Source organism: Notamacropus eugenii, chromosome 1, assembly GCF_028372415.1.
Source record: "Notamacropus eugenii isolate mMacEug1 chromosome 1, mMacEug1.pri_v2, whole genome shotgun sequence".
Taxonomy (NCBI): domain Eukaryota; kingdom Metazoa; phylum Chordata; class Mammalia; order Diprotodontia; family Macropodidae; genus Notamacropus; species Notamacropus eugenii.
The window spans coordinates 697,903,443-698,047,198 of record NC_092872.1 but is presented as its reverse complement, the minus strand read 5'-3'; the positions used below and the strand labels follow the sequence as shown (position 1 = coordinate 698,047,198).

Here is a 143,756-nt window from a genome sequence, read left to right as displayed (position 1 = left end):
GGAAATTAACTTTGGAACATAAAATGTTGGATTTGGATGTAGAAGGAACATTAGAACATAAAACATTAGAATATGGAATATTAGACCTGAAAATAACTTTGGAACATAGAAAATGTTGGAGCCTGAAGGAAGCTTGGAAAAAAGAACAAAGTAGAATGTTAGTTTTGGATGATTCCTTAGAGTATAAAATATTGAAAAGGCCTGGAAGCACCCTTGGAATATACTGTCTGAACTGGAAGAGGCCTTAAAAGAAAAAATACTGGAGCTGGAAAAAAAGGCTTCAGGTAAAAAATTATTCTTCTCAATCTCTAGAAGAGCTGGGAATCTTGGAATCTCAGGTAGAGGACCCTGGCACAGGTTGAGCTGGCATAACAAGCTCTTATACCACACAGAAGTGAGAAGAGATAAGATGACACGGAGCAGCAGGATGACCCATGGTGAATTGCTCTCTCCTTCCAGAGACAATAAGGAAATGGAGACCCAGCCAACAGCTTTGGTGGGCTGCCTTTCAAAGGTGTCCAGAGGGGCTTCCAGCCTCATCGACCCTTCACAGATATCAATAGGCAAAAAGAAGACAGCCATTGACCTGGAACATCAGAAAGACCTGCTAGAGTAGACCATCATCTCAGCATTTTAATGAGTCATACATAGCCCATTTAATCTGGAGGGAGCCTTAGAGATCATTAATTCCAACCCCCTAATTTCACAGAAAAGAAAATTAAGGAAGAGAGGGGAAGTGATTTGGCCAAGATCAGGCAGCCAGGAGGAGAGTCCAAGTGGCTAGAAGAATACTCTTTCCAGTAAAACGCCTTCTCTCTGTTGCTCCCTGACTCCCCAACCACCACCATTTTTTTTTTCGATCCATAAGTAGTTAACCTTCTTATGGGAAACTACTATTCATTCATTCAGAAAACATTTATGATCATCATATTTTGGAGCTTTAAAGAATCTTAGAGATCATCTAGTCCAACCCTCTCATTTTACACATGAGCAAACTAAGGCCCAGAGAAGCTAGGGGACTTGCTGAAGGTCACATAGATAGTAAGTACCCAATAAGTAAGTAAGAACCCAGGTATTTTAACACCAAATGCAATTCTCTTGCCAGTATATCATGTTTCTTTTCTACTATTCAATTACTAAGTACCTCCTATATATAAGTATTATGTTACAAAGATCATTAAGAACCAAGGCCTACCCTCAAGGAGCTTACAATCTAATGAGGAAGCTAAGGCACATGAACAGTGACTACTGTATAAAATAGAAAATGAGAATTATGTAAGAGAGGTGCGAATGGAGTGGTCTGAGTGATTTGGGCATGAAGAGAAGTAGCAAAATATAACAAAAAATGCCCTGGATTTGAAGATAGAGGACCCAAGTTTGAATCTTGCCTCCACCACTTCCCAAGTTTTATGACTTTGGGCAAATCATCTGACGTTTCTGAGTCTAAGTTTTCTCATCTAAGTAACCTTGAAGGTCCTTTCCAGCTCTCTGATCCTACAATTCTGGTGAACAGGAAAGATGGCCATAGCCATTTGACTTCTGCCTGGAGGAGAATCAGGGGACACTTCTTAAAGGACGTCTCACATGAGCCAGGTCTGCAAAATAGGACACAAAAGTAGTACCATGGAAAGATATGGATAGTAGGGGGGACAGCAAATTCCATGTCTACTACTTAAGGGCTATGTGACCTTGAGCAAGTCACTTCCCCCTCACTAGTCCTCAGTTTCCTCTGTAAAATGATAGCATTGCACTAGAGTAGAAAAGGGTCCTTAACCCTTTTTGTGTTGTATCTTGGACTCATTTGGCAAATCTGGTAATGCTTTTGAATAATGCTTTTAAATTCATAAAAATAAAATAATTAAGATTTCAAAGGAAGTCAATTTTGTTGAAATACAGTTAACAAAATATTAACAAAAAAACCCAAAACAAAACAAGTTCATTGACCCCAGGTTAAGAACCCCTGGCTATTCAATTTCAATAGAAACTTCCCTTTTGGTTCTAAATCTGTGGACCTGTGAACATAGTTTCTGCTTTGCATTCTTTTCCTTTATAAACAGACCATTTCAGAGCATAACCAATCTGTACTCACAAAAAGTCAAGTGCTGCGGCATCCCGAAATTGCCCTCAGATGTCAGTGACTGTCATCTGAAAATGTCAGTGATCAATCAATCAGAGGGCTGTTTGTACTTGGCTCTTCTAAGAACTTTCTCTTTCAAACTGAGTACTTTAAAAAGGCAAACTCTATTTCAGGCCCCACACTCCCTGGAAGCTAGTCAAGACAAATCCACTTGGGAGTCAGTAAAACTGGTGAACCCAGCAGATCTGCTAATAGGAGAACAAAAGACGGAGCTGGAGATTCTAGAGAAGTCCAGCATGTTAGTGGTTTGCAAAATCAAAGGATTTAAAAGCTGGGAAGGAGCTTAGATGCCAGGTTCTTAATCTGGAGTCTGTGAACTTTTTTTTAAAACATTTTGATAACTTTTTCAATATAATTGGTTTCCCTTGTTAATCCTAAGTCATTTGTTTTATCCATTTAAAAGCATGGTTCTGAGAAGGCTTTACCAGACTGCCAAACAGGGCCATGGTACCAGAAGGGTTCAAAATTCCTGCTCCAGTCCAAGAGCCCCATTGTCCAAAGGTCCAGGGCCAAGGTCACACACAATACCTAAAGCAGCAGACTCAAAAGCACACAATCAGGTTTCCCAGCAGCTGTTCTTTCCCCCCAAGTGCAGACGGTAAGCAAAGACACAGTACCTCATTAGGTGAACTCCTCATTAACTCAGCCCCATCTACCATCTGCTAGTGAGTCTGAGGCGAGACTCACAGCCCTTTCTGTGACATCAGCAGGATTCCACGAGTTAGCAAAATGGTCTCAGGTAGGAGTTCCCAGGACCACAGATTCTCACTTTTGCCCGTGTAAGCATTTTATGCTTTATTATAGAAAACAGGAGAGGAAGGAAAGGGAGTAGAGGAGGGAAGAAAGACACAAGCCTCACCAAGACCTCCTGAGGAACCCAGGGCACCTGATTCCTGATTCCCCACTATCTGTACTAAATCCAAAATCTCAGAATCTTGGAGTTGATAAGAACCCTCATCAGGGCTCCTCTGGACTAATATGCCTGCAGAGTAGTGAAGCCCCTGTACAACATTCTTCGTGTGTATCATCTAGTCATCGACTAGAGACTTCCAAGGAAGGGAAGCCTATTACTTGCCTCTAAGATCGTCCATTCCACTTTTGGTTAGTTCTAATTGTTAACAAGTGTTTTCTTTTGTTTAGTTGAAATCTGCTTCTCTGAAACTTCCACCTACTGAACCCAGTTCAGCCTTCTGGGGCCAGGCTGGGCAAATTATATCCTTCTTCCATACAGTCTTTGAAGACAGCTCTTGGGCATTTTTGTTGTTGTTTAGTCATTTCAGTTATGTCCAACTCTTAGTGGCTCCATTTGGGGTTTTCTTGGTTTGCCATTTCCTTCTCCAGTTCATCTTACAGATGAGGAAACTAAGGCAAATAGGGTGACATGACTTGCCCAAGGTCACACAGCTACTAAGTATCTACGGCCAAATTTGAACTCAGGTCTTCCTAACTTTAGATCCAGCACCCTATCCAGTGCACCGTCTAGCTGCTCTTGTTTGTGTCCATCCCCAAATCTTTTCATTAGTCTGGTCTTAAACATCCCCAGTCGCTTGAGCCACTCCTCTTATGGCATGGTCTCCCTTAACATCCCTCACCATCCTGGGTCCCCTCCTCTGAGCATGCTTCAACTTGGCAATGTCTTTCCTAAAATGGAGTGCCAGAACTGAGCACCATCCTCCATTAATGGTCTGACCAGAGCAGGGTACAGAAGACCCATCACCTCTCTCATTAGCCAGAGGTTCTTAACCTAGTTTGTGCCTGTGGAGTCCTTCTCAGACTAATGTTCTTAAATGCATAAAATAAAACCCATGTAAAATTACAAAGGAAACTAATTATGTTGAAATACAGTTATCCAAATTTTTTTTAAATCTAGTTCATAGACCTTGGTTAAAAACCTCTTTATGTTGACACCAAGCCTCTCTTAAAGTTAGTTAGGATAGTACTGTCTTTTGTGGCTTCCAGGTTACGCTACTATATTATGTTGTGTGTGGCCCATTAAAGACCTATGATTTTTTTCAAATGAACTGCAGTCTAACCTTATCATTCCCATCCTATCCTTGGATAGTTCATTTTTAAAATCCAAGTGTAGGACTTTACACTCATCCTACGCAATTCACTTGGGCTCATTATTCCAGCCCATTGAGATCTTTGGGGATCTCAGTTCTTCCATCCCAAGTGTTAGCCATACTTTCCAGCTTCACCTTATTTGCTGATGGGACAAAGATGGCATCTAAGCTTTCATTCAGGTAATTAATGGAGATGTTGAACAGCACAGGGCAAAGCAGAGATCCCTGGCTCCCTTCATGTCCTCTACATAATTGATCATTCTTTTAAATAAGACACAAGAATACCATTTCTGCAAAGTATTGTTAACCTATCTAACAAGCCTGGTTTTCTCGTATGGTTTGCGAATTGACGTTGAAATCTTTCCCCAAAAAGGAGTTCCAAATGTTTTGTGACCAGGAAGCACCACTGGAATGTGTGTCTATTGTCTCCCCCAAGGGACTATGCTTAAAGGGGCAGAATTCACTGTCACTGGAAATCATAAATGGGATTTCAGCATGTCAGGAGACTAAGGAATCAAGTCCAGCTCCCACATTTTACAGATGGGGAAACCAAGGCTCAGAAAGGTCAAGACATTTGTCCAACCTCACACAGGGAAGTAGGAGAGCTAGGATAGCTAGATGAGAGAGAGAGGGAGACAGAGAGAGAGAGAGAGAGAGAGAGAGACCCCCCAGAGAATATTTATTAAGGATTTACTATTTGCTAGCCACTGTGCTAAGCAAATGCTTGGGATGCCAATATAAGTTTTCACCCTCAAGGAGATTAGTTCCTAATGGAGGAAGACAATACAGCAAGGGACACTGGAAGAATGGAAGGAGGATTGGAGGAGAAGGTCCCTGTGTGGGGTGAGAGCTCCTATCAAGGACGTGGACAAGTCACAAGATAGAGCAGAATAAACGAGACGAGGTTGGGGTTGCTCATGAGATGGTAGGAAGGCTACTCATAAGAGGGAGAAGCCTATCAAATGAGTCAGAACATAAAGATTAACTTGAAGGGGACCCTCCATATAAAGGACTAGAACCTAGTTGTTCTGACTACTCCTCCACCCCTTTTTCCTCACTAAACTGCTATGTCAGGTGATAAATCACCAGAGCACAGAATTTAGAGCCAGATGGGTCTTTAGGAAGCAGCTAGACCAATTTATCCATTTTGCAGATAGAGAGACTGAGGCCTGCAAGGGCAGGGGGTTTTGCCGAAGTTCATACAAGTAGGAAATAGCAAAACTGGAATTCAAACCCAGGTATTCATTATACATTTGCCAGGACCAAAGTAAAATTTGATTTTAATTCTAGTTCAAAAGGTTAACAGGTTTTCAAAATTCAAATTGGTTCATGTAGATCTGCACAAAGCAGTTCAAAATATACCATTTTCACTAGTTAAAAGGGGAAGAAGCCTAGTATGGTGGGAGAAAATGACCTAGCTTTGGAATCTGAGGTTCTGAGTTCAAAGACCTCAGCCCTGCTACTACTTAGCCCTATGAATTTGGGCTACTCAGTTCAGTTTCTTCATCGGTAAATTGAGGGTGTTGGGCTAGATGACCTCAAACATCCCTTCCAGTTTAAAATGCTATGAACCTATGAGACCTGACAATCACATTTAGAACTTCCTGTGGCAAATAAAACCATTTAAAAATTTGGCAAACCTTGGCTCTCCCTGTCTCTCTGTCTCTGTCTCCCTCTCCCTCCCCACCTCTGTTTGTCTTCCTGCCTCTCTCTCTCTCTCTCTCTCTCTCTCTCTCTCTCTCTCTCTCTCTCTCTCTCTCTCTCTCTCTCTCTTTCTCTTTCCCTTCTCTTTTTCTCCTCTGTCTCTTTTTCCCCCTGTCTTCCCCCCCCACTTCCTCTCCCCTCCTCTCTCCCCCCTCTCCCCCCTTTCTCTTTTGCTCTGCCCCTCTTTTTCTCCCTCTCTCTTTTCCTTCTTCCATCCCTTCCTCTCTTTTTCTCTTCCTCTCTCCCTTTCTCATCTCAGGACCCATAAATTGAGGTGGCAGCCTCAGTGATGTGTCATCACTCAGCTCTCCCATTCTCTGAGCGTCAGGCTGGCCTGGGGAGGGTGACTTAATGATTCCAATAAGAGATGCAGTGCAGTCAGAATGAGTCAGCATGCTCCTGCTGCAGTGCAGTGTGATTCCGAGGCCCTGGGCAAGGAGGGGCCCAGAGAGGAGAGGGCTGCTGCATGCCTGGAATATTCAAACAGAAAGCCTCCAGACCTAGCATTCATGCACCTTACAGGAGGCACCATCTTGGCTTCTTAATCCACCAGAACTTCAGGATGATAAGCCAGGGAGAAAAGCAGAGAATGTTGCAACTGAGTGGGACTAAAGAGACTGAAGCCCATAGAGAGGAAGTGACTGCCCCAAGGTCATAGCAAGTTAATGATAAAGCCAAAACTGGAACCAAGGTCTCCTGACTCCTGGTCAAGTGCTGTTTCTAACATCAGTTCATCAAGCATTAAGTAACACCTCCCACATACAAATCTCTATGCTAGGCACTGGAGGATAAAAAAGGATGACGGCAGAATTTCAAGTCAGAGGACTGGTTCTCAAATTCTGTCTCTGTTACTTAATCTTGGTTTGACCTTGGGAAAGTTACATATCTTTTAAGTTCTCTGGGCCCCACGTTCCTCACTGTGAAATAAGGTGTGTGGACTATAGGACTCCTAAGATCCCTTCTAACTCTAAAGTGATGATTCAATGAACTCCCTCCCTTAACAGAGTTTATGATCTCCACACACATCTCTCTTGAACCCAGGTCACTTGACTCAATTCAGTATATTTGTAGCACTTAAGGAACCCCCTCTTACATGCAGATCTCCCGAAGAGCTACCCCAGATTGAAAGCACATTGTGGATCAGTACCACTCAAAACCTTCATGAGCCCACACCAATGTATTTATTTTTGCCAGCTAATTAAAGGACATATTCACGAAGACCAAAAGACACAGATAGAATAGCAAATAAAATGACAATAAAAAATCCTTTCACATCCACATGAGTTATACCCTCCCACAGACTGCCACATTACCAAGGTAAAACACAGAAAATATGCATGACCAGGGAATACTCATGGAGAACTAATCCATAAGGAACACATATGGCCAGGGAACATAGATAAAACACAGGAACCTGTGCTAGTCAGGCCATCAATGAGCATTTATTAAGTACCTACTCTGTATCACCTACTGTGCTAAGGTCTAGGGATACAAAGAAAAACAAAATACAGCGTCTGCCCTCTAGGACCTTGCAATATAGTGTATGATTAGAACACACACAAGAGAACAAGTGTAGCCAGAACAACTCAAAACACCAATGCTGCAAGGCTACCAATGTTCTCTCATAATATCATCATGCTATCTTTGTTAATTTTTAATGGGTATATTACTTCTAGTGGATATCTTTGCTCTGTTAAGTCCTATTTCTGCCGGGTTAATGTCTTGGATAGGTGTTCCCCCTGGTGCCATGGTCACTGAATTTCTCTCTGTTACCATCTTTTGTGCTTCACCTCTTTAGAGTTATCTGCTAGGGTCTTGGATCCCATTTGTTAAGGGTGTAGTGACGAGAAAGCCTCTCCCTGGCAAAGGCAGGATAATAACTTCTTAGTCTGAAACTGAGAATATGAGCCACCATATTTAACGAAGGGCTGCTGAAGGAAAGCAGTGCCCTAGGATAGACTACCTGTTCTTTTTATTGTTTGTGTTTGGTTCTTATGAAAAGTCTGAGGTTCCAAACAACTATCTGTCTTAGAGTAACAAATTCTTTGCAACTTATGGGTATAATGTGCCTACAAAACCTAAATTGGGAGCTCTGACCAAAGACACCCACAGGAGCTATGTGGAGACCAAAGCTATGAAGTCCACTTCATGCCCAAGATCCTCTCCAATTAACAAGCAAGTTAAATTGAATAAAAGTGAGCAAATAAGGCAAGTCCATTGCTTCCCACCCTCCTCCCCCATTCCTTTACCATGTATATGTTCTAATAAGCTCTTGACCTTTGTGTACTCTTGTATCCAGTGAAAACCTTGATACTTTCACATACACAGTTTCCAAAAGTAGCTCTAGATCAAATTAGATCCAAGGGGAAAATGTATAAAGCATTACATACTGACAAGCAAGGCTCGAATAAAATAAATCCATTATTCCTCTGTCTTTTCTCAAAAAAAGGCCATTCTACTTGCAAAGCTTCAGTTATTACATTTCTTCTTCCCAGAGGAATTCACCAGTGTTTACTATTCAGCCCTCTTAGCTAGTGCCCTGTTCCTCATCATCTTTACTATCTCTCTCAATATACCCACTTTTTCCAAGACAAGATAGTTTAACCCTGACATTGAGTCAATCAAGGATCCCTCAAAGTCATAAGTATGAGGTTTGACTGAGAAATTTTTCTAATACTCCACTTTTTATCCTGTTACATTTATATTCAATAACTTTTAATCAGCCTTTATTGCCTACAGAATAGCCAAATTCCTTAGCCTAGCATTCAAGACTCTCAACAATTGAGTTCCAACCTGATTTTCTCTCCTTATCTCCCACTACTTCTCTACACATGCCCTCTGATAGAGCTAAACTGAACTGTTTGCTCACCTCTGAATTTTCGTCTGTGTAGTACTGCTAACACCATCCACCTTACCCATACCTCCATCAAGTCTTTTCCTCTCTGCTTAATCTGGATCCTACTCATCCCTTAAAAAAAAAGAAAAAAGAAAAAGCTTCCCCCATGAAGCCTTCCATGACCATTCCAGATCACAATGACCTCATTTTCCTCCTCTGAAATCCATAGCACTCTCTATATCCCTCATTATTATTTAACATTTTATTCTATAAGTGTATATATTTAGAGGAAGAAGGGACCTTAGGGCTCATCCAATCTAACTCCATCTTTCAGATGAGGACATTGAGAACTAGAGAGGGGAAATCCCACATGCCCAAGATCACACAGGTAAAAAGTAGCAACATTAAAATTTGACTTTTATAGTATTAGGTTTATCATTTTTTTTCTGGGCATATATTGCCTTTTCATATTGATTTTAAAGTTTTTAAGGGCCCTGAGTTACATATATTTATATCCTTTAAGAATATTGCATATATGAGGTAAATTTTTGATGACTGACTAAAAGTCATGTTATTAGTCATTACCCTATTTATTCTATGATATCAATCAATCAGTCAGTATTTATTAAGCCCTTACTAGGTGTCAAGTACTCTTCTGAGGTCTAGGGAAATCAAAGTTGAGAGTGAAAGACTTCCTAATCCCAAGGAGCCTACATTCTAAAGGGAAAGATGCCAAGGTCCAGATAATTCCAGAATGTTTCTCTTTTGGTCTTCAGACTAAAGACAGAATGATTGGCTATAGAACTGAAGAGACCTTAGAAGTCAGTGAGTCTAACCCATCCATTTTTACAGCTGAGGAAACAAGGGTTGGCATGATCACACACTTTGCCTGAAGTTCCACTGCTACCAGCTAACAGAACCAGGATCTGAAATATAGCTTCCCAATCCAAAGTCAGTGTTCATTCCCCAGTACTATGTTGCAGCCATAACCACAAATTACGGGGCTAAATCCAAAGTTGAGGTTTGAGAATCATTCTAATTCTATGCTTGATCATTCGTCCAAAATCAATTCGCTCCTTGAGGAGTGGCTTCATCTGTCTCTTTGTATTCCCTTCACTTCACATAAGTGGTTGAATAGATTGTTGGTTGTATTGAATCAAAAACACAGTGTCATCTCTGTCCTAGGAACAGTGGATTATCTCTACTCTGGTCTCTTAAGTCACTTTTACTCTAAAGACAGAACTAAACTGGTGAAATGGAAGTTTGGCACCAGGCTGAAAAGGAGGTGGGTCGGGCTGTGCCTACGAAGTCATTGAGAAAAAGAAAAGTTTGATTGGGCTTGTCCAGTTAAGAGGTGATCACTAGTTATAAAAGTCTTATTCAGGTCCTCAGGGGTGGTGTATATACACACACCCACCAGTTATTCAAAGAAAAAAGGCTGAAAATCTCAACTATTATGGAGAAGAGAGGAAATTGGGTGGTGACTTCTGTGGAATGGGTGGTGACTTCTGTGGAATGGGTGGTGTTTGTTTTCTGCCTGTCACAGTCCAGGAACTGTTAGCATTTATACAGCACTTAAAGGTTTGCAAAATGTCTCATTTGAGCCTCACAACCACCCTTCACTTTACAGACGAGAAAACTGAAGCAGGCAAAGGTGACTTACCCAAGGTCACACAACCAATAAATATCTGAGGCCAAATTTGCACTCAGGTCTTCCAGACTTCAGGTCTGTTCACTTTATCCATTGTGCCACCTAGCCAGATGTTCCAAGTGTGGTCTGAATGAACACAGAATGTCAGAGTCAGAAGCCATGTGGTTATAAGACCCCAGGAATGCCTCTCTATATTCCAGACTGTACGGGACAATGACGTATTCTTAAGGGAGACAGAGCTGTCAGTGCACAAAAATGGAAACTGAGGTGGAGGAGGGGGAGATTTGACCCTCGTCAGGATGATGGACACTGGAAAAATTTAAGACAGAGGAAAATGAGAAGGCAAAGGACAGCTTCTCAATTAGAGCTTAAAACCAGATTTGAGATTCTTGCTTCAAGGGAGAGAGGTAGATGCTCAGAGGAAAAAGAAACCACCTGTCCTTCCACAGAAGCCACTGGGAAAAAACTGTCCTGAAAAAGGCAGAGAAGGAAAAGAATCAAAGTAGTAACTGGCCATTCCCCACTTTTTTGGAGGGGGAAGAGGTGGAGACAGTTGTTTGTTGACCTAATAACAAAAAGAGAGACTCTGTTGCCTTCCCAGAGCACATCGCAGAGAATCTCCCAAGAGTTATCAAAATGGACGATCACTACCTGCTTCTGTGATTTAAGTAGGTATAAACATCACTTCCAAAAGGAACCTGAAAATATTGCCAAAATGTATGAGGTCTTGGGCAAGAAACCCAAGACAAGGGTCACAGGTTGTATTTTCTCCCTATTTGCTCATCAAAGGAAAGGGATGCAAAAGAGAAAAATTAATCTGGGAAGTAAACAGCTGGAAAAGAAGGTGGTATCTGAAAATGAGTTTTGAAACATAGCTTATGGCCTTATACCACAGGATTGACAGATTCCTGGCCAAAGATGGCACATGCCTAACAAAGACTGGTAAAAATGTACTTGCCAGACGTCTCACAAATCTAATCAAAGGGACTTTAAATTGAAAAGGATGGAGGAAGGAGAAGACTCTCTAAGTCTATCCTGCAAATTAGAGAACAGCAGCAAAGAAGAAAGAAGTTGCAGAATAGCAGAGCCTAGAAAAAAAAAGAAATTTTTAAAAGAGAGGAAAACAAAAGATAATAATAAAAAATAGACAAACAAAAAAGAATAGCAGCTGAGATATCCAAAAATTAACAGGAGACAAAATCCAAGAAAATAGTCCAAAGTAAAACCCATAGCCCTCAAATATCTATGCAAATGCACAAATTTAGGCAACAAGAAAGAAGAATTGAAATTGTTTATGCAAAGAGGCAAATTAGACCTGAGAATGAGCTGAGGCTGCCAAGGGGAGCTAAGGATTGTTGGGGGTTATTTAAGCTATATTGGGAGAAAAAAGACGATCAAAGAAGGAACAGGACTTTGGAATGGTGTGGATGTGATAATGATAAGGGACAAGAGAGGGTTGCTCATTTCTTATTCTATTTCTCTGTCCCAAGCAAAAGAAAATGACCTTTATGTTAGAAATGACTGCCAGAAAGTTGGTTACCCAAGATAAGTCAGGAGATAGCAACAGGAATATTTCACTTCTCTCTATAAATTCAAGTCACCTAAATTGGATGAACTACATCTTTGACTTCTGAAAGAACTGCAGATATAATTGCTAAGTCACTGTTCATGACATTTGAAAGATCATGGCAACCAAGAAAGGTACAAGATAGGAAAAGGGGCAAATACCATCCTGATTTTCACAAAAGAAAATAGAGTCCTAAAACCATAGGCTAGTATCCTTGACTTTGATTCCTGGGAAAATTCTAGAAAATATCATTGAAGAAATGCTTGGTGAATAGCTAGAAAAGGAAACAATGAGGGCGAGGACCTACCTGACTTAACCAAGTGCAGGTCATGCCAGACTCACCTCATTGCTTTTTTGGACAGGATTACTAAACTGGCAGATGAAAGGAATTCTGTAGATAGAGTTTACTTAACCTTTAGAAAAGTTTTTCCTAAAGTGTCTGATATTGTTCTTGTGGAGAAGATAAGGAGGTACGGATTAGACAACATGACAGTCAGATGAATGGATGGCCAGACTCAAAGAGTCATTGTTAATGGTTCCATGTCTGCATGGCAGAAAGTTTCCAGCTTCAGTGCAACAGGGATTTGTGGTTGGTCTTATGTCCTATGTCATTTTTATCAATGGCTTGGATAAAGGCAGAGATAGCACATAAGTTCGTTATATTTGCAGATGATGCAGAGCTAGGATAGTTATCACATACTGTGTTATGGAATCAGAATGCAAAAAGATTTTGACTGACTAGAACATGAGTTTGAATTTAACAAGATGAAATTGAATAGGGAAAATTCAGGGGTGTGCTAGAGCTAGTTCACACTGGCTTGTGAGGGTCAATTGTTGAATTTTCAGTGTGACTCTGTCTCAGAAATCTATAAATGTTATAATCAGGGCTTAATTTACTGTTTTGTTGATTGCCTAGAGTTAACAAAAGTGATGGAGAAAATAATAATACAGATTAAACTTAAAAATGTGTTGTACACTTTTTGTTGTACATTTTTGAGAGCTAGTTATTAAACATTTACCAGCACATTTACCTAGATAAATGTAATCTTACACTTGAACAAAAAAATACATTTCACAAATACAAGATGAAGGCTACATGGTTAGAAAACAGTTGTTCTGATCGTGGGCTAGTGGACTTCAAGCTCAGTATAAGCTAGCAATGTGATGTAGCAACCATAGGCAGTTAGTGACTCAGTGGATAAAGTGCTGGCCCTGGAGTCTGGAGGACCTGAGTTCAAATCTGGCTTCAGACACTTCCTAGCTGTACGACCCTGGGCAAGTCACTTCACCCTATTTACCTCAGTTTCCTCATCTGTAAAATGAGCTGGAAAAGGAAATTGCAAACCACTCCAGTATCTTTGCTAAAAAAAAACCCTAAACAGGGTCACAGAGAGTCAGACGTGCTTGAAATGACTGAACACAAAAACAACAAAACAACCATAAAAGCACAAAACAACCATAAAAACTATTGGGACCTTGGGCTGCATGATGAGGGTCATTGCCTCCAGCAATAGGGATGTGATTGTCTCATTATATTCTACCCTCATCAGACTTCATCAGGAGTACAGTGTCTAAGCCTAGATCAAGATCACTGGGCTCACTGAGCCCAGATCAAGAAGATAATTCAGGGAGTGTGCAGAGGAGAGCAATCAGCATGGTCATGAATTAATGTCATCTGAGAAGTAGCTGAAGGCATCTGTACCCTGAGGAAGAGAAAGCTCACGGGTGTGATAGGTGTCTTCAGTTATCTGAGGGGCCACCACATGAAGAAGAAATTATATTGGTTCTGTTTGACCTCAAAAGGCAGAAACAGAAGCAAAGGAGAGAATTTGCAAAAGCCGTTGTAAGTATAGCCTCCTACCAGTTGGAGCTGTCCAAAAGTTTATGCCTCAAGAGGTCCTGGGCTCCCTTCCTTAGCTGTCAGTAAGCAGACGCTAGTGACCACTTACTGAACTGTTATGGTGAAGATTCCTTTCATGTATAGTTTGGGCCAAATAGCCACGGAGACCTCTTCCAACTTGAAAATTCTGTGGTTCTGCAAACTACTTTTCTATGTATGCAAAGAAAGTTAAGCAAGAATATAAGAATTTAACTAAAATGACATATGCTTTTCTCTTAAAATATCCTATGGTAAAAAGTCAGTTTTTATATCCACTTATCTGCAGCTCTTTAGTTAAAACATAATTCCTCCTATTAGATCACAACTGTTACCCTGCTGCTCTGGAATGACTTGTCATTCTTAGCTAAACTTTATAGTTCCTCCAGCACTAAGTGGTTTGTACAAGTCATTTCCCATCCCTGGGCCTCAGTTTCCTCATCTGTAAAAGGAGTGAGCTGGCCCAGGTAGCCTCTGAGGTCCCTCCAAACTCTAGATCTATGCTTTTATGTTCAAAGTTCTTTCTAGCTCTGACAGTTTATGTTTTGTGCTAGAAGTATCTGGATGGCACAGGGGATGATAGAGTATCACTCTTGAAGTCGGAAAGGGCTGAATTTAAATTCAGCCTCAAAAACTTACTAGCTAGCTGTGTGACCTTGAGCAAATCAGCCTCTTTCTTCTTGGTTGTGTCATCTGCAAAATAGAATTTTTCCCTTCCAGGGCTGTTGTTAGGATCAAATAAGGTAATATTTGTACAGTGCTTAACAAACAAAATGCTTTAGATAAGCTAGTTATTAATATTTTGTTTTAAGGGTCCTTCCAGGCAGCTCGGTGGTACATGGATACCACACTGGGCCTGGACTCAAGGTTATACCCTTGATCTTCCTATCATCTATAAGCCATTTCACTTCCATATTCATTAATTCCAAAATTCCTTTGTCTTTCATAATCTTTTATCATTCCACCTTTCTCTATGCCTTTAAAAGTCATTTCCCTTCTAAAGCCTCAAAAAGTCCCATCTTGAGTTTGTTTTTTCCCCAGAGTGCCAGGGAACTTATACCGTCCCAACCACGCTAAAGGAATCTGCTAAGTTCTCTAGCTCTCATCCTAGTATTGGTCATGTGCAGTAGCATTGAATTAATTAGGCCAAGAAATGAAAAGGGTGTTTTAATCCAACTGCTATGGCCTAGTCTTTGACCTGGAAACTAGAAACCAGACTAGCCTGGCACTAGACTTATGTCTAGGCCTAGGTAGTAATCCACTCCAGGACCTTTAGTTAATTTCTGTCTGGGCCTCAGTCCCCATCTATCACATTCAGTGATTGAATTCAGTGGCATCAAAGAGAAGTAAGGAGAGGACCAGGGGTCAGAAGGAAAAAGTGTTGTTGTTATTGCCTTAATCATAATGTACTGCATGACTTCAAATCACATCTGTACCTGGCAAATACCATGTGGAAAAGGCTATAAGAGATGAAAGTCTGAGGCATAGCAATTATGGCCAAACATGATTATGTCCATTTGCACCCTCAGAATGCTGGGCCAACCTCATACCCTGGCATGCACCGCCCCAACAGTGAGAATCCGAGTCTCCACAGCTCTGAATCTGGAATGTTTTAGAGGTAGCTAGGATGTTCACGTCATTCTCTGCAGTGAACAACTGATCAGTTTATGTCCCTTTGATACATGGTCACTGAGAGGATCGCAGCAGTCTGAGATGAACTCATTGTTCCTTTTTCTCTCTAGTGTGATTCCTGTGCTTCATTGCCAGTCTGAAATCACCCCTAAACTTCCAGCACGGCTAGTCACTTCGTTGTCACGACAAGATTTCAGGGGTGGGGGTGCTACAAAAACAGATTGCCCCTTGGTGTGATTGATTGTTTGTATATTTAATACTAGGAACCTTAGCAATCTATTGATGAATATGATCTTATGACTAGGAGGGACACTAGGAGTCAAGTGCATAAGGAGAGCCCAAGGACAAATTGACTAGGAGTTTGTGCCAGAACAGAGAGTCAATCATGATGGAAAGGACCCCAGACTTAGAACCAGAGGTCCTGAGTTCAGGTCTTGTCTCTGTCACCGTGGCCTTCATTAAGTAACTTTATTTGTCTGGGTTTTAGTTCAAATCCCATCTCTGACTCTTATCTGTGTGATCCCAAGAAAGTTACATAACCTCCGTTTGTCTCAGTTTCCTCATCTGCAAAATGGAAGGACTAGATTAGATGCCTTCTGAGGTCACTTCCAGATCCACATCTGATGATGACGATGATGATGATGATGATGATGACGATGATGATGATGATGATGATGACGATAACAGCTCATTCTTATATAACACTAACTTTGTGCCAGGAACGGTGCTAAATGCTTTATAGTCATCATCTCCTTTGATCCTCACAACAACCTTGCCAGGTAGGTACTATTACTGTACTCATTTTACAGATGAGGAAACTGATGAAGATAGCATGAAAGGTTTACACATCTAGTAAGAGTCAAAGTCTAGATCTGAACTCAGGTCTTCCTGACTCTAGGTTCAGCACTCTATCCGCCATACCACCTTATGCTCCTCTAGAATGTACTAAATTTCCCAACTTTAAAATAGGGGCATTTTCAATGCCTCCATCAGCAACCAGGCATGGGGAAAGTGCCTTGTAAACTTTCAGGTCTTACAGAAATATAACTTATCAAATGCTGAACTTGATGACAAGACTTGGGTCAACTCAACACATGACATTTGTCCAGTCACTTCAGAACTCCAGGGGCCTCACCTCCTCCCTCAACTGTGAAATGAAGGGGCTTGGATGAGGTGATCTTAAAGATCCCTGCTCCATTCTCTCTCTCTCTCTGACTCAGTTTCCTTATCTGTAAAATAGAGATAACAGTCCTCAAGTCTCAGACTTTTCAGAGTCATTGTGACCTCAGATAAATGTGAGTTCTTTGTACTATTATGGTTATAAAATAACATGTGGGTTCTTTGTGGGGACCTCAGGATCTGCCCCGGCAAACCCTCTTAGGGCCTCAAAAAGTCCCATATGAATTTGTTTTGTCTTCTCAAGAGCCAAGAAACTTCTGCTGCCCTGACCAGGCTAAAGACATCTGCTAAGTTTTCTGACTCTCATGCTAGCATTGGTGATATGGGCTTCTTGGGAGGGTTAAAAGAGATGATGTTGGGAGTAGGGGAGTAAGTGAATGCTCCTTTTGGCAAATGCAATGCTGTATTTCTTCAGTCCCAAGAGAATAGTATAAGCTATTTTAATCTCATCCTTCCTAGGGAAAGCTTACCTTTACTTCCATTGACTGAGGTGAGGATACCATTCATATTCTTCACCCTCTTTAACTGGGGTAAGGGAGGAGGTGGAGAAAGGCCTTCAGGATTCCCACATGACCAAGGATACCTTCCTAGCATGTCACATGGCAGCAGCCAATATTAAAAAAATAAATTCTAGATAAGGAAAAAGACCACATGCTCTTAGCAAGACAACATTTTTTTAAACCTAGTCACAAGCTGCTTACCCCCTGCCCTGGCATTGTTATTCATGTCACATCACAGATTTTTAAGACTGGGATAAGACCTTGGATACCATCTAGCCCAGTCCTCTCACTTCACACCTAAGGAAACTGAACTCAGAAAAGGAGAAGTGATTTACTCAAAGTCATCATCAAATCAACATCAGAGGCAGAATTTGAATCTATGCCTCCTGGTTCCAAATTTAGCTCTCTGTGTCTGTGTCTTACCAATATGAGCTTCTTGAGTGCAGGGGCTGGTTCTAATTGACCATCACTCATGGAGTTTTGTCCACAGTAAGAGTTCAATAAATGTTGGATCAATGAATATTTGGAGGAGGTGGGGTCCTTTGATCTCTCTAATCCTGGAGTATTTTATTCCCTCATATTATCACCAGATAGAAATAGTGACAATTTGAATTTTTATAATGTATTGAATTCACAATACCCTAAGAGGTAAATAGAGCATTCAAGTAAGGAAACTGAGGCTCAGAAATGGTGAGAACTACAACTTTACCACTGTGAGTTTGGAGAAGTCTTTGGTTACTCCTTTGGCCACAACATCACGTCTTTTTTACATTTAAGAGGAAAATCTCAAGGAGGCAGTTGTCAGTCAGTCAGCAAACATTTATTATAGCAGGAATGTCTTCCAGCCACAAAAAGCTGTGTTTTCAAGGTACAAGGGTATCAGATAATTTATAGACTGAATTAATCCGGACCCCTCTTTCTGTAGGCATTGCAAGGAAGACAGTTGACTTTCCTTTTACTTTCTTTGCTTTAGAATTAAAGATTCATAGAACATTGTGGGTTGGAAAGATCCTTAGCAAGATATCAGAGCTAGGAGGGGCTTTAGAAGAATATCAAAGCTGGAAGGGACCATAAGCCATGGAGTATCAGATCTGGGAGATACCTTGGAACATAGAATGTCAAAAATGGGAGAAGCCTTAGAACAGGGAATGTCAGGGCTGGAAGAGACCTAAGAATACAGAATGTTACAACTGGGAGGGACCTTAGGACCTGGAATATCAGAGCTGCAAAGGGAGCTTAGAACACAAAATGTCAGAGCTGAGAGGGACCTAAGAATACTTAATGTTTGGAGTTGGAAGGGGCCTTAGAACACAGAATGTCAGACCTGCAAAGGGCCTTAAGAACACAAATTGTCAGAGCTAAGAGGGACCTTAGAATACAGAATATTCAGAGCTGGAATGAACTTTAGAACACAGGATGATCAGAGATGGAAGAGATCTTGGAACACAAAATGTCAGATCTGAGAGGGGCCTTAGAAATATCAATTTTACATAAAAGGAAACTGAGCCCCTGAGAAGGGAGATGAATTATGAAGGCTAAGCAAGTCATTCATCAGAGAGCCAGCAATAGAACTCAGTGGGGTCTCCTGACTCACATCTGCCTCCCTAAGAGGGTGGGTGGACCCTGGACCTTTCTCACCCAGACCACTGATCTGCTTTCTTTGCTGTGTGTGCTCTTGTCTTCCTCTCCCCATCTCCCCACAGGGTGAATGTTCTCAGAAGTGCTATTACATTTTCATCATAGAGAGTATCTGTGTTGCTTGGTTCTCCCTGGAGTTCTGTCTGCGGTTTATCCAGGCCAGGAACAAGTGCCAGTTCTTCCAGGGACCCCTGAACATCATTGACATCATGGCTATTTCCCCTTACTACGTATCACTGTTTGTATCTGATGATGCCCAAGGAGAGAGAGAGAAATCCAGCAGCAACAACTACTTGGAGAAGGTGGGCCTGGTGTTGCGGATCCTGCGGGCCCTGCGAATTCTATATGTGATGCGACTTGCCAGGCATTCCCTGGGCCTGCAGACCCTCGGTCTCACTGTTCGACGGTGCACCCGGGAATTCGGTCTTCTCTTGCTCTTCCTCTGTGTTGCCGTCACCCTCTTTTCCCCCTTAGTCTATGTGGCTGAGAACGAATCAGGGAGGGTCCTCGAGTTTACCAGCATCCCAGCTTCTTACTGGTGGGCTATCATCTCCATGACCACCGTGGGCTATGGGGACATGGTGCCCCGGAGCGTCCCAGGCCAAGTGGTTGCTCTGAGCAGTATCCTGAGTGGGATATTGATCATGGCATTCCCAGCAACATCCATCTTCCACACTTTCTCTCATTCTTATCTAGAACTGAAAAAGGAACAGGAGAGACTGCAAGCCCGGCTCAGCCGCATCCAAAACACCAATCCATCCAATGAACCTGTCCTGCAGGAAACAGACAACCTGCTCTAAGAAGGAACATCCTTGTCTATCAAATACCTCTGACTGTATAAGATGGGGAGGAAACAGATTCATAGAGTGCTCCAGCTGGAAAAGGCCATGGAGATCAACTAGTCCAACCACTTTCATTTTACAGGTGAAAGTGAGCTTCAGAAAGGGGACATGATCTGCCTGTGATCACTCAGCGAGCTAGCAAGAGGTCCAGGATAAGTCAAGTCTCTTCCCTCCCAGCTCACTGCAGTTACATGCACATTGTAATTAGCTGAAGTTTATTTGCTGTAACTCTCTAGGGTTCTAAGGAACTCATCAAAAACTCAATACCAGAGGCTTACTTCTGATCTGTGACCTTCTCAAAAGTCCCCAGCTACAAAGATGGACTTGTTCTACTCCTGTCATCTGCCCTGAGCCCCTGCTTCCCCACTCCATGTAACAAATGGGGCACGCTTTGATGTACTAAACCATGCTCATTTTATTTCCCTTTGACTTCCTAGGACTTTCATACCTTTCTGAACCTACATTTGCTCACCTATAAAATGAGCATAATACTTCTGAGCTACTGCCTTAGAGGGTTATTTTAGGGAAAATGCTTTGTAGTCCTTAAAGTACTAGAGAAATAGGAGTTGTTGTTATTCCTGAACCAGTCATGGACTTCCTACAGGGCTGGTTGTCATTGGGCCTTAAAAAAAGGAGACCTATAGGAATCTATGTTACTGAATTGTTTGTACAATTTGGATTCAGTCAAAAGGCCACAGTTAAGGAGCTAGAAGGCCACGTTGGCCTCAAGGCTGCAGGTTCCTCACCCTACTCTAAAGCCTCTCTTTCCCTTTGTTGCTGCTCAGCTATTTCAGTCATGGCCAACTCTTTGTGACCCCATTTGGGGTTTTCTTGGTAAAGATACTAGAATGGTTTGTCATTTCCTTCTCTAGTTCATTAAGAAACAGAAAAACAGGGTTAAGTACTTGCCCAGGTCCACACAGTTAGTAAGGTCAGATTTGAATTCAGAAAGATGAGTCTTCCTGACTCCAGGCCCAGCACACATCACCACAACCCTAAAGTGAGGGCCTAAGCCACCTCTCTGGGATAATTCACAAACCAGATACTGATAGTTTCAAATTTCAAAGGGTCTCCAGGCCTGGAACCCTTTCTGTAGCTCTTTGTATCCTATTAGCTGCTCCTGAGGTAGCCCAAGAGGGTCTTGATGTCTCTTAAGTTTTCATCCTGGTTCTTGACATGAATCAATGCTCTTTTGATGCACTGTAGCTATTTAAGGGCTCAGAATTCTTCCTTCAGGTTACTGAGTAGACCCTTGGCCTGTTCAGGGCCCCTAAGGAACAAGTGTCTCCATCTATACCATCCAGCTACGCCTTCCTCAAGAAACCATTACTCACTATTAGCTCTTTTAGAGGAAATAGCTTTGGTGGGCAAACATTGTCCTCCCCATCTCTAGCTCTCTGCTTCATAGAAACCAGAGCCTGAAAGGCCCAGGTAGCTCAGCTAGTCTAATCTTCTCATTCTACAGATAAAGAAGTGACTTGCCTAAGGCCACTTAGCTAGATAGTAGCACATTTGGGATTTGAACCCAGGTCCTCTGACTAGTGCTTTTCCCATATGCCACAGTCTAGCCTCCCTGGTTGCCTAGGGAAGGTTCACTTCACACTGTTATCTACCCACCTCACCTCTATTCCCACCCACCCTCGGCCCCACCAAACCTACCACACTTCTGCACCCTCCCTTGAGCAAACAGGGGTCCCCCAAGCTCTAACAACAGAAAGGTAGAGAGACAGTCACAGCCATAGTTAATCAGCTGCCCCATGGTGCAGGAAGGCAATATGCTTCTCCTAAGAAACAGTCCAGAAGGGATGACCTTCTAGATTTACTTCCTAGGTAGGTGTACACATTAGAGAGCTGTAGCCAAAAGCACTAAGGGCTAATATAAAAGCACATGAAGTCTTTTAATGACTGTACTACATGTAAATAATCACCAAATAAAAAGTTATACTGCTCAGGTCTGTGATTGCTGCAGGTTTAGTTAAGAAGCAGTCTCAAGCAGTTCCTTGAAAAAATCCATTAATTTTTATGATGTGTTATTGTTTATAATAACTGCAACAGTTTTTCGAAGTATTTTCATGTATATTAATGGTCTTATCTGATACAACAAACCTACAAAATGAGCAAGGCAGATATTCCATTCCCCAGCTGACAGATGAGGAAACTGAGGTTCAGAGAGATTTCCCCAATGTCATGAAGCCAGTTAGCGGCAGAACCAGGACTAGGAGCCTGACCTTTGGACTCCTAGTGATCCCACACCTAGAGCTGGAAGGAACCTCAGAGGTCATCTCCTCCAACCCAATCCTTTTTCAGAGAAGACACTGAGCTCTATCCCATCCCCCACAATGTTCCCCTTCCCCTACTCATCCCACCCACCTCCTCCCAGGTCACTCAGGATTTGAACTCAGATCTTCTGGATCTACAACCACATATCTTTCCTCTGTATTACCCTCCCTCCCTAGTTTAATGGGCAAATCTTTATACCCTGATCCAGCACCTTTATTTTACAACTGAGGAATCTTAGACCCAGAAGAAAATGCTTTGCCTGAGTTCACACAAACTTAGTGACAAAACCAGTACCAGGACTCATGTTCTCTAAATTCCAAGCAAGCCCATTTCTTATTTCATCTCATTATACTGCCTCCCTAAATGTTCTTCTGCAAAAAAAGTTGAGTTTTTAAAATATATTCACTATTAGAAACCCTTAAAAACAATAAAATCCTCAGTTGTGCTGCATATACCAGCAAAACTCTTAATTAAATCTCAATTTAATTCAGTTCAATTTCAGTACACCTAATGTCTTAACATAAAAACAAATTAAAGCTCTTTGCTAATTTAGAGTAGAAAATTAGACTCAATTGGCCAAACATAGCTTAATTGTCTATTTTTTTCATTATAGTAACTTCCCAAGAGAATTTTATAAGCTATTCCAAGTACTTTTCTTGTTATAATTGGCCAATGCAGGACCATGTGATCCCCAGTTAGTGAGGTGTGTATGTATGTGCACATAACTACACACATTTGTGTCTATGTACATGTGCATAAATTTATTTCCTGTGGGTTAAGTAATATTGCTGAAGCCAACTTTAGAAAAAATCTAGACAATGGTGAATTGCTTCCATATTCAAGAAGAAAACTCGAAGGGGTACAGGAGAGAGGAAGGGATAGAATTTGGAACTCAAAACTTAAAAGATAAATGTTAAAAATTATTTTTACATGTAATTGGAGGGGGGAATAAAATACTACTTAAAAATAAACAAGAAACCCCTTTATTTAAGGCTCTATGTGAGCTACAGCATATACATAGCCTTTATTCAACCGAGGTCACTTCTCTAGAAATTTGGTACAACATGGTTGCCAGTTTGATCTTTTAAGTGAAACTAGTCAACTAAAAGGACATTGGAATTTTTCTCTCTTCCCTTGCCTTCTGAGTCACCACGGTGTCCTGGTTCTCCACCCAGATCTGTCTTTTCTTTTTCCTTCACCCTCTTCCCATCCCATAGAGCAACTGCCCCCAACAGTACTTCATTAGTCCTTTTGTCTTCCCTCTGCTTGCTTTCTGAGTAATCTCATTAACTCCCATGGCTTCAGCGATCTCTTCTTTACAGATGAATCCAAGATCTATCTCCAAGCCCCACCCTCTTTACCTTTCTTCTAAGTGCCAGACTTCTGTATCCAATTCCCTATAATTAAGTATTCTCCACTGGGTCTTCTTGCTGGCACCTCTAAACCAATATATCCCAAATTCAGTTTATAATCCCTCAAATCGATTTCTCCTCTCATTTCCCATTTTGATTTTTCTATTTGTGACACGGCCATTTACCTAGATAGACACATGTACAATCTCAGTTACCTTTGATTCTTCCTTCTTCCTCACTTACCACATCTTACTGGTTAATAAATCCTATTGCTTCAACCTTTACAATATTCTTTCATTCAGTTCCTTCTCGTTGTTTTATTCAAATCTACCACTTTAGTACAGGTCCTCATTACCAGTCAATTAGCTAGTCATTAAGTGCCTACTATGTGCTGGGCACTGTGTTAAGTGCTGGATTATTATAAAAGACCTCTCTATGGAGTCTTCCCTAATCCCCCAGTCAACGACTTGAACTTTATGTAACAATTTATTTACCCCCTCTCTAGTGCACTTACCATTTATTATTTAATGTTGTAATGATTTCTGTGGTATAGAGAAGGCCACATTTGGGGTCAGGTCCAAGACTTGCATCTGGGACATGCTATGGGCAGGTCACTTAAGAGACCAATAGCTCACATTGGGCAAATCTCTTGGACAAATCACTTAAGTTCTCAGTGGTCCAATAACTCTCTAAGACAGGCATTCTTAACCTGGTAGATTTCAGGAGATCTGGGAACTTGGACAGGGGGAAAATATTACATTTTTTGTTTACTAATCTCTAATTAAAATTTAGAATTTCCATAAATTATTATAAAACATGCTGAGGAGTTCATAGACTTCACTAGACTTCCCAAGGAGGCTGTGACCAAAATGTGTTCGTCCTTCGTTCCCAAAGAAAACCATGCCATCAGAGAAATGATGACATGACTTCCACATGACTTTGTCCTGACTACTTCTTAAGGCGTATTCAATGAATGGGCGTTGCCTCACCCTAAGTGAGTACCTGCAAAGACCTTGACCTAAAGGGCCCAAGGTCTCCCAGTGCAGCCTGGGCCATCTCCAGTCATCCTGAGGAATATCAGGATTCAGATGGCTCTGGAGCAGAAGTGAGGCTGGTGACGTGCACAACTGTGACCAAAAAATAAAGTTAAGAACCCCTAGTCTAAGATTATAAATTATATACAGTCGTTATCAGAGGACATAATTTTTGTGCCAGGAGTTTTCCTATGCTTTTAAAATCACAGATTCCCTCCCTGGCTAATATTTTTTCCCATATGTGTCAAATTTTCCTGCTATACTAAGTTCAATAAAGACAGGATTCATGTTCTTTAACTTTGCTATCACCCCCAGCACGTAGGACAAGACTTTAAGCATAGTAGACTAGCACTTGGTTGGCTGAAGGTGGAATAATTTAAGATAGTGCTTTCTCAAGTTAAACTAGGAACACTAATTACTTTCCTATTACTTATCATAGAAACTTACTTACTTAGTTATCACAGAATCATATGCATGCAAGTTCTGGAAAGGATTTTGCCGAAAGTCACAGAGGAAAGACTAAGTGACAGAGGCAGAGTTAGGGGTCAGATCTCCTGATTACTGCCTATCCACTACTGTCTTCCTTTTTTAAAGATTTTTTTCAATCAATTAAAATTTACCTTCTCTCCTTCCCACCCACTTAGAAATAGAAACAAAATCCCTATTACAAACATGTAGTAGTCAAACCAGGTTGGTCATTTCCAAATTTTAAAATGTGGTTTAATCTGCACTCTGAGTCCTTCCCCTCTGTTTGTGGAGGATAGTATGTTTCTTCGTGAGTTCTTGGAAATTATAATGGGTCACTACCTTGATCAAAGTTCCTAAGTCTTTCAAAGTTGTTTATTGTATGTTATTCTCCTGGTTCCTCTCACTGCACTCTGCATCAGTTTATATGTCTTCCTAGATTTCACTGAATCCACCCCCTTTATTATTTCTTACAGCCCAGTGCCATTTCCACTACATGGCTTCATATCTTCATAATAAGAGGCAGCCTTTGTGTGGTTGAAAGAGAGCTGCTGGACTTTAATAGATATTAGACCCGAGTTTGTATCCTAGCTACTTACTATGTGTCAGTACTTCAGCTTCAGTTTCCTAATTGAGATACATATCCTTCCCTTGTCTGACTGTGCCTCAGGGCTGGGGGAAAAGCTTCAGAAACTCTACAGTCCCTTAAGAAATAGGAGCTATTAGCTGCTTATGAAGGGATCGTCAACTAAACATAGCATATGACAAATCTTGAAGAAACTCTATTAAAAGGCAAAATGGGGGAATTGCCTCAAGTGCCAATGAAAAGTAGAAGGAAACTGCCTGTTGCCACCTGGCTGCAGAGACACAAAGCTTTGCATCCTAATGCAGTCTACGCTTGTGATAAGCCTTGCTCAATTATGCCTATGCAGCAACTCAGTCTAGATGAGAGGCTGAGATGTGGATTGTAAATTGCACCCACGGTGGTGTCGACTTCTTTGTTCTGGCTCTTTCACAGGAGCAAAGTTGAATAGGACATTTCGTTCCTGTGAAATTCAATTTGGTGATGAATTTGGTGCCTCGAGTTAAATTTAGCTGATATTATTGCTGTCCAAGGCAACTGCTGTAAATCATTAACTAATCAGTTTTAATTAAAACCTCTTTGGGGATGTTTGGCATTCTCTGAACCATAACTTTACTTGCAAGGTTGTTTATGTTCCCCCCCCCCCACCTCCACCCCAATTTCCCAAGAAAAATGTTAGATGCCATTAAGAAATTAGTTTCTGTATCTTCTGCATAGGGAGCAAAAATTTTCTCAAACATCTTTGTTAATCTTAATTATCAATGGGAGACATTTATTTATATAACTCTAAATGGATCAGATTTCAAAAATACCAGTGTAGGGGAAGGGGAATGGGGAATGGGGAAGGGGAAGAGCAAGAGGAAAAGAGAGAGAGATAAGAGGAACTGAGATGAGGAAGAGGGAGAAGAATGGCAAGTGGGGAGAAGAAGAGAGAAGAGGGAAATAAGAAAGACTGGAGGGAAAGGGAGATAAAAGAAAAGAAGAAAGAAACAAGAAACAGGAGAGATTAGAAGGAAGGGGAGCGAAGAGAGCAATGGAAAGAAAATAGGCGAAGGAAAGGAAGAGTAGAGAGAAAAGGGAAGGAGGAGAGAGAAGGAAGAAGGCGGAAGGATGAGAAAAGAGGGAGAGAACAGAGGGAGAAAGATGGTAAAAGGGGGAGAAAGGAAAGTCCCACTTGCCCTGGTATTCCAGCACTTGGTACGTCCTCATGTTCAGTTCCCACTTCAAAGACCCTGTGGGTGGAAGCGTCACCTTTCCATCACGACCCCAGTCCTCCAGCCACAGCAGCTAACATGAGATGTGTCCTTCTGCCTGTGGCTGGTGCTTAAAGAACATGGCTTTAGTTTGGTTTGTGTTTTATTTGGTTTGGTTTTTTAAAACAAGTCTTGGAACAATGAAGTGGATGCTTATTCCAAAATGAACGCACAGAAATCACCCTAAACATGCCTTATTTGTGCATTTCTTGTTTGCCCTACATTTAAGGAGTCATCAGATACAACTACATCAAGCCTACAAACCACTCCACAAGGTATAGGGCACCTGGCATCCAACAGACTGATGGATACCTTATCCTCAAAAATACATGGGGAACCAATGGTATCTTGGTGGCCAGGAAAGGACAAGGGGGTCATGTACAGTAAAAGCTTACTTACACCTGGGAAGAGGTGATTACATGAAAATGAGATAAAGCAGGGGCAAACATGGGATCACAGATTTTGAGCTAGAAGGAAAACTTAGATATGATTTAGTCTAACGCTCCCCTCATTTTACAGAGGGTCAAAAAGGTCCAAAGGGTTAGATGTCTTGCCCAGGGTCACAAAGGTAGTAAATAAAATAACTGGGATTCAAACCCAGTTTCTCCAGCTCCCATTCCAATGTTCTTTCCACTGCATTCTGCTGCCTCTGATGGAATCCTGGAGTTTACCAGTTTTCAAGAACAGTGAGATTGAATGTATGCGTATAATCAGAGTATAATCAGAAAGGCAGGGAATAATAAAGGCAGAAAGGCAGCAGCTAGGGATAATAGCCCTAACAGAGGGAACCAGCCTGTAGTCTATGAAAAGTCCCTCCCAAACCTTGGTGCCCAGAACTAAACACTCTATATGTAGACTCTATATGTAGTCTGACAAAGAGCCAGCTTCTACCATGAGCATCTATATACCTTGGAAATCAGCAAATGCTACCAACCAGAACTTGAGTTATTGCTTTGTTGATTGTTTACACCTAAGAAAACAATGGAGAAAATTTTAATGATGCAACTTAAAAGTGTGCCATATCTTTTTCAGAATCTGGTTGTTAAATGTTTACCAGCATGGCCCTGGTATATGAGACATACCAAATAGTGAACTGTTATCGGGAGGGAAAACAAGAATGTCAAAGATGCAGATGCAACTTGTGTGTGGTAGCTCAAAATATTTTGCAAACTTTAAAGCACTGTATATAAATGCTAGCTATTATTTCATTCAATGAACTACCTTAAAGGCAGCAGCCTTTAGTAGACTTAAGGCATAAAACAGATGAAAGCATGACCTTCCATTGCAAAGTCATTGACATCTTCATCTTTTGCCAACACTTTCTGTGCCCCTCTCTCAGATGTCCCTGTGCCTGAGGCTACAGGATTCTGACAAGTAACACTAATATGCTATAGAATTGAAGTTCCTTGTTCTCCTAGAGAACCTGATGGAGAAATAGTGGGGACTACAGGAAATTCCTTATCTCTTCTCCCAGGAATACAGTCAACTACACCAACAGAAATTGGCTCTTTCCTTCCCTTTTCCCTTTTTTTGTAGAAATAGGATCTAGCAACCCTGGAAGAGATGGAAAGCAAAAAAGAAAGTGGAAAGAAAGGTCAGAGACCTTTTGGAATGACTCAAAAGATTCAGTGCAAGATGTGAGCTAAGTAGGTGGGAGAGAGAAAGTAAACGGCATGTGCTCATCATGAATTGACTTTGAATAGAAAATAGACTTGGAGCGATCTAAGGAAAAGCTACCAGGGAGAGCCTTTGAGGGCAAGGGGAGAGGGTGACATGGGTGGAGAACAACAGCAATTTTTAATAGCCTGGAGGCATCCTAGTTCTGAAAGCATGGAATAACTGTGTCAACTTCAGCTGGTATTCCAGCTTAACCCCTCCAGGGTCCAGCTGTTCAAGAACTGAGCCTCTCTCTTGAAGAAGCAAGGATGCCTTCTGGGAATGAAGGGCAGCAACTCGGTTGTGGAACATCTAGGTGATTGCAATCCATCATTCAACAAACATCTGTTAGGTACTAGCTGTATTCAAGTGTCTGTGGTTACAAAGAAAAAGTCAAAAAGAGTCTCTGTCCTCAAGGGGCTTACACTAGCTAACAAGCACGTAACTAAGTACATACAAGATAGCTACAGGATGGATGGAAGACAACCTTAGAAGTCTCTAGCAGTTAGAGGAAGTAGGAAAGATTCCCTAGGCTTGAGTCAGCAGATCAGTAGGCATCTATTAAGCATTTAATAAGTACCAGTCACTGTGTTCTAGGAGAGCTGTCAATAAAGAAGTAATGAGGTACCAAATTCCACCAGCCAAGAGTTGGGAAACTAAGCTGTGCAGGTAATTGTTACCAGGGAATTACCCTATCCAGACATAGACCATAGGTGAATGGCCCATGGTTGTCAGGGGATGGGCCAGTTTATGTTGAGGTTGAAGTAGATGAAGAGAGGACAGCTAAGTGGTTCCATAGTGCATAGAGTTCCAGGTCTGAAGTCAGAAAGACTCATCTTCCTGAATTCAAATCCAGCCTCAGACACTTATTAGCTGTGTGACCCTGGGTAAATCACTCAACCCTATTTGCTTCAGTTTCCTCATCTGTCAAATGATTGGGAGAAGGAAATGGCAAACCACTCCAGTATCCTAGCCAAGAAAATCTCAAATGGGATCATGAAGAGTCAGACAAAACTGAAACAACAACAACAATAAATATGAAGAGAACTGGAGAATTATACAAATGCATTAAGTTAAGGTAAGTAGACCCCAGGTATGTATCTTTGGATATAGCAATAAGGAGTAGGTCAGTTAAGGTTAAACGGAGGGGGTCAATGGTATTCCTGTGGTGTCAGGGACTGGATGCATGGATTTCATCACTCATTTTGGTGTTCCTGTTTACATGTTCCCCTTTCTACCTCTAGGAGAAGGGGCCTCCTTTAACATGTGGACATCATCTTTGACTATTCATTGGTTTTATCACCTAGAGAAAAAAATAGGTATATAAATTCAAACAAGTATAGATTCTAAATGTAACCAAGGACCATAGAAAAGCAGCTCTAGACTCACAATAAATAAATGAATGAATCTGTCAATGAATCCATGAATCAATGAAAAATGGTTATAAGTGCTTAATAATGATAAATAAGTACTGTGGTAGTCACTAATAGAAAAATCAAGACAGTCCCTGCTCTCAATTCAGAGTTCTATGCATTACATCATGCTGCCTACAGTTTCTGAGATCAATGAACTTTAGAGTTGAAAGGGACCTCATGGAGCCTGGTAGAATTCCTACCTGAACAGGGAGGTCTTCTACACAATCCTCAACCAAAGTGTCATCCAGTCCTCATCTGAAGCCCCCAAGTGAAGTGCCACTACTTTCAATAAGCTCCTGGATAGCTTCCCATTAAGCCCAAATGAGTCTCTCTGTAACTCCCACTTCGTTACTCTTGGTTCTGCACACTGGGGTGAGGAACAAGTCTGACTCTTATTTAATGTTTGAAGGCAGTTTTCACGTTCCCCCCAAATCCCTTGGTTTCTTCAAATCAGTCCTTCAAACCAAACCATGCCTCCCCCATATATTACTTGTGAGTCGGATTTTTTTTCAACCCAAGACTTCACATTCCTGCCTGGGCTCTGCTCCTGACCCTCTGAACTGCTTTTTCCATCAGACCCCATCAGTCTTCTCCCCTCGGTCCACAGTCCCTTCCTCTTGCTTGGTCATCTGAACTTCCATTTTAAGCAGTGCCCAAACCAGCCATGTTTACTCCTTTGTCCTTCTCGAGCCTTCATTCCTGACTCTTCAGACTTCTTTCCAGCCCCATCTCCTCCCAATTATCAGCTTCTTTGCATTGTCTTCTCCCATTAGAACATAAACTCCTTGAGGGTAGGACTGGTCTTTCTTCTTTGCTTGTATTTGTAGCACAGGGCCTGACACTTGGAAAGTGCTTCATTCTTATTGACTTGTAGACACTAAGTGTCATCTTACTAGATTCTGCCCAACATTCTAGCTCATCAAATTTCACCAAACACTGAATCATTCCTAGAAGCATGTCTAGTTCTCAATTCCATTCTTTTCAGAATTTTTTTCTTGAATGATTGAAAGGTTAATTTAACTCCTTAATAAAAGGTTTTGTTTGATGAAGTTTGGATTCAAAGGGCCACACTTGAGGACCTACAGGGTCACATGTGACCTCAAGGCTGCAGGTTCCCCACCCCTGACTTAGGGGACGTGTGGACCCAAGATTAAGACCCTCTGATCAAGATTACCCTAATCTGCCAGTTGAATAACTCTTTCAAAAAAGGAAATGCAGCTCTTTCTGGTTGCTTTCTTGTCTTCGTGCTCACTAATCATCCCTTTAATTTAATGTGTTGTTATAGGTTAGCACTTCACTGTTTTAAGTTATTTTACATATTAGTTTTTCTTCCCTGACTTGATGGCAAACTCCCTAATGGAAAGAACCATGTCCCTTCTATAGCCCATGAGATTAGGCAGATAGTATATACATCATAGGATGTTAGAGCAAAAGGGGGTTTTAGAAATCAAAAGATCAGGGGACTTAGTTTTAGGAAGAAGCTTTGTATGTCAGATGAGTCACTAAGCGGCCCCCCGGCTTTGAAAACCCAGATGTTGGTGCTTTCCTTTCTGGTACCTATGTATGTATGTAGTTGTCAGATAATTGGATCTGTCTGTTGATCTGTGATGTATGTATTGTTTATGTCACAGAGTTGGAAGCATGTCTGTTGATTTTGATTTATCTGTATTTTCTCTGAAATTCAGGATGCTTTTTTCCCTGAACTAAGTGAATGATACATTGATTAAAATGAAAAAAAAAATCAAAAGATCATAAGGTTTTCACAGTTGGAAAGGAATTTAAAGATATTGACCAATCACTGTATTTTGAAGTCTTTAGGGTCATAAAGGCCTTCCCCTTCCCATATTTCTCGGGTTTTCTGTCACGTCAGGCTTAATCACTCAGTCCAGCTATCTCATTTTGTATCAGCTGAAACAAACTCCTAAGATATCTGGATCACTCATGCAGTGCTAGGAGAGGTACAAGTACTTTTCTTTTTAATGTGGTGAAACTGATGCCTAGACAGGTGAATTGTCTGACCAAGCGGTGTGACTTGCTCTGCCCCCCCTCCATGTCTTTGTAAGACTAATCCCCCCTGACAACAGCATCATTACCTAGAACACCTTGCCCTGTGGAAGAAATACAGGCTGGTCTACTTCCATCTTTAAATGTTTCTCAAAATTAGTCTTTTAGGAATTGAAGTAATAATTCCAAACCATCACTACCTCTTTCCCCAGGAACATCATACATCACAAGAGATGCCTGCAAAAAAAAATAAGAAGGGTTTATTTGTAATAGGAAGAGGAGGTAGGAGGACAATTAATAGTCCCCCGAAGTGTTTCCTTCTTTGGTGATCTCTAATTGAAATCTCTCGTTTCACAACTAAATGGATTCTCATCCTGAGACCCCGTAGTATCACTGGAGATGCAAAGTCTGCCCCCAGGAGAAATTGAGGACTAGAGAAGAGTAATGCAGGCATTTGTTTTTAAGCCTTAGACTAAAAAATAGCCTGAACACTTGCCTTATTTATTTATGAGACACTCATTAGAGGGTAAGAGCAAATGGAATCAGGAGAGCTTTGTTGGTCTGTGACCTTCCGTGAAAGAATGCAGTCAGTCATTGGATAGATGGAAACTTTTTTTATCAACACTAACCCAAAACTTGGCCACAGCTGTGACGTGCGAAATGGGGGAAAGGATATCATATTGGGAAGTAGACCTGTTTTCATTCCTGCCACATCATAGAACCTTAAGAGATTCAACTTCCTCATTTTGCAGATGGAGAAACTGTGACCCAGAGCAGGAAACAACATACCCAAGGTCACAAAGCACAACAGGAACTAGAATTTAGGCCTTTGGCCTCCTGATCCATAGTTCTTCCCATCTTATCCTACAGCCATCTTTGAGTCCAGGATACTAGTTGCTGAATGAAGCCCGACCCACTTGGTAGTAGTGTAATCATGGGCAAATCCATTACCTGAGCCTTCAGTTTACTGAGTTTATTTGCAAAATGGAGATGGTAATTATTTTAGTACCCACCTCACAAAGCTGGTGTGAGCCCCAAATGAGAGATACGTCAAGGGTTTTGCAAAATCTAAAGTGCTACATAAATGTCAGCTACTATTTATGTGTATGTTTGTGGGGACAGGAGAGAACAACATAGATCTTGAACTTCCTAAAGATTAGAATCTCATCTAATTTCCATTTATGGCTTCCACTTTCTAAATCTGAATTAAATATCACACAATCACTACATGATCTACTACACCCTGAGGCTAGACTGCGGTGTCATGCTTCTCTTCATCAGTCATAGGCAATCAATTAATCAACAAAATGTTTATTAAGCACACACTACGTGTCAAGGATTGTGGTATGGTAGGTACTCGGGATGGGGACAAGACCTTTGATTCCTTTAGTACCGGGAACTCTCAGGTAAGAAAACTCTCCTTAAGATGCACCTTCTCTGCAACTTACAGAATCGCCTCCATTACTGAGGGGGACAAATGACTAGCCCACAATCCAAAAGTCAGTGTCAGAAACAGGGCTTGGACTCGTCTCCCTGGCTTCAAAGTATAGGTATCTGTTTGCTACAGTATACCATCTCTCTTAAGTCCTGGGAATACAAAGGCAAAAATGAAATGGTCCCTGACCTTTAAGGAGTTAACATTCTATACAGGTAACAAGAAGACATAAATATACATATGCAGAATATGTATATACATATATACATGCATTTTAATGCAAGGTCATCTGGAAGGGGGGCACTAGCGGGAAAGAGAGGTGCCATTTAAGTTGAGCTTTGAAGGGAACTCAGTAAACGTGTGGGGAATGGAATCACAGGGATTTGAGGCACCTGCTACTCACATCCTATAGGAAGGGGGGGGGGTGTGTCTTAATGTTTTTATGTCATGGACCCCTTTGGCAGACTGGTAAGGCCTATGGACCCCTTCTCAAAATAATGTTTTTAAATACATAAAGTAAAATATATAGGACCACAAAAGAAACCAATTGTATTGAAATAAAAGTATAAGTTTTTCCGAGCAAAGTTCACGGAGTCCTTAGGGATTTATGGACACAAGCGGACAATAGAATTCTAGATTTGGAGCTGGAAGACTTCTTTTATTGTTGCTCAGTCATGCGTGACTCTTCAACCCTCTGGGCCATAGTAAACCAATACAGCCTATGGGTTTTTCTTGGTAAAGATCCTGGAGTGGTTTGCCATTTCCCCTCTCTGGTAAAGGCAAACAGAGGTTAAGCAACTTGCCCAGGATTTTACAGCCAGTAAGTGTCTGAGCCTGGATTTGAACTCAAGCCTTCCTGACTCCAGGCCCAATGCTCTACCAGCTGAGCCATCTAGTTGCTTCTGAGAGGAAGTGCCTTAGACTAAGCCATCAAATTCAAAACCTGTTTTTCACAGATGAGGAGAAACTGAGGTCTAGAGAAAGAGTAACTTGCCCAGGATCATACATGTAGTAAGTGTTTGAGGCAGGATTTGAACTCAAGTCTTCTATAGGCATTTTTTTAAGTGCTTACTAAGTGCCAGGTGCTGTGCTAAGGTCTCAGGATACAAAGAAAAAGGAGAAAACAGTTCTTGCCCTCAAGGAGCTTATGTTCTAAAGGGGAAGACAACATATACATAAATCAGCATAAGTAAGACACAGTCATTAGTCAAGAAACATTTATGAAGTACCTCCTATGTGCCAGCACTGGGCATACAAATAAGATGGTCCCTGCCCCCAGGAAGCTTTCAATCTAAGTGGGGAAAATGACACATAAAAGCAAGTTGAAGAAAGAGTGGGGAAAGAAGGTACCTAGTGCTCAGTCACACACCCTCCTCCCCCCCCATCAAGAGGTGGTGATGAGGATCGGATGCGAATCAATCTCCCTGATGAGATTTCAGGTGAGAGCCTGAGGAAGTACCCCATTCAAGGAGGAAAACAATCAGAGCAGCTGTTGGAAAAGCAGCTGTTGGGCTTAGGTGGGAAATACCATTTGAGAGGAAGGCATTAGTACATGGGGAGCATGGTAATGCCTCCTGCAAGGAAGGAGCGTTTGAGCCGAACCTTGAAGGCAGCCACAGACTCTAAGAGGCTGAGATGAAGAGGGGGAACATGTTAAGCATGAAGGATGACTAGGCCAAAAGGATGAAATGGTCAGAAATGCCCTTTAGGAAGATCATTTTGATTTTGATTGGGCTGTGCAGAGGATGCGACTTAAGGAAAATAATCAGGCTGTTGCAAGTGAGGTGATGAGGCCTGCACAAGTAGTGCCTGTGGGGGTGGTGAGAAGGTTTGTGACATTATGTCAAGAGAAAACAAGATTTGACACCTGGCTGGCTATGCTGGGGGGGATGAGCATGTCTGGAGTGACACAAGATGCAGTGGAGAGAGCACCCAGTCTCAAGTCAGGAAGACTCACCTTCCTGAGTTCAAATCTGGCCTCAGACACTCCTAGCTGTGTGACCCTGAGCAAATCACTTAACCCTGTTTGCCTCAGTTTCCTCGTCTGTCAAATGATCTGGAGAAGGAAATGGCAAACTACTCTGATATCTCTGCCAAGAAAATCCCAAATGGGGTCATGAAGTATTGGAACAAACTGAAATGACTGAACAACAAAAAAATGAGGTCAGAAGCCAATGCAAAGGAAGATACAACAGAGAGGAAAGCAGACATGAACCATCAGCTAGCTGACATGGCAGGATGAAGTGAGGGATTTTCAAGGACAGGAGAGACTTGAACATGTTTGAAGATGGCAGTGAGGTTCCTTCCATGATCTCCTCAATCCATGACCCTAACTTCAGTGATCCAATCCTAGTGGCTGACAGCCTAGGAGGCCTCTGGACCTAACTGCCTCAAGACAACTAGCTGGGAGCTGTCCACAGTCCTGGCCAGAAGCTCTCAGGGCCCCCTGCAGTAGAAATGGCACCAACTTTCCAGAGCTCTCCCGGTTCTCCAACGACCAGGAACTGTTAATTGGGGTGGGGATAATAGACATTCAGAGAATCTATACCCAGAGGGAGTGGTAGGGGAGAGGCCAAAAACAGAAGAAGGCCAGGCCCAGAGAGGAGGGGCCAGGACTTATTCCTGAGATGCCTGTAAAATGTAAGAGGACTGCAATTGGAGCCAGAAGATCTGCTTTCTATCACTCCTTAGTAGTGTGATGTTAATAATCTATGAGGGTTAGAAAATAGTTTACAGAAACCTGCACTTGATGAGAAGTCAGACAGAAACACATATTTTTCTAAAGAGAACAATGATATTGCATAGTTTATTATGCTTGGTGATATAAACAAGTGGTCAGCCCTGAATCTGTGATCCTGGCCCCTACACAGAATTACCACCATCATCTGACAGTTCAAACACGTCCTGGGGATAACACTGCACAAAGCCATTCCCTTAGTCTGACAGTGCTGAAAATCACATTTTTCATCCCAAGATTCCCCAGACCTGCTTTGGGGTTGCTAATATTTTCTACCTAAAATTTGGGAATATAAAGCTTTCCTTTACCTCTGGGCTTGGCTGGTCCACTGGACTATGGGCCTGAAATGGACAGACTGAGACAAGCACAGGCAAGAGTCAATTGAGAATTTGGGAGCGTCTTTATTAGCTGGCAGCTGTCCTCAGAGAGGCAGCCTGGAACAAAGGTGTGTGTGCCTTTTAAGCATCTTAGCAACCCCCCCCACCCCCACCCCGTACAGCCTTGTGGTTCCAATAGCACACATTTTTCACAGAACAGTTTTGACAGGGGTTCCTAGGTGCTGCTAGGCAAGAGGGCACAACACAGAGGGGGGCCCAAGCAGCTGCCAGGCAAAGGGGTACAACAGAGGGGGGGGCCCAAGCAGCTGCCAGGCAAAGGGGTACAACAGAGAGTGGCTGCTAGGAGAAGGGGCACAACAGAAAGTGGCTACTAGGCCCAACCCTACCTAGAAACTCAACAGACATTTCTCAACCCAGGGGCTCCAGGGTGGGGGAGGGGGGTGGGGGTGGGGTGGGAGGAATAATGTCCACTTCAGGCCAAGTGCTTTCTGAACTTTTTCCAAGCCTGGTGAATCATTTTCCCCACATTTTAGAAGAAAGTCAATAGATGGCATTCAAATTCTGAACTTCCACTCCCTCACCCATAAAATAGGGATAATACTTCCTAGATTACCCCCTCTATCTCACAAGAATGTTGTGAGAGTCCTGACAATCAAATGATAGAGAATGTTATTTCCAACCAAGACTGCACAGAGAACAAATAATTTATTCAGGAAAAATCCTAAAGCACATAGCTTCCAACCAGGGATCTCCAACGTCCCCACCTCACTACCTCTCCCCTAAACTGTGCCCAGCCCAGGTCCCTAATACCTGGGCACTTTCTAATCCCTGCCACAGACCCCACCCCTGCCCCAAAACACACACACACATCCAAGGTTTCTCTGTGGGAAGGACACAGGGCACACCTTAGATGCCTGTGTTCAGTGACAGAACCCACCCACTAGAGGCTTGGAGGGCCAAGAGCCCAAGTCCTGCTGTTCCAGGTAAGTGGTCAGTTCCTGACGAGCAGCACGGTATGTCCCGGCCTGAAAAGAGGAGACACCAAGGACATCAGAGCAGGCCTGAGTCTGGAAGCAGGGCAAGGGTAAGGAGAAAGAAACAAGGTTCAAGACATGGCCTCACTCCTGGGGGAATTCACAATATGAACAAGCAAATGAAGAGTGATCACTGACCTTGGCTACCTCGTATGTGTCCAGTGCCAAGAGATCAAGTCTTCCCAGGGCTTGGGCAACTTGGCGGAAAGCACGGAGGAGAGCAGCCTTGCACAGGCGGGAGGGAGGACCAAGGGAGCCTCTGGGTGGGGAAAGAAGAGGCAGTGACCTCCAAGTCTCCCACTTTCTACATCTCCACATCTTTCCTCCTCCTCTACAACACCTGGCCTTACTCTGCCCACACACAGCCCGTGTTTGTGTCCACAACTTCCAGGCTGGTATCTCCCAGGCTCCAGTTGAGGCTGAGGCCCTGGCAGTTGGAGGGTGCTGAGTCCTGGGGAGCCACAGGTGGACCCAGAAACAGGTGCAGGGGATTCCGGGCATAGGGAGGTGGCAGGCCTGGCCCTCCCTCTAGACAGGGCCGGTCATGGATGACCCGACTCAGAGTGGAGGGATCATGGCAGGAGTCAGCTGTGGAGGAAAAACAGATGTCTGAAAGAATGAGGGTCATCTCTCCACCGAAAACATAATCTCCCTACCTCTCCAGACTGCCCCCATAAGATTAGAAGGAACATTTTATCAAGATCATCCAGTCCAAACTTGTCATTGCACATATGAGTAAACTGAGGCTTTGAGAGAGACAGTGAATTGTCCTTCTACCCCAGACTGGGGGCTGTTTTCCAAGACCCTCCCCATCTCTACCATCCATCCCCACAGCCACCCATCTTGGCCCTCCTACCAAGGACGAGGCTGGTTGCATAGAGTGGGGGCAGGAAATGGGCCAGCAGGCCCCCTCCCAGCCCCAGCACTACCCATCGAGCCACCTTGTCACTGGCCGACAGCGAACAGACTCTGGCTGCCCGAAATCCTGGGGCAAGGTAGCAAACTGGGCGCAGCTCTCCCCGGGCATGTGCTTGAAGACGAAGTGATGGACTGTGAAGAGAGCCCCCCAGGGAAGGGAGGCTGCAGAGGGAGGAGGGGAGAGATCAGAGAGATGAACTGTCACAGAAAATACAGCTCTTCAGATTTCTCCCATGCTGACCACTCTACTCAGAGACCCCCTCCCATCCAAATTTCCTGCGTACTAGATGTCATGTGCAGCCCCTGCAGGAGTGTCACTCAGGTACAAGTGCAAGAAGATTTTGGGCTTCAGGGCAAGAGGGGGGCCAGGGCCTTGACGAGGGGTCAGCACTGATCGTTCTGCTCCCTCTGGGCCCCCACTAGCCACCATCAGGAGCTGCCGGAACAGGAACCTGACAAAGATGGAAAAAATGATAGGTGGGTTCGTATCCTGTGATCAGCTGGGGGTAAAGGAAGCTCCCCGCATAGGTTCAGGTTCCAACTGTCCTCTCTTTACCCCTACCTGACCAAGGCACGACGGGCAATGACCAAGCTGTGAGTGTCGTGGAGTCTTCTGCCCATGAACTCAATCCAGCCCCTATAGCCGCCTGAACCCGTACCCAGAGCAACCAGCTCATAGGTCTCCCTACAGCCACCCCTGTCATCTGGGACCTCTGTAGGAAGAATAGGGAAGGGGGGGTTGGTGGGGAGATCTGAGAAAGAATCCTGAAGGGGAGGGGATACTGGGAAGAGAAATGGGAAAAGAAGACTTGGGGGAGATTGTGAGATGAGACCAAGAGGGAGGAAGGAAAGGAAAACCAAGGAAGGGAAGAGGTTCTAGAGGCTCCCCTGCCCCCCAAGGACAAGGTGGGGCCATGGCAGATGGGAGGGGCCTCTGGGGAGTAAAGTCTCAGGCTTCCATACCCCTTTCCAGGATGACAGCTGCTATACTCCGCTTGCAGCCCCGGTAAGGGGAGTTTTCACCTATCAGGCGGTCAAATCCAGAGCTCACTACAGCTGCACAACGCTGCTCATGGGTCAGAATGTTCTCTAGAGAAAAGGGCAGGAGAGGAGAGGAAGGACCCATGATCCTTCTACCTCATCCCCAAGACTGATTCTATTTTCCTTTCTTCATCCAACACACTCTGGGGTAGAACAGCCAGGTGAATTGGGGCTGGCTTCTGGGACCAAGCAGAACCAGAAGAATGGGTGGAAGTTCTAACTACCCAGAGCAGGGCGGGTTGTCTGGGAAAGGAAGGTGTCCACCTCAGCAGAGGTCTCCAAAGAAGGTTGAGGACCACATACAGTGATGTTACAAAGAAGCCTCCCATTTAGATATAACCTCTTTGACTCAATGCCTGTAATCTGGGGAGTAAAAGAGAGAGTCATGAGGGAAGGCTCACCTGCAGTTAAAGAACAGAGAGGGAAAGTGTCAGGATCTTTGAAGGGAGCTGCAAAAGAAAAACGGGGACTGTTAAGATCTATCTTTTGGGTTACCTGGGACACAAGCCTTTGCTCCTCTCCCCAAACATGGAAGAAAGGCAACTGAGGCGGACGAGGTTGGGACAGTTTTATAACCCAGGAATCCCACAGCCCAGCACCTCCCCCGCCCCCCACCCCCACCCACAGAGATGAGGGCAGGGCAGATGGTCACCTCTCTTCCCATCGGACTTGGTCTCACCTCTCTAGCATCTTCATCAAGGGATGGCCTGCTGGTAGTCTAACCTCACAGATGCTCGTGTTGAAAGGGTCCTTTAAACTAACATACCTGGCTCATTTTATGAATTAGAAACTCAAGACCCTGAGAGGAGTTGTGATTTGCCCAAGATCACAAGAGCAGCCAGCAGAGCGCAGCGTCAGCCTTTCTATTGTGGGAGAAATAGATACCCTTCCCCACTAGGAACCTCCTATTCCTGAGGAAGAACTACCTGGATTTTCCAATTGGGTTCTGACCCAGCTGAGAGCATGGATAGCTGCCTGCCCCTTTGCCTCCTTCTTGCTGCTCCCAGTACCCTCAGGACAGTACACCTTATCCAGCACAGCACAGACAGAGAAATGTCGGAAGGGAACTGAGGGAAGGAAAGGGATTTTAGAATTAGGAAAGGGATTCTCCACAGGCCCACCTGCTCAGAAGACCAGCTCCCTCCTAAGCCCCTCAGACCTTCTTCTAAATAGCTTCTATATGAAAAATCAAAACCACATTTCAATACTCATAGGTTCTATGAAAGGACCTTAAGAGACATTCTAGTCTAATCTCCCCTCCTTTAAAAAAAAGAAGAAACAAATAAGTAGGCACCCCCTTAGTTTGCAGTTCTTTGCCATCAAAATAGTCTGCCACAAAATAAAAGAGCTGCTATAAATATTTTCATACATATGGGTCCTTTTCCTTTCTTCGCTCTCATTTGGGTGATGATCTAATACTAGTATCACTGGGTTGGGGGGTATGCCCACTTTTGGGGCATAGTTCCAAACAGAGTTCCAGAGTGGTTGAAGAAGTTATGGCATGTGAACATCATATTACTGCGACATAAGAAATGACAAAGTTTCAGAGAAACCTGGGAAGACTTGTGTGAACTGATGCCCAAGGAAGGAGAAGCAGACGAACAATTCATACAACGGTAACAACATTGTAAAAATCAGAACTCCCATCAACACAACCACCAGGCATGATTCCAAAGGACTCAGGATGATGAAGAAAGAAAGATGGAGACAGAGAAAGAATGGACTCACACAGAGTGACACACACATTTCTGGACATGGATACGGTGGCAACGTTCTGCCTGACTACGCATGTTTGTTATAAGGAGTTTGATTTCCTTTTATCAAAGGTGCAGGAGAATGAAAAGAGGGGAAAAAAACTTTGATAGAAAAAAGTAAGATTTAATTTTAAAAAAGAGGAAACTAATATGTAGAGTAGTGGAATAACTTGCCTAATCTCACATGTAGCAGAGCATAGGACTGATAGATTGATTCCCACTTCACCAGACTGCAGCGTTCCCAGGGTCAGAGGCCTGGCTTTATACCTCTCTACACGTACACCTCCATCCCATCCCAATGCTAAGCACACAGTGACCCCTCCTCCCTCTCTTACCCTTGACCTCACTCTCCACAAAGCTCAGAGGAAGGCCCACACTTGCTGCATAGCTACTGAGGAGGCTCAGGGCCTGGCCTGGAGGGGGGTCTTTGTGTCCTAGGATCAGCTCCCTCAGCACAGAAGGAGGATCTGCAAGTGGCCCTAAAAAGAGAAAGGAGAGCACAGTAAATCACAGACTGATAAAACTGACACCTTAAGTGGCCTGAGAAATCATCTGCTTGATCAGAATAGCAAACTGGGGCCAAGGGAGGCTATGCAACAGCCAGGGTCCTGAGCTAGCGAGTGGCTGGGCCTAGAAGTCAGGGCCCTTGACTGTCCCCAGTGCTCTTTCCCCCAACCATTACCTCCCTCATATCAAGGGACTTTGCTGACAACAGTAACCTTTCTTCCCAACTCCAATGAGAAACAGAGTTGGAAGGGACCTTCTAAAGGTTATCTAATCCAACCACAAAGAAATCGGCCTTTCTTCTACTTCATTCCAACAAGAAGTCATCTTCAGAGATCCTCAGTGAGAGAGAACCCACCATCTTCCAAGGCAGCCTGTTACACCTTTGACCACCACAGGCAAGTCATTCATCTTGACATCAAGCCAAAATCTCCACCTCAGCAACCGCTACAATTACTCCTAGAAAGAGTATGCCAATCTACATCCCTGTGACTCCAGTCACCACCCCTGTTAACTTTCCAAACCAAAATGTCCCTCCAAGAATATGCTGTCTGGATCCTCACAAACACCAAAGACAAAAAAAAAAAAAAACTCAAGGAAAGAGAAAGTGATAGGGGAACAAGAAATGTAATCAAACGAGAAAAACATTAAGATCCAATTTGGGAAACTGTTAACTGTTATATAAGAGGGAAACAGGATGAAAGTTCACCAGAGACTAACTAGTGAGGAGGATAGTAACACTAGAGAGGGTCTCTGTTCATGCGTCTTGCCTCCTACTATCAGACTATAAGCTCCATGAAGATAAGGACTGTCTTCCCTTTGGTATGTGTAACCCCAGTCCTCAATCTAGTGCTTGGCCCACACTAAGGGCTTAACAAAGGCTTTCTCACTCATTCAAAGGACAAGCCAAGAAAAAGTCTACTCCCTGTTCCTTATGACTACCATTTATAAAGCACCTTAAGGTTTGCATCATCTCCTATTTGCATAGTATCTCATTTGGGCCTTACAACAACCTGGGAAGGGAGGTGCTAGTATTATCCCCCTTCTTACAGATAAGGAAAATGAGGCAGGTAGAAGCTGTAGTGACCTAGCCAGAGTCACACAGCTAGTAAGTCATGTTTGCACTGGGGTCTTCATGCCTCTGTCCTGGTCCACCCTTTGGCCACAGGGCCACAGACTTTGCCGTTCCCCTTAAACCTCCTCTGGCCTGGGGCGAACACCCGCAGTTCTCCCACCGGGATCCCTGCCCCTGCTCCCATCCCTGGGGCTGGGTCCCTACCATCCCTGACGGCCTCAGTGCCCAACTGCTCCTCCTTCTTGTCTTCTCCCTTAAGGGGCTCTGCTGGGGGAGGCTGGGCCTCGGAGGACGCCTGGCCAGAGCCTTCCAAGGGTCTCCAGGGGATGGGGCCCAGGCTGGGGCCCGGGGACATCTGCAGAGAGGCTGCCAGGCGGGGCTTCCTGCGGGTGGCCTCGTCCATGCTGGAAGAGTGGCTGCCGAGGAACAGGCACCAAGGTGAGTCACCGCCTTCCAAAGCGCTTTCACAAACGGGAGCGCACAGAACCCTCACAACCACCCTGGGCGGGCAGCGGAGGGGGGGGGGGGGGAGGGGGGTGGAGGTCGGAGGGCGCTCTAGCCCCATTTTACAGCTGAGGAAACTGAAGCAGGTGGAGAGAAAGGGGCCTGCCCGGGGGTCGCAGGGCCCAAATGCCCATGTTCCAGGCCGGGAAACTGAGGCACCGAGAGGGCTCTGCAAGGGAATCTGATTTTTACGAAGGAGGAAACCGAGCCCTGGAGCCGTTACTGGTCCAGGCCCGAATCCCCGGGGGGCTCCTGGGGGGTGGGGGCTCCTGGGGGAGTGGGGGCTCCTGGGGAGTGGGGGCTCCTGGTGGGGTGGAGGCTCCTGAGGGAGTGGGGGCTCCTGGGGAGTGGGGGCTCCTGGGGGTGGGGGCTCCTGGGGAGTGGGGGCTCCGGAGGAAGCCCGCCAGCTTTACAAGGGGAAGGGGCCACGGAGAAGCCGCGGTGCACGAGGAGAGGCCTCGGGGCTCAGCGATTCTCCCGCACCCCACTTCTCGTCCTTCTCCCCCCACCCCTTCACCTCGCAGCCAGCAGCCTCTGCACGTGGCACCCTCACCCACGTGGGACGCCCGTTACCCACGTGAGGGTTCCCTGGGTTTCCCAGCCCCGCCTTCTTCCCCCGCTCTTAGGCCAATAAGAATCCATCTAGCGGGGCCGCTTCCAGCCAATCAGAGGGCCCGCTGCTTAAATTTACCCCACCCCACCCCCCCAAGCAGATTTTTAATCTCGTTTTATTCTTTTGGAGAATCTGGTGGAGCTCTTAAATGCAGAAAATAAAAAGGAAACCCAGTGTGTTGAAAATTTTCTTTGATGTTCCTAGTAGACCCCAGGTTAGGAACTCCTGGTAGTGTCCTGGATGAATCCCGCTCCGCCTGAACGTGGCTGAAGCCTCTGGTTCGCAGGGAGTTTTGTTGTACTTCAAAGCTTCCTTCCTTCCTTCCTTCCTTCCTTCCTTCCTTCCTTCCTTCCTTCCTTCCTTCCTTCCTTCCTTCCTTCCTTCCTTCCTTCCTTCCCTTTCCTTCCTTCCCTTTCCTTCCTTCCTTCCTTCCTTCCTTCCCTTCCCTTCCTTCCCTCCCCCCCTCCCCGAGCTTAGGAGAGGGAAAGAAGATGAATCCAGAAAGGCTTCTTTGGATGTCTGCTTCCCAGGACGGAGCTCTCCGAGCCAGCACGATTCCACACCACCTGTCTTGGGATTCAGAGGGGAAAACACAATGGATCTGGAATTCGGATTTTAGCTCACCCTGCGTTTATTAAGGTTCTACTGTGTGATGGACACTGTGCTCAGCCCTGGGGATACAAGTAGGCAACATGAAACAAACCCTATTCACCAGGGTCTTGCATGGGTTGGAGTTTTGGGGTTTTTTTTCACTTAATAGTGCTTTTTTTCCCAATTACATGTGAAGATATTTTTCAACATTGATTTTTGTAAGATCTGAGTTCCAAATTTTTCTAACTCCCTGTCTTCCGTCCCCCCTCCCAAGACAGCAAACTATCTGATATAGGTTATACATGTACAATCATGTTAAATATATTTCCACATTAGTCATGTTGTGAAAGAAGAATCAGGACATAAGGGGAAAACCACAAGAAAGAAAATAATAACAAAAAGTGAAAGTAGTAGGCTTTGATCTTTACTCAAACTCCTTAGTTCTTTCTCTGGATGTGAATTTTTTCACCATGAGTCTTTTGGAATTGTCTTCCATCGTTACATTGCTGGCAAGAGTTGATCGTTACACAGTGTTACTGTTACTGTGTACAATGTTTTTCTGGTTCTGCTCATTTAACTAAACATCAGTTCCTGTAAGTCCAGGTCTTTCTGAGATCTGTCTATTCATCATTTATTATAGAACAATAGTATGCCATTAAATTCATATACCACAACTTGTTCAGCCATTCCCCAATTGATAGGCATCCCAACAATTTTCAATTCTTGGCCACTGCACAAGGAAAAGTTACTATAAATACTTTTGTACATGTGGATCCTTTTTTTATGATCTCTTTAGGACACTGACCTAGTAGTGGTATTGCTGGATCAAAAAATAAACACAGTTTTATGGCCGTTTGGGCAGAATTCCAAATTGCTCTCCAGGATGGTTAGATCAGTTCACAACTCTACCAACAATGCATTAGTGTTCCAATTCTCCTATTTCTTCTCCAACATTTGTAATTTTCCTTTTCTGTCATATTAGCCAACGTGATAGGTGGGAGATGGTAACTCAAGAGTTGTTTTAATTTACATTTCTCTAATCAATAGTGATTTAGAGCATTCTTTCACATGACTATAAATAGCTTTCATTTTTTCATCTGAAAACTGCCTGTTCATCCACTTTGACCATTTATCAATTAGAGAATGACTTGTATTCTTATAAATTCAATTCAGTTCTCTATATATTTTAGAAATGAGGCTTTTATCAGAAACTAGCTATAAAAATTATTTCCTAACTTTCTGCTTTTCTTTTAATGTTGGATCCATTGGCTTTATTTGTCTAAAATGTAATTTAATGTACTCAAAATTACCCATTTTGCATTTCATAATGTTCTCTATCACTTGTTGGGTCATAAATTTTTCCATTCTCCATAGATCTTATAGGTGAACTATTTCTTGCTCTCCTAATTTGCTTATGTCTAAATCATATGCCCATTTTGACCTTATCTTAGTATAGGGTGTGAGATATTGGTCTATGCTTAGTTTCTGCCATACTATTTTCCAGTTTTCCCAGCAGTTTTTGTCAAATAGTGAGTTCTTATCCCAGAAGCTAGAGTCTTTGGGTTTATCAAACAGTACATTATTATAATCATTTACTGCTGTGTCTTGTGGACCTAGCCTATTCCACTGAGGATCTTGTGTGTTCTAATACCACTTTATAACTTTGGGCAAAATTACTTCACCTCCTAGGGTCTCAGTTTCCTAATTTATAATAATAAAATCAACAAGCATTTATTTAAGCTCTTACCATGTACCAGGCACTAAGCTCCAGAGATAGAAAAAAAAAAAAAGGTAAAAACAGTGCCTGCTTTCTCATGAAACTTCTATTCTAATGGAATTGACAACATTTAAAAATCTGTATATACAAGATAGAAAAAGACAGACTAGATGATTTCCAAGGTTCTTTTGGGTTCTAAAACTAAAATGGCACAGACCTCATCTTCACCCAATAAATTAGAACCAACTTGAATGCCATTTACTTCAGGAAATTTCTGCTGATTGGCCTCCACTGCATCTGGAACTTCACTAAAACTTTGCACCTTTGTAATGTACTTGTAATCCAAGACAGAGTCTTGCACTATAGTTGTTTCTGTTGGAGTCTTATCCTCTTAATAATAATTCCTAAGCCTGAATCCCAAAGTTATCTGGCTATGACCCTAGCCCTGTGACCCTACTAGTGTGCAGAACAACGGAAATGATGGTTCTGCTGTCTTCTGCCCTAATCGGACTACATCAAGAGCATGGTCTGAGCCCCACTTTTAGGAAGCCCGTTAACACACTGGAGAGTATTCATCATGAGTTAGGGTATGTGGAAACATGCCATATGAGGAATTAGTCATACTTCAATGAAATTCTGCCAGGTTCACCCAAGTAGAAATCATCCCTCCTTCCACAAGTATCTCTCTCCATTCAACCTTCCTTACCCACTTTTCACATTTTAAGCTGTTGGTTATTTTTGTACATGTCTTATTCCCCCCTACAGGATTGTAAACTCCTTAAGGGCCAGAAACTAATCATTTTTCTTAGTTGTACGCTTAGGCCTTACCAGGGTGACACACATAGTAATTATTTATTGAATAAAGCATTTGATAGTTGGCAGAACTGGGGATGACAAGAGAGAAGAGGGGAGAGGTGAAGTGCTTTTTATTCAGTCTTTTCAGTCTGACTCATGACCAAATTTGAGGTTTTCTTGGCAAAGGTACTGGAGTGGTTTGCCATTTCCTTCCCCCACCTGAGGAAACTGAGGCAATGTAAAGTGACTTGCCCATGGTTACACAGTTAGTAAGTATCTAAGACCAGATTTGAACTCTAGAAGATGAGTCTTCATGACTTCAGGCCCAGCTCGATATCCATCAGGCTGCCTAGCTATCTGAGGTGAATTCTAAAGTTAAGGTTATTCTAAATAACAATCAAAGGAAGAGCTATGAACAACAGGTAGAACTTATCAGGAGGAAAACTCAATATAAGGAAATGCTTTCTAACAATTGGAACTGACTAAAAATGGAATTGACTGCTTGACTAGGTGTCAAGGTCTCCATCACTGAAAATACTCAAGCAGAGGAATGATGATTATCTGGAACAGGTAGTTCTCAAGGGAGAAGTCAGGCTACCTATATAGCCATATGAAAAAATGCTCAAAATTACTACTAATTAGAGAAATGCAAATTAAAGCATTCCGAGTTTCTACCTCACATCCATCAGAGTGACAGAGATGATTAAGCAAAGAAAGTGATAAATTGTTCCACAAGGGGCTCTGAACAAATCAGGTATATGGAGGCCAGCGGGTTGGAATCACATCATAGCAGGGTCTGGGTTCATTTGATAAGTTATCATGTGACAAATAGCGTAAGAGGAACCAAGTGTATGTTTCTTGGTGATGCCATAGTTGTGCCCATCCTGGTTCATTTCCCTGTTTTCTATACTCTAGAGAGCTACAAGGGTAGCATACAATTTTAGCCACCATGTGGTGCTATCCCCACACCACCAACCCAGTAGCCAGTGGCAGAGTCAGTACCCTGGACAGGGAGAAGAGGGACAGCTTTTCCTCAAGGGCCGCAGTCTCCCTCTCAATCCACCAGTATTTATTAATACTAGATTCCAGGCACTATGCTAGGGCCCTGAAGATAAAATCAATCAATAAACATTGATTAAATATCAATGAGGTGCCAGGCACTGTGCTAAACATGGGGATACAAAAAGAGGCAAAAGACAATCTCTGCCCTCAAGGAGCTTACCATCCAATGAGGGTTAACATGTAAACAAATCTATATGAAGCAAGCTCTATGCAGGATAAATAGGAAATAATAAATAGGAATTAAGAGGGTTTGGGGAAGGCTTCCAGTAAATAATGGGATTTTAGTTGGGACTTAAAGGAAGCCAGGGAGGTCAGTGGTCAGAGCAGAGGAGGAAAAGCATTCCAGGCATGTAAGACAGTCAGAGAAAATGCCCAGAGCACAGAGATAGCTACAAGTATAAAAAGTGAAATATTTCATGCTCTCAAGGAGTTTATGTTCTAATAGGAGCTTAGATTCTAATGGGCACTTTACAGAGGTCTGCTAGGGGCAAAATGTCCAGGCTTTGTCAAATTTTCAGAGTGAGCATTTACAACTCCCAAATCTGCAAGTGATACAAATGAGAACTTGATTCATTGTTTGGTTGCTTGTCCAGGATTAATGGTGATGGTGAAAATGTTAATAATGAACGTTAAGCTTAAAAGAACCATGAATACATCGAATCCCCTACCCAATCCTCTCCCTGCCCCAACCAGTAAGTACTTACCAGCCTAAATTCTAAAGGGGAAGGATTTGTTCTTTTGGTTCCTGGGTTCTAAGTGAATCTAGACCTATTGCCTAGAAAATGCACACAATTCTCCAAATGAGAAATCATCTTGTTCACTTTCTCATTCAAGACCAACCTTATCCATAGTTGACTATTTCCTTTTTAAAAATTTGTTATTTATCGAAACGCAGCGTTACCAAGAATACTGCAGGGAAAAACTGTTGCAAGATTAACTTTCCTTCCCCCTAATACTTCTCGAGAGCCAGTAAAGGTAGCAAGGGGAAAATATATTTGCTTATTTATTGTACGAAGTTACATATTTAATTGGAGGGGAAGCCTGGTATAGTGGTTAGAATGCAAACTGTAAGAGTCAGGGAGACCTAGTTTCCAATCCTGCTTCTGACACTAAGTAACCATGGGAAAGTAATTTAAACTCTCTGATCCCTCAGTTTCTTCACCTGTAAAACAGGAATTCAACAACAATTTGACAATTTAATCAGCTACTATATGCTAGGCATGGGAGATACAAAGATGAAACAATCCTTACCCTCAAGGGACTTATATTCTATTGGGAGAAAACAATATGTACATAGAAAACTACATACAAAGGATATAGTTTGTGGGGAAGAGGCCAGCATAAGTCTAGCATGAAGAGCAGTTTGTTAACAATAGAACGGGTATTTTAGAGGGTACAATGGAAGCTTATCATAGACAGGGACCCAGACCTTGAAGGGATGATGGTGAAGACTTTCCACTCTATGGGGAAGACAATATGTACATATGTAACAGAACTGGATGCTGCTACTGTGAAGCTCAGAGGCTAGGACACTTAACCTTATGTTTTCTATTATGGGCCCTTCTCAAATCTGGAATCATGCATTGTATTAGTGCAGATGAGGTTCAGTCCCAGGGCGACTAAATCTCCAGAAAGAGGGGTCAGGCCCTTCTCTTTGCTCATTATCTCTGGTTCTTTGCATCTGGAGCCCCCAGAAAGAGGGTTTCAAGCTTAGATTTAATTCCCTCCAAATATGTCCAGCAGAAAGATCCTCAACATACAATGACCCATAAACAGCAGCTGTCATAGAAATGCTGTTATAATCACCTGGGGAAGTTGAGAAATCATATTATGCAACAGTTTGAAGGACTCCTGAAATGACATCTGACGTCACCTCTCCAGGTACATGTCTAAACAGTTCCTTCTAGATTCATAATGTAGCCAGGTTGGCCAGGGGTTCTGCTAGTGGTCATCCTTTGCAATGCAGAAACTCCTCCTGTTAATCTATATATCCAACCTCAGTTTCTCCCTTGTGGTCACAGTCCAATATCCTGTAATGGTAAGGGAATTTGAAGATCTTCCCTGACCCCTAATAGGCCATGTGGCCTGCTTTGAGCTTTGGCCCAACCCACAGCTTGAGTCCCACAAAGCCCAGAGTGGGAGAAGCTTGCCGAATGGGTAGGGCAAGAAGAGACAGTGAGGTGGAGCTGAGAGAGGAGGCAGAGCAGAGCAGTTAGCTTGACTGAGAGGAGAAATTTTGCCTAGGGGAGCTTGCTTGTGGGGAGGCCTAACAGAGGGAAGATGGTGGTGCTCCCTTTATTGGTAATGTGTACAAACTTCATTGTTACCATGATGGAATTGGTTTTCTGGTATCTCAATAAATATCTTGGTTTCCTCTTTGAAGGAGAGAGTTTATATTTTTTGAATTTACCCTGGAAATATGCATGTACATCCATAGCGGCTGCTTTGGGTATCGCATTGGCATTACACATCCCCCATCTGACCATTAGATGTACCAAACTGGATGTCCCAGGGACATCTCAAACATACCTCAAATTTACAGAATCCCAAGCTGGACTCATTATTTTTCCACCCAAACCCACTCCTATTCTAAACTTTCCTATTTCTATTGAAGGCACCACAATTCTTTTTCACTTACCCAGGTTCATAGTTTCTTAATAATCTCAGACTTCTCACTCTCCCTCACCCTATGTATCCAATCAGTTGCCAAATCTTGTTCCTGTCCCCACAAAACCTCTCAGATCTGATCCCATCACTCCACACACATAACTGCCATCTCATCAACTCTGACCTAAATGAATGTAGCAGGCTCCCAAAGGGTCTCCCCAATTCAAGTCTGTCCCTACCCTGTGTGGAAAGATGAAAGGTAACATTACCTCTGATTTCTTCTATATTGAGTCTACAATGTAATCGACTTTATGCTGTACTAATGTTATAATTGGATCTGCATCCACCTGGATTGAATTAAGCTCAGGCATCCAGCTGGTTCTGCACCCACCTGGCTGAAGTTGAGCTCAGGAATCTAGCTGAGATAGCTTAAAGTTTGTTCAGTTTAAAAGAAAGGTTGTTGTCTCTCATTCTAGCATCCTCTGTGATACTTCATGGATATGTTTGCTTAGCCCCACAAAATGGCCATCCCCAAAAGATATGACTTCTGTCCTTTCCTGTTTTTGTGTAGTTAAAAGTTTTTAATTTTTCAAAGAGACAGCAAGTCTATTGGTTGTGATCTCCTAGCAAAAATTGCCAGATTCTAATGGGCCCCATAAAACAATTAACATTCCTGAATTGTTAGAGAGGCAAGACTATTGGCCTTAACTGAACGCCAGCCCACTTTACCTGAATTCCAACCCATCTTTCTCTATATAGTCAATCAAAACTTTTCTGCCTCAATTTTATAACCTATCACCTTTTCTCCACACCTACCAAGACCCCCTATTTGTTGTGTGTTAATAGAGTGTCCCTTCCTTCTCTGGGCACAGCTGGCTTTGTTGAGGTTACTAGAGGGACCCACTTTGTTAACAGTTAACAGGTCTCTGTTAATAAAGTGATCCAGATCAGAGTCTGTGACACCTTAGTCTACCTTTATTACATTAATTTACTCCTCACACCTGCAAATGGTATTTTCCTTAAGTGTAGATCTGACCAAGTGATACCATCATTCAATAAGTGGCTTTTTCCCTGACGAGGTTGAGGGGTGAAGGGGACCCCAAAATACGGACGGTCCAGGTCGTGCTCGAATGAATTCGACTCAAGCCTTCTTAAAGCCAAAGAAAACAGAGTTTATTAAGGATTCGCCTAATTGGGTTGGCTCTTAAGGAGCCTAAGCTTTTGTAACGCTTGTATTCACAAGCGGGCCAGACACAATCCCAGCTAGACAGAGTCTGAGCTGGATTGCATCTGAGCGCCTTCATGGAGGAGAGATGGAACTTAAATACAGAAAAGAGTATAGGAGGGATCTGAAGGTGGTGGTCTGGCAGTCCAGGGTGATGGGAGGAGGGGGTTAGGAAGGGTCTTGAGGAGAAGTCCAAGGAGGGAATCTAAGGAGGGTCAAAGACTGGAAACAGCTGGAGGCTATCAGGAGATATCAGACAATGGAGGGTTTTGGGTGGGAAGCAGGTGGGGCAATCAAGAAATAACAGACAAAACACACATTTAAGTATGAAAAGCCAGGTTAAGTGAGGGGATTCCAGAGAGCTCAAGGAAGTTCCCAGAGTCTGAACCTCATCATCCGCATTACCTCTAAGATAAAATATAAACTTGTGAATTCCCTCTTTTAGCTTCTAAAATCCTATACAATTTTTTCACTTGTCAGAATCATTTGGCTTTCCAAAATATATTATATATATTTAGACAGTCAATTCATATGTAAATTTGCGGATGCCATTGGTGTTTTTAAGTGCCCTAATAATTTAAAGTGGCTTTTCAAGTTATTCTGAATGATTTTGAAAATAATTTTCTGAAGGAAGGTGACTCAGTCATTGTTTAAAATATCAAAAAGGAAGCTTGCAAAAGCATTTAATAATGTTTATGAAAAAAGTTAAAGAAATTAAATTCAACATTTTTCCATTAAAAACAAAAAACAAAAACCCTAGACTCTTTGGCCCCAACCAGTTTTTCTAGACTCATTAACCATAATTCCCCCTCCCACCTTCTGTAATCCAAACAAATTCTTCTTCTTTCAGTGCTGCCTCCACAGTTCCCCATCTCCGGGTTTTTGCACTGGCTTCTCCCCATACCTGGAAGGTCCTCTCTCTTCACCTCTGCCTCACAGAATTCCTCTGTTCCATAAAGATTTGAGTCAAGCACCATCTTCTACTTGAAGGCTTATCTGAGCCCCCTCCCCCAAATACTGGTGTTTTCTTTTCCAAATTCATTGGGAATCTTAAAGGAGTACAATGAGACAAGGCTTGGGAGTGGATTTGTTATGTATTGATGATCATAAGGAAAGAATGGAAAGAGAGAAAAGGAATCTACAAGGAGGGAATTATCATGTAATAAGGGTGCTTAAGTAAACATCTGTGCAAACCAGGAGGAGAGAATGCCAGAGCTGACCTTAAATTTCTCTCTTTTCAACTTGTCAAGGGAAAGAAAAATACAAGGACATATAATTCACATTTCCTTTCCAATTTTCCCCTCCAGCACTCTCATTCCATTTATAAATACATTTTTAAACTCTTGCTCCATCTCTTCCAATAATCCTAGAACATACAACAAGATATGAATTGATATAAAGCAAGGCTCAGTAACAGAAAAAGCATATAGATGAACTGCAGCTATATTTTAAAAACATTCAAAATTTAAAAAACAAAGTTTTTAAAATTCACAGAGATTTGGAGGATTTGGCAATTTATTTTTCTTGTTTTAAATATTGATCTTATACTGTTAAAAAATTTTAGCAAAAATATATAGCATTTTAGTTGGATAACTTACCATACTTATTAGCTTATTAGTTAGACTTATTAGTCTTATTAGCTAGAAGAGAGCAAACATTCATTAAGTGCCGGTGTCAGGTGCTCTATAATATTAGTCAGTCAATAAACATTTAGGCATCTGCTATGTACCAGGCACTGTGCTAATCAATTAATCAATAAACGTTTATTAAGCACCTACTATGTGAAGTGTGCTGTACTAAGAGCTAGGGATTTTTGTTGTTATTGAGTCATTTTAGTTGTCTCCCACTCTCCCGAGGCCATCAAGGTTTTCCTGGCAGAGATATTGAAGTGGTTTGCCAGTTCCTTCTCCAGCTCATTTGACAGATGAGAAAACTGAGGCAAAGAGGGTGAAGTGACTTGCCCAGGGTCATACAGTTAGTAAGTGCCTAAGGAACTCAGGTCCTCTAACTCTGGGGCCCACCACTCCTTACGGCTGGTGATACAAATATGAAAGAAAAGCTTACGATCTAATTGAGAACACTTTATGAAAAGGATGCTGAAAGAGGGGAGGGGTAATAGGTGAGTGAAATCAGGTCAAGTGAAGACCCCTCAGGCATGAATTCCCCAAAATCTCCACCCTTCCTGCCAAAGCTAAAATAGCTAATGCTCCAGGATGCAGGAGAACCACCTAAGTTCCAGTCATGTGACCTGGTATACCCTTCCCCTTCTCCACCCCTTATGCCACATCAGCATTCTTCCCTTAAGTTCCCTATTTGGTAACAAAAACCCTCGTTGAAGAGCAACAATCCTTTCCATGTTCTTTGTCTCTGGGGTAGATTCCCGCGCTTAGATTGTAAGCCTGAATTCCCAGTCAATGGGAAGAGAGGCTAGTGGGCTTCCCTGTTAGGGACTATAAAAAGCTGTACTCCAGGTGTACTCAGGTGCACTCCCTTGCTGATATCACCCATAGTCTTGTGGAAAGTGCCACTTCTCAAGGGATTGTAATAAATTGTAATAAATTCCTTTTTGCCTTCTACCTTGAGAAGCTTCTGAGTTTAATTTGAGTAAGGGTTGCTGTATCCCACACATAGGGAAGGCACTCATGGTGGAAAAGTCAGAGAAGGTCCAAGGTCATGCAGCCAGGTGAGAAAGGAGGAGATGTTCCCAGCTGAGCTTCCTCATTAAACAGAGGTCTTGGACTTCATGGTTCCATCCTCCGATGAGAGCCTCACCCAATCCTCAGAACAAACTTCTGTGAGGTATTATTTGTTGCCTTATTAATACCTCTGAGGCATTAATAATCCTATCCTACTATTATTCCTATTTTACTATTGAGGAAACTGAGCCAGACAGAGGTTAAATGACGTACCCAGGGTCACACAGCTAGGAAATGCCTAAGGCTAGATTTGAACTCAGGTCTTCCTACCTCTAGGCCCAGCTACTCTATCCAGTGCTCCAGTTAACTGCACAGAGTGCTGGGCTTGGAGTGTGGAAGCCATGGGCTCAAATCCTGATTCTGACACTCTAACTGTGAGACCATAGGTAAGTCACTTAACCTAAGTCTCAGTTTTGTCATCTGTAAAGTGGGGAAATCTTCAATACCTACTTCCATTGTTTATTTAAAATAACTCTAGACAGTATAAAATACCTGGGAGTCCAGGAATTATATGAGCAAGGTTCACTGTTGTCAGTTTCAACAGACATAATATATGTAAAGTGTTTTGAAAACTTTAAGATACCAAATAAAAATAAAAGTTATAATAGCCCCTCCTTCCCAGCGTTGTTGTGAGGATAAAATGAGACTATATTTATTTATAAGGTGTTTGGCAAACCTGAAAGAACTATGTAAATGCTAGCTATTATTACTACTGTTGTTAATTGGAGAATGGCTGAACAAGTTGTGGTATATGAATGTAATGCAATACTACTGTTCTATAAGAAATGATGAGCAGGCAGACTTCAGAAAAATGTGGAAAGACTTATATGAACTGATGCTGAGTGAAGTGAACAGAACCAGGAGAACATTGTACACAGTAACAGTCACACTGTGCAATGATCAATCAGGACTGACTTAACTCTTCTCAGCAATACAGTGATCCAAGACAATCCCAAAGTGTTAAAAAAAAAAAATAACATTGCTTATGCTAACATTAAATATCATTTTTGGACTTTTAATAAGGGTCAAAACCTGAACTAATCAATCAGACTTCTTTGTTTTGCTCTAAAAATGCCCTTTTCTGTGTCAGCAATTTAAAAGACCTGTTTATGACAGGATGCCTACAACTAGAGTGGTAAGATTCTTCTTTATCTTGTTTCACAGAGACATATGCTATACAGAGGAAACTCAGATATCCTGGGATTGTAAATTCCATCTGACACTACTTTTTTAGTTGTCTTATCTCACTGAATTTACAACTTATACAATTAAGAAAATTCCTTTCTCATGGCAAAGTGTATTTAAGCCTGGTCATTCTTGTATCAGACAGTCAGAAGTTTCATGTAACTGCTAGTTTTAAGAGAACAAACAATATGAATTTAACCTGTTTGCCTCTTTTAACCAAATTTCCTGGTCAACACTTATAATCACTATTTTTTAAAAACCTGTGTGTACAGTAACAGCAACATTGTTCAGTGACTAACTGATAGACTTAGCTCTTCTCAGCAGTGCAAGGATCTAAGACAACTCCTAAAGAAACACAATGGAAAATGCTGTCCACATCCAGAGAAAGAACTTTGGAATCTGAATGAAGATGGGAAGCAGACTAGTTACTCTCTCTCTAGTTTCTTCTTTCTCATTGTTCCTCCCATTGGTTCTAATTTTTCTTTACAATATGACTAATGTGAAAATATGTTTAATATGAATGTATATGTAGAGACTTTATCAGATCGCACGTCTTGGGGAGGGAAAGGGAAGAGAAGGAGAGGAAATTTAAAACTCAAAATCTTATGGAAGTGAATGTTGAAAACTTAAAAATACATTAATTAATTAAAAAAAATAAAAACCAAAACCTGTGTGTATATTAGATGCAGGCCCTTGTGATGTGGAAGTTCCTGATACTTAGCTCTCTTCCTGAAAAAACAGAAAGGAAAGCAAAAAAAAAGGGAGGGGGCAGGGGGAGCAGAGGAGTTGCTGCTTTCTAAGGGAGGCATTTCCTGAGAGCTAAAGGGCCCAGAAGCTGGCATCATAGCCACAGAAGGTCAGAGATGGCTGGGACCTTAGCAATATCCAGCCCAACCCCCTTTCATTCTACAGATGAAGAAACCAGAGAGGCTAAGCTATTGGTCCAAGATCATTCAGATCCTAAGTAACAAGCCAGGAATCTCTGAGAAGGTTGCCCTGGGAGGATTTTCAGAAAATTCCTCTTTATCTTTTCTCCCAGATGGATCCTTTCAGGTCACTTAGGTTCTCCATCTTGTTTGTTCCATAGACCCCTTGGGCAGTCTGGCGAAGCCTAGGGATCCTTTCTCAGAACTGTGTTTTAAATTGCATTGAATATGAAAACCATTTTATATTGAAATATTATAATTAACATAATTATATATTGCATCATACATATAAAGGAAACAACTTATATTGAAATAAAGGTAATTTTTTTCTTTACCCATACAAGTTCATGAAACCCTTGAAATCCATCCATGGACCTTTTTAATAATAAATGTGGATTGATTCATGGACTTTGGCGAGGGCTGGGGTGGGGCGTTGGGGGGTGGGAGATAGACACGGCCTCAGGTTAAGAACCCCTGAACTAGTCCAACCCCACCCCGTTTTACAAATGAGGAAACTGATGTCCAGAAACACGAAGTGATTTGTCCAAGGTATCGGTGTGAACAGAGGTGGGAATCGTGACACCTGGTTTCTAATTAGGTAGCATTTATTAAGCACCATCTACTACAGTGCGAGGCATTGCGCTGAACTGGGGATACTAGAAAAGCCCCCAAACTTCCCTACTTTCAAGGAGTTCCCAATCTATCGGACTTTCTCTATCTGGTTGAATGAAGAATGAATGAATGAATGAATGAATGAGTGAATGAGTGAATGAATGAATGAGTGAATGAGTGAGTGAATGAGTGAATGAATGAGTGAATGAGTGAGTGAATGAGTGAATGAGTGAATGAATGAGTGAATGAGTGAATGAGTGAATGAATGAGTGAATGAGTGAGTGAATGAGTGAATGAGTGAATGAGTGAGTGAATGAGTGAATGAATGAATGAATGAGTGAATGAGTGAATGAATGAGTGAGTGAATGAGTGAATGAATGAGTGAATGAGTGAGTGAATGAGTGAATGAATGAATGAATGAGTGAGTGAATGAGTGAATGAATGAGTGAGTGAATGAGTGAATGAATGAGTGAATGAGTGAATGAGTGAGTGAATGAGTGAACGAGTGAATGAATGAATGGAGGGACACTTACAAGCACTCACGGTGCACAAAGCACCCGGTTGAGCGCTGGGGGATCCTAATAGCTCAGAGATCTAAAAAGGGGCGGGGTGTGGCGGCAAGGGCTTGGATTAAATCAATCAGTAAATTGACCGTTCGCTCAGTCACCTTCGGTGTGCCAGGCACTGTGCTAAACCCTGGGGAAATGGCAAAAAATAGTGCCTGCCCAAGGAGCTCCCCATCTAATCGTGACCACACACGACAGTCGCCTCTAACTCCAGCTCGATCGCGATCTTACGCGCGTCGTGACTTTGGACAAGTCTCCTCTCTTGGACCGGCTTTCCAGTGCTTTGTAACAGCAAGGCGAGCAGGGACGCAAGGTGCGGGAACGTTTCGGGGCCAGCTACAAAGCGCCAGAGCACCCTCTCCCCTCGGACAGTCGGGTTATTAAGAAAGTCCCTACCGTCCAGCTCCGCGTTTCTCCTGAGGCCTTGGGATGGCCCCCGCGGGCCACCATCCACGCGGCTGACAAGGGGGCGGGACCAACCCTGCACTGAGGATAATGGCGGCTCCTATTGGGGGAATGAGACTAAGGGGGCCGCCATATTTAGTAAGGCAGCTCTCTCCAGGAGGAGGACTTCCGGGGATCGGGTTTGGGGCTCTGGCTCTGGAGGATCCTGGGAAATCTCTTGGTCCCGCACATGCGCAGTGAGTGAGTCGTCAGTTTCTTTTTGTGTGTGGGCGTTTTTCTTCGTTTCCCACGTGTCTGCCTCGGGGTGGCTGGTGAGCCGGCTCTCGTGGGTACCAGTGGGCCCGTCTCGGCTGTCGGGGGATGGAGGCACCACCGCCGTTCTACACCGAAGGAGATGAAGAGGTCTGAGTAATCGCGGCTCCTTTCTCTGCTGGGTGGGGGGGTCATTAAACCCCCTTTCACAGACTGGGAGAGTGGGGAGGGGCTGAGCCTGGGGTGCAGCCCCGGCCTCCAAGTCTGGTACTGAAACGGTGTTCTCGACCCGCTTCCCAGGACCGGTTGGACTAGGGTTTGAATCCCAGACCCGCGACTGATGAGCCCAGGGACAGCGGGTGAGTCTCCTTCCCCTTGTAGGCTTGACTTTTCTGAAAGATGTAGGAGAAGGTTGTACTGGGCGGCCCTAACGTTCTCCTTCACAACCTGCCCCTTCCCTCCTTTTCCAGGATCCTTGCACTCCTTTTATCATATTCCCCTCCGAGTACTCTGCGATCCAGTGATGCTGGGCTCCTGGTGGTTCCTAGAGTGCAGCACGCCATCTCCCGACTCGGGGCATCTCTCCTGGCTGCCCCCCTCGCTTAAAATTCTCTCCTTCCTCGTCTCTGCCTCCTCCCCTGACCTTCTGCAAAAGCCTTTCCCAGCTTTCCTTAATATTGGTTAATTATCTCCAGTTTCTCCCTCTCCTCCTTCTCCCTCTCTCCCTCTCCCTCCCTCTCTCCCTCTCTCCCTCTTTCTCCCCCCTCTCCAGTTGGCATGGTGTCTCCCCCATTACACTCTGAGGTCCTTGAAAGCAGGGACTTTTACTTTTCTTGGGAGCCCCAGTTCTTAACTCAGTGCCATGTACTTATTCGTACTTGACCTGACTTGATTCCCCATCCCGCCTCTTTCTGCCACGCTGGCTGTCTCAGGTCTCATAACCAGACCTGTTCTGGGTAGAATACAACCCCGGTTCTATTTAATCGCATTCTCCCTAGATATGTCAGGTTTTTATGTCCCCACTTCAGGCATGCTGCAGCCTAATTCATCCCTTTCATTCTACCTCCTGTCTTCAGGTTCCTCAAACTTTGTCATTTAGTCTCACTTCCTGACCTCTCAGTTCCTCACCATCATTGACTTTCACCATTCCACTTCAGCTACACAGGGATTGGGTCAAATATTATCATTCCATGGTTCCCCCAGACTGGATCACTCAACCCCACAAACAACCCTTTACCCCACAAAATAGACTATGTTGTTGTTCAGTCATCCAACTCTTTATTACCCTGTGGACCAAACTGTCCATGGGGTTTTCTTGTCAATTATACTCCAGTGGTTTGCCATTTTCTTCTCTAGTGGATTAAGGCAAATGGGATAAGAGACTTGCAGAAGGGTCACTCAGCTAGTAAGTATCTGAGGTCAAATTTGAACTCAGGTCATACCGACTCCAGGTCCGGTACATTATTCACTGAGTCGTCTCACTGCCCTTAGGAATTCTAGGAATACTATGCTCCAGACATTGGTCATTGAACCCATGGGAATTGAGATCACCAAATAAGAGTGTGTAGAGAGAAAAGAGGGTCAAAGAGAGATCCTTGGGATACAACACAGTGGTTATTTTGCGAGTGATCTTTCAGCAAAGGAGACAGAAGCAATGGTCACAGAAGGAAGAGAACCAGAAAGGGAAAATAGTATTGTGAAAACCCAGAGGAAAGAGTTTCCAGGAGGAGATGGTGGTAAACAGTGCCAGAGTCTGCAGAGAGGTCAAGAAGGATGAAGACTGAGAAAAAGGTGTTAGATTTGGCATTTAAGAAATCACTGATGATTTTGGAGGGTTATTTCAGTGAAATGATGAGGCCTAGAGCTAGAATATAAAGAATTAAAAAGTGAGAGGAGAGGATGCAGAGGCACTGAGGACAGACAATCTAGGGGTTTCATTGAGAAGGGGAGGAGGTAGGAGGATTGCAGGGATGGTAGTTTTTGGTTTTTTTTAAGACCAAGGAAGACTTGGGAGAGTTTGTTAGTAGCAGGGAAGAAGCCAGGAAATAGGCTGCAATTGGAGATTAGAAAGAGTAGGTTGATAGTGGGACCACTAAGCTGGAAATGACAGAGGGAGATGGGATAAGGGTACCTATGGAGGAGTTGGCCTTGACAAGAAGAGCCTCATCTTCATCCCAGACTGGAGAGAAGGAGGGGGATGTTTGTTGAAAGGATGTGAGATGGGGAGGAGGGGAGCTCTCTGAGAATGGCCTCCGTTTTTTCAGCCTCTCAGTTGAAAGGGTTTGGAAAACAGTTGGGAAGCTTGAGAAGAGAAGGTTTGGAACAGCCGCCCAGGAGTGGGATAGAGAATCAGTTAGGAAGGATTTTAAAGGAGTGTCTTGTAGCATTGGGGCAGCTAGGTGGCATAGTGTGCCAGACCTGGAGTCACAAAGACTCTTCTTTCTGAGTTCAAATTTGGCCTCAGACAATTACTAGCTTTGACTTTTGGCAAGTCCTTTAACCCTGCTTGCCTCAGTTTTCTCATCTGTAAAATGAGCTAGAGAAGGGAATGGTGAACCACTCCAGAATACTCCAGTATGTCTGCCAAGAAAACCCCAAATGGGATCACAAAGAGTCAGACTGAATAACAACAACAAAAACTTGTAGCATTTAAGGCCTATCTGAGCTTAACTAGCAGAAAGCTGTAGTGGATGCAGTCTGCAGTTTTGTAAAGACCTCCAGCTTTATTCAGTAGCAGAAGGGGAGAAGGAAGCAGATGGTGGAGGCGATCCAGGATTGGGGTTGATCCCCCAAGAAGATAATGACTTTCCCCTTTGGATCACACATAGGTAATGCTTTGCATCTCTTAATGTACCTGTTCAACATTGTTCGTTTTTGTTACTTTTGTGTCTTATCCTAGACTTGAGTTTCATGAGGGGAGCGATCAGAACTGATTTAAATCATTTCTCCCTCAAAGAATAGCACGGTGGATGCCCTGCCTGTGTTAGGTGCCCAATGGAAATCTGCTGACTGAATAAATTGTGCTCAGAGGGGAAACCAGAACCTTCAGCACGTGAGCCCTGCAGACAGACTCCTGTGACAGAGAGTTTTGCTGAGGACAGACTTGGTTTTGAATCCCTTTTTACTCCCCTGTTGCCCCTTCTCTCAGGCTTGTGGCCCCATGAAAGCTTTTGTGTAGTGTTCCACTGATTAGAGAAAGAAAACATGTCTTTCTCATCTTTGTTTCATAGGAACCGAGACCTGAGAATTGGACACGAGCCCTGCACGCAGATGGATTTCCCTGACAATCTCTTTCCCACGTTCTTTTTGCCTGGCCCCCCTGGCCTGAATGATTCCCCTGGCTTGTATCTGGCCCCTGCTTGGAGTGACTGTATGCAGCTGCTGAAGCCCCCCCAGACCCAGGATCCATCGGTAGGAGCAGCCCCAGAGCCCTTTCTGGGGAACTGTTGTCTGGACAGTTGGTAGTTGGTACACAAGGTGCTAGTCACTTCTGCTTGGCCACAGGGATGTCTGATGTCCTGGGCACCCCAGAGACTTGAGGAACTTCTCATCCTTAGTTCCATAATAAAAGGAGAATAGTATTACCTGTGCTCTCTAGAACCTCATCAAGATCATAGATTTGGACCTGGGAGGGACCTCTGAGGTTGTCTTTATTTTACAAGTAAAGAATCACAGACATCAAGTGGCCTACTAAGTGTCAAAGCTGGGTTTTGAAAGCGGGTCCTCCGACTCCAGATCCATCGCTAGTTCACACCTTCCCTAGAGGGACAGGAAATGTTTAGATGTAAAGGATTTGATCTAGTTCAGCATTAATAATTTACAAGAACTGAATGGGTCCTCCACCCTTTAATCTAGAAGTATAAGGGATCTGAGAGGCCACAGAGTCCAAATCCCTCATTTTACAGATGAGGAAACTGAGACCCAGAGAAGAAAGATGACTTTCCTCAGATCACTCAGGTAGTAAGTGTCAAAGAGGGTATTGGAATCCAGGTGCTCTGACTTCAAAACTGATGATCTTTCCACCCTACCACCCTCTCCCACAAAATGGAGATTAACCTTGATACTACAAGTGTGGTCTACTGGAGTCTTTCCTTGTCCCCCAGGTTAACCCCCCCCAGCATGAGACATCGTATGTGACAAAGTGGGGAAGATGGAAGTCTGACACTCCTGGACCTCTGCCCTTCCTGCGCCCTGGTCCTGGTGAGGGGTCCTCTTTTTCTGTTCCTACCCCAACCCTACTTGCTGCTTTCTGACAACCCACCAAGTCCTTCCTCCCACCCTATTTTATTGGGGTACAGCCCCTGGATCCCAGCCTAAAGCTCCTTCTACGGAAGTTTCATTTAGCAGCAGCTGTTTGAACCACAGGCTCTCATCTCAAAGCCCAGTGTTGTCAGATATACATGTTTCCTACCATGGACAAGGAAATTAGAATGCTCCTACCAGATTCCTGGGATTGCCTCTTAGACTTTTATCTACCTTCTTAGGACTTCCTCCTCAATGTATTCTCAGACTTCCCTCCCAGCTCAGCTCCCTTTGCCAAGAACCTTGGGCCCCTTCTCCCTAATCTCCCTAATTTTCCCTTCAGACCTCTGGAACCCTGAGCTGACCCCCCGAGATTTGCTCTTCCAGGGGAGACTGAGGCGTCCATTTGGGGCCAAAGCGACAGTAGATGTTATGGAGCAGGTAAGTGGGCATTGGGTCTTTTGAGGGTTACTCTGGGCTCTGATCTTGGCCCTTGCCACATGTGGTCACTGTCCTTTTCTTTGTCCCCCTCTCAGCTCAACCAGTTCTTGTGGGATCATGGGGACATTGCCTTTGGGCCCCTAGGAAAGCTGCTGCAGGAGGACTTTAACCTGGGAAAAGCAAAGGTAAATTTGACGATTGGACAACTGGTAAAAGTGACCCCTGGCTGGCTGCAGTTGACCCCTAGTGACACAGGGAAGTGATGGGCAAACTGGCCAGAGGCAAGAAGTAACTGAAGCTTTCTCTCCAGAAATCCCGCAAGGACAGGACGGTGATGAATGCAGAACGGTTGCTCCAGGACCTCAGTGGACACCAGCCCAAGGGGCAAGTGACCCAAGGAGAAGAAGGGGGCGTACTGTTAGTCAAAACTGTGGGGTTCTAGGATTGGGAAGAAAGGAGAGTCAAGAGGTGGGATCAGCTGTCTACCAACTTTCTTCTCTGGTCACCCTCCTATGCTAACTTAGTGGGTACAATGGTAGCCCTGGGTTTGAGTCCCAGCTCTAAGCCTTAGTTTCCATATTGTAAAATGGGGATGATAATCCTTACACAACCTACTTTGAAAGGTTGCTGTAAGAACAGTTGCTTTATGATTTGTTCAGTGTCCTGGAAAGGGTGATCTGGTATTATTTTTAATGGGATCTTTCATCTCCCAGGTGCCCCTGGGCCCACTTGAGCACCCGTCAGCGACGATTCTCCCTCCTGGGGGGCACAGTGCTGGCTGAGGAAGTGGAAGGTCTGCTTGGGGGTTTGCTGCATGAGGAGCTGGAGACCCGCTGGAAGGGGCTACTGCTGGATGAAACTTCTACAGGCGGGGCTCTCGCTTGGGTCCCAGGGGCTAAACCCCATGTTGGGCAGCTGGTCTACCCTACTGGGCAAGCCTACAACCAGCTGAGTATCCTTCTGTGGGAAGGAGGAAGGAGACTGGCTTATCCTCTCTGACCAGGGACTTATTCCCTGATAGGGGGAAGGAGAAGGGTACAGGAGGCCTGGGAGGGATCAGTTGTAGAGCTAATGAGCCTGCAGTGAGCTGGTCACATGTAGAATGCTTGGTGTGTGATCCAAGTGCCTGGGCTGGATTTCAGACTCTAAGTGGCTTAGAGTAAATGGTTTCAAAGTTCCCTTCTAGACCTTGATCCTAAATTTGAAGACTGCCTTAACTGGCCTCTCAGACTTCCAGAAGGTAAAACTGTTCAGCACCCGCAAACCCCAGGCTGTTGGGGACCCAACCCAAATCTTGCTCCAGGGACCAGTCCGGCAGGTGGTGACCCGCACAGTCCAGGGGGAAGGTGAGACCCGTAAACATCTGGTTCAGTGGCCCCATTTTCCATTCCCCCCCCACCCCAGCCTGGACTGATTGTCAGGGATGCTTCCTGATTTAGCTCCTGAGTCCCCTTTCTCCCCCTGCCCCATCCCAGCCAGCAGAGTGTGTGACTATTTTCAGCTAACTCCTACTCTTTCCTCAGCTCTGCTGGCTGTCCGCTCTGATCATCACTGTGCTGTGTGGCAGGTCAGTCGTCAAGGGCATCCTGAGCCCCTGCAGGTGCTGGGTACAGAGAAGGGAGCCACAGGAATCAGCCTCAGGTGAGGTGGGCACTTGGGATATAGACTGCAGAAAGGAATGGAAAAGGGGATGCCTATGCTAACCTCACTCCCTCTATACCTGCAGCCCTCATCTTCCTGGAGAGCTGGCAGTCTGCACTCGCTCAGGAGCTGTGTGTCTGTGGAGCCCCCAGAATGGGTAATGTTCACCCCTAGGCCTCCCAGTCTAGTCTTTCCCCCTGTCCCCTACTCTAAAGACTATCTATCCCAGGCGTGGCTGCCAGCATCCTCAGTCAGACACACCCCAGTAAACCTAGGCATCTTAAATATACCTCTCCTGTTAGCCACCAAGAGTGAGGCACATTCTCTTCTCCCCAAGGCTGAAGCAAATATACAAAGACCCTGAAACCCTTGTCTTCAAGGACTCTTCTTCGTGGCGCTGGGCAGACTTCACTGCTCACCCCCGTATGCTGACTGTCGCTGACCGCACTGGAGTCAGACTCACAGATGTTCGGGTATGGGGCAAGGATTATAATTTTCACTGACCACGTAGGGTATCAGGGGTATCCAGATGGGTGAGCAGGCTCTGGGGCACAGGGAGGTGACCTCTTGTCCCTGTGTCTGACTTCAGGGTCCCTCAGGCTGTGGTGAGTTCCTTTTTCGTGTAGGGGCTGAAGCCTCATGTCAGCGAGGGGAGCGTATCTTATTGGCTCAGTACTTGGGGACATCCAGTCCGGTCTCCCTGAGTCCCACCCTTCATCTCATCTGTACACAGGTAAGTGAGATTCCCCCTATGGAGACACCTTCCTCTAATCCCAGTGTCCCTTCTCTCAGATCTGACTCCCTCATTCCCCAAAGTCCCCAGGATATGTCCATGCAGAGTGGGTGCTGCCCACCTGACTTGAGTCACCATACCCTCAGTTCTCTCTCTACCTGCTGGACGAGCGTTTACCTCTTGTGCCAATGCTGAAGTGGAACCATGCACTTATGTCACCTCCACTGCTGGCTGAGCTCCTGCCCCCACCCTGTCCTGGGGCACCTTTTCCCTTGCTGCTCGGAGGACTTGGGGGCCATCTTCGGATGTTGCATCTCTCAGGTGAGGCCTGGGGCTGAGACCAGCAGGACCCAGTGACGGTGCTTGGATTGGTGTCTCTGGTCAACTCCCCATGCTCCTCTTTTTCCTCAGGAGGGTCCAGTCACACCCCTCAGCTAGCAGCACCACCACAGTCACTCCCTTCACTTAGTGACTCACTCCCTGGCTTTCCAGTCCTTGAGCCACATGGTCAGCAGCTGCTGCAGGACCGTCTTAAGGCCCCTCTTATGGGTATGTTGAGGGACATACTGATGGAGATGGGAGGGCAAGAGGGAACGGGGAATGGGGATAAAGACATCCCCCACATGGGATGTTTCATGGTTAGCAATCTGTTGTCCAAGTTCAGCAGCTCAGGATTTGGGATCCTCTTCACCGATCTTTCCCCAGGCTTGGCTGCTGTTGTACCTCCAAGTTGTCCCAGTCCCACCATGCTGCTGTTCCAGCTCTCAGCTGCTGGAGATGTTTTTTATCAGCACCTCTGGCTCCAGCCAGACACCAATTCCAAAAGTGCTGACTCTCTCCAAAATAGTAAGTCTTGCACTGACCATACTGATGATCCAGGCCTCCATTCTCATGACCAGTCTTCTGCTACCTCATCCTTGGACACAGCTCCTGACTCTGGTGCTGTTTCCTGGAATCCTCAGGCTGTTGCTTGCTGCCGCCGTTGGTTGAAAACCCTACTACAAGTTCCCCCAGCCCTCCCTCCTTGGACACCCCCTACTTTCTCCCAACACCCTCTCCGATGGTTGAGGGAGGAAGTGAAAGGGAAGGTCCGAGAGGGCCTACAGGCTGCCATGAATGAAGGCCGGCTGCTGCAACAAAGGGACCTGGGCCCCCTCCCTCCCTCAGATCCTCCCCCTGCTCATGAGCCCTTTGGTCCTGAGAACAAATTGACTGAACGTTTGGAAGCATTCTGGGAGGGGAAGGGAGCCATTTGGTGGGACAGCCAGCAAGGCAGTACCCAGGTGCCAAGAAAGCGGCCATCACGGGAGAAGAGGCGGACCCAGCTTTCCAGCTCTTTCTCCTCTATCAGAGCCACCTCTGACTTCTCTGACATGGATAGTCACCATGGGACTCCTAGCCCTCTCCACAGGATGTCTGAAGCTTCTCAGTCTCAGGAGCTGTCTCAGGAGCCATGGGCTCGGAATGTACCCCGTGAGCGTCGGCAAACACTTCGAGACTACCTTGCAGTCCTCCCTTCTCCAGAATCAGAAAACTGCTCTTCCCCCCGATCCCAGAATCGAAGCAGCCAGACCCTGCCCACCTCAGAGCCAATGAGCCACTCAGTACCACGCTCCCAGGATCCAAGGACCCAGACCCCTCTTCGCCCTCACCAAAGGAACTCCTCTGCCCTCTGCTCTCAGAATTCAGGCATCCGGAGCTTGCCCTCCCGTCACACTCCTTCGCTTGCAGGCTCACAACCCCTCAAGAAAAAACCCCGTATGGGCTTCTAAGGACTTTTGTGGATTGTAGGATCCTCAGAAATCCTGGCCTTCATGGGATTGTAGCTTTAGACTAGAAGGAATCTAGTCCAGCCTCCTCATTTTATAGATGAGAAATCTGAAGCCCAGAAAGAGTTGTATAAGTGTTAAAGACCATTACTCAATTCTGCTTCCTTTATTACCGTACAGAGTTGAAAGCTTACTGTGTCTGGCTCCACCATTGAATAGATGGATCAGTCCTGGTGTTCAGGAATAGCTTCCAACTCACTTTGTCTGGAAAAGTCCAAATCTCACCCATTTGCTTTAATACTAATCACTCTGTAAGTTCATGAAAGATCACTGGAAGATCCTCTACCCTCTCTTTATGCCCTGGTTCTGACACTTTCTCACTGATTACTGAAAGCTGGGTCAGTTAATTAGACCATTCGGCCTTGAGTTTTTCTTTTTCATAGTACCAGAGCCAAATGGGAAGAGTTTCCCAGGGGACACACAGACCCTCTGTAGTTGGCACCATAGTGCCCATGAGACAGTACATGAAGGCTCCTTGGGCAAAGTCTCAGTTTCACCAGAGACAATAGATATATTTGAGGGACTTTGAAAACTCAGTCTGAGGAGTGTGAATGAGAAGCCATGTCGTAGCCATTGTCTAATGTTTCTCCATTAGCATTGACTCAATTTTCAGACTCTGAGCCTTTAAAATTTTACATTTCCTATGTTTAGCTAACTCCCTTATTCAGAATGACCTGGTAATCCCTTCACTATGACCTTCAAGGTAATGAGTCCATATGGAGACTCAAAACTCCCCACATTCCAGCTTTCAGATTTGGGCAGCTAACACAAGCTCATCCATCTCCTATGTCTGGCCTGACCATCTGGACTCTTGGACATCACCATGAGCTGATAACGGAGGAAAAAGGCAAGATATGCAGGGCACTGTTACTTAAAATGTATGAGAAAATGTAGAGAAAAAAGAAGTCTTAGTTATATGAAAATATTATGCCTTAAAGAAGCCAAAGGAATATAAATTAAAAACTAAATTGTGTATTTGTTGTCATGTGGAATGATTTTGCAAGGAACTGATAGATGGAGATTAAGACACTTCTCTGGAAGAAAAGTATAAGCTGATACAGAGGCCTTATAATAACCTAGTTATTTTTCAGTGTTTTCTACATAAAATAGTACTGAAAAAATATTTGCTGATTAATGCCAGGGCTGGTGGCAAGACTATTTTTTTTTTTATAAATGATCTGATGAAAGAAGCTCCCAGGTAACTTAACAAAATACATAAAATAATTGGTATATAAATACAACTTCATGACACTATATGGCTAAGGACAAATGAAAAGTTCATCATTGGGCCATCCCAATATTTAAAAAATGCTACTTAGATTACAGATTTAGTGCAATTCTGTTAAACTCAGAAAGGCTCATCTTTGATGTAATACAACACCCAGCCTTGGGCAGATTGTGCAGTTAGTCAACAAGTTGGGGACTCTTTCTTATTTCCTTATTATTCTTTTTTCTTCCAATGTTGTGATCAATAACCTATTGTAGTGTATGGCATAAAGCATGGCTATACACTAATTTCTTGCCATATTGCTATTCAATTTTCTTGACTTTTTATTGAATAATGATACTTCTCCCTTTACAAGTTTTATTTCTTTAAGAAGATTGAATGGCTGTTATTAGTTAGGCTATGGAAAGAAAAATTTGAGACAGAATGTTGAGCATTCGAAATCAGTAGCTACTGAATCAATCAACAAACACTTATTAAATACCCCAAATGTGCCCAACACAATGCTAGACACTGGGGGACACAAAAACAAAGTGAAAAAGTGCCTGCTCTCAAGGAGCTTAAATTGTTGGGGAAGAGACTGATAACCAATCAATATCATTATTATTATTTAGCTTTCATAAAGGTATATTTACTGAGATGTATTAAGAAGTTGAAAAACATTTCCCTCCAGCAATTAGGGTCATACTGTCTCCTCTATCACCTCCATCCTTTAGGCAAGTAGGTTTGGCAGAGCACTTGCTACAGTGGAGATAAGAGCACTTACTTCCCAGGATTGGTGTGAGGATCAAATGACATAGCATATTGTGCACCTTAAACCATTAAATAAATGTTCTTGTTGTTCAGTTGTGTCTGGAGTATTCGTGGCAAAGACACTGGAGTGGTTTGTCATTTCTTTCTCCAAAGTATCCCCAGTTTCCAGATGAGGAACTGAGGAAAGCACAGGTTAAGTGACTTGTCCAGTCACACTGCCAGCAAGTATCTGAGGCTGGATCTGAACTCAGATCTACTACAATAAATGCTAGTTAATATTGTTAAGCTCATTTCTGAACAAAGCGTGAGTGCATCAGCAGAGTACAAGTTGGGAATATCCAGAACTGGTCCATTGTTCAGGGGAAGAAACATGACCTAAATGTTTTGACATGCTCAAAGACAAAGCAAGATGATGGTAATCAGCTGTTATTTTCCTGCCTGCACTGAATCTCGTTTGCTACTTCTCAGTTTACACACAGAGCATCTCAAATTCTTTCTGTAGTTTTCCACATGGGTTTGGTATTTCACTGGCTAGAATGTTTTCTACCAGCTTTGAGATTTCCACGGGGCCTCTCCCTACCAAAACATTTATTTCAATTTATGTTCTTGAAGTTGCATCTATGTGTTGCTGGGTTACACTTGTAGGTTTTATCAGCTCCTTTGGCTTTTTATACCCTATTTTCCAGTATTCTTCCTCTGGAATTCCCTCCTCCCATTACTTTTCCTCTTGGAGGAGTGGGCAGTTACTCATTCATGTGGCCTTGATTAGGTTAGTTTGATTTTAGCTCTTAGGCTTTCTCTCCTTCTGCCACTCTGGGATCTCACGTTCATTCCTCTTTCCCCTCTCCACAACAGGGGAACAACAACAACACAAAAAACCCAGATAAGCAAAACCAAACAGCCCAGCATACAGGCAAACATTCCAAGCCAAGAGTCCCCAACTTGTTGACTAACTGCACAATCTGCCCAAGGCTGGGTGTTGTATTACATCAAAGATGAGCCTTTCTGAGTTTAACAGAATTGCACTAAATCTGTAATCTAAGTAGCATTTTTTAAATATTGGGATGGCCCAATGATGAACTTTTCATTTGTCCTTAGCCATATAGTGTCATGAAGTTGTATTTATATACCAATTATTTTATGTATTTTGTTAAGTTACCTGGGAGCTTCTTTCATCAGATCATTTATAAAAAAAAAAATTGTTGTACAATTAGCAAGGTGATTAGGAAGGGACTTGGAGGAGCTGAGCTGTGCTTTGAAGGAAACTTGGAATTTTACTAGACTAGGAGACAGTAGAGAACCATTGAAAATTTTTTGAGTAAGACAGCGAGATGGTCAGATTTACATTCTAGAAATATCAATACGGCAGTCATGTTGGTTAGTGATATTATACTCAAATGAAAACAGGGACCATGAAACCATATGTAAGGATCCCTGTAGGCTGCATATTGACTTAGAAACTCACACATTTATCTATTCTTTTTTTTCTTAATACATTAATAAAAATACATCTGGTTCATACATACAACTGCACTCTGGAACATTGTGGGCCACATTCAACTGCCTGTTTGACACCTCTGATGTAGGTAATAATTTTGAAAACAGAGGAGATTGAAGCTGAAAAACCAATCCTATTACAGTGGTCCAGTTCAGAGGTGATCAAGGTCCGACCTAGATTTTGAGTGAGAGGAGAGGTGAGACTAGATGCAAAGGATGCTGGGATTAACTAAATTTGGCAATCGATTGGATATGGAGGGGGATGAGTCAGCTGGCATTCTACCCAGCGTTACAAATTTGATAAGTATGCCTGCCATCTGTGCCAGCAATTCGTAGAAATAAGTAGAAATATGTAAAAACTGATATGAAATAGGACAAGGTCAATCAGATCACTCCACTAGAGACTGCTTTCTAAGTTGACACAAAAACGGTAATTACTGAGTTGACCATTCAACAAGTTTTGAACTCTTCTAATTACTGCCATCTACTCCACATCTCTCCTCTTCCACATGATAATCAGACTTTGCTAAGTAAACTATGTACTTTCCACAACATTCTCCTGGTCTACCAGTCTAGAAACCTTATCAAAAGTATGACATGTCTTGAAAAGTTCCTGCTGGTTCTTTGTGATCCCAACACCCTTATGTAGATAAATATCTACTGACCATCCCTTTAATTATGTCTTCTAGAACTTTGCCAAGAGCCCAAGTTGAATTCACTGACCTTTAGTTTGCAGATTTCACTGACTTTCTTTTTTTGAAAATTGGGACATTTGGTCTTTCCCAATTCTTTGATGTTTTTTTCATTTGATATAATCTATTTTTCTTTTTAAAATAAGTTTATTTTTACATGTATTTATAATCTGTCCCTCCAACTACTCCACCCACCCCCATTAAACAATAACAATAAAAATTAAACACAAAAACCTGATCATAAGTAGGAATAATCTGGCAGAACAAATTCCTCAATTGATCAACCTTACTCTGTATTTTAAGGCCATCACCTGTCTATAGAGAGGTGAATAGTATGTTTCACTTTCAGTCCTCTGGATTTTGGGTGTATTCAAGACAAGAATTCTAGTCTTTCAAATTTCCTTTTTTTTAAAAAAATCAACAAAGCTTTTATTAATCTTTACATCCATTCACCCTGAATGGAGGGGTAGCCTCCCCAGTAAAGTTACAGGAAGACTACAACACATGCAGGAAGATGGGGCTTCTTATACTGTTTTCTGAACTTTGGATGTGATCCCATATTCTCCTCTCTGATAAGGCCCTTCCTCACACAGCTCCTTGGGCCTGCACATTAGTTTCTGACCTCTAACCTGTCCATGCTGGGTCACAAGCCTTATCACCTAGGAATATGGACAACAGAACTTTCTTACTTCCTACAAAATCCCCTCTCTTTTTCCTCATTAAAATTTCTCATTACACACCTAAATCCAATCAATAAATACCTCCTCACATTTTTTCCTCTATGAATTCTTTCTTTCATCTATCCCCCTTTATATGAATATGGGAAGGGGGCAAAGTTGACCAACACATTAACAAATTACAAGGGGGTGGTCCCCGTGTTATAAGTACAGATACAGAGATTCAAAATACAAAGGTAGATCAATGAATTGTCCATTCAGAGGTTCCATCTCCTACGGCAGTCTGGGGAGGAACATTATTTGATGCAGTTTTCTGGTCTGGATACTTGTTCAAGCTGTTTTCAGCACAGCATCTCTGCATCTTCTTCCCTTTATCTTCTTATAGAAATCCAGATGTCCACTCTCCTACAAAACTGACCTTAATACCATTTTAGATGACCATTTCTAAGCTTTATACACTTACCATCTTACAAAATCAAAATTGGAACTTTAACCAATTGTCATGTTTAAGAAATTCACACTAGAACCCAGTTTTTACATTTTATATTAATTCACTATTCATTTCCCCCATCAGGAAGATGAGATTTCACTCTGGAATTAATAACAGGTTCCAGCACTTACACAATGAATAACAAACACTTACACAATAAATAATCATTTTTAACACAGTACATATCACATCATAAAACAATCCCAACTCCAACTTCTGGTCATGTGTTGCTCCTTTTAAAGCACTTAGGATATAGACCATAAACCATTTTTCTCTTAACATTAACCAACTGAGACAAAATAATAATGACTACATACACTAACCTCACAAGCCCTTGACCTGATTGTCTCCACACTATTACCAAGAATTAAAGGACCCAAACTTGTTGTTAAGTCTGAAATCCTAAACCTAATAGCTTAATTTTAGACCTAACCTCAGATATCCTTCTACCAACAATCTATTATTTAATAAATGTGATATTAAGCTTACAAGACTTTTGATTACAGGAAGTTGCTACTAAGAATAGGAACATTGCAGGGAAACAATATCTCCCCAACTTCATTTCAATTCCTGGCAGGAGTAGATTTTTCAACTGGCATCCAGCCAGGCTTAAAGTCTGCCAGGTGTCAGTGAGGAAATTGAGTCAGGAGAATCCTACCTCAGCCTAGGCTGAACAGCCATTCTCCCAACCTTCCCATGAGATTACCCCTTTGCAGTTCATACCAGCGTCTCACAGGTTTGCTGACATCATGGATCAGTGGCTCAGACCACCTTTCTTGTTATCCATATCTGGAGATAGTCTTTCAGATTTCAAAGATCATTGAAAATGACTTGGCTATTCAGCGCCTTGGAAGCAAGTTCATCTGGGTCTGGTACTTTAAACTTGTATCAAAGATTATTAAGTGCTCTTTATCTCCCTCTTTTCTTTGGTACCAGCTCCCTATTCACTGGTTTTGTTCTGACTTTTCTAGTCCAAAGTTCATTTTCCTTGTTAGAGAAAACAAGCAAAATGAAAGTTGAGTATGTCCGTCTTTTCTATTCTATGACCATCATCCCACCCATCCTAAGCAGTGATCCTGGTCTTCTCTAATCTTCTTTTCTTAAAAATCTTAAAAAGAAAAGAAACAAACAAAACCCTTTTTGTTGTCTGAGTCATCTTTCCTTGAGCTTTACTATTTCTTTTATTATTTCTTATAGAATCACAGACTGGAATTTAATAATACCTCCAAGGACCAACCACACCAATTGACACAGTGCATTTTTTTTAATCCAAAAAGGTAAAGAAAGTAGATAAAGAATAAAAGGATGAAAAAAATGTTATTTCAAAGTAAAATTATAATTTGTGTTTGTGCAGCAGTTGATACATCTGGTCCTTCTGGTGCTAAATGTCCTTGTAGGTAAGGACTGTTTAGTTTCTTCCATTATGTCCACATCTTGTATCAATTCCTGGAGTGTAGTATGCATTTAATAAATGCTTGTTGAATGACTAAGTGAATTATACTATGATTTTGTCACTTACTTGGTAGTCTTCTGTTGATGCCTTTTATGTTAAGAGGAGAACTGGGCAAGGTCAGAGAATATCCAGAGGGACCTCTGCCTGCTGGCAACCCACACAGGTGCTTGGGGAACCTGATTCTGAAAGTATGTGATGACCTAGAATACCCTGATTCCAAGCACACGAAGGTATTTTATAACATCTTGCTCTCTGCTTACTACATGCTGTAGAAAAAAGGGAAAAGAAGAAAAGGCTTTTGATGGAAACTAGAACTGCTTAAACTGCCTTTTGAATGCACTAACTGACCAAATACAGTCTATCTCTTTCCTGGTCATAATCAAGTAAAGGTGTACTCCTAAGCTGCTGGGTGGAGAGAGGCCATATACCACTATCTCCTCTCCCACCCTGATGTGTGTCCCTGAATGGATGGACTGTTGGTTTTCAGTCACTGTGAAGCTTTATTCTTTCCTGCTTTAAAGTGAATCAGTGGAGGACATGGAACAGACTGATCTTGTGAACTTTGAAAGGTCAGAAGAATAACCAAAAGCCCAAGGGCAAGAGTCCATACCAGTTTGATGGCAGTCATGGTCCTTTTCCAATGTGGCAGTTTTTCAATTAGGCTACAAGTAGTTTGCCTTCAGGAGTGAACTTGGTGGGTTGAATGCTTTACAGCAATCGCTTTAAATTTGAGCTCACTCTCCCTAAGTGAGAGAGAGTAAAATTTGACCCAGTTTAGAAGATATGTATGTACTTCTGGATCAATTACAAATTTATGTTACATAATCTCAATTGGGTCCTTGCTGCTGCAAAGCAATTCTTTTACCTCTCCCTAGTTAACTCACTATGCCACTTAGCACAGTGACTTTTCCAAATCTTTTCATCTCTCCTTAAAACTTCCATACTTCTCTTTCCCCAAACCTCTCTCAGCTGAGAACCTTGCCTCATATCTTCATATTTCACTGAAAAAGAATTGGGGCCATTTTCTGAAAGCTCTTTTTCCTTGCTTCCTTCCCTCGTATCACCCAGATGTCTTCTACCACCATCTTCTCCTTCACTTCTGTCTCACGTGAAGAGATGGCCTTTTATTTTGCCAAGGTAAGCCCTCCACATGCCCAAGTGATCCCATTCCATCTCATCTCCAACAGATTGTTTCCTCTCTCATCACATTCTCCACTTATCTTCCATCTCTTTCCTTACTGCCTACAAACATGTCCATGTCTCCCACATCCACCAAAAAACCTTAATTGATCCATCTGTCTCCACTTTCTACCATCCCATACCTCTCTTCCTTTTTGTGACTAAACCAGATGACAAGGCAGTCTACAATTAATGCCTTCACTTCCTTTCTTAATTCTTAGGCAAGTCACTTAACCTGTTAACACCTGTTAACAGGGAGGGTCCCTCCAGACTCTGTCCTGGAACTTCTCTTCTCCCTCCATGCAGTTGTACTTGGTTAAGCTCCCATGGATTTAATTATAATCTCTTTGCTGATACTCAAATCTACTTATACAGCCCTAACTTCTCTTTTAGCTTTTATTTAGTATTTTATTTTTCCTCAGTTACATGTAAAAACACATTTTAACATTTGTTTTTAAAACTTTGAGTTCCAAATAATTTCCCTTCCTCCCTCCCCACCCTCACTCCCCATTGAGAAGGCAAGCAATTTGATATAGGTTATACATGTGTAGCCATGTAAAATATCCATAATAGTTAATGCTGTGAAAGAACTTATTTAAAAATAAGTTTAAAAAAGTATGCTTCTGTCTGTATAAACACTATCAGTTCATTTTCTGGGGATGGATTCATCATAAGTCCTTCAGAGTTGTCTTGGATCTTTGTATTGCTGAGAATAGCTAAGTCATTCACAGCTTATCATCTTACAGTACTGCTGTTACTTTGTGCACAGTGCATTTCATTTTGCATTAGACCATGTAAGTCTTTTCCAGTTTTCCTGAGAGCATTCTGCTCATCATTTCTTATAGTACAATAGTATTCCATCATAACCACATACCATAATTTGTTCAAGGCATTCCCCAGTTGACGGGCTTCCGCTCAACTTCTAATTCTTTACCCCCAGAAAAGAGCTACTATATTTTTGTATATATAGGTCCTCTCTTTTAGATACAGACCTAGAAGTGGTATTGCTAGGTCAAGGGTTACGTATGGTTTTATAGTCCTTTGGACACAATTCCAAATTGCCCTACATCAGCCCTAACTTCTCTCCTAATCTCTTACATCTCCAATTGCCTATTAGCTATCTTAAGCTAGATGTCCAATAGATACCTTAAACCCGACATGTCCCAAACAACTTCTCTCCCTGCCCCCCAAAAACTCTCCCCTCTCTGAATTTCCCCATTACTTTTGAGGATACCACCATCCTCCCAATCACATAGACTCACAAGTTGGGTGTCACACTCAACCCCTCATTCTTTCTTATGCCCCATATCCAATGTTGCCAGTTCCTGCTGGTTTTGCCTTCATACCTCTTCTCATTTATGTGCCCTTCCCTCCTCTGACACTGCCATTACCTTTGTCCAGGCCCTCATCACCTCAAACCTGGGATTAATGCAATAACCTGCTAGTTAGACTCCCTGCCTCCAGTTTCTCTCCATTCTAGTCCATCCCACATTCAGCAGTTAAATGGACCTTCCTAAAGCAAAAATCTCTGTCACTCCTCTACACAATAAGCTCCAGTGGCACCCTATCACCTCCAAGATCAAATAGAAAATCCTGTTTAGTGTTCAGAGCCCTTCCTAACCAGCTCCCTAACCTTTCCAGCTTTCTTACTTACTCCCTACACACTCTCATTCAGTGACACTGGATTCCTTTTTTCTTGCACAACATTCCATCTCCCAGGTTTGGGCCATCCCCCATGCCAGCATTCTCTCCCTTCTCATCTCTGCCTCCTGTCTTCCCTGGTGCTTCAAGTACCAGCTAACATCCTAGCCTTTCCCTGAAAACTTGCCTCCTTTCTGTTGGTCATTTCCAATTTATAGTATGTGTGTGTGTATCTTATTTGTACTTATTTATTTTCACATCTTCCCCACTGGACTGTGCAATCCTTGAGAACAGGGACTGTTTTGTGTCATATCACAGTGCTGGTAAATAAGACCTTAATAAATGCTTATTTTACTGATTGATATCTGTTCATGTTATATCTTCTCAGTAAATATTCCTTTGTAAGACTTAATTGATGTTAATTACCTCCTGGTGACATCAATGGAGACATTTGACTAAATTGATAATGAGACATTAATAAACTGGCTAAATGATATTGGTACAGCAATCACTGATGATTAATATTGGAGAGAACATGAGAATGAGGGTTTGAGCAGACAGTATTAGAAAGACCACCCAACCTCTCAGGAGTGACCCTAGAACCCTCAGATGTAGCCACCATCTGAGGACCCATCTTATCATTGGTTTGGGATAAAACAGAACCTAGTTACATTTAAAATCCAAGTTTATAGACTCAGAGCCAGAAGAGGTCTTAGAGATCATCTAGTCTAATCCCCTTGTTTTACAGATGAGGGAACAGAGGCCAGAAGTGTTCAATTAATCACCCAAGGTGTCACAGGAAGTGACTGAACCAACACTCATGCATGGTCAGCAGAGCAGTGTAATAAGAGTGCTGGTCTTAGTTTGGGAAGATATGGATTTGAATCCTACCAGTGACAACTTCTTTTGTGACCCTGGGTGGCTGTTATGTTCTATGACTGTGCACCTGAGGCACAAGATGCCTCACTGCAGGATTGGGCGAGCAGTGAAGGTCAGCATGAGAGAAAATGGAAATCCTAGGCTTAGGGTCAGAGAATTTGTGTGACCTTTACCCTCTATAGACCCTGGTCCCATCTGCCAGATCAGAGTGTTGCATCCACATATTGGAGTGGGGGGAGGCCTCAGGATCTCCCAAGTTGGCATATGTTGGACTTTACCTTTGTTGCTCCACGGATAGCTTTCACATGAGCCAGTGAGGTTTGGGGGTAGTTAACAGGGATGGCCCTAGTTATGGTTAGAGGGGTCTGGCCTCTGCTTAAAATCTTTAGCTTCCTTCAAGGCTCTACTCAGGTTCTACCCTGTAGAAGAAGCTTTTCCTACTTCTCTTGGCTGCTAGTACTTTCTTCCTCCTCAAACAGCTGTTATACCAGTAAATAATATACTTCCCCCATCCCAGTAGAATATAAATTCCCTCAGGAAAGGGACTGTTTTTATTTTATTTTGTTTTAGTATTCCTAGTACTTTGTATACAGTAACCACTTAATGCATGTGAAATGAGTACTTCAAGACATATTGTTCATAGAAATTCCTGAAAAATTATTCAAGCTCTCTAATAATCAGAGAAATGGAAATTAAAACAACTTGTAGTTATTGTTTTATGCTCACAAAATTGGTAAAAAAAAATTAGTTTAGAAAGTGATAAAATTCAATGTCATTGGGGCTATGAGAAAACAGGCACACAAATCACGGATGGGATAATAAATTGGTACAACTTGGCAATGTACAATAATAGTTACAAAGCTGGTCATACACTAGTGGAAAGGATGTTATAAAAAAGTAAAAAAGCAAAATAAAAATAAAGATCTAATGCATGGCTGCTTTGTTTGTAATAGCAAAAATGTTAGACTATTAGGTCCAATGATTAGGAAATTAAATGAATTGTGACATATCAGTGCAGTAGAATATTACTGTGGCATTTAAAATAATAAGTATGAAGAGTACAAAGAAATATGGAAATTTTATAGAATTAGAACTTATTCACTTATTTCAACTGTATTAAAAAGAAAACCCCAAACCAACAATATTTCATACATGTTCAGACAATGAAGAGAATGTTATTTGTAATATTTTGTTAAAGTTTGCATTCTGTTATCAGTTTTCCTTCTTTTTTCTTTATTTTTATCAAAACGTAAAGAGTTCTGATTTTATGATTTGGGGGATTTACTCATAGTATCTTACACACAGGAGGGGCTTAATAAATATATGTTGAATGGAACTGGACATACAGTTTTGTACTGTTAAAGAAGTGTTACGTTTGTAAGAAGATAATAATTTGTTCCAAATTTATAAGCAAATGTTAACAGGATAGATACATTTGCCTTCATGTACATTTAAAGGATGGAATTATATATGAAAATAAACACAGATTCTCAAAATTGATGATGAAATTTTTATAAAGGTCCAAAGAAAAACGTACATTTATATAATACAGTAAACCAAAGTTAACCAGAAAAAATAAAGTCATACACTATGAATTTGAGGAATACTGTTTCAAATGCTTTACAAAGGCTAAAAAGATAAGCTGACATTATAAACAGACAGATCAATTCAATTTTAGCTATTACCCAGAAGAACTTGTCAGAGGACAAGCCCTGGTGCTCTCCCTTTACTAAGACTGCCACATCTTTTTTCTCCACTCTCATGCTATTGATCTAGAAATAGCACACACTGGACAGTGGGGCAATGCCAAATGATCAACACACCTTAAAACGGGTGTGCATATATACCTGTGGGAAAATAAATGCTAATTGCCCCACACTATCCATCTTTGATATTTAATCTAGCCCAAATTCAATGTCTTCATTGCCTTCCTTGATCCCACGCACAGTGAAATCTTCAGTCTCTGTCAAAAACTGCACCTTATTTTTTGAAGTATCATTCCCTGTTGAAACACAATACAAAATATCAGCCTTATTCCTGAAAAATAGGAAAGACATAGTTACTGAAATCTGTTTATTCTGTTAAAAGACAAACTAATATACACAGAAACTTTCCATAATTCAGTGATATTCATGGCATCTTTATGCATATCATATGTACATGATTTAACAGAAAATTATTTAATATAATTTTGAACTTAAATAATTTATGAATGGACATAGAATTATTCTTTAGAAATATCCCTTGCTGGCTACTTAATCCCTCTAATCACAATAAGTTGGCATAATCAGCCTCTATAATATGCTAAGGCTACGTCCTATCCACAGGGCCCAGTAATCGTCAACAGACCACATATTGATGCACTAACAGTTTCATAATGTAAAAATAGTGTGGAAGTCAAACAGGAATAATTTACTCATTTATCAGCTTTCATCACTCAGCAAGGACTGAATGGATTTTTGGTTCTTAGCTTTATTTATTGTTATCCTTCCCAATTCAAGACAACTCTGACTGTCTTGTTGGACAAGAGGATCATCCCTAAGTCCAAATGTAGGAATGACAGTCTGTGAGATGGAAAGTATAAAAAACTCATTATTTGAAGTTAGTGAAGAACTCAGTGATTAGGGCAAGTTTTCCTTCTATTATGTGACCAATATGTGGGGCAGACAACAACACTACCAGAACTTCTGCCATTGGACTGTATTATGTTTTCATTTTCAATGTTTTCATTGGTTGTGAATGATTATTAAAAATTTGAATTTTATTGCTAATATTTCACATGTTATTTCCTTATTAAGTATATGATTTTAAACAAGGTCTGTTTTGTTCTTTAGTAGAATTTTGTTTTATTACATCCTGGGAAGCAGCTCCTCAAGGAGTAATATATTCTCTGCAAGTGGAGTTCTCTAATGGACTGAGTTTTGCCCAGCTTCTTAAAGGAAGGAAGCTATTCTGGCTTTTCGGATGACTTGCTGTAGCTACTCTAATAGGAGTTATCCTACAGTCCAGAGTAAGGGATGCCACACCAAAATGGTACAACAAAGAGGAAAACCGGGATTTGAGTAATAGCACTCAACTAGTAGATACGACTTATCTTAGTCAGAAGTAAGACTATGGGACTTGGCATTGGAAGACCCAGGTTTGAGGCCTTGTCCTGACACTTATTATCTATGTGATCCTGAGAAAGTTATTTAGTTTGAGTCCCAGATACTTCATCTGTAAAAAGGGAGAAATAGCATACTATCTCTTTCATAGGAACTATTGTGAAGAAAACATGAGAGAATCCTTAAAGCATTACTATAGAAACCTAAGTGACCCGGTATTATATTACTAGATATAAAAGTTTAACACTCCCAATCCTAATCCTGTGACAGAAATGTCAAGGTTGGATTAAATTTTACCTCACGTAATTAAATTGGGTTTCATAAAGAAATACTTCTGATAAAGATACAAAACATGGCAAACTAAGAGTCATCTTCTAGATATGAAGCATAGAAAGATTCCATAATGAAACACACTCTAGATTATATTAGGACATCAATTTATACCTTACAGCTGAGAATCTGCCATTTTAAATTATCATTGGATATTATGGGCACCAGTATAGACAACAGCATGACAGCCATTTGTGATTACTAACAGACAGCCTAGGCCCAGCTCTGACCCTTACAACCTATGGGATGATGGCGATCTCTGGGTCTTACTTTCCTCATTCTATAAAGCAAAGGTGTTTGATCAAATGACCTCTAATATCCCCCCTCAGCTTTAAATCCTCTAAGTATGGTCAGATTCTTCCCTCAGAGACTGTTTTCAAGTTATACTACTATATTTTCAGTGAAGGAACAAGCCTTTCATGTACCTAAGAAGCTCCATGTTACCTGATGCAGAGGGTGAAGCCAGAGTATCATTCTGGTCTACATCGAAAAGAGTTTGTTGGTCTTCTTCAGTGCAGATTGGGGACATCAGCGACTCCTCTAATGGATTTTTACTGATTTCCTGAATCAATGGTTCTGACAGCTTGGTGTGGTCACTTTTGGTCTCCAAGTCCCTGTTTGATTCTGTTTCAAATATTTCTGTAAAGGGTGTGATGGTTTTCTTTGAGGTATCTTTAGAAATTTTAAATATATTAGAAAGTGTATCTGCAGATGTTTTGTCCTGCATTATGTAGCCTTCCTCCAGTTCAGGATCACTGTCATTATTTGTTCCAGAAATTATTTCAATTTTTGGAAAAGAAGCTTTCTATTAAAAAGGAAAGAAAACATGTACAATTTGAAAACCTATCAATATATCACTATTGTGACACATAGTGAGCACAAGAGAGGAGGCATGGGAATAAGGCCTGAAAGCATGGCCTGGAAGCCCCCTCCATATGCTCCAGGGTAACAGTCACATCCACCTCCACCGCTGGCATGTAAAGCCTTCCACAGTCACGTTACTCACCTCCTCACCACCCAACACACTCCAGCTGAACTCCTATTCTGGTCCCTCACACACAACCTACCACCTCCTGTACACCTCTCCACCCCTTTGTACACCCCTAGACCTGGAATGCACTCTCTCTTCATCTACTGTCTCTTAGAATTCCCAGTTTCCTTGAAAGATCAGTTCAAGCATCACCTTCTACTTGAAGTCTCTCTATTATCTATCTGCCCTCCCAATAGAATGTAAAGAACCATTTTATTTTTGTTTCTATATTTCTTGGTCTAATGTGGTGCTTGACCCAAACTAGGGGCTTAATAAATGCATGATGACTGTCCTTCCCTTTCCAAGTATATGAGTGCAAAAAGTCTCTGATGGCACAATGGACAAACAATTTTGACCAATCTTCATTATTTCAATATGTTTTCTATCTCTTTACTTTCTCCACATACATGGTCTTCTACACATTTAAAGGACTGATCCACACATCTTATGGAGACATGGTGAGCAGATAAATCTTGATGTATCTTTAATCAGTTCTGCGAAAACACATTAGGTGAAACAATATTACAAGGGCAGTCAGTTCCAAGGGAACTGTATTATAAGTGGATGACAAGTCAAATGATACCACAGTGGAGCTGGATAGAATGCATTAATGATGTTACCTCAAAATGGGACTGTAAAATGATGCAGGGTGTGTGCATTACCACAACGACAACATTTTCCTTACAAGCTTAAGAGATAGAAAGGACACCTATTATCATTCCTATTTTATAGATAATAAAAGTGAAGCTCAAAGACATGAGGTGGCTACTGGAAAGAAGGGACCAGCCATCCCACTATCTGCCAACGATCTGCCTCTGTAGCTCTGCTCTCTGTAGCTGAAGCAACAAGGCCCTCCAAGGGAGCCAGACCAGTCAGACCACCACCACAATATGCTGACCCTGAGGGAGACACAGCACAGGACTCAGCCTAAAAGCCTTGGGAGTAGCAGTGCTCCCAGCCCAGTGTCCACAGTCATGATCCCTGGAAGCAATCCTCATGAAAATGCAAGTTGGCCACAGCTCCTGAAGATTCAGAAAGGAAAGTTGTCACCAAAGTCCTTGGCTCTGCCTCAGCATCAGAAGCTGACATGGTTTTGTCAGTGGAAATGATATTAAAGAAGGTACTTTTACCACCTGCTTTGCCGCTGCATCCTCAGGACTATGGGACCTTTCCATCTGACTTATAGCAGGAACCTCCCAGCTGAGTTGTCTCCTCTCTTCTGGAGAAAAGATTAGCTGGCTTTTCTCTGTATCCCCCGCACTTAGCCCAGTGCCTTGCACATAGCAAGCATTGCCTAAATGCTTCATTCATTCATTCATTCATCCTTGAAATGACTCACCCAATGTCATAAATGTCATAAAAATGTCATAAAAGTCAGGATTCCAATCTCCTGACTCCAAGTTCAGTTCTCCTCCTTTGTTCTCAGCTTTCAGTTAAGTGGTTAATTTGAAAATATGACATATATCAAGTATAAGTGACAAGATAATTTCCTAATTTACATTAATCAATAAAGGATTTACATGGCATGCATTGATTATGAAGAAAACGTTAAACAGTTTTAAAGACCTCGTACTGTGTTTGTATTATAAAGTTTGACTTTGTAGACTCAAGAATTAAAATACAACTCAGAATTACAGTATTAAACCAAACGTAAAGAGAAAATAAATTCATATCATTGATGACACTTACATTTTCATCTGAATTTTCTGGGAAGATCTCATTAACTTCTATATCTTCTAAATCTGGCAGATCCTGAATGATTAAATTACAAAATATGTCACCAAGGAAGGAAGGGTGGTGGGGCAAAAATGTCCCAAGAATTTTGTCAGAGAAACATGTTCCCGAGGTATGCCTACCACACAAAGTGAAGTGGAGAAGTGGGGTAATTCTGTAATAATGACCTCTCTACCTTCTATCCTGTCTTATCTGGATATTTTAAATAAAAATGTGGAATTTTACAGAATATTACCAATGAAAGGGGTCCTAGAGATCTAGTCTAACCCTATATTTTATAGAGGAGAGAATGGAGGCTGAGAGAGGTTAAGTTCCTAGCCCAAATTCTTACAACATGTTAGTGGTAGAGTTGAGAATGAACCCAGTTCTCTGATTTTCAGTCTTGCTTTTTTTTACACCACACCAACCAACACCCTCTGATGAAGTAACACAGTAGTTGACTTGGGAACTGAGCCATATTTACTAGATAGCCTACTGATTCTAAAATAAATATTAACCATCATGGGCAACCATTACATACATCAATGAAGAGCTTGTTTTTTGCCTCCAATTCAGTGGTTTCTAATTCCTCAGCTCCATTCAGTTCTGCCTTCTCTGTAGTCAAAATTTTTAATGTTGATTCTAAGGAAGAGCAAATATTGTATATATCCTGGAATTAATTTTGTAGGCTGTTTTCTAGTTGATAAACAGAGGAAAACAGGTCCAAGAGTAAGATGGACAAAAGAAAATAGGTCCAAGATCTAGGATGAAGTAACTATGGACAAGGATAAGACACTGAGGTTAGGAAGGACCACCATACCATAAAAAAAAACCTGGGGAAAGCTGTTCAAAAGAAAACAAAGAGAAAATTCAAGACGAGAAGAACAAGACACACATCTACTCTGCATGACCACATGAAAGAAGCCGTGAGTGTGCATGAACAAAGAATCAGAATGAGGGTCTGCAGTGACTAAAGAACTGTCCTGATACTTTGTGGGGTGAATGAATTCAAATGTCAAAATCACTAAGCATGTTCAGTTGGTTGTATGGATGATCAATGTTAATCTCCTGATAGAACATCTTTAAAAAAGGAAAGAACCCCTCTGGGACAGAAGCTAATAAGAATCCATGTCCTTTGGATGGTATTAGTGTAATCTGGAGGCCTGGTACTGAGACAATAGTTCCTTCTTGTTAGGCCCTATGAAGGAACCAATTTAAAATGTAATCAACCTAAAAAATATAAGCAGTAACTTTGGAACCTTCTACCAAGAACAGATGATGCAATGGCAGGAAGGCCATCCGTCATACTTGCCCCTGATCCTACATTTACCAAATTGCCTCTAAGTAAACCTCAGTGCCAGGAAGGGCATGGGCTGGCCCAATGAGTCTTTGTGGCAGGCATATCTATGAGTCCTCCAAGATCGATGCTGATTGGGGTGGAGAGGGGAGAATCTAGGGGAGGAAACAGGAAGTCTTGAATCGACCAAGAGGACAGGGAGGGAAAGGGTGAAACGTGTGCAGCCTGGGGTGAGAATTGTCCAGAGCAGCTCAGACCTTTCCAGGCTTCTAAGAGAAAGCTCTCTAAGTTTAAGGCAATGAGAAAGACCTTGAGAACAAGCTATTGTTTGACTGCCTGTGTTTAATTTCCTAGGGGATTCCCACCTTCTAGACATTCAGAGATAACTCTGACACTAAAGAACACTTCTCTTGAGTCTCAGGTCTGATTTGTTTATTATTGACATCTCTCAGCAGATGTTCCATTGTCACTTACTGGGGATAAGGCCTGGCTCTGGTCTGTGCTGAGGGGAACCTCTTGGTTGGCAATTACCTTCCTGTGAAGCTCGGGGGTCTGGAAGTTCCATGTTGTTTGCCTGAAAATCTGGGTCTGACTCCTTCTCCTGGCTTTCTCTTTGAGTTTCAGTAGGTGCCTTACTTTTCACATTGGAATCCTCAGGAAAGATTTCATCCCAGGCCTCAAAACTCTCTTGGACAAACTTCTCTTTCTTCTGCTGTGTGGCTTCCTCTTCAGGGGACTGAGGACCTTCTTCTGTGCCTGAATCTGTGCTCAGGCCATTGTCTGATGGTGGAATCTCTCCTACATGAAGTTAGAGAGTGAAGAAGAGGAGCATTTCAGGTCTAGGTCTGAGCATTTATTAGGAACTGATGGGGGCCCTGATGGGGCATTATCTGTAAGACAGGGAGCCCTCCTAAATATGTAAACAAAACCCACATATTCCTTTCACTTTTCTACACACTAAGGACTGTGAAGAGGCACAGTGGGTAGAGCAAGCATTGGACAAAGAAGCTTAGGAAGACCCCAGTTGGAATAAGGTCTTGGACATTGGTGAACTCTGTGACCTTGGGCAAGTCCCAACCTCTGCTTGCCTTAGTTTCCTCATCTGTAAAATGCAGATCCTCCCTTTCAAGATTGCCATGAGGCTCAAATGAGATAATGTGTTTGCAAAGCACTTTGTAAATTTTTAAATGGGATGCACAGGCTTACCCTAAGATGGTGACGATGACCTCCGTTCTACCACCCAAGCCCAGCAGTATGTGAACTATCCTTCAGGCAGGCCAGAGCACCAGCTGGCTCTGAGTGTCAGCCCCAGAGGTGTGCACAGAACCCTCACACCCAAATGGAAGTAGCACCAAGAGGGAGATAAAAGAAGATGACACATCCCTTGCCTTCTAGGAGCTTATGAGCTCACTGGGGAGGGGATGTATGCATCCTTGAAAGTGTTAATAACAGCACCAAGTAATATATAATAAGTGCCCATAATTCATGATTCATTAGTGTCCTAGGGCACTGATGCCCAATGCAGGAGACTGTGTAAAGGGGTCACTGCGTAAAGGGGTCACTGCAAGGGATCCCCAGAGTGGCCTGAGACAGTGTGCAGAGTATTGTTAGATGCGGAGTCAGGAAGCCGTGAGCTTGAATGATGTTGGCCGGTATGGGGACTTCTCCTGATGCTAACCACAAGCTGCTCTGACATGGCCATCGTCAAGAGTAGTTGTAGCCAAAAGGTTCATCACCCTGATGCTGAGCTGGCCAGGACCCTCCCTCTGATGAGCGGGACATGTCAAGGCCATCTGAGGAATTTCCTCTTAACCTCCTTCACTTGCTGGGTAGAACCTGCCAACTCACTGTCTCCTGACACAGCCTTCAAGAACCCAGGACTGCTTCTGTGCCATGAAAAAGGATCTAACAGAAGAGGATGTAAATGGAGAAACCTTAACAGTCATAATAATAATAATTTTTAAAAACTGATTTAAAAACTCAGCAAGTTAAAAGTAATTAAATTAGTAAAAATTATGAATTTGAGACCTAAAATGAATGAATACAATTTATGTAATTCTATGGTGAGTTATTTTCTAGCTCAACAAGGATTATTTTGAAAAATTAACTCTCTTTCATAATCTGAGTCCAATTTTTCTCCGCATTTGACCAGGTCCTGTCTGCCAACCTGAAGAAGAGCTGAGCTGAGGCAGTTACACTTAAGTTACTTTACAATAGGGCATATGAGGTTAAGGTTATCAGCCAGAGAAAGATGGTGATTTCACTGGTGTCGGGAACTCCCAGTGGACAATTCCTCTACTGATGTACATCAGCAATTATCTGAGTTGTCCAATGTATGATGGACAGACCCAGGATCACACAGCCAAAGATGTTCACATCCACGTCGGGGGTTGCCAGGCCAAGCTGCTTCTCAGGTTAACACCAAGAAGGGTTACAAATGAAGGCTCCTTCTCCAAAGGAGCCCTGTGGGTGATTCTGGTTCACCTTCTCCACCCACAATACCTTTTTCCTCCATTTCTTTCTGTTTCTTTTTCTCCATCGCTCTTCGCCTAATCATGGCCAACGCATCAATGCTGTCTTCAATCTTCTTCCTTTCCCTGGTTTCCCATTTCCCTCTTTCTTCCTTCTCAGCTTCACTCCCTCCCTGAGCCCAGGCTTCTGCACATGCTCTGTTTAGAAGAGAAAAGCACAGATCTCCTCAGAAAAAACTCAGGGGTGGGGTGAGATTTAAAAATCTGTTAATTCAAAAGAAAATAAGAACACATATTTGTGCAACCAAAAGGCTGCTCTCTCTGAACCTATTTATTACCATTCTTTGGTATGGGAAAGAAAATGGGTTATGGGTTAATTTGCCTTTTAAAAAAAGTCACCTGATTTCACATCTTCCTTAAAGTTCCAATCTGCTAGTGTCGAAGTGGGCTCTGGAGGCCCTGCCAGAGAGCACTAGCCCAGGGATAGATGGTGCATATGTGTTGTATCACTTGAAACTAGTCTCTATGGCAGATCTACTTAGTGAAGCTAGTTCAAGTGAATTTGAAAATATGGAATAAAACTCTCTTTTCAAAATGTTCTATATTTCAAGTTCTCTACTCCTTTACACCAGTTTTCTCCTCAAGTGAAAATTTAAATTATTGAAGCCTGACATTATGTTTGTCTAAAAAATTAAAATTTACCCAGTGAGTACTGCACTTGAGATTGGCCTTGGATCTCAGTTCTAGTTACTTAACATGTATGACTACAAGTGAGCTGAATCAACTCCTTGAGCCTCAATTTCCTTCTCTGTAAAACAGAGATAAAAATATTTGTACTTTTCTTCATATGGTTGTTTGGAAGACCAAATGAGATGTTTGTGAAAATGACATGAACTGTGAAGAGAGAGGCAAATGTTGTCCATTAAACTCATAATTATTTTTACCTGTCCTTTGGAAAAACTGGCCTATCATCCAGGTAGGTTAAGACTTTCAGTCGAATGGTAACAGTTCTTCTGTAGTGCATAATTTTCTTAATCACTGCATTTCCCATCAAATTCAGTACACGCTATGAGCAAAGAAACAGTAAAATTAAGCACTGGAAATAAAATTGATATGATTAGGATAACTCCATATTCTATGCATTAAGAAGCTATTAATTTATAAGATATATCTGTGCAAAAAAGTCATGTTTTATGAAATCCTTTATGAGATAATTTAAGAATTGCTTTTCTGTTGGAATTCTTCAGGTAACTGAGTGATCCTTTTCTTCGACTGTATTGTATGAAATTTTATTCATGAAATTTTCAAGAATAATGTAAACTGTCCTACATTGAGGCATCTGATGGTAATAGGGATTAGAGAGTTGAGATTGGAGTCAGGAAGCCCTGAGTTCAAATCCAGTCTCAGATACTCACCAGCTGGGTGACCTTGGGCAGATCACTTATCTCTGAATGCCTCAGTTTCCTCACCTATAAGATGGGGATAATAATAGTACTACCTCTCTGGGTTTTAGTGAGGATCAAATGAGATAATTGTAAAGTGTTTCCTAGTGCCTGGCATATAGTAGGTGCTATGTAAATACTTATTCTCTTTTCTCTCCTTCTCTTCTCTTCCCTTCCCTCTTTTGTGTGACTTTGGACAGGTTAATTCCTTTCTCTAGGCCTGTTTCCCCACAAAATTAGAAATTTATACTAGAATCTAGGTCAAGGGTTATGAGTAAATGGACCCCAATTTTGGCGGTGGGAGTGGGTCTTCGAACTTGAATGGAAAAAAATTAAACCTTTATTTCAATGTATTTTATTTATGGATTTAAAACACTATTAAGAAGAGCACTTCATAGGCTTCACCAGACTGCCAAAGAGAGCCAGGAGACAGAAATGGTTAAGAGCCCCACGCTGCATGATCACTAAGTTCTGAGACAAATTTATTCATGGCACTATTGCCACTTCAATCTATTTAACTAGACTCAATCTATGTTTGATTGACTCAGTGTTTCCCTTTCTAACTAGAAGCAATTTTAAAATCAAAAGTACTGCTTGTCAGACACAGGACCAATGGCCTCCAGCATATGACTTCTGGGAATGTCCCTGGGGGACAGACCCTCTAAGCCTTGCTGATTAGCTTAGCCCTACAGAGGAAGAAGAGCAAAGCTATAATATGGATTAAGTACATGGACATCTCCAGTATCTTCCAATATTCCTTGGATTTCCACCAATACCTCTTCTGTTTTTAGGAATTCAAGGTAGGTCATCAGACATGTTAACAGGCAAGTAAATACATTTTCAAAAATCTCTGTGCTTACAATAATTACTTTCCCTCTGAAGTCCCAGACTCTCTGAGCTGTGAAGGACCTTAGAGGTCACCAGCTCCAGGAATTCCCTCTAGAATAACCCTGACAAGGATACATCCAGCTTCTTCTTAGAGAGCTCCACTACCCTCTGGGGCAGAGTCCATTTTCTTGAGGCAGCTCCAATAATCAGTACCTTTTCCCTCAAACAGAGCGGAAATCTGCCTTTCCCTTATTCTTATTTGTGTCCTCTGTAGTCAAACTGAACGTTGAACCCTTTTGCATCCCTCCTAATTCTCCCTTTTAAATGTCCTCACAGAAGGTAGTTTCTAGTCACCTCACCACCTTTGCATATGATCTTGTTTGTTACAACTCACATCCATAAAGTACTTTCCTTACAACCCTTTAAAGTAGGTAGTGCAAAAAAAAAAAATATTATCCCCATTTTACAGATGAGCACACTGAGACTCAGAGGGATTAAATAATTTGCCCAAAGTCATACAACAAATGAAGTGAGATTCAAAGGTCTTTCTTGAATGTTGCTCCTCAAATGTGGTACCCAGAACTGAACATACAGAAAATTGCAGCAAAGTTTGTACTATTAGGCTTCAGTTATAGATTCTTAGCTCCTTTAAGAAAAACAATGACTTCATTCTCTGGGTTTCCATCCCAGCACCCAGGAGAGTCCCTAACTCTTAGGAGGTGCTTAATAGATCCTTGTTGATTGGTAGATGGATAGAATGAGTGAAGAGTAATTTACTAGGCTTTGTTACCAAATCAGGCATGGCTTCCAGGACATTGAGGATATCAGGATCACTCAGCTTGTTGTTAGAAAGGTCAAGAACACAAATACTGAGGCAGTCCTTTAGGTGTAGAATGTCTTCCACAGTCTCTAGGTGATTGTTAGCAATCTGCAGAGTGCTTAGATCTGGGAGACAAGCTGAAAGACAATCACAGCCGGATTAAAGGATAAACACCAAAGACTATGGAAGAAGTTTAGAAGCAGGAAAGTGAGGGACATGATGGGAAAGCAACACGTAGCACACGGCACTTCTTACATAGGTTCTCGATGGTCTTGATATAGTTATTACTGAGGTTGAGGGAATTCAGTTTTTTCAAGGGTTCGAGGTTCTCAATTTTATGAATTAAATTTAACTGCAAGTAGAGGCAACGTAATTCTGTCTGTGCCTGTAGGTTCTCAATTTTCTGTATCCCGTTACATTCTAGCCAAAGGCACCGTAATCCTGTGTACTCTTCCAGGTTCTCAATGCGGTCAAAACCTAGAGCGAATGAACAAGCAGATGAAGCTAAAGGGATCTGGCTGTCAGCAGAGCAAGAATTAGAGACATACCACTTAAAAGCATAACCACCACCGGCTGGTCCACGGCTGGTCCACAGTGCAGGATGTTCCAGGCCCTCTATGAGGGCGCCAGCCTTGTCTCATGGTTTCCTGTCCACACACTCTACAATCCAGACAGTCTGGACTAATCTCTGCCCTGCTGTTTCCTCTTGGAAGCTTCTCCTAATGAGCCTGGATTTTACATAGTGTTTTGTGATATGCCACTCTAATGATGAGATTCTGTGTAACTGACTGTTTATGTCTTGTGACTACTACATTATAAGCTGTGTGAAAGCAGGGACTCTTGTCTTCTCTAAATTCTGTACGTCCTCTAGGACAGAAGTTCATTCTGAACAAGGCAGGTTCTCAATAAATGTTTGTGGAATGAATGAATGAATAACTCAGCCTAGTATTCCATACCTTGACAGTATAATGAAAGAACTTATGGAAAGTACATCATTGATTTCTCTGATGTTGAAATCCAATAGGTGAAAATGAAGGTCCAAATGTACTTTCCCTATTACATATATGCCATTCTAACACCTGTATTTAAACCACTCAGGAAACCTTAGGAAATACTTTCTATTTCCAGCCCATACTCTCCCTCTTGAGTCAACAAGGTGCTATGTTGAGTATGTGTTGTATAAAGTGACACAAAAAAAGTCAAAAGAAGGGAGTAGGGACCCTGTGAAGGAGCTAAGCTCTGCCACAGTGATTGTAGAAGGATTTAGGACTAAATAAAATCCAGAGCTTTTACAGGAAGCCTTTCCCAATCCCTCTTAATTCTAGTGCTTTCCCACTGTTAATTACTTCCTATTTATCCTGAACAGAGCTTCTTTGTATACGTTGTCTCTCCCTTTAGATTCTAAGCACCTTGAGGGCTTTTGTCTTTTTTGTATTTTGTCTATTTTTGTATCTCTGGTGATTAGCACAGTACCTGACATAAAGTAGGCACTTACTGATTGATTATCACCTCAGTTCTTTATCCTGTTCTCTCCCAGTTCCCCCTCCACCACCTGGATCTTTTTGCTTGTCCATTCTTGGTTCCAGATGCCCAGGATTACCAGCCACTGTTGCTCTAGGCCTGTTCCCTCACTTTTCTAACCAGAGTTTGAAAGGTCTGCTGGGGGTAGGAATGAAGGCATTGTAAAACAGAGGGAAAAATGAAGAGGAAAGAGAAGGAAAAAAAGGATTTATATAGGGCTGACTACATGCCAGGTATAGTGCTAAGCACTTTACAAATATATTACTTCATTTGATCTTCATAACATTCCTGTGAGGTATTATTATCATATCCATTTTACAGTCAAGGAAATTGAAGCAAACAATGGTTAAGTGACTTATGTAAGGTCACCCGGTTAGTCTGTGTCTGAAGCTGTATTTGAACTTCTACCATCCTGATTCCATGCCCAGTGCTCTATCATACTGTGCCACCCAGTTTGCTCTGAGGCAAATATCTAGTTTTGCCCAAAGCTGGTCATAATAGGATGGGCAAAAGATGTATGTGATTGATCCTGTTCTATGTCTATGATTTTTTTGTAGAAGACTTTTTTGTAGGAAAACTCCCCAGGCCCCAGAGCTTGGCTGTTGGGATCTTGCCTAGGCCTCCTAGACAAGCTGCTTCCCTGGCTCCAAGCATCAGGTTTCTCATCTATCAAATGAGGGGAAGTGGAGTGGGGTATCAGCCCTATGCTTGTAAGCTGGGTGAATGCCCAGGCTAGTAAGGAGGAGAAAGTACGATGGAGATAGAAAGAAAAAGAGGGGGGTACAAAAGAGAGATATTTTAGCTGGAAAATTAATTCAACAAGTATTTATTGAGTGCTCACTGTGTATTCAGCATTGTGCTAGAGACCATGGTACATACACAAGTATATAATAACCTTGGTCCTTAAGGAGAGCTTATTTCCTGTCTTTTGAGGGCAGAGGAGATGACATGAAATAATTAGTGAAAACCAAGAAAAAGCATTTTTAAGTGCTACATTGCATATAATTAGGGGCAGAAAGTATGGTTCAGATAGTAATATTTAAAAAATAATAAAAGTGAAGAAAGTAAGAAAATGGAGAAGGCCTTAATGAGCTTAGCGCGCTTCCAGGAGGAGGTAGAATCACATGGGCCTTGAACAATCAATGGGAGAAGGTTCTGATAGAAAGAGTATCCCTCACATGAGTGAACAGTGCCATGAGTGGGCAATTAATGAATAAGTATCTAAGGAGAGACTGACCTGGCTGGAAGATTGTCTGGGTAAAGTGGGACCAGGTTATGGAAAGCATGAAACCAACATGAAGAATCTGGCCTGGATATGACAGACAAAGAGTAATCACTGCAGGCTCGTGGGCAGTAACATGAACCACAGCTTTAGGAAGCAGTTTTAGTCTGGCCATTCTCTACAGGATGCACTCAGGAAGGGAGAGGTAGAGCTCAGAACAGTGAAGTCAGCAAGTTTTCACATGCTCTAGGTATGGTATGTGAAAGGCTGAAGGGTCCGACAAACGATCAGGGCTGATGGGAATGTTTGGAAGGTAAACAGCTCTTAGCTGAACCCATGAGACTGGAACAACACCAGACCAAGTGTCCACAAAGTGACAGTATTCTATTTGAGGAACTCCTACCAACCTAAGCTTCCTGTGGTTCTATTGACATTGCTGTGTTGGAAATGGTTTTCCCCAAAAGTGTAAATCCTTGGTGACTCCTGTCCCAAAGCTCACTGGGATGGGATTTTCTCCTTAGTGGAAGAGGGCAATGCCCTGTGACTGGGTGAGGGGCAGAGCAGAGCTGGGGAAGGTGGGAGAGAGGAGAGCTTTTCTGCTTTCTTCAAGTTGTTGAGTCTTTTAGAATTTGGGGCGCTTTGGGCTTCCAGCTTCCAGAGAGAAGACGCTGATGACAGCCCCACTTCAGGTTCTCCCTTCTGGGAGGAAGCCAACATGAGAAGAGCTGGCAGTCTCCATCACATCCCTGTCCCTAGACTGAAACACGAGAGACTTTGGGAACTTTTCCTTAGGTGAGATCTGGGACTCTTAGCTGAGCTGAGTTACCTCACTCCCAATGGGAGAGCTCCTTCACCCTGTATTAGCTGGTGTGTGTGTGTATATGTGTGTGTGTGTGTGTGTGTGTGTGTATGTGTTCTCCTTTGTATACTTTCTCTGATTTTTGTTTGCTATCGAATTGGATAAATAGGTTTCTTTGCTAATTTCTGCGAGGATCAAATGAGATATGTGTAAAGTGTTTAGCATAGTTCCTGGCATAGCACCTAGGTCTATATGTTATCTCACTGACAGTAATCTGCGAAATGGATAAAGGTATTATGAGGTTTCTGTTCTCAGAGAAGCTGAGGTCCAATGAGTATCCCTTGCAGGAAAATCACCAAGCCAGCAAGGGCAAGGCTAGAACTAGACCTCGGCTTTCTGACGCCATGGCCAGCCCTCTTCCCACTCCACTCCATCTGCCTTCTAGGTCCTCAGGTGAACTTTCAATGCCTGTCTGAAAACAGAAGCTTACCTTTGAAGTGTAAATAAAGCGTGTCATTTAATGCTGGAGTCATATACAGTTTTTGTTCCTTGCAAAGTTTTCTAAGGAAAGTTTTAGTCATTCTGAAATCATAATAAAGTAAATTAAGTGATTTTTAAAAGTCAGTTACAAAATTTATGTTAAACAATCTGGAACTATCCAAAAAATTTAAATCAAATTGTTCATACCCTTTGAAATTTTACTATTGGGACTACATCTCAGGGATATTGCTGACAGGACGAAAAGACCCATATATATGTAAACACTCATCATCGTGTTATGTCAATAAAGAGGGAGAAACAAAACATGTGGCCAAACAATTAGGGAATAAATATGTGAATGAAATGAAATACAGCTGCACCTAAGGGATGACAAATATGAAGGGTTGGGAGGAATCTGAGAAACTGAATGAAGATTATTAGAAGGCGAAGAAAGTCAAGCCAAAAGAATGGTCTGCACTGTCACTGCAACAATGTGAACAAGATCTTCATGGAGTGGCAACAGAATTCTATTCAGTGTCAATAGTCAAATACGGTTCAAGTTAAAGGATAGATACATCCATTTCTTTCCTTACTCTTTGTAAGGGGTGGGGCTTTGTTTAGGTGTTGGGAAAATGCAAGAATAAATTTTTAAAAAGAAAATCAGAATGAACAAGGGAAAAAAGTCAGTGATAAGACATGGTCCCAAAGTATGCATACTGAAATAATTTAGGAAGCTTGATTTAACTCTTTCCTTTTGAATGTATCCAGCAAAGATAAATTAAACACTTCACTGGCAACACTCCTGAGTGCCACCTGAACCAAATTAAAATGGAATTGGGGAATATTAACAAAATAAATGAAAAATACAATAGAATATCCATATTGTCACTGTGTGATTTTCTAAGTCATTATGGAGCCCCAAGGATTTGAGTTTGATACCACCAATGTCTGGGATATATACATTTTTTAAAAAACATTTTAATTTAACACTACTTACACAGCATTTTCCAATAATAGTTTTTAGGATAGTTCTGTGCTATCTAAGGAGACAGGAGCTCATTCCATATTACTTTCTTTTGTCCTAGCCTTCCACAAAAACATGCCAAGAGGCTATCATTAAATGTGACATTACCTATGACAATCATCCTTTTCATTAGTTTTTTGTCTCAAGGAGTGATTTTTTGAGTTTTGAGCACCACTTTGCTTCTGCTCACTTTGGTACCATTTTTCTGAAGAAGGGTCTGTAGATTTCTCCTTAGGTTTTATCTCTGAAAAAGAGAGATATCTTTGTAAAATCAGAAAAGTTGCATGCAATAATTCCCACAAAAGGGATTCCAAACATTAATTGAAGTTAATGTCAGCATTTCAAAGTCTGTTTGCAGTTAAGTTTGCATTCTAACAGAAAAACAAGGAAAATGTCCACATTTTCTAAGTCTGATCAGTAATGTGTGGGTAAATGTTGGTAAATTAACCGAGTGCTCCCCTCAAAAAAATGCTTGCATGAACACTTTTAGGTTTAATCTGCATTATTACAGTTTTCTCCATCATAGTCTATACCAGGGGTGGGGAATCTGTGACCTCAAGGCCACATGTGGCCCTCTAGGCCCTCAAGTGTGTCCCTGTTGAAATTCATTCTGGGTAGTCCCATGCCAGTGTCTCCCACATCTCACAATCGATTCCAAAGTCTTTAGTGTTCTGGCCTAATGTGAGTTCTCCATAAAATAGTCTTTTAGGAAAATCCACATCACTATGCTAGAGTCAAGTTACAGTGTGATGGACTGTGATTGATCAGACCAATGCAAGCTCAGAATGCTCTACCATAGGTCAGGCACAAATAGTCCATGTGAACGTTTGGCGTGGGTTCTGTAAATTTGTGCATTTTGCACTTCTCTTAAGCTATTTCAATTCTGTTTTTCTTGTAGAGTGCAGCCCCTTCTCTGATGTGGGCAGGTCATGCTGAGCAGTCCTGTGCCAGTGTCTCCCATGTCATAGTCAATTCCAAAGTTCTTAAGAGGGACCTTGAGAATGTCCTTGTATTACTTCCTCTGACTACTATATGAACACTTTCCCTGTGTGAATTCTCCATAAAATAGTCTTTTTTTAGCAAGCATGTGTTTTGCATTCAAACAACATGGCCATAGGAGTTGCGCTCTCTGAAGCAGAGTTTAAACTTAATAGTTTAGGTCAAGAAACATTCCTGGAAAGTGTACTGCCAAGGTAAGTGAACTTATCCACAGTATTCAAAATGTTTCCATTTGCTGTAACCAATGGTTCTGCATATGGATGGTGTGGTGCTGCCTCGTGGGGAAGTTCTGTGTCCTTGGTCTTTGTAATTCTTTCTTGTAACTCTTAGGCCAAATTAGCATAAGCATCAGGGAATCATTTTTTTTTTTTTTTGGTGCAGTTGTTGCATCTTTGCCACAGAAACTGCATTCACAATCATCTGTGAACAAAAAAGTCATTCATCAATTCTCTCTCTGCTTTAGTCTTGGCTTAAAGCCTTTTCAAGTTAAATAATCTGCCATCAGTGTGATAGCTGATTTTGATGCTATTTTCATCCTCATTGAAGTCAGCAGGTACAGAAGACTCAAATGAGGTTTCTTCAGGATGGGCATGTTTGTAAGTAGTACGAAAACAGCTAGTAAGAGAGGGAGAGATTAAAGATAAGTGAGAGAGTGGAGATAATAAATGGGGGCAATCTGTTGGAGAAAACAGCTTGTATAGGAAGAGAGGTTTTCCTTGGTGTGAGATAGGTGAAGGAGGAGATAGTGACAGAAGGCATCTGGAGAGAAGAGGGAGCTCTTGGCAAATAGCCTCAATTTTTTTCAATAAAGTATGAAGTTAAGGTTCTCAGTTGAGAGAGTGAGGGAAGGAGGAGTCATGGAAGATTTGAGGAGGGATGAATAAGTTTGGAAGAGCCACTGTGGAGAATGGGATGGTAAGTTGATAAGGGAGGCATAGTAGGATTGCCTAAAAGCAGAGAGACCCAAGTTGAGGTTATGTAATATAAATTTGCAGTGGATCCAGTTAGAAGAGTTATGTGATTTTTATCCACTCTTGTTCAACAGCATATGTGTAAGAGCAAAGAAGGATAGTTGGAGTTCTCAAAGGCTGAGGCTTGGCAGAAGATAATTGGTAATATAAGGGAGCCAGGACTCATGGAAAGTGGGCAGAGTACAGTTGAACTGGTTCACCAAAGGTCAAGACAGGGAAAAGGAGAGAAGGTGGCTAGTTCAGAGGAGATGGAGTCAGAGTGAATTGAGAGGGCAAGGGATTGGAGATCATTGTGTGGACAAAAAGGAGGGTTTGTTAAAGGAGGGCAGAGGGAGAAGTGGAAAGAATGGATTATGGTCATATGAGGGATTTTAGAATTCTTGAATATGGAGGTGATACATTTGTAAATGATGACAAGATCAAGGACATGACCACATTTGTGTGTGGCTCAGGTAGAGTGATGAAGATGGTCATGGTTAGTGAGCAGGATGAGTAGTGGAAGGAGAACTAGTATGTATGTTGAAGTTCCCTAGTATGAGGGCAGGAATTGGGGAGGAGAAAAACTGTGAATGAGGCACTGAACTTGTTGAGGAAGGAAGGGGAGTAGGAGTGTGTAAAAACAGTCAGGAGGATTTTGATTGGGTGGAAGATGTGGACTGTCTCCCACTGATTTGTCTCAGGCTCTCTGCTCTTCCCCTCTATATTGTTTTGCTTGGTGAGCTCATTGCCTCATGGATTCAATTATCATTTCTATGTAGATGATTCCCAGATCTATATATCAAGTACTAATATCCCTCCTGAGCCTCAGTCCTAACTTTAATACTTTATTTCCCTTCTGGACATTTCAAACCGAATGTACCATGTACATCTCAACCTCACTATGTCCCAAGCAGAGCTAATTATTTCCCAAACCCTCTTTACTGCTGAGGGCACCAACTATTCACCTAGGTTTGGAATCTTGGAGTCATCCTCTACTCATTCTCTCTAACCCCACATATCTGATATGTTATGAAGTTTTTCCACATTCACAACAGATTTCCTAGGCATCCTATTCTCTCCATTCAAATAGCTGCCACCTGGGGCAGGCCTTCATCTCTTCATGCCTGGACTATTCAACAGTTCTTTGGATAATCTCCTGGCCTCAACTTTCCCCACTCCAATCCCTCGTCCTCTCAGTTGCCAAAGTGATTTTCTAAAGCATAGTCCAACCATGTTACTCCTCTCCTCCTTCACCCTCTCCCAAGTATTTGCAGTAGAATTTTACTTCATTGAATCAAATAGTTTTTAATAGTCAACAAATTAATTCTAACGCAATTTTGTGTTCTCTACACTGTTATATCAATTGTGTGATGGTAAAAATGAGTTCTACTGTGGAATATCACTTGAGAAAACCTACTTGTTCCCTTCTGAGTTAGTATATGGAGTATGATCTCTCAATTACTTTTTAGTAATTTAGTAAAAGCCCAAGATTTTTTCACCCTTTTGGTATCATCCCCTCTCCTTCATATACTCTGACAAACAATTTCTCAAAACGATGTCACATCCAGCAAGTACCTCCTCTTCATATTCTGACCTAGTTCAGATGCTTTTCCCTTTTGTTTGATTCTACTTCTTCAAAAAGCATATCTGGAACATGACGTTAAGAGTCCAGATGCAATAATTCAGTTGTCCTTGATGGTAAAATATACTGGTATAAAAATCTTTACAGGTATTTTTTATTTTTTGTTTGTTGTCCTTCCAGTTTCATCCTTAAACATTCTCAGCATGATGTGAATTAGTCAAGTCTCTCAACAACGTTTCTTTAAACTTGTTTCTCATTGTATTGTGAGCCCTTGCTCATAACTGTTCACTGTCCTCAATAACACTTTGCAGAGAATTTACAGCATAATAGAATATTAATAACAATATACTCACACATTGCTTTAAGTATTTCCAGATGTCTGTGAGGTGGTGCAGGTGCCTGTGACACTAAGAGGCTAGGTAATCTGCCTATGACCACAGAGGCAGTAAGGATCCAAACCAGGTTACCTGATTCCATGTTAGAGCAATATCCATGGGGATCAAGCCCCAGATCTTTGCCCTGTCAGTAAAACCTGGGACGAGACACTGAGAATTTCGACTCTGAACCTGGTACTATTACTACCAGCTGCTTCCCTTTTTGTTTGTCTGTACACACATAAGAGAAAAGTTCTAGACGACATTACAGACTTCTAGCTCCATTTTTTCTCCTTCTGAACTTATTCATGTGAAACCTCCTTTTTCTCCTGCAAATGCTTTTCCTTAACTTTGATACATCAGTCACTTTCCCATAAACATGCTCCCTTCTTGTTTCCTCTGCTTGGAGCCAACAGCATTCTCAACTGTCTTGAACTGTTCTTTCCTCCTCCTATGCCCACAGGTGTCTCTAACAGTAGACTTCACATATTCTTCTTTGTGTGTGTGTTTATTATTATTTTTAATTAATTAAATTTTAATTTTCAACATTCACTTCCACAAGATTTTGAGTTCCAAATTTTCTCCTCATCTCTCCCCTTCCCCCACCCTAAGACAATATGCATTCTGATTAACCCTTCCCCCAATCTGTCCTCCCTTCTACCACCCCCCCACCATCCCTTTCCCTTCTATTTTCCTGTAGGGTAATATCAATTTCTATATCCCATTGTCTGCATGTTTTATTTTCCAGTTGCATGTAAAAATTTTTAACATTTGTTTTTAAAACTTTGAGTTCCACATTCCTTTCCTTCCTCCCTCCCCACCTACCCTAATTAAGAAGGCAAGTTATTTGATGTAGGTGATACATGTGTAATCATGCAAAACACTTCCATAACAGTCATGTTGTGAAAGACTAACTATATTTCCCTGCATCCTATTCTGCCCATTTATTCTATTCTCTCCTTTGACCCTGTCTCACCTCAAAAGTGTTTGCTTCTGATTACCTTCTCCTCCAATTTGTCTCCTTTTCTATCATTCCTCCTCTCTTATCCCCTTTCCCCCTAGTTTCCTATAGAGTAAGACAGATTTCCATATACAATTGTTTGTGTATGTTATTCCCTCTTTCAGTCAAATCTGATGGGAATAGGGTTCACTCATTCCTTCTCATCTCCCCCCTTCTCCTTGCTGTAAAAACTTCTTCTTGCTTCTTTTATGTGAGATAATTTACTCCATTCTACTGCTCCTTTTCTCCTTCTCTCAGTACATTCCTCTCTCATCCTTTAATTTGATTTTTTAGATATCATCCCTTCATATTCAACTCACCCTGTGCCCTCTATCTCTCTGTCTCTGTCTATCTGCTTCTCTGTCTGTCTCTACACACACACACACACACACACACACACACACACACACACACACACACACACACACACACACACACACACATTCCCTCCAAGTACCCTAATACTGAGAAAAGTCTTATGAGTTACAAATATCACCTTTTCATGTGGGAATGTAAACAGTTCAACTTTAATAAGTCGCTTATGATTTCTCTTTCTTGTTTACCCTTTTCATGCTTCTCTTCATTCTTGTATTTGAAAATCCAATTTTCTATTCAACTCTGATCAAGAATGCTTGAAAGTTCTCTATTTCATTGAATGTCAGTTTTTTCCCTTAAAGTATTATACTCAGTTTGGCTGAGTAGGTGATTTTTGGCTTTAATTCTAGCTCCTTTAACCTCAAGAATATCATGTTCCAGACCCTCTGGTCTCTTAAAGTAAAAGCAGCTGAATTTTGCATTATCCTGATTGTGTTTCCATAATACTTGAATTGTTTCTTTCTAGCTGCTTGCAATATTTTCTCCTTGACCTGAGAACTCTGGAATTTGGCTACAATATTCCTAGGAGTTTTCCTTTTAGAATCTCTTTCAAAAGGTGATTGGTAGATTCTTAACATTTCTACTTTTCCCTTCAGTTCTAGAATATCAGGGCATTTTTCCTTGATAATTTCTTGAAAGATGATATCTAAGCTCTTTTTTTGATAATGACTTTCAGGTAGTTCAATAATTTTAAAATTATCTCTCCTGGATCTATTCCCAGGTCAGTTGTTTTTCCAATAAGAGGTTTCACATTGTCTTCTATTTTTTTATTCTTTTGGTTTTGTTTTATAATTTCTTGATTTCTCATAGGGTCATTAACTTCCATTTGCTTGATTCTAATTTCTAAGGAATTATTTTCCTCAGTGAGTTTTTGGACCTCCTTTTTCATTTGGGCATTTCTGCTTTTTAAGGCATTCTTCTCCTCACTGGCTTTTTGGACCTCTTTTGCCATTTGGATTAGTCTATTTTTTAAAGTGTTTTTTTCTTCAGGATTGTTGGGGGACTCCTTTAGCAAGCAGTTGACTCATTTTTCATGATTTTCTTGCATCATTCTCATTTCTCTACCCAAATTTTCCTCTACTTCTCTCACTTGATTTTCACAATCCTTTTTTGAGCTCTATGACCTGAGACCAATTCATATTTCTCTTGGAGGCTTTGAAATAGGAGCTTTGATGTTTTTGTCTTTTTTTGGTTGTATGTTTTGTTCTTCCTTATCACCACAGTAAGATTCTATAGTCTGATTTTTTCCCCCACTGTTTGGTCATTTTCCCAGACAATTACTTGACTTTTTAAGCTCTTTGTTAAGGTAGGACTCTGCTTTCAGAGTGGAGAGTGCATTGTCCCAAGCTTCAGGGGTTTTGCACAGCTGTTTTTGGAGATATTTCTAGGGACCTTTTTTAGTTCTTCCAAGGTTGTATGATCAACAGAGAGGTGTTTACTCCTCTCCTGATTTGTGCTCTGGTATGTGAGTTACCATAAGCACTTTTTCCTGCCTTGGAACTATGAGGAGGATTTCCTCTCCACAGCCACCACAAGCTCTGCCATGCCAGCACTCCTTTTTGCCCCAGGATTACCACCCAGGACTGTGACTGAGATCCAAGCAAGGGCAAAGCAAGAGAATCCTGCCTCAGCACCAGCAAAGAGATCTCTGCAGTCCCCCTCTGATCAGTTGCTTGATCCCCCCACCATCTGTGGGTTGAGAGCTCCAGAAGCAGTCACTACTGCTGCTGCTGCCACCACCACTGGTCTGGGACTGGAGCCAGACCACGCTCCTCTCTCATCCAAGTCCCACAGACCTTTCCTACTGACCTTCTAAGTTGTCTTTGGTATTTGTGGGTTGCTGCCAGTGACTCAGTCCCCTGAGACATGCTCTGGCCCTGTCTGTGCCTGCATTGGCCTACACTGGACTGAGCTCCTCTCTTAGACTGGTGCGATAGACCTTTCCTGTTGACCTTCCCAGTTGTCTTGGGTTGGAAATTTTGTTTCACTCTGTCATTTTATGGATTCTCCTACTCTAGAATTTGTTTAGAGTCATTTTTAGTTATTTGGAGGGATATGAGAGAGAACTCAAGGAAATCCCTGCTTTTACTCTGCAGGCTCTGCCTGCACATGTTCTTTAGATGTCAGGTGGCAGGGGAGTTCTAAGGGGCTGCTAAGGGCCACTAGTGTTTCTTCTAACGTAGCATGGAATAGGAGAAAGAACACTGGCATGAATCAGCTAAACTGAGCTTAAGACCTAGCCTCTGAAACTAAAGCTCTGTGGAAACCTTGAGAAGTCCCCTCATCATCTCAGCAGTGTGCACTTTTCTCATCTGTCTGTCAAATGGAAAACAAACATCTAAAAACAAAATCCTACTAGGAGACCCATGTGTCATGCATGGCGCTAAATGAATGAAATTTTAGAGGTTCAAAGACAATGGTTTCATAACAAGGGCAGAAAAACTGGTTCTGTTTTTCAGATGGATTCCTGCATTTTCTTGGTGTTTTTCACTAGAGAGGTACATCAAGTACAATATCATTAGGAAACACAAAAGGAACAATATACACACCCATAGCACTTTTTATAAAAAAGCTTTCCCATAAGGTAGGTAGCACAAGCATCTATAGAGACGGAAGGTCATTATTTTCTAAGAGATTAAGAATAGAAGAAAGAATATCTTCCACTGATCCCTAGGTCTTTGTCCCAGCATGAATCTTTTAGCTCAAATTCCATTGGCTTACTGAGGAAGGTGGCATGGTGCAGCAGAATGAAATTAGATTTGAGATCCAAAGACTACAGGTTCAAGTCTGGCTGTGCTGCTTACTAGCCCTGTGACTGAGCAAGTCACAACCTCTGTGAGCCTCAGCTTCCTCCTCTTTAAAATGGGTACAATTATGGTTGTACCAACCCTCTCATCAGGCTGTTGTGAGTAAAGCTCTTGGTAAATAGAGATTACAGAAGCATATGCTCTTGTTATTCCTTACAAATGAGCCGTTACAATTGAATCAGTCATTCTCAGCATTAGAAGTATGAGGACTCTAGTCATAGAGACCTCTGTGAGTCTAATTGTCCAATTCATACATGAAAAAGAATCCTTACAGTGATGAAAACCTGATAAAAGGTCATCCAACCTTTTTGGCATCCCTCTGGTAAGAGAAATCCCATTTCCTATTTGGATGACTTTGATGCCTAATTGTTCTCTTGACGACCTTCCTAATTCTGTCCTGTGGTGGCCAAATAGGACAAATCTGTTCCCTCTTTCACATGACAGCCTGTCAAATACTGGAGGACAGATCCTATTTACATCTCTTTAAACAGTCTTCTCTTGTACATGTTGAATATCTCAAGTTCCTTTGATTACGAATTTCAGCTCCATCCCTGTCATAGTTGCTCTCCTCTAGACTTTCTATAGCTTATCAATGTCATTACTAAAATATGTACATGTGGGGCCTCTCCAAACAATTCTAAAAGTAACACCTCAAATCGAATTCTGGAGCGGCAGAACTGATAAAAGTAGGGGGTGAAATAATTTCTTAATCCAAGACAACTTAGGAGGTTGACAGGAAAAGTCTGTCTCATAGGGTACTGCTGGGCCCTGGAAGCACAGCACTGGCAATGCCTTAAGGTGGCTGCATTGGGGGCAGAGCTCCAGGAGCTCTCAGCCCACAGTGGGGGCCTGAACAATTGGTCAGAAGGAGAATTCAGGGGACCCTGTGTTGGTGCTGGGTTCAGGACCCTGTTGTAATGATCGTATGCAGCTCCTGGTTGCAATCCAAGGTCTAAAAGGACCCACAGCACTTGCAGCTTCATGGGAGTGGGAATCTTGGTCATGATTTCAGGGCAGAAAGGAGTGCTTGTGGTTGTTCATGGGGGAGTACATGGGGGAGTAGAGACTCGGGTCTCAATTCCAAGACAGAGGCAAGCTCCAGCAATTATGCCTACATTTCCAGTGCCAGGAGGAGTGCTATCCCTGTGGTTACAAGGAAAGAAGGTCCTTTCCTGGGTAAAGACCTGGGTAAAGGTCAGGAGAACAGTGACCACACCTGTCCCTATCATACCACTTTAGAAGCATTGAAAATCTATAGACCTCCAGAGCTAGCTCTGAAAATAGCAGCATGATAGGCTTAAAACTTAGGACAGTGCCCCCTCCACTCTGGGAGAAGAGCCCAACTTTAACACAAAGTTAAAACCCAAGAAATAAGCTGAAAACGTAAGCAAACAACAACAACAACAAAAACTTGACCATAACCAATTACCATGGTGCAAGGAAGATAAAGACACAAACCCAAAATAAGGCAATGATATCAAAGTGGCTACAAGCAAAGTCTCAAAGAAAAATGTGAATTTTTACAAGACAGTAAAAAGCTACTAGAAGAGTTCAAAAAGGATTTAAAGTCAACTAAGAAAGATAAGATATGAGTATATGAGGGATAAGAAATGAGAATAATGCAATAAGATCATAAAAAGAGGGTCAATAGCTTGGTAAACAAAGCACAACAACAGCAGCAACAACAACAAAAACCCTGAAGAAAGTAATGCCTTGAGAAACAGAATTGGCTAAACAGCAAAAAGAGGCACAAAAATCCACTGAAGAGGAGAACTCCTTAAAAAGGAGAATTGGGCAAGTGGAAGCTAATGACTCCATGAAACACCAAGAAACAATAAAACCAAAACCAAACAAAAAACCAAAAGAATGAAAAAATAGATGAAAATGTGAAATATATCATTGAAAACAACTGACCTAAAAAATGTTGAGAAGAAACATATTTCAAGAATTCTCGGACTATCTTAAACGCTATCGTCAAGAAAAAAGAGCCTTGACATGAAATTTCAAGAAATGATCAAGGAAAATTGCTCCCATATCTTAGATCCAGAGGGAGGGTAAGACAGAAATCAAAAGAATCCACCAATTACCACCTGAAAGAGTCCCCAAAATGCAAACTCCCAGGAATATCATATCCAAATTTCAGGGCTCCAAGGTCAAGGAGAATATATTAAAAGAAACCAGTAAGAAACAATTTAAATATTGTGCAGCCACAGTCAGGATCACAAAATTTAGCAGCTTTCACATTAAAAGATCAGAGGGTTTGGAATATAAAAGTCTAGAAAGCAAAGGAACTATTCTTACAATCAAGAAAAATCTATCTAGCAAAACTGAGTACAGTCCTTCAGGAGAACAAATTAGACATTTAATGAAATAAAAGACTTTTAAGCCTTTCTGATGAAAAGACTAGAACTCAATAGAAAATAACTTTCAAATATATAACTCAAAAGAAGCATCAAAGATAAACATGAAAGAGAAATCATAAGCGAATCAAAAAGATTAAAATGTTTACATTCTTATATGAGAAGATGATATTTGTAAGTTCTATGAACTTTATCATTATTAGGGCACTTAGAATGAGTATACATAGACAGAGGGCATAGATGTGAGTTGACTATGAGAAGTTTATATAAAAAATTTAACGGGTGGATGGAGCCAAGATGGCGGAGTAGAAAGATGCACATAACGCTAGCTCTTCCCCCACAGCCCATAAAATACCTGTAAAAAATGACTCTTGGAAAATTGTAGAGCAGTAGAAGCCACAGAACAACAGAGTGAAAGAGATTTCCAGCCCAGGGTGGCCTGGAGGGCCGACAGGAAAGGTCAGTTGCACTGGATGGGGGATGGAGCACAGTCCAACCTTTGCTGTGGCACCTGGGGGAGTGGGACCGGAGCAGGCCTTGGGGGCAGGATCAGAGGCTCCCAGATCCCTCAGCCCATAGGTGCCAAATAGAGCGTTGGAGGTCAGTGAAATGGCTTTTTCTAAGGGCAGGAGGGGAGTAGGGTCCCTCCCTGGCCCTAGTCCCAGGAGGTGGCATCAGCAGCAGCATCCCTTTGTGGAGCTCTCACTCTAAAGGCCCTGGGGGAATTGAGCAGCTGCTCTGAACCTCAGCCCTGAGTGATGGCCCCACCCCTGCCTGAAGCCCCTGGGGGAATCAAGCAGCTGATCTGAATCTTAGTCGTGGGCCCTGCCAGGGAGCAAACTCCTCTCCCTTGATTGTGTCACCTTAGAGAAACTAAGAACTTACAGGTCCCCATAGTATACCCTCCTCTTGACAAAGGACTCTAAAGTCAAGTAACTGGCTGGGAAAATGCCCAAAAAAGGGAAAAAAAATAAGACTATAAAAGGTTACTTTCTTGGTGAACAGGTATTTCCTTCCATCCTTTCAGATGAGGAAGAATAATGCTTACCATTAGAGGTCTTCAAAATAAATATGCAATGGTCTCAGGCCATGGGAGAGCTCAAAAAAGATTTTGAAAATCAAGCAAGAGAGGTGGAGGAAAAATTGGGAAGAGAAATGTGAGAGATGCAAGAAAATCATGAAAAGCAACTCAACAACTTGCAAAAGGAGACCCAAAAAAATGCTGAAGAAAATAACACCTCTAAAAATAGGCTAACTCAACTGGAAAAAGAGGTTCAAAAAGCCGAGGAGAAGAAGGCTTTAAAAAGCAGAATTAGCCAAATGGAAAAGGAGGTTCAAAAGTTCACTGAAGAAAATAGTTCTTTAAAAATGAGAGTGGAGCAGATGGAAGCTAATGACTTTATCAGAAACCAAGAAATTACAAAACAAAACCAAAAGAATGAAAAAAATAGAAGATAATGTGAAATACCTCATTGGAAAAACAACTGATCTGTAAAACAGATCCAGGAGAGACAATTTTAAAAATTATGGGACTACCTGAAAGTCATGATCAAAAAAAGAGCCTAGACATCATCTTTCATGAAATTATCAAGGAAAACTGCCCTGATATCATAGAACCAGAGGGCAAAATAAATATTGAAAGAATCCAACATTCGAGACCCAAAAAGAGATACTCCTAGGAATATTGTAGCCAAATTTCAGAGTTCCCAGGTCAAGGAGAAAACATTGCAAGCAGCTAGAAAGAAACAATTCAAGTATTGTGGAAATACAATCAGGATAACACAAGATCTAGCAGCTTCTACATTAAGGGATAGAAGGGTATAGAATATGATATTCCAGAAGTCAAAGGAACTAGGACTAAAACCAAGAATCACCTACCCAGCAAAACTGAGTATAATACTTCAGGGGAAAAAATGGTCTTTCAATGAAATAGAGGACTTTGAGAATTGTTTTTGTGTACAGCTGGGAAATAAGAAATACAGGTAATGGGGTACAGAAATTTATCTTGCCCTACAAGAGAAGAGAGAAGATGGGGATAAGGGAAGGGAGGGGTGTTAGAAGGGAGGGTAGATTGGGGGAAGGGGTATTCAGAATGCTCGGTGTTTTGGGATGGGAGGAGGGGAGAGACAGGGAGAAAATTTGGAACTCAAAATTTTGTGGAAATGAATGTTGAAAACTAAAAATAAATAAATAAACATTAAAAAAATTTAACAGGTGGGAAAAGGGGATGCTCTGGGAAAGGGAGAAAGAAAGAGGAAGAATCGGGGAAATTGTCTCACAAAAAATATGTATATTGAAGAGCTTTTACAATGGAGGAGAAAATGAGGGGGGAGTTGGTGGACAATACTTAAACCTTACTCTCACTGAAATCCACTCAAAGAGGCAATAACACTCAAACTCAATTGGGTACAGAAATCTTATCTTACACCATAGGGAAGAAACAGGAGAAAGGAATAAGAGAAGAGGAGGGAGGTTGATGGAAGGGAAGGCAGATTAAGAGAGGCAGTGATTAGAAGTGAAACAGACTTAAGGGAAAAGGTAAAGAGAGAAAGAGAAGGAAAAACAGGGAAAAAACAGGATGGAAATAAAAACATAATTAATAATCATAATTGTGATTGTGAATGGGATGAACTCACCCATAAAATGGAAGTGAATTGCAGAATGGATTAAACAACAGGATACAACAGTATGTTGTTTACACAAAACACACTTGAAACAGATAGACACACAGAGTTAAAAATGGGCTGGAGCATAATCTATTTTGCTTCAGCTGAGGTAAAAGCAGGCACAGTTATCATGATCTCAGATAAGTACTGCAGATCTGCAAATACTGCAGATCTCTGATAAATATTATCAATATAAATATTGATAAAGGATATTGCAAAAGCAATAACAGACTCAATTAAAAGAGATACACAGGGAAACTATATTTTGTTAAAAAAATACCATAGGCAATGAAGTAATATTGAACATATATGTACCAAACAGCATAGCATCCAAATTCTTAAAAGAAAAGTTAAATGAGTTATAAGAGGAAATAGAAAGTAAAACTGTATTAGATAAATCTAATCATAATATAAACAAGAAAGAAGTTAAAGAGATGAATAGAATTTTAGAAAAGTTAGATATGATATACACCTCAGGAGAAAACACAATGGGAACAGAAAGTATATATTTTTTTCTCAACTATTCATGGCATCTTCACAAAAAGTGACCATGTATTAAAGCGTTAAAAACCTCACAACCAAATTCAGAAAAACAGAAATATTAAATGCATCCTTTTCAGACCATAATGAAATAAAATTATATTTAATAAAGGAAAGTGGATACACATATTAAAAATTAATGGAAGCTAAATAATCTAATCCTAAAGAATAAGTGGGTCAAAGAACAAATCATAGAAATAATAAACAATTTCATTGAAGAGAATGACAACAATGGGACAACATATCAAAATTTATAGGATAAAACCAAAGCAGTACTTAAGGGAAAGTCTATATCTCTACAAACTGACATCAATAAAATAGGGAAAAAGCTGATCAATCAATTGGGCATGCAACTAAAAAAACTACAAGAAAAACAAATTTTAAATACCCAATTAAACACCAAATTGAAAATTTTGAAAATCAAAGGAGAGATTAATAAAATTGAAAGTAAGAAAACTATTGAATTAATGAATAAAAGTAGCAGCTGGTTTGGGAGGGGGGGGGAATAATAAAATGAATAAATAATTACATAATTTGATTAAACAAAGGAAATCAGATCACCAGTATCAAAAATGAAAAGAGTGAATTCACCACCAATGAAGATGAATTAAAGCAATTTTTAGGAGCTATTCTGCCCAGTTATATACCAATTAATCTGACAATCTAAGTAAAATAGATGAATATTTATAAATATATAAATTGCCCAGATTAACAGGAGAAGAAATAGAATATTTAAATAACTCTTAGAAAAAGAAATTGAACAAGTCATAAAGGAGCTATCTAAGAAAAAACTGCCAGGACCAAATAGGTTCACAAGTGAGTTCTACCAAACACTTAAAGAACAATTAATTCTAATACTAAATAAACTATTTGGAAAAGTAGAGGAAAGAGTCCTACCAAATTCATTTTACAACACAACAGTGGTGCTGCTATCTAGACCAGGAAGAGCAAAAATAGAAAAAGAAAACTATAGATCAATTAATGAATGTTGCTGCAGAAATTTTAACCAATTTTGACCAATTGGGATTTATACTAGAAATGCAGGGCTGGTTCAATAGTAGAAAAACTACCGGCATACTCAACCACGTCAACAACAAAATGAACAGAAATCATATGATTACCTCAACAGATGTGAAAAAAGCTTTTGACAAAATCCAATACACCTTTTTATTAAAAACACTAGAAAGCATAGGAATAATGATGCTTTCCTTAAAATGATGAGTGGTACCTATCTAAAACCATCATAAAATATTATCTGTAATGGGGATAAGCTAGAAGCCTTTTCAATAAGATCTGGGGTGAAGCAAGGATGCCCATCATGACTATTATTATTCAATATTGTTCTAGAAATGCCAACTATAGCAAGAAGAAAAGGAAATTGAAGGAATTAGAATAGGCAATAAGGAAACGACATCATGACCCTTTGCAGATGATATGATGGTAAACTTAGAATATCCTCGAGAACTGACTAAAAATACTACTTGAAATAAAGAATAACTTCAACAAACTTGCAGGATATGAAATAAGCCCACATAAATCATCATCATCATTTGTATATATTATCAACAAAGTCCAGCAGGAAGAAATAGAAAGAGAAATTTCACTTAGAATAACTGCAGACAATGTAAAATGCTTGGCAGTTGACTGGCCAAGACAAACCCAGGAACTATATGAACACAATTACAAAACACTTTTCACACAAATAAAGTCAGATTTAAACAACTGGAGAAATATTAATTGCTCATAGGTAGGTCAAGCCAATATAATACAAATGACAATTCTACCTACCTTACATATTCAATTCAATCAAATTAACAAAAAATTATTTTACAGAGCTAGAAAAAATAATCCATCTGGGAGAACAAAAGGTCAAGAATATCAAGGAAATCAATGAAAACAAATGTGGAAGGGAGGTGCTTTAAGGAGTCCAAGATCTCAAACTGTATTACAAAATGGTAATCATCAAAACAATCTGGTTCTGACTAAGAAATAAGAGTGATGGATCAGCGGAATAGATTAGGTACATAATACACAGTAGTAAATAATCAGAATAATCTAGTGTTTAACAAAACCAAAGATCCAAGATTCTGGGACAAGAACTCACTATTTATCAAAAACTACAGGAGTAGCTGGAAAGCACTTTGGTGGAAATTAGGTATAGACCAAGATCTCACAATATATACTGAGTTAAGGTTGAAATTGGTGTGTGATTTAGACATAAAGGGTGACATCATAAGTAAGTTAGGAGAGCATGGAATACTTTACCTGTCAGATTTATAGATAAGACAGGAATTTATGATCAAACAAGAGATAGAGAGCACTATGGGATACAAAATGGATACTTTTGTATTTACATCAAATTAAAAATTTTTTGCATGAAAAAACCCAATGTAGTTAAGATTATAAGGGAAACAGGAAGCTGTGAAAACTTTATGGCAATTTTCTCTGATAAAGGACTCATTTCTAAACTATATAGAGAACTGAGTCAAATTTATAAGAATACAATTTATTACCCAACTAATAAATAGTCAAAGGATATGAATAGACAGTTTTCAGATGAAGAAATTAAAGCTATCTATAGTAATATAAAAAAATGCTCTAAATCACTATTGATTAGAGAAATGAAAATTGAAACAACTCTGAGGTACTACCTCACATCTATCAGATTGACTAATATGATAGTATTAGATAAGTATACTAATGGACTATTGATGGAGCTGTGAACTGATCAATTTGGCATTATGCCTAAATGGCTATAAAACTGTGTATACTCTTTGACCCAGCAATACCACTGCTAGGTCTATACACCAAAGACATTAAAGAAAAAGGAAAAGGACATATATGTACAAAAATATTTATAGCATCTCTTTTTGTGGTGGAAAAGAATTGGAAATTGAGGGGTTGCCCATTAATTGAAGAATGACTGAACAAGCTGTGGGATATGATTATAATGGAACACTGTTGTGCTTTAAGAAATGACCAGCAGGATGCTTTCAGTAAAACCTGGGAAGATTTACATGAACTGATGCAAAGTGAAGTGAGAAGAACCAGTAGGACAATGTACACAGTTACAGCAATATTGTATGATGATTAACTGTGAATGACTTAGCTATTTTCAGCAGTCCCATGATCTGAAGGACTTATGATGAAAAATAATTATCCACCTCCAGAGAAAGAACTGATGGAGTCTTAATACAGATTGAAAACTTTGTACAGATTTTAAAACTTTATTATTCTTTTTTTTTTTTTGTTTAAATTTTTATTTTTATGTAGGGAAAAGTCAAATATACATTTAACCCAATTTGGTTGCGAGTTCCTTAGCTTTTTCCTTTTCCAGCTTGGCAATACGAGCCACTGATTTTGGACCCAGAACATTGCCACCCCAGTGACGACGGATCTCATCATATCTGTCGTTGTAATTGGTTTTGATGGCTTCTACCAGCTTAGCCAAAGCTCCCTTATCTTCAGGGTTAACCTGTGTGAAGGCAATGCTTGTGCAGGTCTTTCTGTGAACTAAGCGACCCAGTCTGGCTTTACCTTTGATAATACAGTAAGGAACCCCCATTTTCCGGCACAAGGCAGGTAGGAAGACCACTAGCTCAATGGGGTCCACATCATGTGCAATCACTACCAACTGTGCTTTCTTGTTTTCTACCAGGGTAGTAACAGTGTTAACACCTGCTCTGAGGACTGGTGGTCTCTTAGTGGGGATGTCTCCTTTGCCTGCAGCCTTTTGTTCAGCCCGAGCCAGCAGCCTTTGTTTCTTATCTTGCTTTGTCTCTGGTCTATACTTGTGAGCCAGTTTAAGCAGCTGAGTAGCTGTCTGACGATCCAAAGCTTGGGTGAATTGGTTAATTGCCAGTGGGACTTTCAAACGTTTATAAAGGATAGACCTTTGACGCTGCAGTCTGATGTACCGAGGCCATTTGACAAATCGAGTAAGGTCCCTTTTGGGCTGGATGTCCTGACCAATGCCAAAGTTCTTGGGTCGTTTCTCAAACAAAGGATTGACCACTTTCTTGGCCTCCTGCTTCTTTACCACAGCAGGGGCCGGAGCCACCTTCTTCCCCTTGGCCTTCTTCCCCTTTGGCATCTTGGCCGGCTTAACGAGCAAACTTTATTATTCTTGAGTTTTTTTTTAAATCTCTGTTTTCTTTTGCAACATGACTAAAATAGAAATATTCTGAATGACTGCATATATACAATCTATATCAAACTGCTTTCTCAAAGAAGGGGGAAGGAAAAGAAGAAGGAACTCAAAAATTAAAAAAATGAATGTTAAAAAATTTTTGCTTACATGTAATTGAGGGAAAAAAACAGATAAAAAAGAAACATATGGCAGTGAATGAGGTATAATTAAACTTTCATGTATACAAAATGTTATATTTTATGACTTTCCCCCTATCCAGAAGTGAAAAACTACTACTATAGAACAGTGACTTCTAAACTTATTTGGCTGTGCATGATACATTTTGAGGGCTGGAAGATATTGATGTAATCCATAAATGCTGATCTAGTACGTATGTGGATATGCTATATTCCTGAGACAAAGGAAAATCAGATCAAATTTGGAAAATTAAACTCACTTTCACGCTGAAAAAAATTGCTGCACAAAATGAGTATCTCAGATATATACATAATTTCATCTTTAATATTTTAATGGGAAAAATACTGCCAGCATTAATATTTTCTCATGGAACCATTACTTATATTACAGGGGAAGATGAGAATTCCCATTTTAGGAAAAATAGGGCCAATACAATTTATTTAGGGCTCTCAATTTGGGAGCCCATGCCTCTTTTGCTGTTTGCCTTATTTAATATTGGTAATAATGTTAGCTAACTATATATATATATATATATATAGTTTAATATATATACACATATAGTATAATACATATACACATATATTATATATATTTAAATCTGTGAATCACATTGCATGTATTTACTTGATAAAGAATGAACATGAGAAATGAGAACTAATTTAAGGAGATGACACACAAAACCAGTTCATTTCAATTTTATCAGTAAAACTTTAAAGATAGGGTTTAGTGAGAAAAGAGATTAAAACTTTTGTTTAAAATGAAAGGCTTAGTTGACAGCATGATTTTTTCCCCTTCGACTACATACTGACTAATCACAAAGTAGGAGACAATAATAGCTCACATTTATATAAGCTTTAAAGCCTATAAAGCTATTATCTCATTTGTGCCTCCCAATAACCCTTAGGGTAGTGAGTATTATAAGTACCCTCAGTGAACAAGTAAACAAACTGAGGCTCCTATATAAAGGAGAGCTTGGGAGTCCATAGACACAGGTTTGAATCCCAGCACTTACTAATGGTGCAGTCGTGGGCCAGTGACTGAGCCATTCTGACTCTCCGTTTCACCCTTTCAATCCCCAGCCACATGTTGCCCGGGTGCCCATGTCTTTGGGGAGAATACTCTATTGCTACTTTTCTTTCCATGCTATTTCATTATAGATGAGGTTAATCAAAGGAGTTAGTTCTGTCTACTGTCTACCAGCTGCACTCTTGATTAGTATAAGGCAAAGAAAAAATCCTGAGTCTTCAGTGAAGACTCCTTTTAAAAGCCAACCTAAAGGAATGACTTCTCTGACAACACTGTTCCAGAGTCTAAATAAGCCATTTCATTATAAGTGCCCAGCCCTAGTTCACTAAAACCTTGGGAGTGTCCCAAGGAGGCACCAAGATCTGCTCCAAAGCCTACAGTAGTCTTTTGTCTTCTAATAAGGAGAAAAGGGTCACCACAACCCAATCAAAGGTTCCAAGCAACACTTCATTTCCTGGTAAGATCATCCAATTGATCAGACAGAAGTCTTTTCCCTTCTACTTTTTTCCCCAACAGAGAATGGAAATGGAGCAAGTGGTTCCCCCACCATCTCTCTCACCTCCAGAAATCATTCATGGCTGCCCCCAGGCAGAAGCACATGGGACCTGAAAAGTACATGGGAGCCCAGTATCATACAGCTGAGAAGAGAATTCTTGGTCACTTTTGGCTTTTCATCTCCTTTTTCTGACAATAGGTCAGGGAAGAGAGAGCTGAGGACACAGTTTTTTAGATGGTTTAATATCCAGGAGAAACACATCACAGATACATGTGCTCACTCACATGACCTGAGTGCATGGACAATTTCATTCCTGAAACCTCTACCTCCTACTTGTAAGATGATTTCCCAGGCAGTGGAATCCTACAATTTAGATAAATAGCATGCCTCTGGCTAATCCAAGTTCTGTTCCTTTCCAGAGTCAAAACACGCAGAATAGCTAAGTCTGGAAGAACCTAGAACCTTAAAGAAAAATGGAACTCATGAAGAGGGAGAATTGTGTTGATTGTAGGCTTTTTTTTAAAAAGAGTTTCTCTATTTTATTTAGTTTATTATAAGGTTCATTTTCTCCATTGCTTTTGGGATTAAATAGAGGCAATTTTGGGTTACCACAATTTTGTTACCAAGAGTTAGGTTACCAACTACAATATCTGATTGAACAGCAGCTAGGTAGGTGGTTGCCTATATCTGTGGAAACATAGACAACATAAACTGGGAGATTTCCCAGCAAAAACTCTGGGTGGGTATGTATCTGCTGGAGGAGTTAGATGGTGAAGTGGGTAGGGCAATGGGCCTGAAATCAGGAAGATCCGAGTTCAAATTTGACCTCAGATACTTACTGTATGACCCTGCGCAAGTCACTTAACCCTGTTTGACTCAGTTTCTTCATCTGTCAAATGAACTGGCAAACCAAAGTATATCTATGCCAAGAATACTCTGAATGGGGTCACAAAGAGTCATACATGACTGAACAACAATAACATTATTTCCTAAGAGAAACTAATCTTTAGGTTTAGCCCCCGAGACTGGACTAGGTCCATGTGAGCCCAGAGTTTGAGGTGTTCTGGGCCACAGGTTATGGTGCCTTTGTTTTGAACTATATTTTTAGCTGAATAATAATTTTACATACATCATCATCATACAGTGATTTTGAAAGGATGTAGACCAGAAGGGGTGGCTGCTATCACATCTAGGATCAAATATAAATTATTCTTGTTTGGGATTCAAAACCTTTAATAAACTAGCCCTCTCCTACCGTTCTAGTCTTTTTAGAACCTAGTACCCAACACATACTCTTGGGACCCTGAACAAGATATTCCAGCCTTTTCCCTGGCTTGTCCCCCATGCCTAGAACATTCTTCCTCCTCAACTCTACTGACAGACTCTGCTGGCTTCCTTCAAGTCCCAACTAAAATCTCATCGTTGACAGGAAGCCTTTTCCAGTCCCTCTTAATTTTCGTGCCTTCCCTCTGTCCATTATTTCCTATAATTCTATATGTAGCTTCTCCGTATATATCTGTTTGCATATCGTCTCCCCCAACAGACTGCGAGCTCCTTCAGGGACTCTTTTTGGCCTCTTTTTGTACGCCCATTGCCAGCATATTTTCTGACAATAGCAGGTGCTTAATCCACGTTTTATTGATGGGGTTTTCTGGGGTGCGACAGCGCGCTGTAAAAACCCGAAGGTCCTGCAGGAAGGAGCGCGGTGGCGGCACCGCGTGAGCCCAGCTCTGCCCGGCAGCTTACCTGCACTGTCTCTCGGCCCAGCCTTGGAAGGCTCCCCGGGCTCCTCCGGCACGCTCCCCTGCGGCACGCTGCCCTGCTCGGTTCCATCTTCTGGGCCGGGAGCTCCGGACTCCGGGTGCATTTTGGATCTGCGAATACAGACGTGGGTCCAGGTCAAGCGGGCTCTGTCTCCCCGCATCTTAGAAGTGATCCTCCAAAGGCGCTCCTCCCCAGGGCTGGGACTAGCCAAGTGCTGGAGAAACAGACCTTGGAGAGCAACCCTCTCCCCCTTATTTTACAGATGGGGAAACTGAGGCCCGGGGAAGCGAACAGACTCGTCCGAGATGAGACAGTGACGGTGAAAACAAAAAACGGGGATTCAGCCCTAGTGCTTCTCCCCCTCCACCAATGACTTCTCCTGGAGGGGTCCCCGGGTTCGGGTGCGGGTCCAAAGCCCCCTCCCAGGGGACCCCCTGGGCGCCCCACCCCGGGCGGGCCTAACCTTGTTGGGAGGTCTCCGCCCGCAGAGCCGGCTCGGCCGCAGCTGCGCCCTAACGCTTCCCCCGTCGCCAAGGCAACCGCGGCGGCCGCGCGCCCCACGCGGCCTAGCGTGGCCAACGGTTCCGCCCCGCGCAGGCCGCGGTCACGTGGGGGGTGCGGCGCGGCTGGGCGTGGCGCAGCGGCTGGACTGGCGGGAGCGGCTGCTGGACTGGCCCCTGGCGTCCGCAGGTAGGGCCCGCGGCGACCCGGGCCTGGGGCCCCCGCCCTCCCCCCCCGCCCCCCACGGCCTCTGCCCTCGGGGCGCCCCGCCCCCTCCCCACCCCGGCCTCTCCCGAATCTTCCCCTCCCCCCATGCTGGGTCCCTTCCCTCCTCCCCAGCCACAGCCCCTCCCTCCTGGTCTTAGGGGGCCCCCCCGACTCCCTCCATCCTCTCCCGAGCCTTCCTCCGGTCCCCGCCCTCTGCCCCCTCCCCCATCCCCCCAGAGCCCGGGTCCTTCACTGAGCCCTCCCCCCGCCGAGCCCCCCCCCAGTCCCCGGCCTGAGGGTGCCCCCCCAGCCCCATCCGCCCCATCCTCATCCGTGCCTCCTTCTCCCCTTTCCTGAGCCCGTCCCGAGGCCTCCCCTCATTCCCCAGCCCCCTCTCCCCTGGGTTCCGGCCTCATCTCCCCCTCTCTAGGAGCCCCCCTCCTCCCATCGCCCCCTCCCCCGCTAGGGTCCCCTCCTTTCAGACCCAGGCCCGGTGCCCCCTCCTTCCCACAGGCTCTCATCTCCAGAATCCGACAGCGCTTCCCTCCCGCTGCAGGTACCAGCTCTATGCCCTCCCTCACAGCCGCGCCCCCTGCCCCCTGCCCCCCCAAGGACCGCACAGGCTGGTGCCTGCGGGGCCTGTGCCCGACTGCGGGGCCTGTGCCCTCCTCCTGAGCCCCCCGGCCCCTTCCCCCGGGATCCCTCCTCACCCCTCCATCCGTCATAACCGGTCCTGCCCCTTCCTCCCCTATTCGGTGTCTCTGCCAGCCCCAGCCCGACTTTACCCCCGAAGAGAGGCCCGTGCCCTCCCTGCTCCCACGTCCCTCCGTCCCAGCAGCTCCTGCAGCTAGGCCCCAGCCCTCCCTCCCTCCTTCCAGTCCCATCCCAGAAGCAGCTCCCCCCTTAATTCCATGTTCTGAAAGGACTCAGGCTCTGGGCTGCACCTGGGAGGTTGGCTTCTCTTTGTAAGTCTTTGCTTAATGAAAAATATTTTTATATGGAGCGTTTTGTAGGTTAAAATAGCTTGTAAGGATAAAAAGAGGAAAGGATTCTGATGCACCAGGGTGGCATTTCTTGTAAGATCTTGTAAATAAGTTTCAGTATGAGGTTTTGTGCAGGCCCAATGGTGAGAAATAGGCAGCACCTTAATTAGACATATTCATGTATAGTATTTATTATTATTCATATGTAGTATTTATTACCGCAATTGTTTTCACAGCATGACTTTGGATGGAAAAATTACGATTATTATTTTAACTCAGTGTCACAAATAGAGAAAACTAGAGAAATAAAGGACTGGCCTCAGAGGTTTTGTGGGTGTCTGCCCCTAGACTGGAATCCAGATCTCACACCTCTGGTTCTGTTACTCTTTCCACTAAATAAATAACCTTCCCCAGTCACTGGTACATTAAAATTTGGCAAAGGGAAATGAAGAAGCCTCAGTAAGACAGGATGTACCAAGGACTTTTTTTCCCCAGCATCATAAGTTTGTTCTCACACAAAGGTTGGCAAAATGACCAAAATGATTAGGACCTTCTTGCAGCATTCCTCATCCAGTAATATTTAAGTTTAGTCATTGAATATATTTATTGACTTGTTTATCATGTACAGAGAGCACTGTACTACGTGATAAGGGAAGCAACAAAAGAAATAAAAGATGTGGTTCCCTGGCCGAAAGGAACTCTTTGGTCTAGTTGGAGAGATAAGGCATGAAACATTTCAAGAAGCATAGGGATGTTTATTTAAAGTAAGGAATGTGGAATAAGAGGAGCTGAGTTTGAGTCCCAGCTTATAGTAGTAGTATTTACAAGAACTAGTGGTCATGTTCCCATTCCCCTTGAGCCTCAGTTTCCTCTGTAAAATGAGGGTGTTGGACTGGAAGGCTTCTAAGAACTCAGATCTCTGTATGGTCACATAGGTGACCTCTCTAGTTCCTTCGCCTTCTAATCCTGCAATTCTGTTAACTCCAAATGGTTGTCACAGACCAGTTTTGGGAGGACTACAACTTAGGGACTGGACTGATAAGGGAAGGCTTTGGGAAGGATGTGGGGCACAGGATAGGATTTCTATAGGCCAAGAGAAGCGTGGGGGGGGCGGGGATGAGGGCTAAGGTCACATGCAGCAAAGATGCCGCAAGACTGGAGAATAGCAAATGTTTGTCAGTTTTGAAGAAGGGAAGAAGACATCATCTTCAAACTATAAGATGGCTAAAATGACTGATTTCTGGGGACATACTAGAGTAGATAATTAAAGAGATTATTAGGAAACATCTGGGAAAATAATGGATGACTTACAAAGACGACTTCATCAAGAATAGATCGAGCCAGTCTTCTCTCATTGCCTTTTTTCTTTTTTATAGGATTGCTAAATTAGCAGAGGAGAATACTGTGGATATAAACTTCTAAATTTTAGCAAATTTAGCAAAATGATTAAGTATATCATAGTATTTTGTGGAGAAGATGAAGTATGGATTACATAATAATAGAGGAAGAGGCATTCAGAACTGATGGGATGGCTAGACTAATAGGGTAGATGAGTTGTTGTCAACTGGGATCTCCAGTGGGAAAAACCAGGAATCTGTTTGGCCCTGTGCTTTTTGTCATGTTTATCAATAGTTTGGTTACAGGCATAGAAGGCATGCTCATCACTGCAAATGACAGAGAGTTGGGAGGAATAGTTAACACATTAGATGTCATAGTCAGAATCGGAGGTCATCTTGGCAGGCCAGAACATTAGACTGAATCTAATAAGCTGAAATTAAATTTTCAGCTTCATAAGTACAAGATGTGCTGAAAAAGATCTGAGAGTATTAGTGGACTGCAGACTCAAATAGGACCCAGCACTGTTCCGTAGCAGCCAAAAAAGCTACTGCCATCGTGGGCTGCATGAAAAGTAATTTGGCCTTCAAGACTACGGAGGTGACGGTCCTCTTATACTCTGCCAGTGTCAGGCTTCATCTGGAATGTATTGTTCAATTTAAGTAGGACACTGATAGGTTGTAGAGCCTGCAGAGGAGGACAAGGAGGAAGGTTACAGGCCTTAGGTTCATGTCACAGTATAGGAGGAAATGATCCTGGAGAAGAGAAGGTGCAGGTAAGCCAGGATCGCTGTGTTTAGTTATTTGAAGGCTGGCATGTGGAGGGGGAGGGGGTAGATTTGTTCTGCTTGGCCCAGGAGGTCAGAACCAGGAGCAGTGGATGGAAGTTATAAAGAGGCATATTTAGGTTTGATGTCAGGAGAAGCTAACCCAAAGTGGAATGGGTTTCCTGGGGAGGTGGTAGCTTCCCCTCCTTGCACAATAAGTGAGGCAGTCCTTTAGTGTGGATACAGGAAGAAATACAGTTTATTCCTCGTTCTTGATATGGTTGCCTTACCTCCTTTTCCTGGTTTATTTATTTTTCAGCCTTGAAACTTACCTTTTCACATCCATTCAAGTACATTTAAAACTCACCATTCTGAACACAGTTGAAGGTTCTAGTTATTTAAGAATTCTAAAAAATATTATTATATTGACAATTTTTCTTCTCTTCAGTTCCTTACCATCTGTAATAATTTTTATTGGGATAGTTAAGGTCCCCTTTTTTCCTTTTCTTTTGTTCTCTTGTAAATGAGGAGTTTGACAGATGAGGCCATCAATTCCTTTCCAGATTTCTTCAGTTTAATACAAGTTTTAAAAAGTTTTTTTAATAGTCATCGTTTACTCCCCTTTTCCTTCTTGGCCTCTTTGCTATTCACTTTTTTTCACTACTCTTAGTATGATGAATTTGTTCAGTGTTCTTTCTCCAGAACTTTGTCCCACACGATTTTGTATTGACTTTATCTGCTTTATACTTTGCTCAGCTAAGAGATAGTCAGGTAACCAACAAGCTGGGAGTAATGGGATTCTAGGAAATTTGGCTTTCCCACCTGGAGACTTTGTCATGATCCTTATATTTTCTCTATTGATGTAACCTGTAAATGTGGGGAAATACAGTTCTATATTGCTCCCTGTGTAAGGGAAAAAAATAACCTGTGGAGAGTGTGATAGAAAGACCAGTGAACTGGGTTCTTGTAACTAAGTTCTGCTACTAACTAGTTGTGTGATCTTTGGCAAGTCATTCCTTTTCTCTAGCTGGTCTTTAGATTACTCATCTGTAAAATGAGGGGCCTGCACAGCATCTCTGAGGTCTAAATTCTACTAAGTTCAATTCTATTAAATCATAAGTTTTTTTCTTTAAAAAAAAAACCTTTTTATTTATCATGCTTGGTTTGGTATTAATAATTTTTTTCATCTTCTGTAAATTATTTGACTGTGTGCTATTTTCATAGCATAGACCAGAAAGCAAAACAAAAATACTACTCACTTAATGCAACTATATTGTATTAGTGACCAGGATTTTCTCTTGTTCTTTTACCATATGACATAATGCTAAGTTACTACATTATCTTTGCAAAGAAACTAAAACAGTGTTGTCTGTGAGGAAGGAGTCTTGCCTTTTATCCTAGTAAAAGTATGTGTTATTCCAGGATTTTGACATGATGGATATTTATTTTTGATTAAGATCAAGTTTTAATTTCTCAGCATATGCTGCTGTATGAAAGGCTTAGCTTTGATAGGGAATCTTACTGGAATTAGGTGGCTGAGTCCAACTTGGAGTCTTGAGCTGGATGACCCTGCTCAAGTCCTTATCGTCTTACAACTCCAGTTTCCTTAGTGAAGAAAAGAGGTATGATAGAAGCCTCTAACAGCTACCTCACAGGGTGGTTTTGAAGAGCAAATGAGATATTTTATGCAAAACACTTTGGAAATCTTAAAATGTTCTCTGTGCCTGGTGTTCACTCTTGGGAGGGAGGCATTGATGGACAGAGGATATGAACAGCAGCATAATTTTTCTCATACAGTTTTCCCCAGCATTTGACTCAGTTCATAGATCCACTCAACACTGATTGTTAGGTTGTTTCTAGCTGGCAATCTGAACATATTTTTTCCCACAGAAACGATATTACACATGGTAGTTGAATTCTATAAGCTGCTAAGTGGTACTGTAGAAGTGCTGAACCTGGAGTCAGGAAGATCTGAGTTCACATTCAGACACATGCTATCCATGTAACCCTGGGCAAATCTTCATTTATGCAAATGAATTTATGCATTTAACTGTCTTATATCACTTCTTTCTATCAATAAAATGGAGATGATAATAATAGCATCTACTTCTCAGGGTTATTGTGAGATTCAAGTGAGATAATATTTGTAAAGTTCCAAGTTTTAAGATTCTATAAAAATGCTAACTACTACTACTACTACTACTACTAGTTATTACTTGTAATACTATTCTAATTCAAATAAAAACAACTATGTTTTAAGGGAAACTTGTCATCCCATATTTCCATGGGAAAACAATTATAGTTACAAATGACAGTCAAACCTGTAAATTGGGAATTTCTCTTATAAGATTCTCTGTAGAGCTTTTTATCCCTGAGATTCTAGTAGAGACCCTCTGATACTGGGGGGCCAAGGTGAATGAGAGTGAAGAGTTCAGTACGACCCTAAGGTTGTAAAACTAAGTGACTGTGGAATATTGCTCATGCCCTCAACAGAAATAGGGAAGTTAAGAAGAAGAGTTGTTAGATTGAGAGAAAAATAATAAATTCCATGTTGAACCTTCTGCTGACTTTGAGATTCTTCTGGCCCATCAAGGTGGAACTATACAGCAGTTAGTAAATAATATCGAACTAGAACTCAAGAACTCAATGAGAACTGGGTATGTAGATTGTAGAAGTCATCTGCAGGGAGATGATAATTGAACCCTTGGGAATGATGAGATAACCAAGAGAGATTGTAAAGAAAGAAAAGAAGAGGGCCTGGAACAGAAACCTGGGATTCACTTGTTGGTTGGTTGTTGTCCTTCGTTCTCAAAGAGGACCAAAATGACATCACCATGATAAAAGTGAAGTTTCACTGTGGCTGATCAGACCAATATGAGCTCAGATTGCTCTACCACAGGTTGGGCACAGATAGTCTGTGTGAATGTTTGGGGTCCGTACTTAAATTTGCGTATCCTATGTTTACTTTGCGCTGTCTCAATTCTGCTTTGCTCATAGAGCACAGCACTCTTTCTGATGTGGGTATGCCATGCTGAGCATGTGCCAGTGTCTCCCATATTATACAGTCAAATCCAAAGTTCTTGAGAGAGAACTGGAGAGTGTCTTTGTATCGCATCTTCTGACCACCATGTGATTGCCTGCCTCATGTAAGTTCTCCATAAAATAGTCTTTTTGGCAAGTGTACATTTTGTATGGCCAGCCCATCGGAGTTGCACTCTCTGAAGCATAATTTGAATACTTGGCAGTTCAGCTCAAGCAAGGACTTCAGTGTCTGGTACCTTATCGTGCCAGGTGATCCTCAGGATCTTCCTAAGACAGTTCAAATGGAAGTGATTCAGTTTTCCTGGTATGGCCCTGATAGACTGTCTGTGTTTCACAAGCATACAACAATGAGGTCAGCACAGTGGCTCTGTAGACCTTCAGTTTGGTAGTCAGTCTAATACTTTTTCTCTCCCAAACACTGAGCTAGCTCTCATAATGCATGCATCAACCTCATTGTCAGCGTGTACATCCTTGGGAAGTACACGACCAAGGTAAGTGAAATTACCCACAGCATTCAAAATTTTTCCATTTGCTGCAACTGATGGTTCCATGTATGGATGTTGTGGTGGTGGCTGATGGAGTACCTGTGTTTTCTTGGTGTTAATTATTAGGCCAAAATTAGCACAGGCAGCAGAGAATTGATCAATACTTTGTTCCAGCTCAGCTTCAGAGGCTGCATTGAATGCACAATCATCTGCAAACAGAAAATCATGCACCAGCACTCCCTCTACTTTGGTCTTGGCTTGTAGCCTTTTCAAATTGAAGAACTTACCATTAGTTTGGTAGTTGACCTTGATGCTGTGTTCATCCTCATTTGACAGCATGGCTGAAAACATCATGCTAAAAAGCATGGGAGCAAGCATACAACCCTGTTTCACTCCATTGGTGACTGGGAAGGCACGAGAGCATTGTCTGCTATTCAGAACCCGGACAAACATGTCATCATGAAATTGACGTACAATGCTGATGAACTTCTCTGGAAAACCACATTTTGACATAATTTTCCATAAGCTGTCATGACTAACAGTATCAAAGGCCTTGCTCAGATCTACAAACGTTGTGTACAGACCTCTGTTCTGCTCCTGGAATTTCTCCTGGAGATGTCGGGCAGCAAACACTATATCGACTGTTCCTCAGCCCTTTCTTAAGCCACACTGGCTCTCAGGTATATGACCATCTTCCAGGTGAAGGATCAGCCTATTAAGGAGGTCTTTAGTAAGAATTTTGCCTGCAGTGACTGAAAGGAGACCCTCCTGTAATTGTTGCAGGACAATCTATTCCCTTTACCTTTATAAGAGATGGACAGTGGAGGCATCTTTGAATCCCTGGGGGATAACCTCCTCTTGCCATATAACCTGGAAAATTTCAGTCAGCTTTTGTATGAGCAGTGGTGCTCCTATCTTGTAAATCTCAGCTGGAATAGAATCAGTACCAGGTGCTTTGCCACATGAAAGCAGCCTAATGGCCCTCAAAACCTCTTCTGCAGTTGGAACTTCAGCCAAGGAGGGATTGACTTCAAACTGAGGTAAATGGTCAGCGGCCTCAGCATTGATGATAGTCTGTTGGGAACACTATGGAAGTGTTCAGCCCATCTCTCTAGGATTCACTTGTAGACTGCTAGGGAACAGTCGAGCACGAGGTAGAGGCCCCAGAAGAGAACAGTATTAGGATATCTGAGAGGAGGATGAGGTAGTTAGCAGTATCAAAAAGCTTAAGAGAAGCTAAGAAGAGTGGAGGACTGAGAAAAAAATCACCACGCAAATGAGGTTGAATTAGTTGTTCTCTTAAGAGTTCTACCAACTCTAAATCATATGAATAAATATCTTTTTTCATATAGTTCATTCCAGAATATGTTCAGGATTCAACTGCTGTGTTATTTCTTTAACCACTAATTTTGTGTATATTTGCATAATTTGATTTAGTGAGCACTTCTATGTGTTTAGGGGTCATAGTGAAACAGAAAAAAAATACAGTTTTGTACTGTGAAGGAGCTTGTAGACAGATATGAAAGAATTAAAAATGCAAGACACCATAATATTTGATAACAAAGATTTTACCCCCCATTCAGCCACTTCTCTTCTTTTCTTAGATATAGTAATGTTGTCTGTGCAGAAGCTTTTCAGTTTTAAGAAATCAAGATTATCTATTTTATCCTTTAATTGCCTTATCTCTTGCTTGGTTAAGACTGTATATGCTACCTGTGACTGTGAGAGGTAAATGATTTGTTTCTTTTCCAATAATTTTATATATGATCTTTAATATTCAGGTCATGTATCCATTTAAAATATATTGGGGAGTGTATAAGTTGTTGGTCTAAGCCCAATTTCTGATAGACTGCTTTCCAGTTTTCCTAACAGTTTTTATCAAATATGGAGTTTTTCCTAGGTAATTTATATTTTGCATTTTGTCAGACACTGGGTTATTGAGTTCTGTTTTCTGAATCTCCTTTGCCTAGTTTGTTTCATTGGTTTCTCCCTAGACTTTAACCAATACAAGATGGTTTTGATGACTGCTGCTTTATAATATAGTTTGGGGTTTGGAAGTGCTATTTCCCCTTTGTTCTGACTTCTTCAAATAATTTCCCTTGTTTCTCAAATTAATTGAGCTGTTATTTTATCAAATTCTATAAAGTATCCTCTCGGTAATTTGATTGGAATAGCATTTAAAATGCAAATTAATTTTGGTAGTATTGTCATTTTTGTTACATTAACACAGCCTAGCTGTGAACACTGAATATTTTTTATTTAGGTTGTTCTTTATTTCTTTAAGGAGTACTTTGTAAATGATACTGCATAAGTCTTCTGTGTGTTTTGGAATGTTGCTTTTGAGATATTTTATAGTTATTTGGAATTGTATTTCCCTTTCTATTATTGCTTCTTGTGTTTGTTATTATATAGAAATGCCTTTGATTTTTGAGGATTTCTTTTGTAGCCTGCAACTTTGCTGAAGCTATTAATTGTCTCAGTTGCTATCTCTGCTGATTTTCTGGGGTTTTCCAAGTAAACTGTCATATCATCAGCAAATAGGGATTTATTTATTCCTTTAATTTCTTCCTCTTGTAGCTATTACTGGCATTTCCATAACTACATCAAATAATAGTAGGGAGAGTGAATGTCCCTCTGCATTTATTGCAAAAGATTCATAACATTCTCTGTTCTGTATCCTAAAAGAAATGAAAGAAAAGGGAAGAGGACCTAGTTATACAGAAATATTTATAGCAGCTCTTTTTGTGGTGGCACAGAAGTGGAAACTATATCATTTGGGGAATGACTGAACGAGTTGTGGTCTATGATCGTGATGGAATACTATTGTGCCATAAGAAATGATGAGCAAGATGGTTTCATAAAAACCTTTGAAGACATATGAACTGATGCAAATTGAAGTAAGCAGGATCAGGAGAACACTGTACATAGTAATTAGCAATATTGTAAGGATGATCAACTGTGAAAAATTTAGTTACTCTGATCAAGACAGCATTTCAAGACAATTCCAGAGGACCCATGATAAAAAAAAATGCTATCCTCCTCCAGAGAGAATGGAAGAACTCTGAGTGCAGATTGAAAAATATGTTTTTCACCTTGTTTATTTTACTTGCTTTTTTCCCCCCAACATGGTTAATGGATAAATCCCAAGAGGGATTTGAAAACAAGTCTTACCTTTAACGTGAGCACCTCAACCACTACTCCATAGCCACTCTATATTCTGCCCTTCTCACCTGTACTTGTGCTCAGTTCTGGAAAGGACATTGGCAAGCTAGAAAGTGGGCCTGGATGGTGAAATGTCTTGAAACCATGTCATTTGAAAATCTTCTGAAAGATCTGGACTTGTTTAACCTGAAAAAGACCCAAGATCTGTGATAGCTGTTTTTATGTATTTAAAGAAAGATTTGACTTGATCTGTTCAGCTCCAGAGGGAAGAACCAGGAGTTACTGTTAGAAGTTACCTCTTGAGGCAGATTTGGCCCTGAGGTAAGAAAAACTTCTAGACAATTAGAATTATTCAAGTAGAATAGGCTGTTTTAGGATAGATAGTGCTATGCTCCCAGAGTTCTTCAGTCAAAGGCTAAATGACCAGTGATTGGAGCTGTTGTAGAGGAGATTCTGTATGGTGTGGGTTGGACTAGATGGTGTCAAAGGTCCCTTCAAACTCAAAATAAAACATTTCTTGTAAGCAACAAGTTGTAGGATTTTGTTTTCTTATCTAATCTGTCACCTTTTTCATTTTATTGGATTGTTTAATTCATCCACATTTAAAGTTATGAGTTAGGTTTATATTTTCTTTCATCTCTCCAAAACCTCCTTTCTTTAAGAAAGAAGTGTTTTTCCTTCTTTTCAAGGATGATCCTCTCCCCCTGTTCATTGGTTTTTACAATTTCATTTTTTGCACCCCTTTCCAAAAAGGATTTCTCTCTTCTTGTTCATTTTCTCTTTTTGCTTACTCTAGACTCTTATTCTCTGATTCATAACTGCTGTCATCATCTGGTCCCTTTATTTTCTCTCTGTTCTTCATGCCATCAGTGCTTCCAGGGTATCCATTTAGGTTCTCCTTTCTAGGCATTATCTGTCACTGCCCTATAGAACTTACACCATGCATTTCCCTTTTCCATTGTGCCTCGTTCCCAAGACAGTATCAGAGAAGATACTACTCCGTAGTAGAGTCCCTCCCGTACCACTGACTTATACCCTTTCTGATTCACCTCCCTCCCTGCCAGTTTTACCTGGAAATCTTTCTTGTTCATGCTCTCCCATTCTTCCAGGTGCCAGTTTTCCCCAGATGTCCCAAATTCTTCCCCCTCCCCACACTCCCAAGTGGACTTTTCAAGCACCAAATCTTTCAGGTCTCATCCAGAGTAAGATCCTCATCTTCCTCAATGACTATCCCTCTTCATCCATAGGAGTATTCATCAGTGAAATCCCCTCCCACCCCCAAAGTAAGATGTCCTTTTCCGCCTCCTTTTCATTTTTCTCTCCTCCTCTCCTACTTCTCTGTTGACTCTTCTCTTTCAGAGACCAGAGAGGTCTCCTTCCTCTCACTGCTAGCCCTTGAAAAGACCCAGGTGCATCACATCCTCTCACCATCCCCCTATTTCCTCTCCCCCCCCAACTTATTTTATGTACCCTCTCATGCTGTAATGTAGATCCACAAAAGTGGTATTCACTTGTAGGGTGTCACTAAGTTCTCTTCATAATGTTCTGTCTACCTCTTTACTGTTATCTTTACTAGATTTCTACCTTAGCCTGTCTTCTTGTGTACGCTTGGAAGTCTTTCTGTTGTGACCCTTTTGCTGCTGCATTTTTTCACTCCTGCATTTCTGGTTTTTTTGGTGTGTTCAAAAACCATGTAATCTCTTCAAGTCTGGTTTTCTTGCTATGAGTGTTTCAGATTCTTCTTTATTATTAAACATCCATCATTTGTCCTGTATGGTCACCCTGAGCTGCATTCTCAGCTCCATTGCTCTTTGGAACACATTATTGTATTCCCTCCTCCTTTTTCTTTTGGACACAGAATTGGTTTGCATTATTCAAATATTCTTTCCTTTGTGATTGAAGGTCTTTCCTCCTGATGGCTCAGAACTTGTAGTTTCTGAATTGAATTATTAAATTTAACCACTAGGTGTTTTGGAGTTTGCAGCTTTGGATTTTTTTTCTGGAGACAATCTGAATTCTTTCAATTGGATTTCATTTTCTTTGTTCACAAGTTATGGGCAGTTCTCTTCTGTTATTTCCTTCATTATGGTATTAAGAATTTTGTCTTAATTATATTCTTTTAGGAAACTTATCATCCTTAGGTTGTTTCTAAGATCAATAGGTTGTCTTTAAGATCAATATGTTTTGCTTGCATAATGAACATATTTTCTTTTAATGTTATTTCTTTTTTCTTCTGTTCTTCTAGATTGTTCTTTACATTGTCTGTTTGCATTCCTAGTCTGTTCTTTCTTTTGTTTTGTTGGTAAGACTTGCCATCGCAAATTACAGTTTTTTGATTTTGCTCATTATTTTTGCTGTGTAAGACATAAATTCTGTTCTCATAATTCTCATTTCTCTTTTAAACCATTCAGGAACAGTGTGTGTGTGCTCCATGTTCTCCTCAAATTCTAGTCTTCTGTCTTAGGTGTTGGATTGTTTTCTTTTGTTTTGCAGTATGTATTCATAAATGCCTGAATTTGTTAGGAGATCTGGAGGCCATATTTCCTTCTCTTGTTACTGGTGTTTCCTGTTTATGTTTCAAAGTCTTTGAGGTTTTTTTTTTTCTGAAATCTTTGGTACTTTCACTCATTCCCACCTCTTTATTTTTATCACTCATTTCCTGACTTCTAATTCTTCCCTTTTAGTTGTGATTTCCTTGTGTCTGAATCTCAAGTGTCTCAGCCTCTTCCCACACTGGGCAATTTATGGTACCAGCCTAGGTCTCTGCCCCAAGAGACTTTTAGGTGGTCAGAACTGGCCCTAGCTGGGTGCTCTGCTCTTTCCCATAGGCTTGGTAAAGTGCTGTATAGATTACCATATGCACAGTGTCCTGTCCTGGTGACCTGTCCCACCCTTTGGTACCAGAAGTCGTTGTAGCGCTAGTACGTTCAGGTTGCAGCCTTCAGCAGCTCTTGCTTCTGAAGGGTTGTAGCCAAGTTGGCTGTCAAGGCCCAAGTAAATTTCTATAGCTTGGAGCCCAGGCCTCCATTGCACTGGAAACATGGAGGAGATGTGATAGGAGTGGGTTTTGTTTTAAGCCTAAGTCATGTCCTTGAGTCTTCTACTGTAGCATGGGAGGTACAAGAGAGGTGCTGAATGAGCTTAGGCTGGGTCAGTGAGTATCAGTTCCTGGGTTTGGGGAGTTTCTATTTTACCTTCTTTTGAATTTTGAGGGTCCTAGACCATTGAAACAGCTGCAGTTGCTTTCTCTTTGAAGCATAATTTTTGTTTTGGGGACATTTGAGAAGTCATAGAGATAGGAGAAAATGTCTAATCTGCCAGTTTGTTTCTCACATGACCTGGAACTGATTAGGTGTTCAATTCTAAGTATGATTTTAATTATGCTTTTGTTCTGAAATAAACTCTTTAGATGACTGTTCAGATATATATATGTATATATATATACATATATATATATACATATATATATAAATATATATATTTACAGATGTACTTTTGGAGATTATTGAATTGTGGGTCATAGGTTTTAAAGCTTGAAGAGACCTCAGCACCTACCCTTGCCTCTGATTTTACAGAAAAAGATCTTAAAACTCAAAGTGGTTAAGTGACTTGCCTCATATCACACAGGTAGATGTGAATCTGGGATTAGAACTCAGGCCCTTTGACTCCAAATCTACCACTTTTGGATGAGGGGTGGGAATGGGAATGAAAACAGGGCTAAATTTTAAGTTGGAAGAGACTTAGGGGCCGCATCTTTGCTCTGAGACTTACTTGGTGACCTTGATAAATCTTGTCAACTTTTCTTCTGTTTGGGGTCAGTAGCAGTTGTACCACGGCTCTCTTAGGGTTCTTGTGAGAAAGGGCCTTTGTTAGCCTTAAAATGAAATATAATTTGTGAGTTATTTTCATTAATAATATTGCCTTCACTATTTAAAGAATAATGCCATTTCATCAAATAAATAAAAATTGCACTGGGTTTGTACAATTTTTCTAATGAGGGTAACTACCCCTTTCCTCTTCCTCATGCCAAACTCCCGACCAAGGGTCCTTATCCCTTCGTTGTTTTGGGGAGAAGGGGTGCTGCAGTAGGCTTTGCTCTTTCAGTCTTAAGTAACTGAAAATGATTTTACTTCTGAGGAAGGAAAAACATTTTAAAGACTAATTATGAAGCAATCAGACCCTAAATGAACTGGCTGCATGGGCTAGGTTCATCTTAAAAAAGTCATTGTTACTTTCATGCTGAAGAATCACATTTTCATTTTCCCCATGAAGCAGAGATGTCTTTCTAGTTTGAAACATATACGGCATTTATTTATCAGGCAGAAGTACTCCTTATTGATACCATTTTTCTTTTTTTTTTCTTTTTTCAGGGTTCTGTTAGCCATGGCTGCTGTTGACAGTTTCTACCTCTTATACAGGGAAATTGCCCGGTCTTGCAATTGCTACATGGAAGCTTTAGCTTTGGTCGGAGCTTGGTACACTGCCAGAAAAAGCATCACCCTCATATGTGACTTTTACAGCTTGATCAGATTGCATTTCATCCCTAGATTGGTGAGCAGAGCAGATCTCATTAAGCAGTATGGAAGATGGGCAGTTGTCAGTGGTAAGAAACTCAATTATCATTACTTTGACTTCCATTTAAAATCCAAGTAGTTATTTAATATCTAATTTTAAATTAGATGTATTATTTAAATATGACATAATGGGTTGAGAGCTGCCTTAAAGTCAGGAAAACATAAGTTCAAGTTCTGTTTCAGACATACTGTTGTCTGTTTGACCCAGGGCAAGCTGCTTAACTCTTCTCAGGTTTCTGGAGAACTTTGAAACCATAAAATGCAGAGGAAGGATCAATCTCATTGGTAAAGGGAATTTGCTTACCAGGAGTTCTCTCTGCCAGAGGTGTCAAACTCACTCCCAAGTGACCAGAACCAGATTAAAATGTAATTGGGAAATATTTAACAAAATTAATTAAAATGCACTACAATGTACAGAACATTGATTTGTGGTTTTCTAAGTTAATTTGATCTGTTTCTGTCTGCCCTAGACCAATGAAATCGAGTCAAGCCCTTTTCTTTCTTATTTAGAAGGCTATTTTGAACTCATTTTGGTACTTTCATAGGAAAATACTATTTAAAAAGCCATGTGTATTTATATGCATATTTTCCTTTTTTTTTTTTTTGAGGTAATGAAATTCAATCATCTCATTTTATTAATGATACTTAAAACTAAGATTAAGATTACATGAATTGGATATATAATATAGGTGGTAAGTGCAAGAGTTGGATTGTGAACCCAGGTCCTTTGACTACAAATGCAAAACTCTTTTGCACAAACAAAATCAATGCAGCCAGAATAAGAAAAGTTATGCATTGGAGCAAAAGAGAATGCATTGAAAATCATAAAAGTCTGACTAAAACCTATAGAAAACTGATACAAACCTGTAAGAATAAAAGCTTCTTTATTTTTATTGTGAAATGTTTTCATTTTATTTATATATAAATATACTTATTTATATATAAAAAACCTTTTTGCTCTAAAAGCAAATGACTGAATGTGCTACATTATTTTTGAAAAATCATTGTGTATGGTCTGAGGACAAAGCAGAATTACAAATAATAATGGTAGTTAATTATTCAGTTAATCTGATCAACATAACTTGCCAAACAAGTGAATTTCTTTCTTCTTCCTTCTTTCCTTCCTCCCTTCCTCTCTGTTTTCTTTCTCCTGTCTTTCTTTCTTTCTCTTTATTTCTTCCTTGTCTTCTTTCTTTCTTGGAAGTCTTTATTTTTTTCCAGTTTATTTATTTATTTTTAGTTTTCAACATTCATTTCCACAAGATTTTGAGTTCCAAATTTTCTCCCCATCTCTCCCTTCCCCCCACCCCAAAACACTGTGCATTCTGATTACCCCTTCCCCCAATCTACCCTCCCTTCTATCACACCCCTCCCTTCCCTTATCCCCATCTTCTCTCATTTCTTGTACGGCAAGATAGATTTCTATATCCCATTACCTGTATTTCTTATTTCCCAGTTACATGCAAAAATAATTCTCAACATTCGTTGAGTTCTAACTTCTCTCCCTTCCTCCTTCCCCACTCATCCCCACTGAGAAGGCAAGCAATTCAGTATAGGTTATATATGTATGGTTTTGCTAAAGACTTCCATAAAAGTCATGCTGTGAAAGATTAACTATATTTCCCTCCATCCTATCCTGCTCCCCATTTATTCTATTCTCTCTTTTGACCTTGTCCCTCCCCAGGTATTTACTTCTAATTACCCCTTCCTCCCATTTGCCCTCCCTTCGATCATCCCCCTCACACCTTCTCCCCTGTTTTCCTGTAGTGTAAGATAGATTTTCATACCAAATTGAGTGAGCATGTTCTTCTCTCCTTAAGCCAAATGTGATGAGAGTAAGCTTCACTTTTTCCCTCTCACCTTCCCCTTTTCCCTTCCATTGAAAAAGCTTTTTCCTGCTTCTTTTATGAGATAATTTGCCCCATTTCATTTCTCCCTTTTTCCTCCCAATGTATTCCTCTCTCACCCCTTAATTTTATTTATTTAGATATCATCCCTTTCTATTCACCTCACCCTGTGCCCTCTGTCTATATATATGTGTATAATCTCTCCAACTACCCAAATACTGAGAAAAGTTTCAAGAGTTACAAATATTATCTTTCCATGTAGGAATGTAAGCAGTTCAGCTTTAGTAAGTCCCTTATGATTTCTCTTTGCTGTTTACCTTTTCATGCTTCTCTTCATTCTTGTGTTTGAAAGTCAGATTTTCTATTCAGCTCTGGTCTTTTCATCAAGAATGATTGAAAGTGCTCTGTTTCATTGAATGACCATTTTTTTGCTGGGTGGGTGATTTTTGGTTTTAATCTTAGCTCCTTTGACTTCTGGAATTTCGTATTCCAGGCCCTTTGATCCCTTAATGTAGAAGCTACCAGATCCTGTGTTATCCTGATTATATTTCCACAATACTTGAATTATCTCTTTTTGGGTGCTTGCTATATTTTCTCCTTGACCTGGGAACTCTGAGATTTGGCTACAATATTCCTAGGAGTTTTTCTTTTTGGATCTCTTTCAAGAAGTGATTGATGAATTCTTTTCAATATTTATTTTACCCTCTGGTTCCAGAATATCAGGGCAGTTTTCCTTAATAATTTCATGAAAGATGATGTGTAGTCTCTTTTTTTGATTGTGGCTTTCAGGTAGTCCCATAATTTTTAAATTGTCTTTCCTGGATCTATTTTTTAGGTCAGTTGTTTTTTCAGTGAGATATTTCACATTGTCTTCTATTTTTTCATTCTTTTGGTTTTGTTTTGTAATTTCTTGGTTTCCCATAAGGTCATTAGCTTCCATCTGCTCCATTCTAATTTTTAAAGAACTATTTTCTTCAGTGAGCTTTTGGACCTCCTTTTCCATTTGGCTAATTCTGTTCTTTAAAGCATTCTCCTTGTTGGCTTTTTGGGCCTTTTTTGCCATTTGAGTTAGTCTATTTTTAAAGGTGTTAATTTCTTCAGCACTTTTTTTCTCTCCTTTAGCTTTAGCAAGCTGTTGACTTGCTTTTCATGATTTTCTTGCATTTCTCTCATTTCTCTTCCCAATTTTTCCTCCACCTCTCTTACTTGATTTCCAAAATCCTTTTTGAGCTCTTCCATGGCCTAAGACCACTGCATATTTATTTTGGAGGTTTTGGATGCAGAAGCCTTGACTTTTAGATCTTTCTCTGAAGACCTAAATTGTTCCTCCTCATCTGAAAGGATGGAAGAAAATACCTGCTCACCAAGAAAGTAACCTTCTGTTGTCTTATTCTTTTTCCCTTTTTTGGGCATTTCCCCAGCTAGTTACTTGACTTTTGAGTTCTTTGTCAAGGAGAGGATATACTCTGGGGACCTGTAAGTTCTCAGTTTCTCCAAGGTGGCACAATCAAGGGAGAGATGTTTATTCCTCTCCTGGCCTGTGCTCTGGTCTGTGAGCAGGATTCCCTCTCTAGAGCCTCCACCAGCTCCACCAAGCCAGCCAGCTCTCCTCCTCACCCTGGGGCCACCACTCAGGGTTGATATCCAGATCAGTTGCTCAATTCCCCCAGGGGCTTTAGGCCAGGGCTCCAACAATGGAAGCTGCCACTGCCTGGGGCCAGGATTAGACCACTGTATTCCCTTCTCACCCAAGTGAAAGAACTTTCTTACTGATTTTGAAGCTGTCTTTGGCCTCTGTGAGTTGAGGAATCTGGGACCCACAGCTTTTGCTGGTGGCACCTTGAAGCCCGTGGCATGCTCCATGCTGAGCTGTGCTCTTCTCTGTGCCCGGTGCGATGGACCTTTCCTGTTGGCCTTCCAGGTTGCCTTGGGCTGAAAATCTGTTTCACCCTGTCATTTTGTGGCTTCTGCTGCTCTAGAATTTGTTTAGAGTCATTTTTTACAGGTTTTTTATGGGCTGTGGGAGGAGACCTTCTAGAGGTGTGTCCTTCTACTCTGCCATCTTGGCTCTACCCCCCTCATATTTTTCTCTATTATGTATCCCCCTCCACTCCATTTTTAGAAGAAAACATTTTAAAAATATTTTCATGGAAGATAAAAGCTGGAAAGGACCTCAGAGATGACCTTGTCCAGTTCTCTCATTTTACAGTTGAGAACACTGAGCTCAGAGAAGGTAAAGAACTTCCTTAAGGTTACCTTCCTTAAGGTTAAGCTGCCAGATGGTTACAGAAGCAGAACTAGAATGAATGGGGTGAAGGGGATGTCCTCAGTCCTGTTTCCCATAGTACTACTTTTCATTGAATTCTTCCTCTTTTATTCTAATTCCTTTCCTTTTCTGAAATGGTTGTTGGCTACTGCTTTAGTTTTATGAAATTTGGGGTTATAAAATTCAGAGTCACTTTTTTGCAACATGGGAAAGATCCTTATAATATACACACTCAAGGATGAGTTATTGAAGTTTTTTAAAAAAATTGAAAAATATAGAAATATTCAGTGTTACACAATCAGTTTTAAATAACTTTAAATAAATTTTATCAAAATTTTATAATTTTGTTCCAGGTGAGCATTTAACAATCATACTGACCCACCTTTATTTACTAACACTTCATCACTTTACAGTATCATTTGAGATATGAAAGTTCAGGCCTTATTCTCTCTTTTTACCTACATGATTCCTTTGATGTCCTTGTTTGATGATTCCAGGGTCAAATGCTGCACACAACAAGATAAAGATACTCAGATGCTGTTTTTCTGTTTTCTTTCCTTTTCGCTTTTCTAACACAGGTGCCACAGATGGTATTGGAAAAGCCTATGCTGAAGAGTTAGCAAGCCGGGGTCTCAATATTGTCCTCATTTGCCAGAATGAAGACAAGCTGCTCAAGCTGTCTAAAACCTTAGCTGAGACCTACAAAGTTGAAACAGAGATTATAGTCGCGGACTTCTCCAATGGCCGTGGAATTTACTTACTTATTAGAGAAGCTTTACAAGACAGAGACATTGGAATCTTGGTGAATAATGTTGGGGTGTTTTACCCCTACCCACAGTATTTTACTCAAGTCTCTGAGGACAAACTGTGGGACATTATCGATGTGAACATCGCAGCTGCCAGCTTGATGGTCCACATAGTCTTGCCAGGGATGGTGGCAAGAAGGAAGGGTGCGATTGTGAACATCTCCTCTGGCTCCTGCTGCAAACCCACTCCCCAGATGACTGCATACTCTGCATCTAAGGTGATTATTGGGGGCTGGGAAAAGAGCCCTAGCGTAAAGTAACACTGTAATCATTGGATTGGATCGCAAAGCCTTGTTGTCCTGACTGCAGCTGTGAGTACTCTACTGCTTCTTCTCATAATGAAAAATGAGAAATAAATGTTTTCTTTTTTTTCCTTCTGTTTAAACAGGCTTATTTAGACCACTTCAGCAGAGCATTGCAGTATGAATATGCTTCTAAAGGAATTTTTGTACAGAGTTTAATTCCATTCTCTGTAGCTACAAATTCGAAAGCATGCAGTAGCTTTCTACATGGCTGCTCTTGGTTGGTGCCAACACCGAAAGTATATGCTCATCATGCAATTGCTACTCTTGGAATCTCAAAAAGGACCACGGGGTACTGGTTTCATTCAATTCAGGTAACAATATTGGGAATATCATCACACCTAAGTCAGGATAACCTTAATTTTTTTGAATGATTTCTAAAATTTTTTTAAATTTAAGTGAAGGGTAATGTTGAGAAGCAGGAAGTTTTGATTAATTTTACATTGACACCGTCAGTGTTTTTGATTGTCACAGAAGCTTCTCTTTCAGTAATATTTGCATTAAAATTGTTGAAAATTAAAATGGATATGAGAAGGGCTTACTTACATAAATGCAAATGACAACAGAAAACACATCTTAATTTGATACCATATTGTTGTGTAGGGGGCGTAGCACACACAGGCAGTTTCTGTAAAGCTGGAAATGTTTTGAATGTAGGCCTCATGATGGACTGACTGAGTATCAGCCATCTTAAGGAGAGTCTGTCTGTCTTTAGGGGCTCATCACTAATTTGTCCACATGGTGATGAATTTTAAAGGGCACAATGACTCTTAAGACTTATTTGTAAATTATAAAGGGATTGTCATCTGCATCAGGGAAAGGAATACTCATAGTAATGACATCTCAGATTCTTGCAGTATTGAGTATAATTGTAGAAACTGCTCAGTGTCTTCATTGGCATCGAACTGGTAAATCTAGTAACTCCAGATTGGTAATGCTTATAGAAATGGGTACTGGAGCTTACAGGATCATCTGAACAATGTAAACCTGTAAAATGTTTATTTCTGAAAACTTTTATGCCTAATGATGAAATTGCAGAATATATTATGACAATTTTAAGAGGCAAAGAATGCAAAATTACATATTGGAATATGCTTAAAATACTTAGATCTTTTGATATCTTTGTAAATAGTTTAGTGAAATAGTTGAGAATTTGAATATTTTAAGCACTGGGAAAGAAACATGCATGATTGTATTAAGGGCTTGCATTTGTCTAACATAGTATGTGCAAGTGTACCATGCTTTCAGGGTTCTTTTAGGTAAAGAGGGCACCAAGTTCTTTAAAACTGTTTCTTCCATCCCTAATATCTTTAGCTTTTATGGTGGATATAATATTCTCAATAGAAGCAAAATTAGAAGAGCCATATCAATCATGTTTGTATTTAACTTTTAGTGCTTCAGCATTATAGTGTCAGCCTGGTCTTGTGTCTGCTGTGTTAGCTGTCCAGGTAAAAGTGGAGAAATGGTTTTAGCCTGCAAGGCAGATTGAAAGGGAGTCTGGAAGAATTATTACCATATTGATACTGTCAGAGTATTAATATTGCCTTGGAAAGCATTTCTCCACATATTTGGAAATAACATTCAGTGGGTAAAATGAATTTTTAAGTTTCATTTTTAAGTTTTTAGCCTCAGAACATGCTGTTTGGCAGGAAAAGAGCAGCCTTTTCATTACTAGCTTTCCATCTTTGATATTTAATAAAAAAATACCAGACACATTCTATGGTAGAGTTGATTGAAAAACAAATTAATTTAATAAATACCTTTCTCAGGCTTAATTATTATAAAAATTAGGAAATGGTACCACCACGTATTAGGAGTTGAAGCCAAAACCACACTTTAGTTAGAACAGGCTGGCAAAGCAGGATGGAGGTTTTTTTTATTTTGAACTTGTACATATTTCCAACTACTTGGTCCCAGATATTTATAGCCATTCCTAAAAGATATCCAGTAGAGGGAGATGTATGTATTCTGTTTTTCATCACTGGGATGAATATTAAGCATTTTACTTTAGTATTTAATACTTTTGAGGATTCATGCTTTGATTATGTGAGTAAGCTCTTGACTCATGTAGTTGGCCATTTTTCTGTACCTGTGATTCTCAAAGAGTGTGTCATTAAAGTTTGGAATTTCTATTAAGCAGTTGAAAGAAAATATATAAATATTTTTAATATAAATTTTTAATTACCGTACTTATGTAATGTGGTAAGTATAATATTTGAAAAATAAACACAGCTTTCCTGTTATACATATGCACTAAACTCAAAACATGTCAAGTCTTGAACTTGTAAAGAATTCAACAAAAATGGCCTCTCTTATTAAAGAGAAATGTGCAAGTCTTTTGACCTTGCAGTAGTGGAGCTGGTATAAACATTCAGTGTACTTCATTTCCTCATAGTTCAAAGAAGACTGTACCGGAAGCCAAAATTAATTTGCAGGCTACTTCCTTAATTGGTTTAATGGGTTGCTCTTGCCCCTAGAGTCCACCAGATCTTCAGTGAAGAATATTTCTGCACTTAGCTAACTGAACTGGTCCTAGGAAGACAGACACACAATCTAATGCCTGACTCATGCCAGAAGCCTCATCAGCTTCAGATCAGCCATTTTTAATACTTTGTTAGCATAATCTTGATAATTTGGGGTCATCAGTGTACCATAATGAGACATCAAAGTAGGATGTTAATAAAGGATTAAACTTTTCAACTAGGTGAAATTCCCCTGATGTTTCAGGTTCTAGGTTGTGATGATCATAGATGACCATCAGTATTAAAAAAAAAGCTGAAGGATTGAACCAGTATTTTCAGGAAATGCTTTTTGTTTTACAGTGTTTTATATGATTAGTATTTGTATGTGTTTTGGACTGTTAAGAATTGATGAATAATCTGAAGCCTTATTAATTGGTACCTTTAGTGATAATTGTTAGTAACTTTTCTTCCTTTTTCTTTTTAGTTTCTTTTTGCACAGTACATGCCAGAATGGCTCTGGGCATGGGGAGCAAATATTATCAACAATTCATTGCGTCATGAGGCCTTATCCCATAGATTGTGAACCTGGATATAGCACCTTAGGAAGTCTTGCCAAATTATGTGAACCTACAGTATTCAGAGCATTGGAAGAACAGCATTTTATTTTAATTGTGTATTTGCTCTTAACTCTTTTGCTGGCACCTTATTGTTGCATCATTGATAAAACTGATAGGGTACTTTTAAAGAATTTGATGGGGAGCTGTCTGAAGGTGTTGGCATGGGGTTAATATTTATGTGATGAGAACTGATGTCGGAAGCCTAGAATTGGGTATTCCTTTTTTTTAATGTAAGCTACTGGAAAAACTTATGTCAGTGAGTCAGTGTTGTGCTATGAACCAAGATGAACTGAAATTGAAATAGACGCACAATTTGATTTGTTGGGTCTTTTCATTTTAAATCTTCTTGTTTTAAGAGTGGTTGTGTGTTTCCTTCAAAGAATTGTAATTAAAAAAATAACTGGAAAAGGTGTGTTTAAGAACTGTTTTGAAGCTGAAAATGACTGGTGTTAGCTGTAGAAATCCAACTACCTTTGTGTACTGTATTACGTAGATCTTGTAGTTTGAATCTCTTCTGATGAAAACGCTGCTTTTCCATCTAAGAACAGAATTGTATTAGACAGGTTTGAAAATTTATCATATTTAGAAAATGGTGAGGTCTATATGAGTAACTTTATAACTAATGGGCAAATCAATTTTTGGAAAATGGCTTTGAATGGGAATTTCATGGGATTTAAAAAAAGCATTTAAAAATGCAATCTAAAGAAAGGTCTCTCTAGTTTTGTGACTTTCCATAGCAGTATAAGTTATTACTTTATGTTAAGTTCTTACCTACTTTGGAGCTAACCCTTTGCCAGAACTGCAAATACATTACAAAGTTTTTCAAGCATTTTTTAATTTATACAATTCTTTTAGATAATAATAATTATTTTCAGTGTGTTGTGTCGTGTTTTTTTTTTTTAAATGAAATCTTGCCCTTTAGAAAGAAAATTGTCTCACAATTTTCTATGTGATAATCAGTTCCAATAGCATTTATTGGTATAAACAAAACTTTTTGCTGAGGTAGTTAAAATGTGGAATAATTATGTACTATGTATTGTATCTGATGAAATAATAACAGATTTAGAAGTGTAATCTTAGTTTGTGCAATGAATGTCATGAATAAAATGAACAATTGTGTTGGAGTAAAAATGACTAACCTGCTTAGACAGGGTTATTTCTGAAATATAAACGTGTGTGATGTTTTGGGTTTAGATCATAGTGTCTTATTTGAAAACTTGTTGTGAGAACCATCCAGTACTATCAAAACTGTGAAGCTCTATACAAATGTAAGGTATTGTTATTATTTACGTATTGATAATTCTGCATTTCATTTTGTGACTCCAGTGCTGATATATATTGAGTATTTGTAAGCCTGGTAAAATTATTTAAGAATCATGACTTTTGTGGAATTCTTTACTTACGAAGTAATGTGCAATCAAGCACACACACACACACACACACACACAAATACAAAATTACTTACAAATCATGACTCTTGTGGAGTTGTTTTCTTATGAAATAATATGCAGTTATAAGTACACATAAGTATATATGCGTATATGGGTGAAAAGTCATATACCCACAGTACATGGTAATAAAATTGTTACCAGCAGACCTGAGTGCAAGCCTTGCTCTGACTTATAGGGTGTGACCTTGGACAGATAAACCTTTCTGTGCTCTATAGCCTCAGGCAACTGATTGGATATATGGGGTGAGAATAAGAAATTGGGTGTGACTAGAGGAATGGTAGCTTTGAGAGAAGCAAGGAAGAAAGAAGGGTAGGTTTCAGAGAAAAAATAATCAGATATTTTGAGTCCCACGTGATATTCAGTTTGAAATATCTACTAGCCATGCAATAGTAGAGATCAGGAAAGATGATGGCTGGTTATATATGATCCAAATAGAGATGAATGAACCCACGGATACTGATGAAAGCAGTGAAAAAGAGTGCAGAGAGAGAGATGAGAAGAGGGTCTAGGACAGAGCTTTGGATTATACAAGTTAGGAAGCAGGATGAAGATACAGCAGACCGAAAAGAAATCATGAGAGAGGTCGGAGGAGAGAAGACAACATCTTGATACTGGGGTTGAGCAGTGAGAAGTAGATAAAAATATAGACAACTTTTTCTAGGAAGTTGGTTAAGAAAGGGAGGAAGGGGGAGAAAGGAGGATCAATGAGGCATTTTTAGGGATGGGTGGAGATCTGGGAGTGAATCAATAATAGGCATTTTAATTAATTGCCTGTCATGAGTTAAGAACTGCCAGATGCCCAGGATACAAATACAAATGAGACAGTTCCCTCGGACCCACCTCCCTTCAGAACTTCTCTGTTTTGTTGAGGATGCCACCATTCTTCTAGTCATCCAGGTTCACCACTTTGGCCTCAGCCTTGCCTCTTCCACTCTGCCTTGACTTCACCAAATTTTTTAATCACTTCTCAAGCCCTGAGACTCCCCCTCCTCCTACTCTCTCAGCGGAGAACCTTGCCTCATATTTCAGTTAAAATTTCTTTTTAAAAAGAGACTATTTGCCTCTTCCATCCTCATCTCACATCATTCGGATGTCTTCTGCCACTGTTTACATTTCCTCATGTTAGAGGTGGCCCTTATCCTCACCAACCCACTACTGTGTCCTTTATCCATTCTTCAAGCCTATTCTATCATACTCCCATTCTCACTAATTTTCAGTCTCTCCATGTTGACTGACTTCTTTACTGCCTACAAATACACCCACATCTCTCCCATCATCAAAAAACCCTTACTTGATCCATCTATCTCTGGCAGCTATCATCCCATGTCTCTCCTCTCTTTCATGGCTTTCATGGATAAACTTCAGAAAAACCATCTAAACTAGGCTACCTTAGTTTCCTTTTTTCTTAAATCCCCAAAAACAGTTTGGCTACCATCTTCATCACAGAACTGAAACTTCCCTCTCCAAAGTGACCAGTGATTTCTTAATTGCCAGATTCATTGGCTTTTACTCAGCCCTCACCTGCTTGACTTTTCTGTAGCCTTTAACGCTGTTGATCGTTGATACTTTTTTCTAAGTTTTCAGGACACTGCTTTGCGTTGGTGCTCCTACCTGTCTGACTGCTCCATGTCTCCTTTGCTGGATCTTTATCAAAGCTGTGCCCCCAAAATGTGGGAGAACCCACTGATGTTTTTTGTTTTATCCTCTTTACCCTCTCTATGATTTTGTTTGGGGATCTTATCACCTCCTATAGATTTGGTTATTCTCTTGGGACTATTGTAGTAGCCTTCTGCTTGGTTTTCCTACTTCTCATTCCAGTATATCCTCCACTCAGCTATTGAATTGATGTTTCTAATGCACAGGTATGACTATGTCAAACACCAAACTCCTCCCTACCTCTTGCCCAGTGGCTCCATGATGCATCCAAGAACAAATAGAAAATCCTCCATTTGACTTCTAAAGTCCATCACAT

The 143,756-nt window shown here is 41.4% G+C and overlaps 5 protein-coding genes and 1 pseudogene across 8 annotated transcripts in view; 3 read left to right on the top strand and 3 right to left on the bottom strand.

Annotated features, from left to right (window-relative positions):
- Positions 1–26,012, top strand: part of KCNG4 (potassium voltage-gated channel modifier subfamily G member 4) — a 41,078-nt gene extending 15,066 nt beyond the window's left edge. The window contains exon 2 of the mRNA XM_072636187.1: positions 18,849–26,012. Coding sequence (XP_072492288.1) covers positions 18,849–19,583 — 735 coding nt within the window. The 3' untranslated portion in view covers positions 19,584–26,012. The remainder of the gene's footprint in view (positions 1–18,848) is intronic.
- Positions 26,013–36,863: 10,851 nt separating this feature from the next.
- ADAD2 (adenosine deaminase domain containing 2) lies at positions 36,864–43,609 on the bottom strand. Of its 3 annotated transcripts, none has more exons than XM_072636184.1 (12): positions 43,525–43,609; positions 42,708–42,919; positions 41,260–41,403; positions 40,097–40,237; positions 39,572–39,619; positions 39,093–39,218; positions 38,692–38,842; positions 38,414–38,581; positions 38,068–38,291; positions 37,562–37,799; positions 37,350–37,470; positions 36,864–37,202 (listed from the first exon to the last, which is right to left on the bottom strand). In XM_072636184.1, exons 2-12 carry the CDS (start codon positions 42,904–42,906, stop codon positions 37,098–37,100), a joined length of 1,665 nt encoding a protein of 554 aa, XP_072492285.1. In that variant the 5' UTR covers positions 42,907–42,919; positions 43,525–43,609; the 3' UTR covers positions 36,864–37,097. The 3 variants fall into 3 exon arrangements, with proteins under 3 accessions (XP_072492285.1, XP_072492286.1, XP_072492287.1); XM_072636185.1 differs by lacking the exon at positions 43,525–43,609 and adding an exon at positions 43,421–43,513; XM_072636186.1 differs by lacking the exon at positions 43,525–43,609 and having other exon boundaries at positions 42,708–43,250.
- A 14,650-nt stretch (positions 43,610–58,259) lies between these two features.
- TAF1C (TATA-box binding protein associated factor, RNA polymerase I subunit C) lies at positions 58,260–68,118 on the top strand. 2 transcript variants are annotated; one of them, XM_072636183.1, is made up of 15 exons: positions 58,260–58,618; positions 61,490–61,670; positions 62,363–62,459; positions 62,845–62,942; positions 63,038–63,127; positions 63,253–63,326; positions 63,656–63,894; positions 64,172–64,288; positions 64,466–64,583; positions 64,669–64,740; positions 64,921–65,056; positions 65,173–65,316; positions 65,463–65,637; positions 65,728–65,865; positions 66,022–68,118. In XM_072636183.1, exons 2-15 carry the CDS (start codon positions 61,530–61,532, stop codon positions 67,086–67,088), a joined length of 2,706 nt encoding a protein of 901 aa, XP_072492284.1. In that variant the 5' UTR covers positions 58,260–58,618; positions 61,490–61,529; the 3' UTR covers positions 67,089–68,118. The 2 variants fall into 2 exon arrangements, with proteins under 2 accessions (XP_072492284.1, XP_072492283.1); XM_072636182.1 differs by lacking the exon at positions 58,260–58,618 and having other exon boundaries at positions 61,383–61,670.
- Positions 68,119–79,127: 11,009 nt separating this feature from the next.
- Positions 79,128–117,656, bottom strand: DNAAF1 (dynein axonemal assembly factor 1). The gene is made up of 13 exons (XM_072636179.1): positions 117,442–117,656; positions 116,961–117,088; positions 95,821–95,956; positions 94,699–94,790; positions 90,922–91,143; positions 90,637–90,803; positions 88,521–88,642; positions 87,608–87,774; positions 85,637–85,903; positions 84,350–84,450; positions 83,785–83,847; positions 81,510–81,870; positions 79,128–79,633 (listed from the first exon to the last, which is right to left on the bottom strand). The coding sequence occupies exons 2-13, from the start codon at positions 117,079–117,081 to the stop codon at positions 79,527–79,529; spliced, it is 1,926 nt and encodes a 641-aa protein (XP_072492280.1). The 5' UTR covers positions 117,082–117,088; positions 117,442–117,656; the 3' UTR covers positions 79,128–79,526.
- LOC140521293 (large ribosomal subunit protein eL8 pseudogene) lies at positions 112,592–113,489 on the bottom strand (annotated as a pseudogene).
- Positions 117,545–141,710, top strand: HSDL1 (hydroxysteroid dehydrogenase like 1). Its single transcript, XM_072636180.1, has 5 exons — positions 117,545–117,668; positions 131,830–132,062; positions 136,725–137,170; positions 137,341–137,568; positions 140,201–141,710. Exons 2-5 carry the CDS (start codon positions 131,843–131,845, stop codon positions 140,297–140,299), a joined length of 993 nt encoding a protein of 330 aa, XP_072492281.1. The 5' UTR covers positions 117,545–117,668; positions 131,830–131,842; the 3' UTR covers positions 140,300–141,710.
- The last annotated feature ends 2,046 nt before the right edge of the window (positions 141,711–143,756 follow it).

Bases quoted from the DNA above. Each gene is read 5' to 3' on its own strand.
- ADAD2 (XM_072636186.1), bottom strand. From the start codon at position 43,068: ATGGGGCTAGAGCGCCCTCCGACCTCCACCCCCCTCCCCCCCCCCCCC. The intron at 41,404-42,707 runs GTAGGGACCCAG...TTCTCTTTTTAG, and splicing joins CACTGAGGCCGTCAGGGATG to GGCCACTTGCAGATCCTCCT. The intron at 38,582-38,691 runs GTAGGGGTAAAG...CATCTTTGTCAG, and splicing joins GCCCGTCGTGCCTTGGTCAG to GTTCCTGTTCCGGCAGCTCC.
- TAF1C (XM_072636182.1), top strand. From the start codon at position 61,464: ATGTCTTTCTCATCTTTGTTTCATAGGAACCGAGACCTGAGAATTGGA. The intron at 62,460-62,844 runs GTGAGGGGTCCT...TTTTCCCTTCAG, and splicing joins CTTCCTGCGCCCTGGTCCTG to ACCTCTGGAACCCTGAGCTG. The intron at 63,327-63,655 runs GCAAGTGACCCA...TTCATCTCCCAG, and splicing joins AGTGGACACCAGCCCAAGGG to GTGCCCCTGGGCCCACTTGA.
- DNAAF1 (XM_072636179.1), bottom strand. From the start codon at position 117,081: ATGCACCCGGAGTCCGGAGCTCCCGGCCCAGAAGATGGAACCGAGCAG. The intron at 94,791-95,820 runs GTAATGTCACAT...TTATGATTTCAG, and splicing joins GAAAAGGATGATTGTCATAG to AATGACTAAAACTTTCCTTA. The intron at 91,144-94,698 runs GTAAGCTTCTGT...CATTCGCTCTAG, and splicing joins GCTTTATTTACACTTCAAAG to GTTTTGACCGCATTGAGAAC.
- HSDL1 (XM_072636180.1), top strand. From the start codon at position 131,843: ATGGCTGCTGTTGACAGTTTCTACCTCTTATACAGGGAAATTGCCCGG. The intron at 132,063-136,724 runs GTAAGAAACTCA...TTTCTAACACAG, and splicing joins AAGATGGGCAGTTGTCAGTG to GTGCCACAGATGGTATTGGA. The intron at 137,171-137,340 runs GTGATTATTGGG...CTGTTTAAACAG, and splicing joins CTGCATACTCTGCATCTAAG to GCTTATTTAGACCACTTCAG.